Genomic DNA, 144,179 nt, shown 5'->3' with positions numbered 1-144,179 from the left:
CGGTTGTGTCAGATCATATTCATATCATACAGTTTCCTCTGTGCACAATAACATGATTCTTTGCAGGTCTGTTCAGCTGTGAAGCTGTAGCTGTTCACGGCATTAAATTATGTGCAACTTTACCATCAGTATACTATATCACACAGGGCAAGACATTTTGGTGTTCAGGGCATGAGAGCCCTTTGGTTCCCACTCCAAAAGCGCACTGAAAAGTCATCTTTGTGAGATAAAAGGTCTCAGATCCCACTGCCTTCACAATTCAGCGGAAGCTGCAAGCTATGGCCAGCTACCTACATGCTTACCTTTGCTAGTTGTACTTCAGAAATGTCTTTGTACTGGAAGCTGCTCCCTTCAGCCTTCTCATTGTGCAGATGCACTGTGGGTAGTCACCAACATAATGATCACAAAATCAGAGGTTTGCTTAGAATTGAGATCTCTTTGACTTTACAGGCCATTCCAGCATAGAAAAAGGTATTAGCACCTTACATCTAATTGAGAATATAATTGCTTTAAAAGAGTCAATGGGTATATGGAAACATTTGTCAGATACAGCAGAATAGCAAACTATTAAGGAAGAAGAAACATGCAGCAGTTTTGTAGGTACAAGTACTGGTTCTCACCTTTATGGGCTGTCTGTGTGCTGCAGACAAGCATCAAGCAGGATGTGACAGATTCAGACAAGCAGCAGTAAAGCTAGAACAGCTTGGACTGGAGGAGAACCTGTGCTGTTCTCAATAATGGCAGTTATCCAATGACTGCGATATACTCTTTATCTCTTGGCATTTTAAAAGCCAGTTTAGCTATTCTGTGTGTTCATTCAAATGAAAAAGTGAACCCCAAGCACTCCTATAGCTGGTGTGAAATGGGGAGACAGGTTCTTCTCACCATCAAAGCATCCAGGAGCGCACGTACTGTGCCTGGTAATGCGCTGGGTCCATTCATTACTTGTGATCTCACTCAAGTAGAGGCAGCAGGAGCAGGACCCAGCTCAATAAATACCAGTCCTCATGGACTATCACAACAGGTCATGCTACTAAAAACTGGGGTAAAAGAAATCCTTTCTGTGACAGTTTGTGAATTGGCTCAGCTATGAACCAAAGTTACTCTCCTCCCAGTTTGGCATGGGTTATCTAGCTCTGTTGTGTAAGAGAATAGCACTATGACCTACCAAAACCAAAATAAACCTTCAGAGAAACTGTTCTGCACCTAAAGGTATGACATATTACATCTATCTAGAGCTGCACTGGTGCTCTGGGAAGCACAGAACTTGTACACCCAGAGCAGTTCCCAAAGCAGTTTTGCTTTTTTGTTGTTGATACCCAAATGTCACAGTAAAGATTTGGGATATTCTAGAGCTTTTGTTCTCAGCCTGTGGAGTGTTAACAACTAAAAATCAGGCAGCAAGGGTGCTGTGACTTACAGATGGAGCTGTCACAAGAGGAAAGTTTTCATTCACAGGTTTTGTTGGCCTCTTTGTATATCTGTTGTGGCCTGTGGGACTTTTACATCATCAGACCAGGAAGCAATGCAATTACTTTCAGTTAGTTTTGTGTTGCTTATTTGCCTTTAATGCTTCTGTCATTACAGATGTATAACTAGATTACATTAATCAACTGAGATGTTTTAAAATAATGTGTAATGAATATGTTGGTAATGTTGATGCTGCGCTTAGCGAAGTTAATACACAGCCATAAAGTTTCTTGAAATCTCCCATCTATCTCATTGAAGGCCTAAATCCTGAAATGCAGGTAGAAGGCACTTAAAGCACCTCTATGTCTCCACAGATCTGGCCCTTAACTTCTAAGTACATTGCACATTAAAATAAGATTAGCCTCCTTAGGAGTTTCCTTTAGTCTGTTACTCCTCTACAGTTCAGTGCCCCCTAAGAACAGACACAAGAGAGCTGCTCACAGAGTCTCCAAATTCTCAGTGGCCATTGATACATATTAGGTTTTAAATTCAGCATTTTCTTCATCTGATCAGAAAGATTGCTGTCTGCCACTAATAGAAATGCCAGTGGTGTTGTTAGACAAGTTTGTCCTCAAGCTATAAGCATTACCTGCCACAATTATATTTTCAGTTTAAAGATAACAACTGAAGGAAATAAGATTGCAAGGATGAAATAATTCGTCTTCTGTGCTCTTTAACCTAATTAATATATTATTCTGAAGTGCTGAGGAGTCACGTGAATCTCAAAGCTTGAACTTCTGTGTGCTCAATGTTGAATTACTGCTAATCTGGAAAAGATTAATTATTGATGATAGGATAGGTATAGCATGATAAACTAAACTAGCCCTTCAGACCACATAAACTATGCTTTTCTGATCTAGCAACAGCTCTTCAATAAAATAAAAGTACTTCCTGATGACTTAGTCAGTACAATTACTGATATAATTAGAATTCGCAGTAAAGATGTTACAAGATGCTTTAAAGGGAAGCTATAATACATCAGGAACAATATTGTGCTGCAGATTAAAAATCACTTTCAATCTATGCACATGCTGTGCAGGGGAGAGGCTTTATGTGGGAGGAGTATGGAGGAATGGAAAAACAAAATCTCAAAGGGGCACATGTAAAAAAGGACTGTTTCCACTTCTGTATAAGCATGCAACTAATTCACCTCAGAGGCTGAGAGCCTGCAAAACAGACACTAAATCCTCAGCAGAACATCTGGGCTAGAGATGGGCGGACACAGCCACTTGGAATTAGTTCTGCACTTACTAATTTATTGCTACCTGCAACAGGTTTATTGCATATTACTTTTGCCAGAAGGTAAACTGTAAAGGCAAAGCACATAGGACATGGCAACTGTGTGTGAAGAAGTATCAGTATATTTTATTGCATCCCTGGCAAATCTTCTGGTGAATCCAACTTGTGTTTGTTCAGATTGTGTCGTACGTAGGTTTGGATGATGGATAGATTCTCTCAAGGGGTCCTACAGAAAACAAACAAAATATTCCACTAAGTATGGAACTGAATTTTACAGGGATTAAATTAATAAAAGGGCACAAGATGCAATTTCCCATCTCCTGATTTAATACTACAGAATGAACTCATCAAATCTGTATTTTTCTCCAGTGTCTGTCTGGCTTTATCCCATGTACTGTAGATAAGTACTGCAATACAGGACAAATGAAGGTACAAAGAGATATTGGCTATGAGTTTACATTTTTCGTATGCAGTAACATACACTTGAAAAAAAAATTCAAAGTTTGTGATAATAACTGGAAAAAATGAAAAGACTGTAGCCCTTCAAATTGGACTATTAGCTATATTTATAAGTTTATATGTTTATTCCAGCACCTATATTAATAGGCAACACTGTTCCAAAAAATACTGCCCTATCCAACCTCCCTGGTATCCAAAGTAAAAGCACTTCCTGAGGAAGCAGACAGATTTAATGAAATAATATTAATCTCATGTTTTCTTCTGACTGCTTTCTGTCATGCTTTTACCTTTTATATCTGCTTCTATTCTGTAACCATGTGACTCATCAATGAATATACTATTCTGTATTTTAAGAGGAGAATCAGCTATATACCACAGAGGAATTTTCTCATACATAAAGAAGTTTAAAATTAAATACTGAAAAGAGAAAATACCGATTTGATCCAAAAACAATCCTTTAGTCAGCTTTTTCACTCTGAGCTGTATTCAGAAAGGAACTCACAGCTGATAACAAACAACCACCCAAAAATTAAAAATTTTATTTTTGACTTGAAGTAGTATGACTCCAGAAACATTCGGAAGTTTTTCTTACAGTCATCACAGAAAAAAAATTCTGGGGAAGTTCCCATATAGTAAGTAATGTCCAACAAGGAATTTGATGGAAGTCCCTCTGGGCATCAGTTGAAAAAAAAGGATGTTTAGATGACTGTTTTCTCACAGGGATCTATTTTAGGCAGAAGCTTAATTTTCTTGATTGCTTTTTTCTTTACAAGATTCACCTCCTAGACTAATGTTAACATTTCTTGTTTATATATTCTGATTGAAGAAAGTTGCTGATGGAAACAAGGAAAGACTCATTTGTGTGAACCTAAACATAGTTATGCATTGATGTTAAACATATTATTTTATTCTTGTCAAGAGTAGATTATGGATTTATGTTATGGATAAATTTAAACTGGTCATATAGCTACCGAATTCAATGATTGCTTGCAGTTGTGTTTAACAGAAACAGTCAATCTGTGGCTTTTGCCAAAATCTGCTTCTCTTCTCTGTGCTTCGGCAGTGCCCACAATTGAAATTATCTATTGCATATTTTTATATGCAAGTTATTCTTTCTTCACCAAAAGCCTACTGTAAATACAGTTTTAATGAAATTTCACACACAGCAAGAAATTTTAAGAACAATAGCCATTATTTGTGTCTGTCATTAACATTACAGTATTTTTTTAAGAAGTGTGAACCTAAAACATATGACAAAACACAGATTCAGTCTGATTTCAGTGACATGAAACCATTAAATGTAAATGAGGCCTCTTTTATTCAGAAAAATTTCCAATGAACAGAACAGTCTCTTCCCAGGCTAAAGAAGGAGAAAGCACAAAGTACAGCACAAGTGCACAGAGTGCCTGAAAGAGAGGTATCTGGAAACTGCATCAGCTGGTGCTTTGGGAGAAGTAAATATTCCAGACAGTAAGTGTGTGGCATTCTTCTCATTGCTCATAAAATGATGTGTATTATATTATATGATCTTATAACCCCAGTCACACACAGGATTTTTTGCAACCATACTTCATGAAGTATTTTTCTTTATATTTTCATGGAACTTATATTCTTATTTTCACCCTGTAAAATCCCTTTTAAATATGTCTGCCTGTCCCTTTACTGAGGTAAACTTTGTGGTAGTCAGCATGCTTGACCAACTTGCACCAAAGTTAACGTTTCTCTTTGCACATATAAGAAGGTCGTAGGACTAGGGGCTTCAGAAGAGGTTTTTTTCCCCCAGGCATTCACAATACTGTTAACAATTTATAAACCTTCTGGACTTTTGTGGCAATCATATCTTTCTCTGTTTTTAAATACTTTTGCTGGTTTTGTTGCTATGGAAAGAAAAAGTTTAAAAAATATCATAGGAGGCATCTCATTATAAAAAAGGGAAAAGCTGAAACAAAATAAAGACCAAGTACTGTCAAATGAATATCGCAGAGAAAATATTTCTCTGTAATTACTGTGATATAAACTTATGCTTGGGAAAATGAGAGACAAAAGCAAAATATACACAAAAAATATTGGTTTAGTTGGTGTCCCTTGAAGTTACTTTATTACAAATAAATCTTAACCATCTGAACCCTAGGAAGTACCTTAGGATTTTCAGTTTGGACTCAAGCTCTTAGAAATTTCAAAGGTCCATAGAAAAACAGGGACCATCCAAACTCACTTCATAATCCATTTCTTCTTTTGATAAGGCAGGTGATGATGATGATTAATGATAATTATAATGATAATAATAATAATAATAATAATAATATTCTGATCCAAGGTTCTCATTAAAAGTTTAGGGAAACTATTTCAAAGAGCCCAGCTCTCTAGTTCTTGACTTGGGTGGGAATAGAGAGTCTGCTCTTGGAACTTAGGTCACAGCAAATAATGTGTCCACTTACAAAAAAAAGGAATCAGTCCACTTTTGTGAATTGTCATCTACAATGGCTCTTCAAATTAGAACATTAAACCTATGAAGAACTGGAGCATTTAATATCTGATTTGAACAATTTTATAGATATTTTTTTTCTTCTAAAATTGTGTCCCTAATTGAGGCAATTGATATTTTTAAATACATTTTCCAATAATGACTCTTGCCTTTGAGTATCAACTTCCTACAAAAATTATAGTAATCAATGCAAGTTTTTACCTTTTGCTCTTTTGTTAGTATAAGGCAAAGATGCCAAGAACATCAATAGAGAACTTGACAGCAATAGTGAGATCATGTCTTTTTCATGTAGGAATAATTCACACTTGATTTAACAATTTACCAGATGGAAGAATACACAATGAAATTTGAAATAACTTTATAAAGTCACTATTGTTTTCATGATATCACAAAGCTCCCTCAGAAATATCACCTTAGATGCAGGTAAGGGGCAGTGTAGTTCTGTACACCACTGAACAGTGCAGTCTCATTTTCATGGTATGTGTGTCTGCATCTTTTTCCCATGTAACTATGTGTGAGTCCTATAAAAGAGGAACTCTAAAGTGTGTTATGGCATATTAAAATATGAATGATATGAAAAGGAATTCTTAAAATAAGTTGCCTGCTTTCTTAAGACATAAAGTACCCCATATGATTATTGATAATATGTGCAAGCTATGAGTAAAAGCAATGTAAATTCTACTCAGCTAGTACTTTTTTTAAAAAACTGAACACTTTTTTTTCATTAAAGCACACAAGTGTTAATTAAATCACTGTGCATTTTAAAAAGTTTCCAGACTTCATGAACAGGTCAGGCTTTGGTTATGTATCCTGTTAGGAGTTCCCATTCCCCTGAGTTTGGAGATCACAACAGGTCACCACACTCAACAACAACAGTCTCTCCTGCAACAATGAACAATGTTGCCATTTTCAGTGAATTCTCTCACTTCTATGTAAGCTGATTGAAGATGCACTTGGCTTTTAAATGCTTACAATTTAGAGATATGAAGTCATTAAATAGCAGTGCATGTTTTCTGGAAATATCCTCTTTTGATATGTAAGTGCATTACTTTTAGGCAGATAGCCAAAATAATTTTTAAAAGCAAATTCTGTTTTAAAAATAGTCTGAGACACAGAGTATTAGAATGACTTTGCAAACAATCAGTACAGTGACAGTAAAGTTGTATCTGTAATACCATAAAGAGTAAATCTTACCTATTTCTAAAAATAGGCAGGATACTTTTTTACTCATTAATATCAACACCTTTTCATCTGCTTTCAGGCTTCCAGGCAAACAGCCAAATCAGTCAAAAGGCAGCCTTTTATGTATCAGTTATAATTCATGGCTTGTTTTCACACAAAAAGATTCATCTGAAGGTGGAATTTGAAGTCAGTTGTGTTACCTTAAATCCCAATGTGTGAATACTCTCATTCAGAATAAATGATTTTAAACAGAGTAGAAAGGGATTCATGTGGTTTACATATTCATGTTACTTGGATTTTATCTTTCCAAATGTTCCTGTGTAAACATTTAGTCTTGGACTATGCAGGGTCTGAAATAGCTTGGCACAGGCCTCAAAATGACCATATTTGGAGAGATGGGAATGGTTTGAAATTGTACATAGTTGTTGAATAGCCTGCAGGATCCTTGTGATTTCCACTGGTTTTTAGGACAGTTTTCCCTCCCAAATTTAATTTCATCCAGTTGATTGTACACTATCTCCCTGTAATAAATGTGTGACAGGGCCCATGTTTGCTCTGCTTTGAAATGACATGCAAGGAATAACGTGTTTCGTGATGCTAAAGTATACATCTCCCTCATGGCTTTTCAAATTTTAATAGGAATGGGATCTTGACAAAAGTTTAGTGATTAAATACGGGAAAATGCAAACCTCCTATCACAGCCTTTATGTAAATCACCAGGTAAATCAGATTATTTCTTGTGGGGAGATGTCATCTATTTACTTTTAAGGTGTATATGCTTCCCAACGCTGAACTTCAGAGCTGACCTGGGGAGGCGGCTTCCAAGGAGAGGGCAGCTACAGTCAGTTAGTCAGGTGCCAACTGGTAAAATTGTCTTTTAAAAAGTAATTGGCTATGACATTAGACATCAAGTAACATCTTCAAGTTTCTGAATGTCAGGTAGACAAGCAGGGGGGTTATTTTGCAAGACATAATTCAATGTAGTGTTCAGCTACACCTAAATAACTCCACTGAGACAATAAAATCACAGCAAAGATGCATTTTTTTAAGTTGTAAGTTACTCGAGAGTTTAGCTGTGGAAGGGGCTTCCACAGCTCCCACTTGTCCCTAATGAATATGTTATACAAGTTAAGTAGAAGGGAAAAAACAGGTTTTATGCTAAAATGAGGGAAACTCAGCCCCAGCGCATATATCATCCTGTAGCACTGACATTCCCTTCTTGTACTGTGGAGATTAGAAAGCAGTTCCTCAAGACTCACATTTAAACAGCCACATAATGGTTTCTGTTTATTTTTGTGCAGGTTAAAAGGCAAATAAGCATGGTGTTCTGGGAAAAGTCCTCAGGGAGCCCCATCAGTGGAAAAATGTTACCTGGTCATAGCTGGGCAGCTGTGAGTGTAGAGGGAGCAATTCACTTTCCCTCAGTAACAAGAATTAGCTGTTACTTTTCTCCATCTCCAAATCTCCAAATCGTAAATGAGTACCCTTAGAGGGGTGTATGTTTCTGCCTCATGTGTGAGCTTTAGCTGGTTTTCTGGGTTGGAGTACTGTCATGCCAAGCATTGTGCTCTAGTCCTCCAGCCTGAACTGTCTTGACTTGAAACCAATTTGAAATTGCACTAGAACAACAACAATCATGCTCCGGGAGCATACCTTTAAAGACATGCTAAGAGCTGGAAAAGATGCAAATATGCTGGCTCTCTACAGAATATTATTAGCGTGTCTCAAGCACAATTATGTCTGTGCACTCTCAGTTTACTTTTCACAATTAAAGGTCATTAACTGAAATTAGGACAGAGAGCATTTGCAAGCAGAAAAACATTGTACGTATATAAACGCTTCTTAAAATTAGTTTCAAGTGTTTCAAGTACATTGAAATCCTAATTAATGCCTGGTGTAAGTGCACTGGTTTTTTTCTCTCAGCTAAAATGTGGTGCTTCATTGCTGTAACAAATGAAAGTAAATGTCATCAGGAACATGGTTTTAAAAGAAAATGGATGTCCTCTTAGGTTCATTTTGCTCAGTGCTGCTTTTAAGGAACACCCTGCCTTTCTCCAAAAGTTCTGGGCAGGAAAAAACATGTATTTGGGGTGGGACAAACTGGACATTTCCAGAGAAGTGTTTTAGGTGCAGTTTGTCACCTGTGGACTGTACAGCTCCATTGTGTTGGCAGGTGTAGCTGTGCCTTCTGCAGGTGAAGCAGTTTGCCTTCCTTGCAAAGGAGTGCTTCCACAGTCTTCCTAAGCACAAACTTGACTGCTGATAACTTCAATGCCAAAGAAACAGTAAGTAATCTGACACAAATTCCACACTGCTATTCATGATACCATATCCCAGCACCAGAACAGGCACAGTACTGTCTTAAATGGATGGCAAAATCAACTTCCAAAAGTATTCCTGTTTTGAAAGAACTAGTGATGAGCTGTCTTTTTGAAAAATTCCATTCGAATTGGGATACTGAATTTTGAATATTATTTACAGTGACCAACCTCACAGCTTCTGTAGAGATTCCCAAAACTCTTTCTTGATTTCATAATTAAGCTGAGCTAATGTCACTAGGATTGAATCTTTACCACACCTGTGCTGGAAAGTCTCCTTAAAATATTATATCAGTAATTGCATGTCTCAATATAATGACTTTCAAAAAAAGACTTAAATACAAAATCATTTTACGTATTACAGTCCTGTATATTGTGGCATTTTTTTCTCATATAGAGTCACCCACCTGCTCAGGTTCTTCATGAGCAGAATTTGAATGCCCATGATAATCACAATGCTGCAATGAATTTTACTGTTTGCAATAACTGAATTATTTGCATAGAATCAAATTATTGTATATGTATATGTATATGTATATGTATATGTATATGTATATGTATATGTATATGTATGTGTATGTGTATGTGTATGTGTATGTGTATGTGTATATGCATATGCATATGCATATGCATATGCATATGTACACACACATATATATACATACAAATATATATAATATAAATAAATTAAAGAATATTTGCCTTTTGTAAACATATATTATTGGCTGCTGGTAGTTGACACAACAGGTGGCTATAACATTTGATGTCACTCTTCTATATTAATAGCCTAGAAAGTGGTGAAATGCATGTTGGAAAAGTCACAGATTTAAAAACAATTGCTATTTCATTCCTAGAGGAGATTCCATGAGTACCCTATGTTTAGCAGCCAGCTAATAGAAGCAGTGCATCAGTTGATGGCTATAAATAACTGAGAATGTCAGGTCATGAATTAGTGTTGATCTGGATTCTTTCTGTCAAATGAAATGATCTTACTGTAACATGAAACTGCTGACTGCCTAATCAAACCCTTACCTTCAAACCAAGCTATTGATACTGTAAATAAGATTGTTTGTAAAATAAATATTTTAAAAATGCCATGAAGCATCCAAGTTGCTTCATTTCATACAGTTCAGCAGAGACTTTTTAGCTTTCTTTTTCCTCTCTCTTTCATGTGTTTACCAAACTGTTGCAAAACATATGCACTATTTTTGAGGAAGAATAACATGAGCCAAGCAGACGGATCTATTCATGATGAGAATGCAATGGCCTTCATTATATTCCAGTTTGCTTATAAGTGACTGATAGAGAGTTAGCAGATGGTGTTTTCTTTCACCCCTTTGCCTTCTTCTTATTTAATTACTCCAACTTAGTTTATGTGCTGGCTCTATAGTGCCTAATAAGCATGTACATTTGTAAGATCATCACTTCTGTGATCTCCAAATTCATCAATGCTTAATCCATCCTCACTGAACTTGGATCATGCATTTAAGCTATATATCTAGGGCCAGACCAGTCTGACCTTTTACACTTTATGTTGCTCTTGGAGATGTTTCCATCAAATGAACAACCTAGCATCCACCTAGGAAACTGTACCACCTGTGGAAAATCAGGCTGGTAAATAATGTATTGTACTTAAATGTTCTTCCAAGCAGCACCAGCTGTAGTCAGTAGTGGCACTGGGGATCTGCAGGCTGCCTCACCAGGCTGTCAGGGGTCTCCTGGCTCCGCCAAGGCAGTTTTCTCAGGGCTGATACAGGCAGGCAGAAAGCTTGCACATACCATGCTCTGGAGCTCTACAAGAGAGAGCACTGCCTCTGTTTGACATGGTAATTGGAACACATGCTGTTATTTGTAAAAAACAACAATCCCATTGCTATTCAGATAATAATCCGTTTTTCCTCTGTCTCTAATTTTATCCCAACTCCAACCATTACGTATCTGATAAGATTTATGGTGAGCCCTAACTCATCTGATGATGTTTCTTTCCCTCCAAAGTCAGTTCTGTTTCAAACCCAAATATTTCTCACAGCTAGGACCTCATCAACAACCCCTTCTACCAGGAATTTGGTTTTGGTGGATTTACATCAAACTGTGACTTCTGAAAACCCTCCCTAGTCAACAGCCTCATGAGGCACAGCTCAAGGGGCATGCCAGAGTGGAGAGCCACCATTAACAGAAAGCCACAACACAAATCACTCATGGTTGAGAAGATTGAGACAGGGAAGACGTGAAGTGACATGAAGACAAATACACTCTACTTCAATTTTCTTTTTCCTCAGTAAAAACTCAAGAAAGGGAGACTCTGCAGACAGGAACATATGCAAATCCTAGGGCCTGCCTGGGCTAGAGACACAGTCACATCCCACTTCTCCCTGTCTGCTGCCTCCAGTGCAGTATGGCCCATTTGTGTGTGCAGCAATTAAATGAAGAGGTTTTGTCTCCCCAGACTGCTTTAAGTTTACCATTGTGTACATTTAATAGAATTTCCATGGGACCAGAAATTCAGGTAAAATTTATTTTAAAACATTAACAAACATGATACTGACATAACTAGTATTTCCCACTACCAGAGAGAATTCAGAACTAACACATCCACAGCACACAAATTCTGAAGAAATTATATTTGCCAAGTGATCTACTAGAGAACATCAAAGACAGAAACTGTGCCTTTGTTCAGAATCAAAATCAAATGATTATTTTATTTTCATCTTACATGCATTTTAGCACTCATGTATGTAACACAAGTGAATTTAGCAATATAGAAACTGTGGAAAGATTTAATTGGCCAAAGTTAATACAAATGTTTGTCTACATTTGGCATGCATTATTTATATCCACTACAAATGTCCAGAAGATAAATTCTGCTTGTTTCTATTTAAAGTGCAGATTCCTGGAATTAGCCAAGTAACTTCAGTAGCAATATTTTAATATTCAGAATATAAATATTCAGAATAGGTATTCTGAACTTCTGGAATATTTGAAACTTTATTCTTCCAATTTGCAGCTTAGAAGTCTGAGCATGACATCAGCTTTGTTTCCTCTTATGGGTGCGTTAGGCATCTGGATACTACTGGACAGAAAAATCAAGCTTTTTTGTTTTGTTTCGTTGTTTTTTTTTGTTTTGGTTTTGATTTTGTTTTTTTTTTTTCTTTCTGTCTTCATGCTACTTCTGAGCTAAAGAAAAGAATTATAGAGATGGTGGTTTATAAATTGCTAATACAAGACCAAACTCCAATCCCTGTGAGAACCCCAGATGCTCCAGTAAATTGGATTTCTGGAATATTTCCACCTCAACAGGGGTATCATGGCCCTGTATAGAACCCATGATCTGGTTCATCATGGTTAAAGATGGAGTTTTAGGTATTTTGGCTGGTTTATTCACACAGTCACTACAAGCCCTGTGGAAAAGCATTTCACACAGTGGGTGTGAGGTTCAGCTCTAAGGACAGCGTTACACTGCATTAATCCAATGACTTTAATACCTTTACTCCTACTATCTTACAGCGATGTAGCTGAGAGTGAATCAGGCTGAAGATTTCCAATATAGGTGATTCTGCTATTTTTATGAGGCCCTGCAGGCTCTAATTCTTTGCACCATGTGGGAGCCTTCCATGAATACAGAGTGCCATCTGTGCTTGGGTCTCATTCCTTAAAGAAACATTTAGCTTTCTATTCATCCTTTCTGCATTCCTGGGGCTGAGCAGTGTGTGAGTGTGTTACCCCTTCCTCCCTTGTGTCACTGGAGTTTATTGATCAGCCTCAGGACTAAAAACACAACAGAGAGCCCTGCTGTTTCTAGTAGCTGTTGCCTATCTTTTGAAGCAGAGATGAATGTTTGAACCATAATGTATTCTTTCAACACAAGGGTATTAAACTATTGTGAAAAATAAATGCAAGAGATTCTCAAACTGGGAGGCGAAAAGGCATTGGTGCATCAGAAACCTTGCACACCGAGCCTTTTGCTTCAGCTCTTGCAGCCTGAGCCTCTTGTATCTCTGACTAATTCCCTCCCTGCTCACCACAGGAATACTAATTGCCAGATGAAGCTCTTTGTTCAGCTAATGCCCTAATTGTTGCTTAGAAAATGAATTGTCCCTGGCAATAATTTATTACTAAGGAAACTTGAGACTTTATTTCTATGGTTGGTCCAGAGAACTCAGTTAGAAAGTTACTGATATTACAAGGCTAGAGTCACTGGGTCAACAAAACCAACCAAAACAAACAAAAAAACCCACAATCACATTCTTTCTGTAGGGGGTTGTTCAAATCCAGATACACAACATTTAACTTTACATCATAGGTGACAATATTCAGTACTTTGCATCATTCTACTGTGACACGGAAACCACAAGACATCTGGAGTTGCAGTATGAATGAGAATCCATGAAGTTCAGATTCACATCACAGTCAGGTTTCAATCATCAGCACTAAACCATGGGAGCTTAAAAAAACTACCTGAGAAAAAGAAACATTGAAACAGAAAAATACGACCTAAATGTACGTAAACTTTTGAACAGAATAGCTCTTTGAGTTGCCTATGTTTTGATTTATATCCATCTAATCTGTACTTGAATGGGAAAATTTAAGAGCTCTTTGATGGACGTGGCCACATTTTCTGCAGCACACTAAGAACAAGAACATCAAGTTAAATTTCTCCAGGTTTTTTCAATGATTTAATTAGTGATATTCCACATAAACCCAAGGACACATAGCAATATAAACACACACACATAAAGTACACCTAGGCTAATAAATAAATAAATAAATACATATATAATTTTTCTAAGAAGTACTAGTTTGTCATGTCTAAAAGTCACATCATTATGTAAGAGAGAACAGAATAAAAGTAGCAGAGGTATGCACCACTATTGACCTGTTCATGTCAATAAACCCCTGCTGTATTAAATGCAAAAAATAATCCAATCCAAAAGACTTAATCACATAAGTAATAAATTCAGAGACTTCTTTTGTACTTGAAGGCACTTTCTTGGCATCTTTCATACCTTACAGAGGACTCTTTAGTGCTTTCTCTGATGATCATGATCCTATGCATAATAGCTACAATGTGTCACCCATTTATTTAGCCTGAAGCGTTCTCATAAAAAGTAAGATTTCTTAAGATTATTGGTAGCATAAAATTAAACCAGAAAAGTATATATGGATAGACACCCTGCTAATGTATTGAGTAGTGCATCTTAGAGCTGGTTACAGTACATAATAAAAATCCTACAAATTTATTTACAGAAATGTTTCTTCCTCTCTGACCTACCAAACATTTGAGCATTACACTGATTTGACTTCCTTTTTCATGACTTTTCAAAGCTTTGATAATACCTTTAACTTTCTTTAATGTGGTCAAGTTTCTTATGATATCATGTAACTCCTATGGTCTCATCCCAGATTTGCTCAGTGTGTGACTAAGTTTGTGGTTGTATCACCTTTGCTTCTTAATAACCCAGTGTGAATGTTGCAGACACTTATTTCCAAACATAAAGCTGCAAGCACTCACTGTTTCTGTGGGAATGAAGGAGGTGGCTGTGCAAGAAACCCTGTAGGGACAGCAATCATTGCATTTGTAATTGTTTGCTGCCCCTGACCAAGAATGTTAGAGAATTTGTTACTTTTAATAATAATTCTGCTCTTTATGAAGTACGAATTACTGATTAATGACCAATCTGTTCCAGCTACATCCTACACCCCATATGGTGTATAAAAAAATCTTACAAAAAAGTTATAAAAAGAGAGCTACTCAATCATAGTCCAGTGCATGACTAAAGTAGAGGGATTATCATGACTTATTACATTATTCAAAGTAGTTTTAAAAGTGACTAACAAGGATTCAGAAGCTTCTTTGGGAGACTGCCTCCTTCCCCAAAAATTGTATTAGCAAATTTTATCAGATATTTAATGCAATTATTTCTTCCTTTATAGTAGACACTGGTATTGAGTCTAGCAAGAACAATAGATAAGACCTACAAAATATGTTCTACATAAGGTAAAAACTTCCAGTGCTGAGAATATAACAAATAAGGAGAATGGTGTTTTCTAAAGTTGTCAATGGGACCATATTAGATGATAGAACTATAGAGTACTGGAATGGTTTGGGCTGGAAGAGATGACCAAGTCCCAAAGCCTCCTGCCATGGGCAGAGACACCTTCCACTAGACCAGGTTGCTCAAAGCACCATTCAGACAGGCCTTGAAAATGTACTTTCTTTCAGTAATGCATTTATCCCTCTGACAGCTAACAAAACACTTTTTCTTCCCATTTAAAAAAGGGGAGCAGCTACATTATTGGACAGTCTATGGCAAATGATTACAACAGCTGTTAACAAGAGCATTTCTACCTTAGCTAGGCAAAAAGGAAGAAGGGAAACAAAGTAGCAGAGAACTGTTTGAAGACCTAGAGTAAGCTACTAGGCACGTATGCAGTGAGACATAGCTGTCCTGAGCTTGGGGCCATTGGTCCTTGGCTCCTGATTGTCCAGACTGGGGCTGCTGCTTCCTTGTCTTCCGCTTTGCAGATCCCTGGCAAAGAGGTTGCAGCATGATGAGAGGCTGGTTAGGTGTGACAAACATCTCCTTACTTTTGAATGATGGAGTCCCAGTGCAGCACAAACCTGGGTATAGAAACCCAAAGCACTCCTGGCTTTGCCAGTTCGGACATAGCCTTGATGTTATGCTATTGCTATATGCCTGCATGGTTACGCTTGTGTCCTGAAATTTATGGATGTGGGGATTAACACTAACATAAATCTAACATCAGGTATAACAAAAAGCCAGGGATTTATTTAATAATTCAAACCCCACACAATGGTTTCACTTGCTTTCAAAGAATAGGAGCAAATGTGTATATTAGCAGAGACTAAATCAGTTTTGCAAAAGATATGTCTAGAGCAGATTAAACCAGCATGTAAAAGCATACAGAGTATAAATCTTGTATACATTCACTCTTTTTCATGTCAAACTCTAATTCCAAAAACAGAGGAAAGTTAGTGGAAATTCATATCCAAAGATTATTGGATATTATAAGCTGTGTAAAAAGTAGAGTTTTTGGTGTAGTATTCATTTACCTATATACTAGGACCTTAATTGTGGTTTATGGACTAGTTGGTGTTTGGTCTATTTGGTTTTTTCAAAGAATACAGGGTCACTAAACTTAAATGTTTTCCTGCCATCCACGAAGAGCTTTTAAAATCATACATTTTTTTCTCTCTTTTCAGAATTTATTTTATTTTAAAAATTATATATACACATACACATGTTCCATAATTGTTACTTTTTCTATTAGATTTGAAAGACCTTCAGGTGCTATATAGATCATGTATGACTTAGCCTGGACAGGGGACATAAGGTACTTATCAAAATTCATCCCTACTATTGCATCTCCTTTTATTTCTGTCCACTATAGTGAAAAGCTTTGTATGCCCTTCCAGTAAAGGACGCAAGGCTGGCTAGCAGTCAGTGTGACAGAAGGAAAGCAGTGCAGCAGAAAATTGGATAACAGGATAAAAAAAAACAAGGACCACAGGAAGCCCATCAAAACTGCCTCCTCTTGTCAAAAACCAGACAAGTGACAAGTACAAATATAAAGTATTATCCACAATTCAGTATTTCTAATGATATCACAATTACAGTCCTGCTTCCTATAGGCAACCACTTAACTTTTTAGGCTTGACCTTACAATTGCAAACCAAATGTGGTGTGACAAAACAAATCTGTGGAAGAATTATTTGCAGTCAGACATCTGACTATACAGTCCTAAGCTAACTTTTATTTAGCTATGTTTCCTTAGAAAAAAATTGTTTAAAGAGTACTGCTCAGTCACTGATCTAAAAAACATGTTGACTTAAGACCATGTACATATTTAGCGATTCCAGATCGTGCATCAGAGTCAGGCAATTTAAATTGTCTGCCAACAGTTCAGGACTGTGTCTAATTCATTACTCACACATCTCTAGTTGGAGTAGTAATTTAAACTCATGTGTGTCATATTAATTGTAATCTTGTTTCAAAGTGACAAGATAAATTTCTCAAGGTACATAATATATTATGGACATAGGTCGAAACAAATGAGTGTCTAAAAGAGATTAACACTAAATACATGCAATATGTCATGTTTGTAAATTAAGAAAGGATAAATTACATTAACATTTAACAGATTGTTCATTATACTTCATCTACACTTAGGCTTAAAACCAGTAACAAATACTTCTCCTGTATATAAGGTCTCTTTAAACAACTCATACAGAATATATGTGATTGTATACTTGGGTTACAGAAGCATGAGTTCCCAGACCCCATGAAGAACAGGACACAGTGCTACATGATAAACAAAACTGGCATCCTGACTGGACTTTCCCTGATTTATTCTGATTAGTAGCAGGAGCGTTAAGGAAAAATTCAAACATTTTTCCCCATTTTTCCTTCCTTCCTGTTACAAGATCACACATGTTGGAGACAAGGGGTTTAATTTAAAAGCAGTCTTGGAGCTTTTCCTAACAAGGAAAGCTTTAAGCTACTTCATCAGTTCAAGTACCTGAGCAATTCATTGTCGCTGCACTTGCAGAGGTCTGTGTCCTGCTGGACAACAGCAGTGTTGTGTGGGAGCAGCCAGCCCCAGGACATCCCTGCCTCAAGTTGCTTCCACATGCAAACCCTTGGCCAGCTTCAGAAATTCACAGCAAAGGCTTTCAAAGTGCTCCTAGGTAAAACTAATGAAGGGTACAAGGAAATAAATATGCTTGATCCTGTGACTGTAGACTTTGACCTGTCAATGAGTGTTTTTTCATATTTATGTTGTCACAAACATGTTAAAAGGAAAGGATGCATTTCTATATTCACCAATATTCAGAAATGGGATCTTTTGTAAAAAGCTATATGTATAATACATGTCTGACATGCAGATTCATCCTTTTGATGCTTGCATAGGAAATATATAAACAAAGTTCATTCCAAAGAAATTTGGATTAGGAGTCCAACCTCCACAGAATTTATCAGACAAAAAAGAAAGATAAACACTTAATATATAACAGTAAATAAGTATTTAATATAATTGTAACTATGCCTGCACTAAAATGACTAGTTTTGTTACCAGTATTTTTCACCCAAATCTACATTTAGACCAGTTCTACACTTTCTAAAGTATAACCCTATTGATTCAATGGAACTGTCCAGAGACCTAAAAATAAATAAATAGGAAGACTTAATATACCTAATTTTTAAGCAATTTATTGAAAACAATAAGCGATTCAGGTTGAAATCACTGATCATGCTGATTTTATCAGTTAAACTGTGGGGTTTTCCCCCTTGTTATGTAAGGATTCTGTTGATAGACTGAATAATAATAAAAGGATTTACTTAATTCCAGATGACATTTTAATTCATTTAATTTTAGTCACTCTGATGATAATGCTGTAACACTCCCTTCAAATAAAGAAAATCTGCTGAGAATTATATGCTGAATGGAGGCTTTTCCATCACTAACTTATGATCTCATATATCTATTTATTTCTACAGAAAACTGCTGTAGCCTCATACTCTTTAATTACTGCCATTTAAAGGTAATAATTTAAATTTCATTGCTTTTACAGTGTAAATGTCATTCCTTATCTAAATAAGGTCAGCCATTTAGACATATTGGTTTTGATATATATGTCATCTATATTTCATTTCACTGTATTTCATCTCCTCTTAAGGTGTTGTGATGCTTCCCATCCTGCTTTACTCTCCATCCTGACATTTGTCTGTAGGATAGCTGTGCTGTTAACAGAATTCCTATATCAGTCACTGGTCACTGTCATCTGCTATTTCCAACTCCCCTTCTTTGAAAATCTACCAATTTCCATGGAAATGTATAAATGTGAATTATAGCAACAGCTCTGACTGTTGGATAAAGGAATGAAGAAACAGAAATATGTGGGATTAATCAGATTTCATTGTTAACTAATGCAGATGTCAGTACACATGGGTGGACATCTTTTCCTTACTTGCAAACTGACAACACAGAGAGACAGAAACACAAGCTGGAAGGTCACATTTAGAATCAATAATGTGCAAGGCAGAAGAAGGGCTGGCACATATACGAAGGAGACTATGAAATATAGGATGAAATAATTCTAAAACTTTGTAGAAGTCAGTACATAGTTGAACAATCTGAAAAAATGAAAAATTACATCCAAAACTAGAGTAAATTTTTTTTCAGTTCATTCTTTTCCACATCTCTTTTGACTGAACTGAACTGAAAATTGTGGCATTTTCTTTTTTGTCATATCAAAACTTATGTGTACATTCAATCTGACAAAACAGACTAAACTGTGTGTGGAAAAAGAAAATGAATTTATAAATTTAACTCTCAGCAGAAGTGTTCATATGCCAGGCAGACATATATCCAATATGCTCTCAGGTTATGATCACCAAGATAAAATTCTTTTATGAACATATCCTGTGAGTTCATAACTGGGGCAAAACTGTTGAATTACTTTCAATGGTCCATTCCAGCTTGATTTTTTTTTATGAGTTCTGATACCAGATTACTTCTGTGAAGTGTCGTGGATCACTGAATCTGCAAAAGGAGCAAATGTGTGGGTGAAAATGTGATCCAAATCTCACCCTTCAGGAAGTTTTAATAGAAATTACAGGAAAATTAAAAATTTTGACTGTTTTGGGCAGGTTTTTTCATCCTTTTTCCCATGTTCTCTGATTAGATAGTGAGATGGATGGAAACAAAAACTGTGTACATTGTTTTATTACTTAAAAAATCCAACTGTTTCATGTAATAAGTGATACTTCAAGGACATAATTTGATCCCTCATTACAGCTGTAAGGGCTCTGAAGAAAGGACTACAGAAGGTCGGTGCCTTTAACAGCAGGGAAAACTTTTACACTTTTAAAATTTATTTCTGTTTGCAGTCATCAAAGTTTTCAGTGAAGTACTTTCTCAAACCTGCTGATATAAATGGAGATTGTATATTCTATTTAAATGGGCAGAGAGCAGGGGCCAGAGACACTTTTTGCAGCTATAATAATGACATATATAACTTCCCCCCCCCCCAAGAAATTCTTAGATCTTGACATTTTGAAGGCAGTGAAGCCATTTCTCTTGCTTGTTGGTTTTAGGAGAATTTTGAACTACACTGAACAGATGCTAAAACAGATGGACACTGTCTTCTGGAAAAGTGGGAAAAATATGATTATAAAATGTCATGCTATTGTTTTGTTTGAATTTTTCCAGCTGGATAAGCTATGAAAGGACTTTTCTTTATGTCATAATTGAAAGAAAGTATAAATGCTGACACTACCTTAGTAGTATTACAAAAGCAGCTAGGTCCTGGCCCTGCTCCACTACTCCTTTTTTGAAGAGTGATCTCATGTTGGGTAGTCCCAGACTCTTTTCCCCTGGGGAAGAGCATTTCAGGATGAAAATCACAGCGGATTGTAGCTGGAGTCAGAAAAATCTCAAATGGGCAGGAAGCCCTATGGAGACTGCAAGCCCTGCTCTGACAGGGGGTAGTGGCAACAACCTGCCAGGCTGACATCTTTGCTATATTTTGTTCCTTCACCACCTGTATATATGTGTTTGTGGGAACCCACCAGGACTGGGAGAAGGAAAAAAGAAAACATGCTACTCCTCACCTCTTGATGATGTCCTTCCTGACTAGTGCTCACCCAGGGACTGGAGGAGATGTTGCTCTCCATAAAAGCTTCCCAAAAGATCCCACATACCCTTCCTCCTGGCCCTGCATCAAACTGCTTGCCTTTCAAAATTGGTGCATGGGGCACCTTTGTTTCTTGCATACAACTGTTTCATCTGTAAATCCAATCAGCTTGAAAACAAATTTATGCTGGTCACTAGACTAACTTCTATCATAGCCAAGAGTCTCCCAATACTGGAATTGCAGGATAGGGACCTGTACATGGAGGGGTTACACTTTGTGAGTAGAGCACAAGAGGAAAAAATGAGAGATTTTGTCTGATCTTTCTTCCTCTATAAATGACTCATCTCTCTGTGTTTTGTCTATAAATTAGATAATGGGCTCTTTCATAAGCCAGGTTGTTACTTTTAGGCTGTCCAGTAACACTGGCTGGTGTATCAGCTGATGGAGCATTTTCTGGTATGATTCCTTCATCACACCAACCTTCTTTTCCTTTTAATAGCTCTCCTTTCTATCGTATTCTATTTCTCTCTTGTTTGATTTTTACATCTTTCTTCCAAATAACACGAGAAACAATTGAAAACAGTTAGAATCACAGTCCTATGAATAATTGAGTATGTTCTTGATTGTCTGAATTGGAAAAAGATTACTATTAGACAGGCTGGAATTCCTGTAAATTAAATTTTATATATAGAAAATACTTCCCTCATGCCTAAATGGAATACTTTGTTTCATATTGATACATTTCAAAAGACTAACAGGAGGTGTCTATTTATATATAGAAATTAAATTCCTACAATAAAAGCTGTTTTGATTGTAGAAACACTTTAAAATTTTGCAGCAAGTTGTTTCAAGATGGGATGGTTTAAGTGTTCTGCTTTCCTTTATTGAGAGCAATCAAAATGAATACAGAAAATGCTATGTTCAACTCAAATTGGTAAATTGGGGAAAAACATTTCATCTCCTGTTTGAAAAAAGTTTCTTTGTGATGATGATTTAGAATAAAAATGAAAAATTTGCTTTAGGCTGCAGTTTGTCCTTTGGAATGTGGATCCACATGCTAGATGGGTTCTTCTGATGATCTCTTCTGAGGCAACCCTGGAAGATTCTGGAGTGTTCTGTCTGGCAGCCTTTTAGCTTGTGTGATGTGAAGTGTGTGAACTTGTCTAAATGTGAACTTTTAGTCTGGCAGAAATTGCATCTATTGCAATACAGGCTGGATTTTAAACTGCATAAAAACTTGCTGTATGAACTGTTTGACAGCTTAATCAAAAAAAGAAAGGAAGAGTCTTTTTTGGTGAATTTTGCTAAATCCATTTAAAACAATGATGAACTGACAATTAATAGACCACACACACAAAAACACTTTTCCAACCAAGCTATTACCTTGCAACAATATGGTCATATTATGCCTAGAAGTTCTAGGCCCTTTGAAGCAATGAATTTTTATGCCAGCATGCAAAAAGATCAAATAAATTAACTACCATCTCAAGCATATCAAACTATGCAATGGAATAAGAGACTACCTAAGAAGCTAGGCCTTTTCCTTACATTTAATTTTGTACAGGAAATATGAAATAACCATTTATTTTCCACTGTGATGTCTAGCCACATTAATATTTTTCTTCTATGGTAAGTCATATTTTCTATGGTCTTATTCTTACATGAAAATTACATGGAAGAATTTCTGCATACCTTCTGATACATTTTTTATGATGTAATAAGTCTAAATTTTTACACCTCCATTAAGCTGAAAATATTCTTAATATATTTAACCTTCTTCTGCTCATCTTTGCTTAGTATTTTCAGACATATATGCTTCAGCTAAATCCTTAATTTGATTTAAGAATAATACCCATGACCTCATTCCACTCATTTTGTGCTCTATATAAATTAAGAAGTATACTTGTCAAAGAGTTCTGTCTATGAAGTGACAGAAATAGGGGGATCAGTAGCTAATGGATTTCACAACGCTTATCTTTATCACAGTATATCTGTGTCATCCTGAAACAATGTACCTACCTCTCTTCTTTCTTTCCACATGAAGGGTTTCTATCATATGAATTACCAAAAAAATACATAGTCAAGAACTGAGAAGAAACCAGGAATCAATCACTGTGGCTAACAATGCACTGGAGTAGTTCCCCAAAGCATAGGAGGCAGTTCAAAGGGCACCTGAGCCCCCTCAGCACAGCTCCCAGCATCTCCCACCCCCAGCACTCTTCAAACAGCTATGGGTTATTAGTTGGGGTCTTGAACAGAACCCAAGAGCCCTTCTTAGTGTCATTTCCTATCATAGAACTCAATAAAGACCTGATGTTGCTGGACAAATATTTATTGCCCTGCTCCTTACTGGGTGACATAAACTACCAAGAGTTCTGGCTCCTATCTCTGTTCTACTGAAAAGTCACTTTTATATCTCCACCTTCTTGCAATCCCTTGAAACTAACATACATTAATTTTTGCAAGTAGTTTTGGGCTCCATTGGATCTTTTAAGTATAATTAAAGAAGAGAAACCAAAATTTATTCACCTTTTAAAATTTAAGAATATCATGAATAATTAAAAATATTAATATAAATAGTCTCAGGGAAAAAAGCACAGCTCAAATAATTCTGAAATGAGCAGATGTCTAAATTAATTTTTAAAATCCTGATAAACTTCTTTTGCCATAGAACTAAAGTTCTGTTTTCAACAGAATAGCGGGCAAAAACTAAAAAGTTAGTGAATTTTAAAATTTTACACTAAATAAATGTGAATCCTGCAAGTCTGAAAAAGTGAAAATATGGGACTGATTTGATTTCTTGCATTTGTGAACGTTTAGTAGCAAAGCATATTCTCCCTGGTCAGTGCCTTCAGATATATCAAGGAAGTCTTCTGGAATTAGGCACTGGTAAAGACATATGCTCTAAGCAAGGAAGAAAATAAAAGTGGAGTGAAAAGAAAACTGCTTGCCACAGAAAGCCTGCAGTGCCAAGTACTGATAAAAACAAGAATACCTCCCAAACTGATTCCAAACCCTATCATTTTACTCTAGCACTAAGAAGCTGTATAGAAAAAAAAACAATAACAACAACAAAAACAAAGAAACAAATAAAGCATCAACAACAAAATCAGCACATTTCTATAGCTAGTGGTGCTGAGCTATGAGAAATTATATAAATATTTATACATGTTAGTCATTACTAGAAAATAGATACTTTCAGTGAGATATATCCCCACTGGGATATAAACAGCATCAGATATAAATGTTCAAATCATATGTTTTGCATTAAAACTCAATGAAAGAGCAAAAACATCTCAGTTCTATCCCAGAATAAACGGCACAGTTGTTTTTTCAATCCCAGCATTAACTTAACCATGAAAGTATATCTGGATACATACTTGAAATCCTAAAATGCATATGAGTGGTACATAGCAGGATCACATTTTCAATGAAGTTTTAATAGAAAGGAAAATATATAGCTAAAAAATACAAAAACTATTGCTGTGTCTTTATTAAAATATGTAGAAGTCCTCAAGTATTTTAAAAGCTGAGATTCTCTCCCTGAGGAGAGCATGTGCACCCTATAGATGGATCTCATTATTTGCTGTAGAAATAAAATTAAAAAATATCTACAAAAAAAGCAGCTCTGCTGTTTCATCAGGTACCAGGACAGGGTGTATTCACCATTCTTTGCATCATCAGGGGAAGCTTAAGAAGCTTTGAAGTAAAATAGACAGAAACGTACAAGTTCATTAACTGATGTTTACTCATAGAAGCTGGTATTTAAAAGAAAAAACGTTTTACTAGGGGGCGTAGAGGAGTGGGTTGGCACAATCTGCACTCTGCAAAACCTGCATTTAAAATCAGTGAGTTACCATAAAGCCTGGACTGCAGCAAGTGAGTCTCAAACTCTAAAGTATACTGAGAAAATTGAAAGCATAGTAAAATTTGTCATCAGCTAAAATGCACTTTTTTGAACCCTGTAAATACTTCCAGCTATTATCATTAATGTTTTTATTGTTATGTCACTGAAAGTGCTCACAGCTTCACAAGTTGCTTGGCTTCAAGAAATCAGAGCTGTGGGGTTTGAATAGTAGAAAATTATTATTTGTAAAATCCTGTTTTATTACATGGAACCTATTTTGCTGGAACAAACAAAGCATGTCAAATGTCATCAGCAGAAGAAGATTTTAAGCTTTGTCTGAGACAAATTTTGCCGAGTGGGAATAGCTGGCTTTAGCATTTCATTTGTGCCAGTGTAGCTAGTATCTAATCCAATTTGGATGGAAAGTACCTTTTCCAAATGTTTAGCAGATGGAAGGGTGGCGAGTCGTCACAAGTAACAGGTTATTTCTATTACAATAAATTGCTTGAAAAAACAGGTATTCTTGAACTGCCACTGACAGATATCATTATAGCACAGAGTGTCTGTGATCAGGTAAACTACTGTCAACCCAAGAGCAAGATCTCTCACTGCCCAGTTCCGCTTTGTAAAACCAGTTGCTTTCCAAACGAGTGAGCTCATTGCTCGAGGCCATAGTTACATTCTAAGGAGCTTTACTGGCATATCCAGACATCCCTTCAGAGCAGGGTAAAGCTCATGGAGTGGAATGGGAGACCTTGCCACTGTAAGGACTTTATGTTCAGCCCTCTCTCCACTTCCATTTTGAAAATTCCTTGTGCAAAGGAAGTGTTTCATAGTACTTCTGCTGCTTCTACTATTAAACATAAAAGGTATGAATAGGAAAACAACAGAATTAGTATCTCTTTTTTTTCCATACAGCCACTTGTAATTCTCTCTGCATGAGAGCTACCAGACACTTTGACTCATGCAGTCAGAACTAATATACCAGTGTAAAAATAAGAGATAACTGAGACAGCAGGAAGTGTTCCAGAAAAGCAGCCTGATCTTCACACAGCTTCTTTTCTGCTTTCTTCTACTTGGCATGCTGTATTTTGCAGCTCATTAGTTATCATATGTTCACTTTGCTCTCTGACTCTCATGATAAATACTGCTGGTAAAGAAGAGCACAGCTCAGAGAATCTGCCTCCCCATTTTAGGTACATTGAAGAAACTACTTTTAACTCCATCCTTAGTTCCAGATTGAAGCTGAATTTTTGGGATCCTCATCTCATACTCCATTTGCATTACTTAAATAAAAAAAATTGTAGCAATAACACTATCAGTTTAAGCTGATTGGGACCCTACTATTTCTTGGATCTAGGCCATATCCCTTGCATTATTTTATATATGCAGTGACAAATGCCGTAAAGATCATAAGTTTGGAGTACTCACTTAACCCTGATCTGCTTCACTGGCTGTAGAGTGCTCAGTTTCCTGGCTCTTTGGCCAATTGAATATAGAGGAAATTCTCAAAGTCTTTTATAAGTATCAATTTCCTCACAACTGAGAAGGGAGAAGTTTTATAAGTAAAATTTTCATTTTTAGAAGACTTGAATACTTTTTATGTGGTATTTGAGTAGAACTCTATATTAGCTTTATCTTTATTTTGCTAATTATAGCATGGCAATTCATAGCTGTCTGTGATGGCAGGAAGATTTGTGCACTAGTATACATCAGCCATTTAAAGCTTTCTGATACTGAAAGCACAGTTGCCACTGTGGTTCCAACCAAATAAAACCAAGGAGGGAAGTAAGTATAACTTGGAGAGCAGCACTGAAAGTACAGTGTGATCATTACAAAGTATTCTTCCTGCTTCTGTATCCAGAAAATCACTGGGTAACAGAAATGCACTATAGGATTAAACCATAGAAGAACCTATTTGGAAGGGCAAAATGTGCACTCTTGCCATTTCTCTGTCTCTCTCACAGACAGATATCCTCATCTCATTAGTTTTACTTATTTTTCAAGTTTGGGTACACAGCTTCTCAGCATTTATATAAACCTACAGTAGTGTCCAATGTTATACTCCCAGGAATTCCATTTGTGGAGAGCTCTTGCAGGAAGACAAGCTTGAATGCTCCAAGATTTATATTCTGATCTCAAGAAGGCACAGCATTTTTGATCTCCTGTGAGTCATCTTTTTCTAGTATGCATGTTCCTCCTAATATGTAGAAACAAATATATCTGTATTTAAGTCAGTTCTTAAAATGCCATGGGAATTGGATTGAGAGTAGTTCCCACATTTCAACAGAAATGAAAAATTAGGAACTGGGAAGAAATCCAATACATATGAATTATGCTTTTTCACTTCCGCTTGTTTCCATTTACGAAGAGCCAGAGCTGGTAATGCCACTACAAAGATTAAATAGTCTTGCACTCCAGTGGAACTGTCTTCTGTCTCCTTGTAATTATTATTCCTAGTTCTTACAACATGTTACAATAATAATGCATATGAATAATTAAACAACATAATCTTAACTTCAGTATTACAATATCATGTGCTTTAGGAAAATGTACAGGAAAACTTAGAGCCCAAACTTGCAGCTGGCCAAAAAATTTTCTCCATTATAGTTGTTCTGCAGCACAATCCTCTCAAGCATGAGAATTTATGTTCCTGACAAATTTTTGACTATTTTAATTATTTGTTATAATTTTAGATATCCATAGAAATAGCTCAACCCAAAACTTGTCCAACTCCTCATCTTTATGATATCATATATAAACAAGAAACAATGACCAATGCTGTCTTGTGAGAACATTCCTAGAACATTAAATGGTTTGTAGTCTACCAGAGAACTCTCAAAGCTATCTGTCAAAAAAATTGTTGAAACTTATGAAAAGCCTTTTGAAACTTCTTTGATGATAAAATATTAAGTGAATCTTTCAATTATAAATTGAGCAGGAGATGGAGCTATCCGTTCTGAATCTGAAATATATCTGCATAAATGTCAAATGACAACCTCTAGTCTAGTTTCAAAGAACCAAGAGTAGTCAGAAGCCTGGTTTGTCTCATTCTTTATAGAAACATTGTTCTGTCATTGTGATGATGCTTTAAAATGACTAAATAAAAGAAAACACCCATATTGTCTGTCTGAATAAAACATCTAAACCCTAGTTGTATTGCTTGTTTGGTTGTCCTTGTGGTTCTCCTGATGCTAATGTTTAAGATTAAATGTCTACCTGCACTACCTGGGTGTGAAGCTAAATGTGTCAATGGGAATACCACATCTACTACATGATGTGTTACCACTGAATCTGATTCTAGGGAAGTTCCCTATGACATGGCTCATTTTAATCTGAATCCAGAATAAAAATAATCTGCCTTTATTTTCTTAGTAATGTACTTAGTTCTTATACAAATGACAAGTGTTTTAAGTCTCCTCACTTTCATGAGCATTTTTACCTCTTATTCTGAAGCTTTGTTGAGACAAACCAATGAAAAATTAAGGAATCCCTAGTCTCAAATATCTTAATTCAAATATCTTCATGTAATACCATGACTGGTATTACATTTTATGTAACTACAGATCCTATGAAGAATACTCTTTCCAAGATCTGATGGTGAAATAGAATCCAGGGGGCTTGCACTCTAAGGGCAATGAAATAGCAGTGTAGCATTGGAGTTGTAATATCTGAGCATATACTAACATTCCCTTTTCTGAAACTTGCCAGAACTCAGAATTCCACAATGCTCTCCTATTTTAGTTTGTTTACATTAAATAAATTAAAACACATCATTGACAGGATTTGTATGCTTCTCTAATAATAGATAACTATTATAAAGGATAGTCTCAGTTTAGTCATCTTAGTCTGAAAGTCTTTCTAGTTTTATTCTGGTATTTCACTAAAATCCCTCATATCTTCAGAAAAAAATAAAAATCTGAATATTATGTACAGATCTGTATCATTTAGCCAAAATTTAGCTGTCTCTTTGTAAACTCTATTGTGCCAGTATTTTGGAGACAACATAAGTAGGAATATATTAGGTCATTTTTCAACTTTTAACTTACCTGGAAACACAGTGAAATGCTTTACAAATAAGAGAACATAGCCTTAATGTATTTCCTGCATGCATTAGGAGCATGTAAACAGAGCAGTTTATAGAAGACCAAGTTTTAATACTGGGTCTTCTACGGCAAAAGCAGAGTCCATGAATTTACACTCATGCTTACAGAAACCGAGCATAAGTTCCCCAGCTGAGAAGACGACAGGTACCTTCCAGCACAGATCAGATCACTGCCATGAGATGGATTGCAGACAGTAGCCAAAGGTTCAATGGGATCCCGTCTAACAGAGTAGAGATGTTCTGCTGTACTCCCCTGCAGAGCATTTTTGACTGTGTTGAGTTGTTAGCTAGCAGTGGTTCAAAGGCACTACCCAGCAGATTAAGGAATTTCTGGGAAAAAGAGAATAGGTAGAGAAATCATAATTCTCTTCCGCTACTGAAATGATTGGAGCTGGCTAGAAAATTATTTTTTTTTCTCGTCATTTATTCCATGTGACAAAAAGGCCTTTTTCCTTTGGGCTCCTGTTTTTATGAACTTCAGTGAAAAAAAGAAAAAAACAACACCCAAAAACCCGCAAGACTCACCTAACTCCCCTCCCCCAAAAAAGAGAACAAATAAACAGCAAAAAAAGCAGGGGGAGAAGAATGTCCTGTAGGAAGAAAGAGGAGTCTATCTGTGGATCCTGGAAGAAATAAATTTGTTCATAAAAAAGAGAAAACTAGACCAGCAACAGCTACAGGAAATGACTTTACAAAGTGTCTATTAAATCTTTCAAGGTAATTTTTGGAAAGTGTCTGTAACAACAGACTCCAATATGGGCTTTTAAATGTTTTAGACATTTTTAATCACTAGTAATGAGAGTTTCCCAGTATTTAACTTGTTAAATTCTTTATAGTTGTAGAGGAGGATTAATCAGAAATACTCCTGAATTTAACCATTCCACTGGCAGAATAAAAGTTCTCATACTGTGAAAGAAAATCTTCCTGCTCTGGCAAAAAGGTATGATAATTCAAGTTTTAAAGACTGGTAAAATACAGAGTATAAACATGCTTTAGACAAGCCTCTTTTTATAAATTAAAAATTCTGCTCATGTCTCTGCCAATGAATCCTTTTCCAGGAATATGAAACTGAGATCTTCCAAATTTGGCTTTGCATGTTTTTAGCAGCTTTTTGCAACTGGACCTGACATCCAAACTGATACCGTAGCTGTTTTTCTTCACTGGCTTACTGCAGATTGATGACAGATTGCAAAACAGCTTTATATGGAAAGAGTTTCAAAAAGCCTCCCAAACTGTTAGCAATTTATTTATTTTTCTCCTTACTGTGGAAATGTTTTGGCTCTGTATTGTAAGGTGGCATCTTTAACTGGCATCACTCAGCCAGTTTCAGGCCATTTGGTTCTACAGGAAAACAAGCTCCACAAAGGGAACCCTTGAACCTTCACATTCTTATTTCCATGGAGTATCTGTTATTTTCTCAGTAGAATCAAGATTTGGACACTTCAAATCACCTGACAAGAGTCAGCCATTAAAGAAATATATAGAAGGGCAGTATTTATGCAATCTATATCCATACCCTGTCATTGAAAGACAGTCATTGTCCATGTTCTTGGTGAACCAGAGCCCACTCCTGCTCTGCCTGCCTTGTGGCCTTTTCTTCCCCTCTTTTCTATTAGGTTTGTTCCCATGGCCCCTGACAGAGCATTGGTCCTGAGCAGGGCTGAGAGCAGTAGAAGGGAGGAGCAGTTGGGTGGGAGAGTTTCCCATCATGAATTGCTTCACTTAACAACCATGCAGGATGCACATCGTGACAACCATGCACAGCTCCTGCCTTGGAACAGGCTGGGTGAGAAAGAAGAGTTTCTGATTCACTTCTTGTGGCAAAACAAGAGGTGAGCCAAGATTCCTGTGTGCAAGTTGCTCTGCAAAAACACTGCTTTTAACCCAAACAGAAAGTTACCATATATAAAGACAACCCAAGGGGAGCTGGTAGCATTTTCTAGAGCTTTACATGAAAATGTGAGAGGTTTTATCCTCAGTTGCTCAAAAAAGAGATTTTGAAGAAAAAAGATTCAAAGAAATGGTCATATGCACAGGTAATTTTTACCCATGGAGTTAATACTGACCACAGGGAGCAAGGCCTCAGTGATTGAGGTAATCTCAAAATTAACACATAAGGCTGTCACATCTCAGACCTAATCTCTGTAAAGACAGGTGGTTAATGAGGTGGTTCACCTCAGGCTTATGCTGGGCTTTCTGCTTGCAGATGTAAAGACCCTCTTGGTCCTTGTGGTTAACTTCTTTGGTGCAGCTAAGATTTACTTCCAACTTTTCTTTTTTCTTAGCTTTATCTATATATATCTTGCACCTTAGTGGTGCGCTAGTCCAAATAACTTTTTATTTTACCATCAATATGTTTAGCTCATTTGAAGCCAGGTCTTTGAAAGGAATGTTTCTCTAGGGCTTGATTCTTAGATGTTCACCTCTTTCTCTGGGGATCAGCACATAATGCTTCCAAATAAATGAATTAATTTTTAACCTCTTCTCTTTATTTAAATACCCAAATTTTGCATTTTCAAAAAACTGCCCACTTTCAGTACCAGATAGACTAACTCTGGAGTGTCTTCCCAAAGAAGTGGCAGCTCCTGTGCAATGATCACTTTTTACAACACCAGTCCCAGGGAGCTCCTCAGAATCTAATGGCAGGACCTATCATGGAATCACAGAATCATTTAGGTTGGAAAAGACCCTTAAGATCACTGAGTTCAACCATACATATGCATACATGGCAGGGTGGTGGCAGTAAGAAGAACACTGTGTCTGAACTGAGCTTCCTCTGGATGCATGTTGCTGTCTGTCAGGAAGAAATAGCTTAGCCTGGTGTCAGGAAAATCCTCTACAATTTTAAATGTAAATAAAAACATATGTAACTTGTGACGGATAAACATCTTGAAAGATTGTGCTAGAGCTGTGAAGACAGAAGGTGCACAAATGTAACTTTCTGAACCCCTTTAAAAGAGGAAATAATAATAAATAACTGTCTCCACACATTTCTTCCTTCTCTTTGACTTTTTATTTAACCAGAGTCACTCATTGCATGCTCAGCTCAGTCACTGAATAATTGCCTTGCCAGGTTTTATTTATTTGTTTGTCTGATGCATCTCACTTCCCTTGCAAACTCTCACCCTTGCTGCTGGGTGGTCCGCAGCCTCTTTAGATCTGGGATGCATCATTGCATATTGAATTCCCTGGATTTAAGGCCAAAATTTAGCAATTGACATCCACAAGAGCGTCTGTAACCCATGTTCAGAAATTTAGGGAAATTAAAGCTGCTGAAGACAAGGAAATAAATGGTAGGGAAGAAACTTAATCCTGTAGGGCACCAGTGAGGATTATTGTGTACATTTTGACCAGGCAAATGAAATGAATGATGTAAGAACGCAGAGACAAACTTATTCTTACATGATTGCCCCTTTGTAAGTCCCTATGGTTGCATGCTTCTGATTATCAGAGGCAGATGGAAGAATGTACAAACAAGCATTGATCTGCACAAAGGAGATCATCGTTCAACTCAGACTTTCCTAAATGTGCTCATTCACTGCCCACAACTTGAACTCCTTTTAACCTGCAGGCTGGTGAACAGCGGGTGGAGCCGAGATTAACTTCTTAGGGCACAGGGATCTACTTCATCCATGCACCACACAAAGTGCAAATCATCACGTCCCATGGGACATATCACACAAGGAGCTGCTGGCTCAGAGAAGCCAGGCTGAGCCATCAGTCACATTCCAGCCTCAGAAAACACTGATTACACACCAGATCTGCAAGTAAATAAGACCAATGTAACTCTTTCTTCAGATGAACTGCACTTAGGTGTGGACACATATTGAAGTACCCTGCTGAGTCAGATAGACTCCATCATCTCCTTGTTCATAAAAGATATCTTCAACTGTTTCAAGTTTGGAATGATTCCAGAAAAAAAAAAAAAGAAAAAAATAAAAAAATTTACCATCCAACTTACATTTGTAGCTACATTTTCTTCATAATTCCTAAAAAATGATGTGTGGTTTTGAAAGCTTTTTCAATGTACTGCTTCACCTAAAAGGGCTTAAAAACTTTGAGACAAATCTGCTTCTTTTCATCAAGTCTTCAGCTTGTTCTGTTTCATCATTAGTACTGAACACTTACCTTGGAAGGTAGATATGAGAAAGAGGAAAAGTACTTTAATGCTGCAACACTGATTTCATTGATGAAAAAATTGGAAATTAAGCAGAGTGCCAGAAGGTAGTGATAGATTCAAAAGCTAAATGCTTTCCAGTAGTTTCAAACATAAATATCTGTTAGATGAAAGCGCAAGACAGGAAAAAGATGAGACCATATGGTTTCAATGCTGTCAATGTGGAAATAAAGCCACTCTTAAAAATAGTTAACTGATGATCCTTCTGAATTGGATCAGACATCTTCCTGCCATTGAGAGGAAGAAGACATAATGCTGCATGCCACACATCACGCTTTAGAAAAAAGAAATCTTTGGATGAAACATCTTATATATGTAAATAAATTATTCTACTGATTCTAACAGCTATTTTTATAGGCATTCTTGTGTTTTATTGGTTGCTTGAGAAGAGAAAGAAATAAAATTAAAGAACTATAGGAAGAGACAGTGATGTCCCAAAAATGGATTTCCTGCAAGCTGTGTAAACATTTTATACTGAAAACAAATGAATTTTAAAAAGATTTAAATATTAGCTTTTCAACAGAACATTTACAATAAGCTTTTTTTCCCCCTAGTTTTGGCTCTCATATAATAAAGAGCTCACAAATCTTTGCAGCCTGTCTCTGAGACTGACATGTTAAAAAACACTGATGGATCTTGGATTCCTTGCCTACTGCAAATATTGCTGAATGAAAATGTCAACTAAGTTGCAGAAAGAAAAGCACTGGACAAGTGTTTTGGGACAACCTGGCAAGATTGCACTATATCAGGATTTTCAAATTTTAGAAATTGATGGTGTCCACTTTTGGGTCAGCTTTGAGACCCAAAAATGATATCTCTGGGTCAGCTGCAAGAAGGGAAGAAAACCTGTACCTGATTTTGAGCAGCAGGAACCGCTCAGCCCAAAGTGATTGTGGCATTGGCTTGTCTGTGGGTTACTGGAGTCACTTGAAGCCACTACTTAGGGCCTTCCTTCACTCTTCTGCCTTGGGATATCTGGTCTGCTGCTAAATCACTCTGCTTTGTGAGATCCTCTGTGAAACCTGTTCTCTCCACTATCCACATGATGACAACCTCTGATTTTATTAAGCATATTGATTTCTTCCTCCTGAGTTTTTGCACTGTGCCAGGATTGTGACAGAAGTTTGGAGTTTGATCTTCCAGCCACAGCCAATGTACATGTGAACCAGGTGAATGTACATGTGAATCACTTGTAGATTTTTGATTTGTACTTGAGGGCAGTGCAAGGGCTCGGGCATATGAGGCTGCATGACTGGGCAGTGTGGCTGAGCCCCTGCTGCTGCTGGCAGCCTTCACAGCCCATGCAGTCTCCAAAGTCAAAACATTTTTCCTGTAATACTGAAAAGGAAATAAGACTGCATGCACTAAACATAAGCACTGAGGGTTTGCTTTACTTAGGCCTCCACTAAACTTTTTGACTGCATTCATTATAAGGCATATGCAATTCCCACATGTGGTGCTAAAAAGATTCCACCACTCATTTTGGTAGGGAGAGAAAGTAGCAACCAACCCAACAACCAATGAAATTAAAAAACTATCTGAAAGGCCAGAGATATCATCAATGTCTGGGCCTGATTTCCATGTTTAATTTTTCCTTGAGAAACTACATTTACATGTTATCTGTATTCATACTATTTACAGTACCATCTGCTAACACACATTCATGATTATAATGGTGTGTCCAGCTACATGCACTGCTGAGAGATAGATCAAAGAGGTTGAAAACACAAGCCAAATCCCAACTATTTATTACGTTAGGATAACATGGTAAGGCTGACAAGTGGAGAGGAATATAAAAATTGTTCTCTTTATTTCACCATGCAGCTTTCTGTTTATCTTTCACAGATATAATTATTATTATTTTTCATTTCTTATGAATTAGTCAATAATCTCCCAAGGGATGGTAAACTTCAGCAAAATCAACTTAGCTCTACAAACTGAACTCCTAATGAGCTGAACATTTACTTTGGTGTTTCCTTATACAAGTCACTCTTTTGTAACAGGAAGTCTCATGTTAAATAGAGAAAATGTTAACTGGAAAAATACAAGCTGCACTCTGTTTTGAGAAAGGCCTTGAAATTCTTGTAGAGTAGCAAAGGATGTATCTTCAGTTTCTTCCCACATCTGAATGTGGTAACTATAAATAGTGAGTAAACTGAAGCACTTTAAAAAAAAAAAAGGAAGAAAGAAAAGGTATGTAAGAATAGCACATGATCAAAAATCGAAGAGGGACTTTACATCCCAACACACTCAGTCCTATCTAAGAAAGCAACCTTGATCATTAACCAAAGACCGGAGCCAAGATGAATAAAAGAAACAACTAAATTTCTCTTGTGTATATTACCACACATAGTTCTTTTTCTCAGAGTTATTTTTACTTATCCCCTGAATGTAATAAAGTTCAGGGAATAATTAATAGTAAATAATTAAAGTAATAAATTCGTTACTTTAATATTGATCTGTGAAAAACTAATGTAAGTTTTTCATCAAGAATCTGAGGGATTCAGCTCATAGATTGTTTGTCAGTCCCTTATGCTGGACTAAACAGAAAATGTCCTCTGATCAAAACACAGCTACGGCAGGAATGAAACAAGCCCAAATAACTCATGGGAGGTGAAAACACAAACCATATTTTCAGCCTCTATTTCTGTCTTAAAAACAGCAGCTAGGTAAGCTCAATCTGTTCTTGCCATGATGTGAAAACTGAAATGTTGGATACTTTAAAAAAGTGGCCATTAGCTTGGACTCTGAAAAAAAACTTCCTTATCCTCTGTCTATGCAATGTGAAAGCAATAGCTCTTGCATTTCTGGCATTTGTCTGTGTTTTGTTCTGAAATTAACATCTTTTTTTTAACCTCAGTTTGAAATGTTGTCCTTATTAATGGACATTAATAAAGATTCTTACCGTTCCGGTTTTTTCTATTCCTCTCTTATCCCTTTAGACAAAAATCCAAAACTTTATACATCAGACATCTAAACTCAAAGTGTTTAAGTTAAAGAGGATTTAAATTATCCCAAGGCCTTGCTTTTTGTTTTAACTTTTGCTTGTCCTCTAAAGTGTGCCATACTGATCATCTTTGAATTCCTAAAGGGCCGGTGGCAAAGGAAATTCTGAATCAAAGGACAGCAGTCTTCTCCTTTTTATAGGACACTATCTGAATGAAGACAGAAAAGGGATTGATATCCATGGCCTTGTATTAAAAAGCTGGTGCAAATGCTGTCATTAAAAAAGTTAATCCTTCTTAGCAGCTGAAATTATATAGGGAAACAGCCCCTGTGGTAGCAGGATTTCTTACAGAGCTGAATCTTCAGTGAGGAATGCTGACAGAGAATTTCATTCTGCACTTCAGTGACTGCAGTGGAAAACCACAGAGTCTATTCCACTGTATTTCCTCCTCTTTCTTCTGCAGTGTCTGGATTTTGAGGTGAAAAAACCCAGTTTCATTCTGGCTAGCTCTTACTCCAAGAAGTCAGCGTTTCTTGCTGACTTAAGGAGAAGCATGAAAATTCTGGTGAGGAAAAGCTTCACTCATACAGTGCAAAAATCAGTGTGAATTGAGTACATACATTTATCTCACTCCTTTGAAACCCTTGCCTAAAAATCATGGAGTGATTAGCAACGTTAGAATATATAAAAGAAATTAAAGTGGAGAAGTATCCAACAAACAGAAACTGAGCGTAAGAATCAAACTCTCCTTTGGAGAACAGCTGTGCTGCCTAGTAAGTCACAGTCTGTGTGGTTCATTCCTGTTTAACCAGAATTTCTTGATGATATGGTCACTTTTTTCCTTTTATTTTGGTATTTATAGGCAAAACCTAATACACCTGAACAGGGATTGGATTACTGCAAGATGCTGGATAGATGCTATAACATATCAGTCGATTATCAAACTTATTTTCACTCCAATGGAGCAGCAGAAAATCTACACTATTATAATAACAGCTATTTGCTCAGCAGGTTTACTTAATGGAATGATAAGAATTAAGAGAGAAAACCCTGCTGCCTTAGCACAGCAAGAAATAATTCCCATGGCTTGAAAAAGAACTTGAGAGGATAAGACTGCTAAATATGGCAATTTACTCAAGTAAATTTCCTAGAAAATCCATATATTTTCAGCTGAAAGCACTGAAAGCACAATTACTAATTAAGAATAGGTATAGTCAGATGCTCATAAGCTAACTTCCAGGAGAGCACTTGTAGAATAACATAAAATGCCCCTATGATGTTGGTTTTCCTGTTCATACGAAGTTGTCTTTTATTTCTGTGAAGCCAATAGCTAAATATAGTTGCATATATAATAAGTAGTCAGCAGCAGAGCATATATTTACACAAGTATAAACTTATAAATATTGTAGTACTTATTATTAAAGTCATAAGGAATGCAGTGCTATCTGTATTTCTGATTTCTTGTTGAAGCAGATTAGATTTAACATCATCATTTAATTTTGCAATAGGTCAAAAATAGAAGTAACTTAATGAGAGTTTTGCTTAATGAGAGTCCCCTGTTCCCTCAGTAAACCCTGCTCACAATGAAAATGTGATACTTGGTCTGTAGATTTTGAGTAAGGTTTATGTTCCTCCAGTAAAAGAGTTTTGTTATATATAAAACTGTCACTCTATAGGGTAATTTCAGAGTAGATAGTTCACAGCCTTTTTTAACTCCCTGATTAAATAAAGCTTCATTTCAGCAAATAGTATGTCCATGATTTCTGAACATTTTCACTGAAAACTTACCACACTAGATGTAAGGCTGCTTCTGGTTTATGACAGTAAGCACTGTGCCCCAGGGGAAAAAAACAAAACCAAATCAGCAACGCCATAAAAATATTTAAATTGTTTGCATATTGCTCATGCAACTCATGGGGATGCACTGGAGTATCTAGGGTAAATGATATTAATTTTGAAGCCAGTGCATTTCAACTAGAGAGACCTGAAAGTCAAAGATGTCAGCAGGGAGGTCCACAGCTCAAGTATGGACCCACAAGCACAAATAATCATCTGAATCACAAATCAATGCCAGGTGGGAGCTGAGCTGTTGACTTCCCTCCATGCCACAGCAGGAATTATTTGGCCAGAACAGCTTGATGGCTCCTGTTACAGACAGGCATGAAGACCAGAACTGTCATCAATGTAAAGATCACTCCTCAGGAACTGCAGAGGAGCAGAAATTTTACATTGAAAAAGGGATGTCATTCTCCAGCTAGCTATTTGAACTCAAGAATTCATTTCACTGTTTGCCTGCAGAACCTGCATTAAAAAGAAGAATTCTTTCTAATCTTTTTGCTGCAATACTTATACTGAGCACAAATATAACTAAGTGTAGGCAGAAAACACTTTGCAGTGTATCAGGAGAGTATCTCATTGAAACAGATTAAGAGCTGTTGTAGAAAACCAAACAGGCCTTTAAATTAAATGCAGCTTCACTTTGAAGCTAGTGTACAAAGCTTTTTTGGTGCCCTTAAGATGCCTTTTTCTAAACAGAGGTTCTGATTGTGGCATTCCTCTGCAGAGCAGTAAAAACATGCATTTACTCTCTCTTTGATAAAGTTGCATGCTTTAAGTCTGACAACATTCCCCATACTGTGCTCCCTATCAGTACTTTGAACAAAGCTCTATTTTTTCACTTGAAAACAGTGCAGATGCATTATTAATCCAGGAATAATATTGTAGGTTATCAAATGGTATTTTAGAAATTGTTCCCAAAACATTGAGTTTCACAACCCAAATTTGAAATTTCTTAAGTTTCTAGTTAAATATTAAACATCATTTGCACAGAGACACTATTGTACAGTCAGTCACAATGCAATCTAAACAATATCTAAATAAAAATTCTATTATTTCTCCTAGGTGTAACCAATTATTATTCTCACTACTCCCCTCCAATCTGAGGACCAAGAATTCAGCAAGCTTCAAGGAAGCTTTACAAAATGAACATTAGCTAACAACATAAGATCCAAGAATTCAGCAAGCTTCAAGGAAGCTTTACAAAATGAACATTAGCTAACAACATAAGATCCTCTGTTCAGGAGAGTGAAAGAAGGACTGTTAATGAATACAGCAATGTAATAATCATCTGTTGAACTGTCCATTCAAAATATTTCTCAAATTATTAATAGACCTTAACTGAGTCTTCTCAGCTAAATTTGCCAGTTAAATTCTGGCAAATTTTTAGTGGTATTAAAGATGTTACCCTTAGCTGATGAAAGACATCACATATAAACACTTACTTACATGAGAATTTGTAAAAAAATAAGGAAAAATGTCAAAAAGATACTTAAGGACTTTATTTTACATATCTCCTGATTTCTTCATGACCTACTTGAATGCAATTTGGCTGAACATTAGAGTTGCTTGGATCTGGATTAACTAATTTACTGAAATAGCTAAATCACATTCTGGACATGTCTCTCTTAGTTGTACAGAAGTGTTAAAGAAATGCAAATCTTAATTCAAGCACTTCCTCTAAAATACAGATGCCGAGTGTGATTGATCTGTGCCACCTTTTATGGTGGGGTGGTCCTTCCAGGCAAAGGCCAGCCAGATAATCACTTTTATCTAACTGTGCTGTTGATTCTTGAGAACAGGCAGCCTCTGTCTCCCGTCTCAGTTTCAGAGAGATTATCTCTATAGCAAAGGAAAAGAATCTATGGCAAGGTCCTCTCTGACCCAGTGGGACCAGCAGCCAGGTTAAGGGCAGCATCCAACAAAGATCCAGTTTTCCTTTTAGCAGCAAATACAACTTTGTAATATCTCAAAGACTACAACATAGAAAAATAAATGCAGTTCCATGTTGGCTTCTCCATTTCATGCACCTCTACAGCCCAGTTTTCCTGCTAGTTGAGGTATCTCTGTACCCTGATGAATTGCTTGGTGTGCATTCAATGCCTTGCTTCAGACCAGTGCCTTGAGGCAGCCCCAACACGTACCTAGCTGCTGCTCTGGCTCCAGGAAACAGCAGGGAGCTGGGGCTCTCATGCACAACAGCTGTGGCAAGAACACACATTCTTTCCCTGAGTTTGGGTTTTTAATGTCCCACTGAAGCACACTTCCAGATTAACATATTTCAGTATGTCTGTGTCCCTGAACAAAAGCTGCAGTGGCTAGTTAACCTTGTGGGAAGTCAGCATTGTCTTCTGACTTGGTGTCACCAGTAAAAGTCTCTCAGGACTGCGTAATAGCTGTTCAACTCTCTGCAGACGTAGTCATTAAATGCTATCTTATACAGCAGGTTTTGTTATGTACTTTTGTAATAGAAAATGCCAAAAATGTTGAAATCAGGTCACTTGGAATATCTGTTATTATTAATATTCCAGAATATCTGCCCTTCTCTGAAAGCACTTACCTTGCTAAATTAATGGTCTACTGCTGGTGGTTAAAAGAGTTCTATACGTTACCTATTGCCTCTACAGACTGCTTCAAGTAAACACAAGACCCTACCCTTCTCCTGAAATTTGCTGTCTATATTTTTATTCTTGGCAAATTTGGACACTTCCATCATCTTTTAAGCAAAGTTCCAGATGTGTTTGCTGACACTTAAAAACTTGTGAGTAGAAAATGTTGCGCTCATAATAATATTTACGTGATTAGGTACATTTTTAATTAAAAGTAGCAGAAGACATTAGATCATAGAAATTAAATAACCGCCTCATTGACTGATTTATTGGAAACATTTAACAAGAATATTTTACTCCAATAATGGTGATAGCACCAGGTTCCTATTTAATGTATGTTTTCAGAGATATTTAGCCCACAAATATTTCAGAATTATCTCACACATAATATCAAGTTGTATGGAGAAACTGTACAGCAATAATCAGAAACACGAGATCTGAATTACTAATACATCTTTTTCCCTTTTCAATTCAGGTTGGGAAAGTTTTAAAAAAAGGGTTCATCTTATTAAATGTTAAACATAAATTGTAAAATGCAAAGATAGATCAAATTAAATAATTTTGAAGTAATGGTGCTACAAACAAACATAATAAAGTGAATCACAGTTTTAAGAGATTATATATGATTTAAAGTTAACTGCAGCCCCCATGCCATGATCATTTTTAAGGTAAAGATATATAATAAGATATATAAGATAATAAGAAATATAATTTTAAGGTAAAGACATATTTGAAGCAACCGAATTCCAAGAAGAAAACTTTTCAGTAAATATTGAGACTAAACCACTACTTCACCTTTTTTTTCATATCAGTTGTCTGCATGCATTTTAATCAGGAATATTATTTCAGGAGCAAAATATGGTAAGCAAAATCAAGTTTCTGTTGTGATCAAAAGATCACCCATACATTACTTGAATCTATGAGTTTTGTTAGTAAAGTCTTTGTCTTTTTGAAGCAGTTCTTGCTAAATAAAGGAAATTCTACCTTAAGCTCCTGAAGGGTGAATCCTTCAGCAGTTACCAGAGGATTGCCCCCATGTATCCATCAGGTTTACCTCTGTTTGCTTTGTTTAACCTGCCCCACACATCATCTGATCGTTGGTATATTTAAAAAAGAAGTGGAAAATGGGGAAATCCTTTTCACTGATTTTGAATCACAAATGCCTGAAACTGGCATAAAATGTAAGGTGTTTTATTGCATTTCTCAGCAGTCCCTAAAAGCAATGACGGTGCTAATTCCAAATGGTTCTGTAAGCAGCAGGAACATTGTAAAATCAGTGAATTAAATCACTTGGGCATTACTTATGCCTGTATTACCAGAGCCTTTATCTCTTTGCAAGCATTCATTACCACAGTAATTCAAAAACAAAACCAACTTCGCAGCCTTCTTTTTAATTTAGAGGAGATTAAATAACTATCTGTTTGAGGAACATGCCCTAGCTCCATAGCTATTTGTGCGTACAAAACCAATTTAAAAGCAATAGAGCAAGCTGGCAGTAGTACAATGTAATAGCTCCTCATTTTGTAATACTACCCAGTTTTGCTCAAGCAAGCTAAACATTCTTCAGTGATTTTCAGGTATCTGTGTTTACCTGAATTATGGGAAATTTTGATTCAATATCTGTAGCAGAGACTACAGACAAGATGGAATAGTTTGACATGGCATGGCAACTCTATCCTGAGCCAATTTTTTTGACATTTCTAGAGTTCCAGTGTGGACCTAACAAATTAATACCTGAGGCAGGCTGTAACTTTGAAGTTAAATGTGCAATTCTTCCAATTGAATGTAAAATGCTTTCATGACATGAAGTGCCTGTGAGGCAGCAATTCATTTACGAGACTACAAATTAGAAGGTTTAACATTAGTCATGTAAATAGCATTTTGATCTTTTGCCATCCTGAACAGAAATACTTGTAAGGTCTCCTGGAAATCAACAATATGACCATCTTCAAATGCTTTCCTTTTTTATAATTTGTATCTGAAATCTGAATCTGATTCTGCTACATGATTAGGAATTCCCTAGTGACAATTTTCCCAGAGTTCATGAAGAGAACAAATCTTTTAGAGCATAGGTAGGATGAATAAAATGCATGTCAGTTGCAGGACGAGGACTGCGTGTGAATGCGATGTGAAAGCAATAGAGCTCAGCTCCTGAGCTCAGAACCCTGACTGTTCTATCCTGCATGCAATAAGTTTGCACAGTTACAGAAAACAACAGAAAAGCCCAACAAACACAGACATCTCTCAACAATTTCTCCAGAACAGAGCAGGTCCCAGAAAAAAAGCCAATGATTGAGACTGAGATTTTGCAGCAAGAATTTTTGGTACACTTGTGAGGCTGACCACCCGTTATTTTTATAACAGTAACTGTAGACTTGTATACACACTGCATATCGTTATATATACACATGCATGTTCATGCATACATATATATATATATACATACATATATATATGTATATATCAATTTATGAAACTGTGAGCTGAGAGATAACCCATCCATCCATTAGAGTTGCACAGACAGTATCCTAACACAAGAAATCTGTCATTCTTTCTGGTGTAGAACAGCCCCAAACCTTTTCTTCAAAGGAAAGGGCTGGAGACAGATTCTGCTAATTTAGCTTTTTTGCTTCATTGGGAGCCATAACTATCTTATTCTCCATTTTATTTTTCATGTCAGCATGTCTAAATGGATGTTTCTGATGGTTTTGCATTTCGCAAAATCTAGGAATTCAGTAAAAGTGAATTGTTATGCTTTTCTGCATATTGATGCTCTCTTCTAAAATAATCCATTACACCAGTATTTCTTTTCACAGTAGAATTATGAATCACTGAAATGAAAGGAAAATTCTCAATAAACACAGAATTTCACTAATTGTGCTAAAAACAATGAGCAAGATATCTCAGTGAAGAACAGAATCAGATGTATGTAATAACTTAAAATGAAGCAAAATTAAGCAAAAGCTCTTCTAACAACAGTTTAGTTTTGCAAATAAGTTTGGGAGTAATAGAATTGAATTCAAGTTACCTGAGAATTGTCCAGGCAAATCCTGCCATACATATATATGTGGCTTGTGAATGACACTATGACCTATATTATTTATTAACTAGCTGTTTTATTTATTATCTTGCTGTTCTAATTTTGAAGTGACAAGGAAAAGCAACCCACTAAATTCAATTTTTGGTTCACAAATTGCACATGCATCACAATTCCATATCCAGATTTGTTCTTCTCTCAAGCAGTGTTTAGTACTGAGAACTTCCTGTGAAAATCCTGGCTGCTGGCATCTTAGCCTGCCCTAGTCTGTCAAGAAATGAGAGGACAAGGAAACCTGCACATCAGCAACCATGTTCAACAGTAATTCCAGATGTGAAGCTCTTGTTAACACTGAGTGAGATCCTGGCCCTGAGGAAATCGATGACCCCAGACAGGCCCAGCCCCCAGAGACTTGCCTGTAACACAAGGATGCTGCTGAACATGTTAGCACTGATGTGCAGCTGAGGAACAGAAAGCCTCAGAACAGACAAAGCCCCAGGATGGACAAAGCAGAGACAGGCTAGTATAGAAAGGCAGTAAGCTGCATTTTAAAATATATTTGAATCAATTGCTATCAAATAACATGTCAGTAATCAATATGTCAATAATCAATTACCAGTTATGTTAAGGCATTGTCCTGAAAATGGTCGATTGGATATAATAAACCATAGTGGCCCTACATATCTACTTTATTATGTCATGATGAGTCTTATAGAATAGTCTTAGTGCAATCTCTCCTTTTGCATTTAGCATTATTTTTGGAGTTATTTAGTCTCTTTCATATTTATGAAGCAGAAGAAAGTAATGGAGCAGATGGTCATGGCAGAACACTGATTTCAAACAGGAAAGATATGAGTCAACCTGTATTGAAATGCAGACAGAATAGATTAGCAAAGAACACTGACCCTCTGATCAGGAATTCAAAACTCATGTAAAAGGGAAGCCTGTGAATCCTCGTGGGTATTTCAGACAAAGTGAGAACAGGTGAAGTTGCCACCAGGAGTCCAGTAGCAGCACTACCCAGAGGGAAGTCAGCAAATATTCTTCTGGTGCTGGGGAGAGGCTGCAGCACCTCCTTTGTCCCATTTCTGTCACCCAGAAGGAAGCGCACACATAAGCCATGCCATTTTGTAAGAACATGTATTGCAGCATCTGAAAGGTTGGATGCAGTAAATATTTTAGTCAAATTCACAAATCCATGTTTTTTTCCTTTGAAAAGTAATGTATAAATGCAGATTAGGGCTGTGACATGAGGAAGAGTCTAGAGTGGATCCATTAGAGTTCTTTACCTTCCAGAGGTGTTTCTCTATGTGTGACAAGCCAGAGAAATCCAGAATTAATGATTACAAATCACATTTCTGGTATCATTCCTTCTCTAAAGATTTTAGTGATGTCTGGATCTTTGAACATGCAAGAATTTTTTTGGTACCTACAGGTTAATTATATATTCAGATATCTGAATACTCCTCTATCACTTTCAAAGATATTTGGTCACGCCAGACACTCTGTGGAAAATACAATTATATAAAGCAGCTGAAAATTACAGGAAAGTAGACTTAAAAAAGCAAGCCACTGTGTTGAACTTTGTGCACATATTTATGGAATTTAAAGCACAAAGGACCATCAGATACTGCTGTGTCATTACCTGCTAAACACCTGTTAACCCAGTGTTCTGACAATTACTAATGTCTGACTTGAATTTAATTAAAGCCTATCCTCCTGAAGATCATCAATTTATTTGAATGAAAAATGTGAGTATAAGAACATGACCTTCAAAAGCAACTCATTCTAGTTGTTCATTTAATAACATCTAATGTTCATCTAAGGTTGCTATAGCATGCCTTATTTAAATTTCCCCGGCTTCAGCTTCCAGGCACTTTTTCTTACGGATTTTCCCCAAGGTTAAAGAATCTGCAATATGCATTTCTTCCTTTTGTGTGGCAGATACTTGTGCATGGTATTCAGGTTACCTCTTTTCAGTGAACAGACTGAATTCATTGCCTCTTTAATTCAAAAACTTTTAAAAAATATACGTTATTCTTGAGGGTCACTGTTTTCCAAGATAGTCTGTTATTCTGGGCTGGGGTTTGCATTCATAGTCCCTAGACATATTTTGCATTTAAGTCTTTCTGAATACATTTTGCAAGAATGAAACTTGCAAAAATACAAACCAGACAGTTTTCTGCTGTGCTGTTGGAAGTGGATTGTAGAAGGATGTTGAGAGTGTCGGGGGCTGTGCAGAACTCAGAGACAGGAGCAGAGGCAGAGAAGGGGAGGCAAAGCAGGACCTCCCTCAATGGCCACTGGGTCTCAGAGGTACCCCAAACTTTCAGGCTGCATTTCTGAGTCCTCCTGATCCAGGGGCTCCTGCCCTGCAGCCACCTCACAGATGTGGGTATGTGGGTAGTTAAGCACCTGCTTGGAAAAACACCTTTCCCAGAGGTTATTTAGACTAGTTTGACATTTCAAACTGTTTGTGTCTAAGATTGCCCTTAGCTGGAGAAGGGCTGTGTCTGCCTGTTTCCTGATACAGAACAGAATGATTTGTCAAGCTCTAGCTTTCCTGAATAACATTTACTAAATTTTCCTGCCTACTTTGAGTAATCTGGCAAGTGAGATTATTCTTGTTTCTTCCCCTTTTGACATTTTCCAGCTTGCTACCTTTTTTGCTTCTTCTATTATGTTTTCATAATCCATAAATATTATTTTTAAATAGATATTTTTCATTTTTAAGTCACACAGTACTACAAATGCTCTATTTTCATTTTCTTTGAATGGATATTTCTCCTTTTTTTGTTTTTCTCAGATGTGAAATAGTAAATACTCATGTGCATGTAGAAGAGTGTACCTCAACTCACAATATGATCCTTTACTTATGTATTCTTCTGAAAATTTTGGTACCAGCCACAAATAGTAAAAGACAGTTGTTAAAAAAATCCTTTAAAATAAACAGCCAAACCTCATAAACATTAAAATTTGAATGACAATATAATAAATTCCTAAGCTATTTAAATAAGAAAACCTTTTATAGAGAATATTTGTTTAACAGAAATCAAGCAGTATCACCTGCTTTATAATGCATAAAAATGAAATCAGTCAGTATAAGGGTTTTACTCTGTGTGCAATGTACAAATAAAAAACCAAATAGCTGTAAATCCAAATAGCTGTTTACAAAGTCAAGTCAAATATTATGCTCTCTAACTAGAAATTTCTGCATAAAAGTTTCAACTTTTGAAGTTCAGTTTAAGAAGGAGATGAAGGGGTGTTCATTTTGAGATTAGACAGGGAATAATTTTATAAGTGAACACAAGCCCATGCCTCCTAACTTGGAAGGTTTCATTATGTGTTTCACTAGGCTTTTGTTGGAGTTTTGGCTTTGTTTAGGCATTTGTTTCTTTATTTTGCAAAATTTCTTATTCTGAAAATTACTAACATAATGTGGGTGGAGAACAAGACCTGTTTCTCCAGTTCCCACAGAAAAAATGCAGGGGTTAAGGGACATCTGTGTAGGGAAATCAATGTCCTGTCTCCTGGGGTTCTTTTAAACTGACACCCACTTAAATTTTCTTTAGGCGGCCAGAGAACAAATAAATATTAAAACTTCTGTGTATTTTTCTCTGTAAATAAAGGAACTTCCATAGATACTTTGGCTGAAACACTGCCTACTTCCATTCACTGTGGATGATAGTGATGTAATTACGGTCCTTTTAAGGCTACATTTTCTGCATGATAAACTAGCAATTACCTGATTAGAAAAAATTTGGAGACAGGGATTAAGTATACAATAGGCAAGTCAGGTCAGATAGGCAATAATGGACCAGAACTTCTGTGGTTCCAAACCAAAACATACTTAAAGACAGTGCGTTGTGCATGCAAAAAATGTGTTTAAAACCTGTCTTTCTCATTTTCCTTTAATAAGATAAAACCAGAGCAGATGTTAGGTTGGACTGAAAATTGCTTTCTTGTTTTGTGCTTTTATTTTTAAGTTTATTCTAGTTTTCTACTAATGTAAATCTGTCATACTAGGTATCCCATTGTGAAGTCCATTTTTAACTCAACTCATTTGGAGGGCTGGAAATGTATCCAGTCTATAGAAATATAGATGACTTATTGCAGTGTGAGAACTTTCCCAAAATGCTAAACTCACAGAAGTATGCAAAGAACCTAAATCACCTTACAGCTCCAGTGGGAGCTTAGCTGTCTCTACATTCTCTGGTCTTCAGTCAAGGATTTGTTGGACATGCAACCGTTACTATCATGTGATTGTAGCCCGCAATAAAGTCTTCAGGGCAGGAAAGTTAGAAACTTGGAAGGTGGAAATAAAATCAGAGCCTCATAGTGTGGGGAAACAAATAAAGCATTATAAGTTTCATATTTGGGAAAAATGTTCAGTTGGTCTGTAATAACAGGGGAACCAGGGGAACAGAAGAAGGAAGTGACCCAGAATTGGAAGTGAGGTAAACGTGTTAAAGCAGACAGAAAAGCAGGCTCATATCCACCTAAAGTGGAAAGAAGCAACTCAAGTGTGGGATATTTTATTTAGGGTCCAGTATCTGTGGCATGAAAAACCTAGCACAGTCTTGTCTGGAGAGTCTGGCGGGGGAACAGAGATTAGCCTGCAGTAAAGAGGGTGCAGGGTCCTGGGGAACATCTCCACCCCATCAGAAGTGATGGCATCCCCACTATGACAGAGCCTTATTTTGATGGTGCTGGAACAAACAGAGAATAAAGTGTCTGGCCAAGGGCAGCTGGGGCAGGAGAGCCACAGCTCCTGCCCAGGAAATCCCTGATATCACTGTGGTGGAATCAGCAAAACGTTATTGTTGGAAAAGTTTCTGTGCAAGTACATGAGAACAGAGATAATCTCTGTATTTTGGGGTTGTTTTACTTTCAAATTAGAAGAGTAAGCAAGATGTGTAGGAAGAGTAATCATCTAAGCTAATTTTATTTAGGTATTGTTAGCAGCCCACGTTCATGAATTCTCAGGTCACTATTACACACAAGTATAATCCAAAAGGCAGTGTATGTATACATTTGGAAGGGAAATTATTTTAATTCCAATTCCCTTTTTTGCTCCTGAACCATAATAATAAGGATGATAATTGTATAATCCAACCATTTTTAACAACCCTTTCACAGACATTTCAATGATGTGTTTATGAGAAACTGGCATTCACACATACATTTTTGTAAATGAAAATCGTACCAACTTCAGTGTCAATGAAAATACACTATCCTCTATCTTGGGATTTGCCTGTGACCTGGGAAGTGACCCTAGATCATTTCTGCTGTAAAAAAAATCTGGCCTGGATCTCAAGCTGTATTTGATGGTTATGTTTCCCATCTGTGATAGAAACAGACTACTTTCCTACCATCCACATTTGTGAGCTCATGAACTATGAGAGGAAGTTTTCATATTGTGAACATCTGGGTTTTTTTCCCATTCAGCTGCACAACTACTGGTAAAGACATGAACTGAGCTGTTAGTCATTTCTGAAATAAAAATAGATACAGTCTGTGACTTTAGATTTTGGCTATGAGCCTTTAAGGCATTTTATTCCACTACATTTTATCACATTAACTTACCTGATTACAGCATTCCTATTTAAGAAAATATTTTAAAAGAATACAAGAAAAAGAACAATCTATTTTTTAAATTAACTAAAATGCCTTTTTAATGGACTATCTTCCAAAGACAGCTAATTTTTTTACTCCGGTCATTGACAGGCCATCACACCACAGACAAAATGTTTGGATCCAAAAAGTTGAAAAGCTGACTACTTCACAGTTAAGAGTTTTCCAAGGCCTATATTTAATGCTTTATTTAACTTTCAATAGTCCTTTAGTCCATCTAGTGAATAAGCAAACCAATTCTATGTGATTGCAGGTGACCTAGGTGTTTCATTTATTCAGTAAACTTCTCACTACAAGGAAATCTAGTGGCATGAGTATTTTTACAAAGTTTTACAATGATCAGTGAGCTCTCCAGTCCACATCAGCAGCAGCCCCTAAGACCTCCAATGAGGTGCCATGACAGTAAGCGCTGGCAATATTCCTAAATAAATACAAATTGAAAAGAAGATATCATATACCAGTAATTACAGTCAGTCTCAGTCTTTGGACAGGATCAGATAATGAGGAAAGTAATGGCTTCTTGAAAATGAGCCCCACAAAGAGAGGTGATGCTGAACTGTGAAGGAAAGTAGTCAAAGATTTTTTTTGCAGACATGGTGCAGTCCGTTTAATGGTACACTTGTATGACTAAGTAGTTATACAAGTCATACACTAAGTCATCCAAGGTGTTCTGCTGTATCAGACTGGTAGTGGAATGTGTCCCTCCCTGGCAGATGGTGGTTTCATCCTGCATATGTGTCTTTTCTCGCTCCATGGAAGACAGCAACACATCTGGCCATAAAGCTGAGTCTTTCTAAAGTACTGATAGAGAGCAGAGGGGTATGGTCCCCTAACCACTTGTCTTCCAGCAAGCCCTTCCCTGTATCTTCTTCTCTTCTGTCTGTAAAACTTAGGAAGAGGTTTAAGGCTGGCAGAAGAAGTCCTTACCATAGGGCAAAAGTGTTTCTATGCAGAAGACAGAGCTTTGCTGGAATAATCTCAGACTAAAGAACAAATCTGCACAAAACAAAACACCCACTACAGACATTCCTGCTTTGTGACCTAACTTTTCTCATACAGGTGTAGTAGGACAGAACTGTGTTATTTAAAAGGAAAAAAAAATAAAGAAACTAAAAACTGACAAGTATTTTTTTCCATTAGAGACAGAATGAAAAAAAAAAATCACCAGCATGTGATAAATATTATGTGACTTTGTACACTACTTACTCTGACTTTTCTGTTTAATGTGGTGGCAAGCATTTGTGTAAAAGCTTTTGTCATCTGTTTTGCAAATTCACCTCATAAGAAAAAATGGACATAGACATGTTTTCCTGTAACATTTTCCCATAAGGATGTTAAATGCTGTTTCTATTCACAAAATGTGTGAGTGAGAGATAGTGTGTGAGAGAGTGCAATGGGAACTTGGACCAAGTTCCCAAGTGTATGGCAAATGTTGGCCAAGTGAATGGCAATCATTTCTATCCAGCAAGGATCAGCTGTCCTCCCTCCTCCTGATCTTTCTCATCCTGCTCTTCCCACCCCACTTCCTACTGTTCTCTTGTTTTGAATTCCAATATGCACATCTTGTTTAGCAATTCCTCCCTCTCCTGGAGATTGGAGTTAACTTAGATCACCATCCTCAAATATCTTCTCTTGAAATACACTTTTTTGGTGAGATGCTTTCAAATGGGAAATAATGAGAAGCTGTATCAGCATAAGAGAGCAGAATGTATTTGACAACAGGTAATTTTCATGAGTTATCACTTACTGTAGATAAGAAAAGAAGAATTGATTGAGTTTTCTCCACTAGGGAATGATATTTTGCTGATTATTTAGTTGCCCCCTGTCTGTTTACAGGAAGATGATGATACACCTATTAACTTCCTATGTTGAAGAAATTAATAGTCATTCATATGCACATTTCCAAACCAGCACACATCACCATTTGGAGGCTCTTGATATTGACACCTCTGCCCAAACCTATGTTACAAATGCCACCTATGCATTTTTGAGATTTTTTTTAATTTCTCTTTCAGCAAGAGGAAGCTGCTTCTGTCCTCCTTGCTCTGGTAAACAACAAGTACATTCAGCCTATTTCTTTAGCTGAGATATGAACCTAGTACAGAAGATAGGGAAACTGCTGGTGTCCTATTTATGGGAATAAAGATTCATTAGAAAAATTCACTTTCTGGAAAGATGTGGCTGTATTTAAAGGCTGCTATTTTTCTGTACAGTATTGTCAGCTAATGGAAGGGAGAAACTGGGTGGTGGTGATGCACTACAGGAAACGGTGGGGAAGAAAAGGGTGACGGACAGAAAACTGATGTTACTGTAGCTATGATTAAGTGAGAAGAAAATATGCAAAAGCATGTGTTGGTATTTCCTCTGATACATCTGCCTCTATGGCTCCTAAGACTGGAGCATCTGCACAAACTCCTGATTTTACTATGAAGATTGCAACAGCTGCTGTGAGAATTACTTTGTTTTCCTGCAGTGCAAATTATTATTCATCCCACTATTTCTACCAAGTATTACAGAAGATTTGAATGCCCACACAGATTAAACAGACAGCATTTTTCTGCATATTTATCAGCACAGTGTACAATGGTATAATGAATGTGTTGAGCTTCTTTTTGAACAGCATCTCTGGTGTTGCAACTCAAAGCCTAATAAAGAAAACTCAAGCAAACATTTCCCAAGGTTTTGAAAAAGTCCAGCTGTCTTTTCTAAAGTTGAACTGCTCCTCCCATTTAGCCTTTACCACACTCTTGATGAAGACTGAGACCCTGGAGTTGCAGAGGTACCACTAGATACAGTGGGTGAGCCCCAAGCACCTTAACTACTGCACAGCACAGTTTGGACAGCGTATATCACACATCTGACCCAAAGGGAATCACACAGAATTTGAACATGAACCTGGTTTACCCCTTTTGATGTGATCCCTTTTGGGTACAAATTACGTCTGTACCACCTGTAGCTTCAGTGGTCTGGTTCCTGAAATCCTGCTAATAATACAACTAGAAACTTTGGCTTACAAATTTCTTTGAACAAGATAGATTCCTTGAAGGCAAATCAAACCATATCTTCTTTTCCAAAGTGTTTAAGTTTTAGTGAATCTGGGATATGCTAACAGCAATTTAAGCTAAATTTAAGCTAAAGGAGCCCCAACAACCATCTCTAGCTCAATCAGAGAGGAGGCACAATGGCAGCTTCAGGGCCACCAACAGAACTGCCTCAGAAACTATGGAGAAACCAGATGTGCCTATATACAGGAGAAATATTTGCCAATTTTTCCCCTGAGACTTTTCTGTGCTTGGAGAGGAATCTGCACTGGTGCCAGTACACTTGCAGCATCCCTCTTTCAAAAAACTTACATTTTAAAAGGTATCTCGAGTTCAGGAGCAGAAAATAAATGAGTAAATGGATCAGTGACTGAAAAATGAAATTGGTTTTGGAGTAGCTGCTCTCATTTTCTCAATGACTAGCTAAATAAAGAGGCACTGGACATGACAGACTCTTCTCAAACTACAAAATAGTGTATAGAGCATGCAAAGGTTCCAGAAAATATTTGGTCATTCTCTGATTCCTTCTAAAAGAGCACAAGCTGGTGAGAAGGTCACTCCTTGATTAGTGGAGGATTTTATCATGGTTTGGTTTTAATTTTCATTTCATTATTAGGTTTTGTGGGGATTTCTTTATGGCTGTGAATGTTTTAGAACATGAGGATGATTCTTAGATTCTTGGGAAAAGCTTTGGTGAAAGTAAGAGTTTGCTCCAGATTTCAGAATGGGAAATCACCTGTACTTTGAATGTGTATAATGTTAATTCTTGTCTTGGAGTTTGCTTTAATTTTGGATGTTAAAAATTCAAATTAATCTTTTTCCATCATATGCTGGCCAATAGATTTCTACAGCTGCCTAGTGGGAAACTGAGATCAAAATAATAATTCATCTCCATTTGTTCAAATGTCACTTTCCCCCATTCTCCCCTGATAACTCATGCTCTCATATGTCTATAAAGGGGTCTCAGATTACGAGGAAGGCCCATATCCTAAGAATGTTTCACCTCCATCCCATCTTCGAAGTTTCTATTGGACAAATTTCTAGAGCTGGATGTGTAAGACTTTTTTTTTTTTTTATTTTTATTTTTATTTTTATTTTTATTTTTATTTTTATTTTTATTTTTATTTTTATTTTTATTTTTATTTTTATTTTTATTTTTATTTTTATTTTTATTTTTTATCTCAACAGATGTGACATAGTTCATCAAAATATAAACCTCTTTTCCTGAAACAGACTCTCAGGAATAGCTGAAGTCTGTTACCAGATAAAAATTCTGATATCCACCCAGCACCTCTTTTAGAAAAAAAAAATAATGTATTTTTAATTTCATTAACTGGACCTGCACATCTTTTCAAGTTTATGTTTCTTTCATTAGCATTTTTTCAGGTTTGTTCAAAATAATTTGTTAATTTATTTTAGCTCTTTAATTGGGTGCTTAATTTAAAATTTGACAGGCATTGGTTTCTTTTAAAATCTTATGAAGGTTATCTTCCATATGACCAAAATTTGTAGCATTTGTGTTCATTTTTCATCACTCAAAACATATTTATCTAGAAGAATGTTCTGAGATTATTTAAGATACTTTATTTCCCACCAAAATTCTAGATGTTCATACACTTTTGAGAGTACATATTTAAAAAATTTTCATTTGTGAGGCTTGAAATGTTTCTTTGAGTAACAGAAAAAAATTTAATCCAGAAGGAAGTTGGTACACTAAATTAATGGAATTGCTTTGGGAGCAAAGGAATACATTTTAATGTTTAGATAAAAGTTCCCTTGAATTTCACAAGACAGAAATATACAAACATCCCATCTAACATTTGGCTGTATTGTATCTGATATCCTGGATTACTACAGGATGAGAGGCTGAGAAATTATCTTAGGACATATGGAAATTAAAATGTCTTCAAATCCATATGGAAAACATCTCTGAGAACAAAGAAGTGATTTGAAGGCTGGTGTTACTTCCTGTGGGAAAAGAAAATGCTTTCTACAGGAATTGATCTTATCCTGTGTATTTCCAAAATTTGTTTCCAGAGTTTTGTATATGTAAGTTTTTCAGTGTCTACTGATTCTACATTTGGCTTTCATACTGATTATAGCATTTCTGTTAGATAATTCTCTTTCTTCAGTGAAATTGTTTGGGCTGGTTTGCATTTATTATGAAAGTTATCTTCAAAATGTATAATAAAATGGCCTGGTCTTTTCCAACCCTAATGATTCTATGAATGTTTTCTTCCTTCACATGCAATCTCTTTGAAATGTTTAATCATGTAGAGTAAAACTGTTTATCTAGCTCAAATCAACAGCAAACTAGAGACAAGTCTATGCTAATCATGTTAGGGCTTATTTCACAAGTACATGCAAACATGTATGAAAACCTGCCAGCACTGAGAAATTCAGAAGTGGCTGTTTAATAGTCTCATTGAGCCCAGACAGATGAGTTTACTTGTCTGGATAAGCTGGGCACCACCAGCCAGCAGGAGAGGTGAGCCAGAGGCTTGGTTATCTGAGCTCTCAAGAGAGGAGCATCACGTCTCTTCCCTGCAACTCAAACACCTGTGGTGGAGCTGATAAAATCTGAGGGAAGGACTGAGACTCCATTAACTTCAGGACAATGTCCTTTGTTCAGGATCAGCAAACACACAGGCACAGTGTTTGCTTACACTAACACATGTATATATGTGAACTTTTTTGCCAAACGCACAAAGGGCAGCAAGATCAAGTGATTAATATTTTTGATAAAAATATCAAAACCTATTTGAGAGAAGTAGTTAGAAAAAGTGGCTGTCTAGTTATGTAGGGACTGCTGAGATTCCCGGAGAGGATGAGAGGAGGATTGTGGCAGGGACTGCTTCCCCACTGCAGCTATCTGAATAAAACCAAAAATTGTCAGCCTCACCTGGTGATGAATTCAACTTTCAGTACCCAAATAGAAAAGACATTAAGCCATTTAGCTACTGGTCATGCCGTTAGTTGCAATATCCACCTGCAAAGATAAAGAAAAGCTTCCTTCTTCCCCTCCAAATATTAGTGCATTCAATAAGAAACAAATACAGAAAATTCACCCTTTACAGGACAATTTATTTTACATTGCCAGCACCTGTGAAGTCAGTTAACAGTTCCAAATGCTGACAAAGGTATTTTTTTGCCTCATGTTTTGTACTGAAGAGGAGAATACTACAGTGTATCTGTCTGGCAGCTCTCACCTCTGGCTCTCAGCTTTAATTAATACTTGGTACCTGAAGGAAGGAAAGTGCTTAGAGGTCTTTTCACCTGTACACACTCCTACTGCTTTTGCCACATGTCAGGAAGCGACACACAGTGCTGAGACTACATCTTTATTGCTTCAGGCGACACAGACCGGAGAACAGCTGAATTGTGGCAGCCCCATGGCTCCCCCCTGCATCCCAGCACCCCGCAGGACACCTCCAGCAGAGCCACAGGCGCACCCAAAGGTTTGCTGCATCCAGCAGGGCCAGCAGCACCTTGTCTGCCAGCTGCTGGCCCGCTTGGCCTTACTGCAGCCACGGCTGTCTACAGAGGGGAGGGAAAATCACTGTATGAGACATGGCCTGCCTGACCTCTCTGCCAAGCACAAAGAAAATTCACCTATGGAACCTGAGTCTAGTACAATGCAAACAGCTGGGTGGCACACAGTTTACATGTGGGACAGTGTGAAAACACAGCTCTCATCCAGGATGTCCCCACTTCTGCAATTGCTCAGGGCTGCCCTCAGCTACTCTCGTCCTTTAGCGAGAATCAGGGCATAGATGAGGAAAAATTCAACCACCTGTGGATATTACAAGTCCACTGAGGAGGAGAAAAATTATATGCCTCTGCTTTGTTTTATTTCTTGTGACATGTGCATCATGTTACATCTGCATGTGTCAAAATGGATCATGTCACGTGGTGCTCTGTAGCCTGATGGCACTGAAAGTGTGTGTCAGGCTGCAGAAGTAGCTTATTCAAGACAGACTTAAAATGAACAAGAGAGAAAAACTCAGTAACAGTTTCCAAGGCAGGGGACCCAGCAAAATTTGCACTTTTGTCTATGAAATTGTGCCAGCTGGGACTTCTCTGCTCACAGAAATGCATCCTGAGCAAAACCACCAACTATTTTGCCTCGTATCTAATCTCTATGAAGTGATGAGCTGAATTTTACTAAGCAAGGGAAAAGAAAAACAATCAGCCAGAATTAATACTTTGTTCATTCAAAACATTTGTCATATTTGAGACTTTCAACTGAAAGTTGTTCATTTGGCTGCCTCATGTGTATAAATGCATGTTTCTGAGGAGGGACTTATTTTTCATACTTCACTTCTGCTGAAATGTTAAATTGATACCATTGAATAGATAGTGTTAAAATGCTAACTTTTAATTTAATTTAATTTTTATTGTTTGGATTTTAAAACTTGAATTCAAACAATAATAATATTTGTTTTTCCATTCAGGATTTTGTAAAAGAAAAAGGATCTTAGAAATATCTAAAAGATCCAGTTAACCACAAAAGCTCATATCTCACTGAAATAAGTGGATACAGGGATATGCAGAACTGTTGCAAATGGCTGAGTGAAATGACGGAAGAGCAATATATTATGGCTGAGTTATATTTGTGAATTTAAGTGGTAAAAACATATCCTTCTTTTGAAAAAAAAGCCCAACATATCTTCTATATCATGCATACACTAGAAATGGGAAGGAACTCTTAAAATACACCATGGATTTTTCTTCCTTCACTCACATCTTTATTTTGCAGCAGTTTTTGCTTGCAATGACTGCAGAGTGGTTACACTGGAAGCTTAGTGATCTCCTGCATACAATTATCTCAGCCAAAGCCCTGTGGGCTTCCCACTTGGTGTAAGAATAAAAGACACCCTGGTGCCACAGAAGGAACTTTATAGCTCTGTAATAAAACTTCTGAAGTGGTAATGGGAGCAGCCAGGACAGTTACTAATTTAGGAGAAGCAGGGATTGTTTGCAGGCAGAGCTGGTATCTTTTGTTAGACCAACCAAAAAAAGAAAGTGAGTATGCATCTGTGTTCAAGCATACAAACATGAGGTTAAACTGAACCCAAAAAAGGGTACACATCCTGAAATGTTGCCTATTTTCATACAGTTTTAGCATTTCTTTCAGGTATTCTAATAAGACGATAAACTTAAAAAAAAAAATCAAGTTACATATTGCAATGATCTGAAAAACATTTAAAAATTGGCTGATTAGATTTCCTTCTCAATCAGGCTCTCTTCAGCTCTGTCAGCAGGCACATTAGGAAAAGGCTCTACTTTTCCAAGTTGTGGATGAAATAGGCCTTTTTAATTCTGTAGCAGAAGAGACTTTTGCTGTTCTTGGTGTGGAAATGAAAGAGGTGTTCCTTTCAGTCCAAAACAAATTCCCTCTCTCACTTGCAGTTAAACATCAACAATTTTACCCTGAAGGGTGATTTTTTTCTGTCTTCATGAAAGTGAAAAGAGGACATATAGCACAGAAACCTGTGTTCTTGTTGAATTCTAACCATTATTGATTTAGTTTTGATAATGTGAAGATATGGAAACAAAACCATACAAACTCATAAATTTCTTTTAGTTTATTTCCATGAATAGAAAGAAAATACAGAAGCAAATGTGATTCTGGTTCTCTTTTTCTATGCTTAGCACCAAGAGGTTGCAATGCAATAATGAGAGCTTCATGTGTGCTTGTGACAAACATCTAGTGATAAGTTGTGGTTGAGGAAGTGGTTTCTGTTCTGTACAACAGCAGGTACAAGTGGTACTTGAGGGGCTGCTTGAGTCAGGCACAGAATTTCTGTTATACTAAGAATGAGAAGTCAAAATGAGTTCAGAAGCAAGTAATGAGAGTTACAACTTTTACTCTGCAAGGCATTTGCTTGGCCCTAGCTGAGTGAAGAGAGGACACAAATACAACTTTCTTGTAGCAATTGCCACCAAAAGTTGCTTTGTTCCCAGAATGTATCCATCCTTACCTTGCTTGTGTCTCCCTCCTCATGTCATTGGTTTTACCAATATCCCAAGCTGCGCAAATGCAGAACTTTACACTACTTGAAGAAGTTCACACATTCATTTCCCACCATTTAGCCCCAGCATATCAATATATACATATTAGCTTTCACCAGGATTCAGCCCTGATATTTTACTACTTCAGGATTGTCCCAGTTTGGCAGTATTGTGCTTATTTGCACCTCTAGCAGGCCACAGTAAAACCATAATTTGCACCTTTTGAGGGAGAGAATTCAGAGGCAAAAAAGAGAAAGGTGTTACTGTTCAAAAGCTGTCACAACAGAAACTTAATCAGGGAAATACATATAAAAGGGGATGTGGGACAGTATGTGATGACATCGCCTCTTGTTGCAATGTCTGTGCACAGCGTGAGGCTTCTGCATCACACTACTTCTGAGCAGCTGAGACACACACTCTACTTTCCAGGTGTCTGAGCTCGGTAAAGCAATCTCTTCATCATCTCACTTCCTCTGTAATGTGATTGAATCCGTCACTCCTTTTGTTATCTCCTTTTGTGTTTGCTTTGCCTCATGGTAATTTGCTAACTGCAAAGCAGGCAAGTGCTTTAAAAACATGCAAGGCTACTGCAAGTTAAGTCATACTTATCAGATGTGCTGGTAATGAATCATGCTGACAGATTGGCTCTGTTTACCTTAAACAAACTGTCAGAAATTTTCTGTGCACGAACCAAAGCATGGGAAAGGCTTTCAAACACACATGCATCATCAGATCATAACCCAGTAGATCATATTTGCATATTTCATAAAGGTATCACATGTACATTTGCATGTAACAATCTGAACCTGCTGCTTACAAAGATATTTGGTATCCCTACAAGAGAAAGCAATAAAGATTCATGTAGCTGATGGGGCAGGAGTGCATTTTCTCTCACTCCTTCTGCCCAGTGAGGCTGTCTGGCTGCTGTAGGAGCTGCTGAACTGCAAACACTGCTGTGGTTCTTTCAGAGCTCTGTCTCTCTGCTTTGGAGCAGGCTCCAATGGTTTTGTGCCACCCTGTGCTGCACTGGTACTCCAGATGGACTGTGGGACCATGTGGTAATGACGAGTACAGGAGTACAGCACAGTCTGCTGGAGCAGCCAGAACACTCATGTGCCACAAAGTAATGAGCAGCATTAAAATGTGTTTGTTTTACATTACCTGGGAATAGGCCCCTCCATAGGGGCTGTATAATACAATCTTGCTTTCCTTTCTCTGCTTCAGCCTCATAATTTTGGTTCAAAGATCCATTTTCTTAGTAATTTTAGAGACATTTTTAAACTTCTCTTGAAGTGTTCTCTTGACACGATCATATTTCCACGTACTCACATGCGCACGGCCATGTTCATGCACAGTTTGTTTTCTGTGTTTACCTACTTGCCATAGACACCCCTCAGCACATAGCTGTAGATTGTGAAACCAATGTGACGCTCTCAAAAATGCCCTTACACTCCTGTGATTCTATTTCCAGTGCTCTTAAAATAAACCCTTTCTTTGTCATAAAGACCTTTTAAAATAATCTATTTCCTCTCGCTGGACTCAGAATTAAGAATAAAATTATACAAACCCCAGCTGAAATTTATGATTGCAAGTTCAATACTGTAAAGTCTGGGGAACTAAATAGCTCATAGTAAAAAAAAAAAATCCACAGCCTTGTCCAATATTTAAATGGATGTCAAGTGGCACAATCTGAGGCTAGAGTAGAGGAAGCAGCAGAGGATTGTTTTGTTTTTCACTTCTTCTTGGTTTATTTTGTGTGTTTTCTACCTGTGAAAGTAGTCAGAAAGCCTCCCTTGAGGCTGTGAGACATCACAACTGACTTTCCTGAGCAGGCACCATGCCCCAGATGCTCCAGATCTGCTCTTACCCAAAGGGGCTGGAAAGAATTTAAAGTGTGAGAGAGGTTTCTCACTGGAAATGACTATAACTGTAGTTCAGGATGGGGAATGTCCTGATTAGAAAGGGAACACTAGTTTCAGCTTATTTATGTGTAAAGAAAATCATTTATGATCAACTTGGGAACCCAGCAACATCCTTGGGATAGGGTGACTCACATGAAAAAGGCTTTCGAGGGTTGCGTTCTGCTCTAAAAAAACAGCTTAGAGCTGCAGTGCCTGTCCTGTCACTAAGCCTGCCTGTTCCCCAGAAAACCACAGCTTGTTTGCATCCAGTACCACTGAACATGGCAAATAAGGCACTTTGACGGGTTCTGTGGTTAGAATCACAGCAAGTGGATGTGATACTAATGCCTATTTTGTGCTTAGGATACAGGACATATTTGCAAATTGGCATCTCTCCACACTAGAAAATAATTAAGTAAAAATTAGTTCCCTCAAGCTATTTTGCTGCTGGTGAAAAATTTATTTGTTTATATAGGGAAAATAAGAAGGGACAGTAAATTCTTGACTTTGTAGGGAACCAGGTAACAGTTCCTTCCTGCTACATGAACAGAGCTCCTGACTTCTTACCCAATGTGTAGTGCTACAACCATCAGCACGTTTATGAAAGCGACTGAGAAGACTGTGTTATGAGTTTTGTGCTTGACTTCCATTGTATTAGTTTTGTATTGATCTTGGTTTTGTGATTTTCAGCCATCACCACCATAAGCTGCTCGCTGCAGAGCAAGGGAGGAAATGGGGAGTTGTTCTAGCCAAAATATCTGCAGTACTGTGGCTGCTAGCAACTTCCTCTCCCTACATTTATGGGTATCTGTTACTTAGGGGGAGACAAGCCATTGTAGAGGACAAGAAGAGGAAGGTCTAGAGAGATTCAGATTTGCAGAAATCCACCAGAAAGACAGAAATACAGGCAGATGCAAAAGCTGCCTGAAAGATTTTTTTACATAGATACTTCTTTCAATTTGTTTTTAAGGTGATTAGCAATAACATTTTAGTTTTGTAAATATGGCAGCCAGAATTTTTTCTATTTCTATATAGCTTTTCACATTCATAAATCTGGAAATAATGTGCCACTTGCCAGCTCCAAATGAAAATGCAACCTTCTGTTCCCTCTTGAATGGTACTATTTGTATCTATAGTACAGGTTAGAGGAATGGAAAAAAAACAAGCTAAGACATTCTCCTTGCTCTATGATACTAAACTGCAAACTGCAAATACATTAAAAACATCCCCTCACAGTACTTTACATATTATATAAAGTCCTGGAAATGCATTGTCCTCAAATTGCCTATATTTTTAAACAAGAAGCTAAAACAAAGTTTCCGATGGCATTCAATAGTTCTGTGAAACAAACTCTTCAGCTTTGGGCTCAGCATTTCAATGACTGAATCTGCCAAACACCGAAGGGCCCAGGGCTCCTTCTTGTCTCCTTGGGTTTGTTGACAGCAGTTTCTCAAGTCTGCAGCACCCAGATTCACCACCTACACAAATAGATATACACAGAGCATTAAAGTAAAATACCTTCAACTGTGGTTTAGAAATAAACACAGCTTTTTCTTATGGGATGAGAACAAAATAGTTGTGGAGTATTTTTAACAGAGTTACAAGGATGTTTCTTTAATGGCTCCTCACTTTTCCTTTTTCTTACTGAAACCATTTTTATTCAGTTCACTGATAAAACTGCTGAAAACCTATCCCTGGGAAACCATAATGGGACATCTTTCATCTTCACCAGAGAAAACAGAAGAAAAAGCTTCTCAACCAAATTTATCTAGATATTAGATGAACTAACATCTGCTCTCCTGTATTTATTTATAATATTTATTGTCTAGCAGTTTCAGTGGAACCTTTCAAATCTTGACAGTGCTGTGGGATGTCCCAAGCTGTTTACAGAAATGAAAGATCCTGTTAGGTAGCAGTTTCTTTTTCCAGTAATAAACCTCGGTAAGCCCAAGGTCTGTCTGACCTGCGATTAATCAGATTTTCTGTCATATAAGGCACAGGAGATGAAAAGATTTGGACTTTCTTTTGGATATGTTACCTAGTTCACTGCAGTTGCGTGTTTTGGGCAAATTTTCCTGCAAGTAGCTTCAGGTGTCACATGGCGAATTTCTGTTCATTTAGTCATCCTAGAACTGTCCCTTTTCGTGTGTTCTGTAAACCCCTAATTCTCCCTCTGTTTATCTCTTCCTCATTTCCCCACTACCACTTTTAAAAAGTAGCATTCTGCTTTTCTGTGTTGCTATGACAACATTTGCACTTGCCTTTTGAAGGCAAAATATGTGGCTTTCTATCATATTTTTGTCAGCTCTCGTGTTAGAGAGACACACAGGGGAATGAAGGCAACTGCAGATAAAGCTTTAAGCAGCAGACTGCAACTTTATTTATTAACATAAAGGACATTTAAGTGGGTCTAGCATGGATTTACCTTTGTGTTCCCCTAAGACAGATTTATTTGTTTAGTCTTCTGAATCTTCTTTAGTGCAACAAAAAATTAAAGGAGAAAACATGATTACTTCAGATCTGCCTCTCTCTCCTGCCTCCTCTCACACAGGCAGAAAGAGCATTCACAATGGCCTTTATTTCTTGACCTTGTCAACTATTTACAGGGACGGAGAGCAGCTAAAACAACCAGAGGTTCAAAACGGGTGCAAACTACTTTTTAATTCAGAAGGCAGAGACAAAAAGAAGAAGCCCTTTCGTTTACCATCCAGTTTCTCAGAAGAAGGCCTTTGAAAATGTGCATTGCACTGCAAAATATAGGAACTAATGCTTGCCCCTGATAAGAGTGACAGTTGATTCTATGGGCAGAGAGGGTGCTGTGCTCTCTGAACAGAATCCTTGCTGCCTTGCCAATGACTTTCCATATTGTGAACAGACTGACTGAACTCTGCCTCTTCACAGGCCTGGGAGCTTGCTGGCAGCTGATCTACAGAAGTAGAGAAAGTCTCCTCCAAAGATGGAGGTTTTAAAGTAGCTGGGTCTTTATTGGAAATGCCAGGAGCTAAATAAAACCTCCCTTCATAAAATGACTGTGTCTCCTATTGCAGCCACAGGATCTTACTTAGGCAAATAAGTCTTAAGGGCTTCAGCACTCTGTGTTTAGAACATAAAAACAGATGGAGACATCACATTCCCTCCAAGCAATAGAGTTGGGCTGGCTTAGCTGATGCTTATTTCAGTTCTCTTTAGAAGATATGCAGCAGATATATCTCTACATTTCTGGCACTGTTAGCAACCTGAACTGCCTCTCTTTACCAGGGTGTGGGAGCACAGTCCTTTGTTTTAATAGAACATATCTCTGAAACATTCTAGCTGGAAAAAACCTTGTTCTTGCTGAGCATGGGAAAATACCAAACTCTGAACACAGCCTACAAGATGTTAAACCAGGTTAACAGACTACAGAAGTCTGCAAACACATTTGCAAACAAAATTAATTTCATTTAAAGAGATTATTATAAAGTTAATTAGGTTATAATGTTCTTCAGTTTATAATGGTGCCAGCTGAGTGGGTTTAGAAAACTCGCTGCAGTCAGAACTAAGTTCTGTAAGAAGCATGAAACTCCAATATTAATCTAGACTGTCTGATCATGTAATGAATTCTGGGGGAACCACAAGGGCCTCTCTTTCTCCAGCACTGAACCCTGAATTGTTGACTGATTTCCTGTCACGCTCACACACAGAGATATCCCTCAACAAAATGCAATCTACACAGACTTTTGAAGGCAGTTAAATAAACTGAATGTTATCAATGTAGAACAAACATGATTTAACATGCTCAGAGGCCAAATCAAGTTTGCACAATGCTGGTGACAGTTCTACTTTTGACAGAAAGGCTAGATATTGGCAATGTCTCTTCAGCACCCATCTCCAACTGTGGAAAAGCAACTTAGCAAAATAAGAAACAGAAGGTGACTGCAGCTGTCATAAAGAAAACCTGATAATCTCCACACCCAAAGGCTGATCATATAAGTTCCATTTTTATCAACCTGTGCCATTCTGTCACTGACAGCAACTACTCTCTGGATTTAATTAGTGGTGTCCAAGTTGTAACCACTGTCAGCTTCTTAATGTTTGGGGGTTTTTAACTTGGAGATGTACGTTAGAGCTGAATCTTGCCATCATGAAGGACAATGATCTGAAGAACTCAGCTTCTCTAGAAATTTGCAGGACCTGAGATATACAAAGCCACTATTGAAAGAGGCAAGTTTTGGCACACATCATTAGCATTAATGATGGGAAGAGTCATTCCTGTGTAACATGAGAACTCAAGGGAAAAGACAGTAGGAGTAGGAGCCTCTCCATTTCCAGTCCTTTAGTCTTTCAGAGGGCCATTCTCTCACACAGTCATTTCTGTCCCCACTGGAGAGCAGAGGGCAGCTCTGGGTGGGATGTGCTACGCTGGTCCCAGGCACGCAGGCAGAGGGAAAACCCTGGTGCCCACACAGCAATGGAGACAAGGCACAGCACGATCTCACTGCGCCTCAGCCCTGCTCTCTCTTTTCCAACATGTTTTTATGCCTGTGCACAGATTGACTATGGCACATTTATATCCAGCAGTGCTCCTCTACAGCAGGGAATTCATGTTGTGAATTTATGACTGGATTATGTCCCTCTTTTAGTTACCTCATAGGACAAAGCAGCTGTAACACATGGTCCTCACAGCACTTCTGCACTGGGAGCAGGCTTGAGTAATGGACAGTAGTCTCACCCAGCCTGTGTTATGTGTTGTCACAACAAACCCCTCTAACGTGGTTAGAAAATTTAGACAATACCCTTTTCCCCAAGGTAAGCAGTTTTAAAGCTTGTATTTCAGCTGAGTCATTTAAGAAAAATAGGAAATGAAGTACACCTTTCTTCTGAAGGCATATTTTTGAAATCTAAGTTATATATATTTTGGTTCATGTCATATAGTTCTGGTTGAAAATTCCATTTTAAAAAATCCACAAAATAAATATAAAACAACCACTTGGGTTTTTTCCTCCCCCAAGTCCTCAGTGATATTACTGCATGTATGCAAATAAGGCCATATTTTTTAGTGCACGGTGCAGTCTCTCAGCTCATTTTTTCTGTCCCAAGAGGGCAGTCTTGGAATTTTAAGTTTCCTAAATCAGATAATAGTAAATAAAACACTTCACACTAGAGACAGTGAGGATTACCAATTCACGCCAAGTTTCCAAATCAGAAGTGCTAGCTGCTGTACTGCCCTGTGGCCACATAACACTTTGTATATTCCCAAAGGACTAAATGATCTGTACCTGTAGATCCTACCAAGCACATATAATAAGGTATTGTTTTTGTTCTGATTGTGCAAAATATCAGTTTGGAGACACACACATGGATGTAGAGTTTACAGTCAGTGAATGCCTGACTCATTTGGGGTGTGTTGGTTGCTGGTTTTTTGTTTTTTTTTAATCAAGAATTTGGTTGCTTAGTTTTGGTTTTAAAACCCAAACAATGGAACTTTGCTCATAAACGGTGAAAAACAGTCCACAACCTGACATTTCCATGACAAGACATGTCTCAATTTTCAGTCTTAATTTCCATTAATTTAATTTTTACTTCTTAATTTGAGTTGTGTAAGTCATGCTAACTACTTTCTCTCCATTATGCAGCTGTAGTCCTGCACATATTTATGCATATAACTCACTTTGCTGTCACAAGGCATATGAGATAAAGGTGGTAAAGCAATGAGTATGTTTATGTGTATAGGGTGTTGGGGGTCTAAATGTCCTCAGATATCTCTTCACTCAGATGGTTACAATCTCCTTAAAAGCTTCATTGTCACATGTTTTGCTAAGGTTAGTCTCCTTTCTGAAAGCAATCCATCCACATCATTAAACATGTACTGATTTTTCCCTGTTAAATATCCAGTCTCTTCAGTTAATCAGGTATCCTAATATGTATACAGTATTCCAGGTGTGATTTCTTCACATCTGTTCATTATCCTGTAACACTCATTCACACAGTTGGTCACAACCATTGATGTACATCCACGTTCAGAAAGACATAGCTCCCAACTGGAAATGCTCCTGGGGGCAAACAGCATATGCTCCCTTTTATGACACTGGAATGTGTGTGGCTCAAAAATTTTCCATATTTTTTTTTATAATGTATGAAATACATTAAGTAGGACAGAAAGAGTATGAAGATTTCATATACCCAGAGCATTCTCTACTAAGATGAATCAGACAGGTCTTAAGGTACAGTACTATTTAATATGCTCTAAACTGAAATTATTAATTTAAAGTAATTCAGACCTTTTTTCACAATTAACAGGAAATTTAGAGTACTAGAAGTTCAAGAGTTTTGTTCTGTTCCCATATGAAAAAAAAAAGGCATAATGAATAAGTGAATAAGTAAATAAATAGGAAGTTCAAGAATATTAAGTAACAGAATGGTAATCACTTTAAACATAGAAATATAGAAATAAATCCTTATTTAACCCTCATTCTTACACACTTCTAAGGTCTTTCTCATGTACAGTGGATCTGGCATTAATGTCCAGCAAAATCCAGGCCGTGCAAAATTGTCAGCTCTTGTATTCAGCTGATATTTTCATCAGACAAGTGAAAAAGAGTTGCATGGGCTCTTCCCACTACCATAGCTCCTGCAAGCAGCAGCAGGTGTAAAGTCTCAGAGCAAATACATAGTGCTGTCTTTTTTTATAATGATTCTTCCACACATTATAATACATTTAAGTGCTGTGCTTGCTCTCTAAGACGGCCTCATCTTGATAATCAATGTAGCCAGTCTAGTGAAGTGCCACTTTCCTGCTGTGAGAAAGCACAATTCTTCTTACTGCCATAGCCCCCTGCTGACATGTTTTACAACATTTAAGAAGGAAACTGTTAAACCTTACTTTTCTCTTTTCCCTCAGTGCAGACAGAAATCTTCTTTCCTGCTGGTTTCTCTCCTGAATTAAGAGCCGTTAAGATGTGCCCTGACTTTTACCCTGAACATTGCCCTAATTTTAACCTTGTACAACGGTTATCTTAATTTTACTCAGATTTTTGGAACTGACTCATTCAATAAGACAAACTGAAAGTGTCTGGTAAAAGAATAGATTTCCTATAAGCTCGGTAAAAAGGTCATCTTACCAGGCTTTCTTCAGAGGAAGCAGCAGTCAGTCTCAGTGCATACAGACCCCATCTAGTCACACTGGGGCATTCTTGCTGCTGTAAAAAATGCAAAAAGCAACGAGGCTGTGCTTGGAATTTTGCATCTACAACGTCAGGCACGTGCCTTCATGCCATGAGCCCCACTTCTCAGCAGCAGCATTTTTTAAGAGGGGAGGGAAAAGTGAAATATAGAAGTCGATAACTCTGTCAAGCTGAATAAGCACTGTTAATGGATGTTAAAATTATGACGGAGAAGATGACACAGGTGCAAGTTTTATGAGTGTGAAACTTTACCTTGACATAATGAATAAAGTTAAAGCCCGAGGCTTTTATACCATTATGAGAGGCTCTGTCAGTGAGCACTGTAACCTAATTAGTTTTGATGCAGCAAATCAGCAAAGCCACCATTGGTTATGACCTCTGCCAAGAGCATGAGAGAGCCAGACAAATGAAGCTTAAGATGTTATTAGTTGTTTTGTTCCAAAGTTCCAGATAAAATATGACAGGATGTTGTTGCTTGACTCCGGCATCAGTTCTCCAGATGGCACTCAGCACTGGCTTGTAGCGAGGCTCGCAGGGAGGCTGCCACATTGTCTCTGTCAAAACGAAAGTTTTCCAATTACAAAGAGATAATTCGAAGAGATGCAAACTTAATCTCCTGAACGAAAGGTTGCAAGCTGTGTAATAGCAGTTGAGGGGAGAGATTTCGCATAGCTCACTGGCTGTAAACACTGCTGTTCAGGAAAGCTTTATTATCCTGCCTACTGAAAGAAAGTAATCAGATGCTCTTGACTCTGTACGTTAGGACAGCTGTGGCTGGACACAGCCGTGGCACAACCTCTCTGGTGGAATTAGTGGGTCTGATCCATCTTCAGGGTTGTTGGTGAAGATCAGGAAAGAGATAAAATGGTAAAAGGATAAAATAAAAGGAAAATTAAGGACCTTTGAACTAGCTGAGACCTGTACTTTAATTTTATGGTAGACCAGGCAACTTCTGCCAGTTTGGTTGAGGGAAATAATGTGGGTTTTTTTCTCAAATTATTATAAAATCTTTAGTGGAATAAAGAGATAGAATGTCATGCAAGTGGTGAGCCTGTGGAATGTTTTACAATATCTTCATATTTATAGCACTGTGCCAGGCATGTTGAAGTTATTCAGCTGCCACTGTGACAGAATGACAAGGTAATGGCCAGATCACAAGCAAGAACAGTATCTAACCTAAAGATCATTTTTAGCTTCTGGGAGCATCAGGAATTGTATAAAGGATAGGAGACAGAGTAAATAAAATATCCTCCACTTGACCTATGTCTGCAGAGAACTGTTGAATGAATGTACCACATTCAATTTAAAAAGCTCTCAGTTGTAAAGCTTTTATATTTCACTCAGTATCACTGTGTGAATCACAGCTGTGCTTTTCAGGGTGTATGTCCCTTTCCAGCTGACACTCTGCTGATGACTGAAAGCAACATATTTCAGGAACACTATTTAAAATACTTGAACACATGAAATTCCGTTTAAGCACAAGAGAAAATCTTCATCTTGTGAGGATGGTCAAACACAGGAACAGGTTACCCAGAGAAGTTGAGGCATCCCCATCCCTGGAAATACTCAAAACCCAGCTGGGTGAGCAGTCAAGTGGCTCTGGCTAACCCAGATCGAGCCAGTGGTGGGACTGGACCAGCTCTGGAGACCCCTTCCAGCCCCAACAGTTCTGAGTATCTGTGAGTCTATTCTAATCATCATCTACTAAAAATTATTATCTACAACAAACCAATTTTAAAAGAAAGTCACACTCTGTCTGCTTATAGGGAGGTAGACAAAGGAAAATATGCAAATGCAGGCAAGTAATATGAAACCATGAGGCAGCAGGATTAATTTTGATTCCCTGGTTTCTAAGATGAAACTGCTCAAGCAGCCCCACCAGCACACTAAGCAGGGGGTTTTCTGCCAGGACAAAGGCAGCACAAGAGCAGCCCTGCACGACTTTGGGCACTGGCAGCCCCCAGAGGGCCGAGCACTTTGTGCCTATCCAGAGCCTAACCCAGGCTGGCTTTGGCACTTCTGGCCTGCCCTGGGTGCTTTGTGTGCTGCCCAGTGCCGGAGGTGTGAGGGCAGCCCTGAACACCAGGGTGCTGCAGCCACAGAGGGGTCTGGGACTGCTGCCTGTGTCTCACTGGGGAACTGCCAGGGAAGGGCAGGGGTCAGCTGAGAGCAAGCTTTTTCCTCTTTCTGTCTTTTAAAAGGCTGAGGGACAGTGAAGCTGTGTGAGGCAGGGGTGGGGAGTAGGACAGATCTACAAAATTAGCATTTCTGTGCTTATTTTTCAATTTAGTCCAAATAGCCAATTCAAAGACAGCAACTTCTGGTTTTAAAATACTCTTTTTTTTCCCAGAGTCTGTATTTGCATACTAGCTATGTTGGTACATGGATTCTCTTCACAGTACACTTATGTCTGTCATAATTGCCACTGTGACCCAGCCCCAGATATTTAGTAGGTAAGAAATATCTCTGCTTATTGAAAAGAAAAGGAATAGTGACATATATGCGTATGCAGTGTCAAAAAGGGCCTCATTTTCACAGATGTTGCTGTCAAGAGTTTCTCTTTGTATGCTTCATCCTTTTTCCTCTAAGTTAGGACAGGACTAGAAACACAGGTAAACACAGGTAAAAACAGCCATGGGAGCCACAGGGCTGCCATCATGGAATGAGAGATGTCAGGGAAGTAGGTCACTGAATGGCACAAGGCCTTATCTGCAAAGGGTTCTTCTGGTGAGAACAGAATACTCTGAAATTTGTCATCAATGGCATAGCTGGAGATACTAAAATCCTGAAAGGAGATGTGAGAGCATTTTCACTCCTTTGGAGTAACATTTGTTCAGACAGCCAAACAGCAAAAATGAGCTGGAAAATTTTCTTATAATTAGAGGATTTGTCTTCTCCAGCGCCCAGAATGCAACTGTCCCAGATTTTATCCATACACATGCTTAAAAAAACCAGCTGTACCCAAAAGCTGAAATAGCTTATATTGAAAATGGGAGCTGCACCGTGAAAAGGGGATCCTACAAAAGAGCACCAAGTGGGTAAGAGACTGCTATTAACTGACTTGTATGCAGCAGCAAGTTGGTAAATGCTCAGTGGAAGTATGAGGTGTGCTGGTGGATTTCCCAAGGAAAATCATGCACAGAGAGAGCTCAGATGTCCTGAAGCTGTTTGCTGGGTCTCTGCTCTACCAAGCAGGGAACGGATAAGAGACTGTGACTGCAGCACAAGCCATCATCTGATGAGTGAAGATGTGGGATGGGCATGAAAACCTATAAGGGAAGAAAACTTGTGCATGTTTGATCAGGTAGAGATAAGGAGGGTCTTTTTTCCTCAGCAAAGTTTAATGTTCCCTCGAATGCACAACAGATTCAGGGGGCCTGGCACTTCTTCCTTGTTTAAATTATATTTTCCCTTTTGGGTAAAAAGAACCATGAAAAGCATCCTACTCCAAAGTGTAACTGTAAATTCAACATTAATAGTGCAATAGAATAAGAGAACAACTTTTCTTTTCCCTGCTGAAATAGCAGGGTGTATAAATCTTCAGTGCAATTGAAGGAGGACTGAAAGAAGGACTCTATAAATGGGATTAAAGAGATAGATAAATCCAAAATGTAAAGAGAGGAAATTAGAAATTCATGCACAGAAAAATGAAAATGCCTAAAGCAGAATAGCTTGGGGGAAGTGATTCTACTTTCATATAGATGTGGATGAAAACAAAACCGTGGTGAAGGGAAACGCCCTACAAAGCATACATATGTATTTACTGAAAAATTTCATAGAGCTATTTGGTTTATGGGTCTAATTTTGCATTGTCCATAAAATTTGCAAAACCTTTTGTCTCTAACCATGCACTATGAATTGTTCCCTGCTTTATCTTTCTGAAGAAAAGTTCTTTTTTTCCTCATTGAAGAAATATAGGTTTGAGGTAACCAAACTGTTGCAAGAACACATGATGTTCATCAGTATTATTTTTCATGGAAATTATTGAAAATCCCCTCTATGCTTTTTATCAGGTGAAGCCAATTTGTTCTGGCTGCTTGGATGCTGATGGTGGTGCTCTGGAAGGCACACATGCAAATGGCAACACCAAAATGAAAAATCCTGATCTTCTCTCAGCCCACTGCCCAATAAAATTCCCTTTGGTATTCACAAAGTTTGCGGTGTTTTTCTATTCCATGGTTTTTGAAATGTCAACTCCTGTTTCGGGATGAAAGGAAATTCTGAAATGTTAAGCCTGGTATTTGTTCTTGTGCATGCAGCAGAAGCAAGAGAGTTCAAGGCTTAAAATTTTCTTCTGTTGGACATTATTTATGGACAGTAATTTAATAATAAGATCCCATAGCATGGTTGGAAACATTCTTTCACAGCTGTTGATGTGTTAATCCAACATGGGAAAGAGAAACCAGAAAAAAACATTTCAGCCATAGAGTTTATATTTTTATAAAATTAGAATACCATTAAAGCTGACAGCATGTTTACATCTGGATCCTGTGTGATAGCAATTGATACATTTAATCTGGCATGTGGCATAAAACAGGATTAGATAAGGTTTTCTTCTTAGCCATGCTTCTCTTGTGCAAAATAATATTTATAACAGTGTTCTCAACAAAACACATCTCAGTGCTGGATACTATGTTGAAATGCATTGTGCATCAGCAGTATTTTCCCAAGGTTATGGCCCTGTGATTTGTGCTAATTAGCAATGAATTGACTCTGGGATAGACGACATGCTCAGGAGCATGGAGGTTTGAGTCCAAAAGACCAAACTGAACAGATCATTCCCCACATTAGCTGATGTGAATGCATCTCAAAATATAGGGTGGAGCAGGACCTCACATAAAATTTGATCATTTGGAGATAAATTATTCAGAACCGAGTAAAAATACATATTAATGTGAACATTGGGAAAGACTGTATTGAAAATTCTAGGCAAGGGCCCAGGTGCTACTTTATTATTTGATGTTTCTTACCCAAATGACTTAATCTTCAAGTCCTCCCAGAATCTGAAACTGCACTGACTTCTACTTGCAGTCCTTAATGGCTGCTAATTTCTGGATGCTTCCCTTCTCACCCCCTCAGCTCTACAGCACCATCCTTCCCAAACTGAACACACAGGTCCTGAGCATGAATTTTTTTGTGAGAAGCCTAACTAATCTGTAATTATGCATTCAGAGGAAATCTTCTCCCTCGTATCCTGGTGCTGAGCATCTCTGTGAATGTCACTACAGTAGCTGGCACTGAGTACCGGGGGTTGGAGTGCCTGGCACTGTGGTCCCCTGACAAATAGGAAATAAATAGAGTCAAATGTGAACCAATGGTAGGTGCAGTGTGTTTTACTGCTCGCTGTCCACTGGAACTCACTACCCAATACCTAGAAGTGATGAGGGGAATGTTCACTGAATATACTTTCCAACCCCCAGTGAATAAGAGTGAAAAATCATGCCTTTACATGTGCTGCAAGTACACACTCATATCCACATTTAAGTAATAGAGACATAAATGGAGTTAAATAGGTAGAGAGACCATGCTGCTAGTTATTTTCTAGGCTACAGATATAAAAAAAGGCAATATTTGATGCTGTGAAAAAATATGCAACTCACAGCCTAAAGAAAAAAAAAAATGCATCTGTGTTTTTATATAATTTTACTAAAGACTGGAAAGAAAAATGCACATTTCTGTAGCCAGCAGTAAGCACTGCTGACATCACTCTGTCTGAGTAAGAGCAAATAAACATTATATATGTAGAAATAATGAAATAAAACAGGATGTCTTTGTAGAGAAAGACACCTTATTTCACTGTTTCACTATGTATCACTATGTATCTTGAGTCCATTTATAAGTCATGCAGTCTAAATGAGAGAGGTAAAGCGCCACAGACAAGCAATAAATAAGGCCTTAGAAATGCCTGCTCTAGCATGTGCTTCTCCATCATGAAACAGAAGCATTCTGTAGAGAGGAAAATTGACCAGACACTGACAGGAAATAATGGACTTATCTGTTAAAGGAGTGGAGATAATGTAATATTTAATATGACATTCCTGATAACTAATCAGGAAGATCTGCAAGGTTATTTGTAGTTGAATGAAGCTGGAAATCACTAGAAAGCAATGTAAAAGGAAAGGAAGAACTGCAGCAGTCTGACAGGAGCAGAGCACCTTCAAGTCTGAAGATAGGGTTCCCATCCTGAAGAGCTTACAGGCCCCAGTTTAGGACCGAATTATATTGAAGCAAGCAGCCAAGCACTCTGCAGGAAGAGGGCAGCTCTTTTTGCTGAGAAGGGCAGGCATCTTCCCATCCTCCTTGTCTCTGCACCTCTGGCCCTGCTCACAGCTATGCAGTCTCACCCATGCCTGTGCATGAGCTCTAGCACATATCTGACCCCACACAGAGCTGGTGTAATGTAAGGCAGCTGCACAAAACTACATCTTTTCTTCCCTATGTTCCTTGTTTGCTGGTTTAATGAGTTGAGTTGGGCTGTCATTCATTTGTCAGTTGCTAGAGGGCTGGAAATTACAGCTCTCAGTGGGTACAGTCCTCAGTGCATGGTAGTAGCCACTGAATGTGTGGGGCAGAGTGGGGCTGGCAGGGCTTCTTATCAACAATGTAATGCCTGACATCTGTTGAACTGCTTTTTCATTTAGTGTAGGCTCAAATTCCCCACATCTGTATACATGCAGTATCTGTTTGGTGCAGCTGATGTAGGGCCAAGAGAAAAATTTAGATGGTGATGTTCGAATCTTTCATGGAAGACGTCTGGGCTATTCACTGAACACACATGTAAAATAAAATACTTATTTTTTCTGTTCTTACTACTTTATTTTTCTCCATATTTTCAGCAAAGGTGGAGTTCCTCTAGGAAAAGAGCATTCATTTCTTAATGCTGAAGGCATTTAAAAAGATATATAGGGCAAGAAAAGTGCCAGTAAGTGGTGTGTAAACATTTAGGGATGGTGACTAAACTGTGATATTGATTTTTATTTATTTTATTTTTCTAACCACATCTTGGTTTCTGGAGAAAAATTAAAGCATATTTTGGGCACTGTTACAGGGTAGCTCTACAAAAATAGCATTTTGTCTGCAGCAAGTAGACCTGTGGTGCTTCTCTTTTTAATTTACAGGTACTTTCTGGGGCCACTCAATCTTAGACTTCCAGTCTTCCCATAATTTCTTAATTTATTAAATAAAAAGTGCAATAACCCAACAGTTCCAGAATAAGCTTTTTCCCTAACCCTTGTCCTTGTCTGGGGCTCAGGCTGAGCCTCATACACCTGGCCAGGGACCAGAGGATAAGCTCATGCAGAGACCAGTCTTTGGGCAGTATGGCCTCTTCCTACAGCTCTCCAACCCAGGGCCAGGCTTTGTCTGCCTCCCAATCTCATCCCTGACCCTAATGGGATGAGAGCAATAAAAGCCCAGTGGGATCACAGCTATCTCAGAAGGTAGCAGGATGGAAGCCAGGATGGGGAAATCTACACCTTCCTGTCCATGTCTTTTGTCTCACAGTTGAATGGCCACCCCTTTCCCTAGGAGGAGGATGAGTAGAGCTGTCCATCTGTTCATTTGCTACCAGTCAGGTCTAGCTTCAGAATGTGTTTTGTTTTCTTTAATCCCACTGTCTTTCTCTTATTTACCAGAAAAGTTCTTTAGACTAGTCCAAGCTTTTGGCTTTTATTCATTGGGGCTTTATTTCTGCCCTTTGAATTGTGTTGGATTTTTGTAGCCACAGTGGAGGCTGGGCTGGCCCTCAGTTACCGGCTCTCTGAGGAGCAGAGACCCCCATGCTGAGCTTAGCTGGCTCCTTGCCACCTGCTCCTGTGATAGAAGATGGGTGTCAGAACAAAGCTGGCGGCATGAATTGGCATGATGAGGTGAGAAAGTAGGGTGCATGGCGCTCCAGCTGATGCTTGCCAATGCAATTGCCCTTCAGGCAATAATTCTTACCAGTGTGATGGCCTCCAGGGACCTTCTGCATGCCAGCGTCAGGCAGAGCCACTTCTGCTTCCCCATCACTCAGCCGCCGTGAGTGTTAACCTTACATTAATTCAAGACTGAACCCCTACCTTCATATTAGTATTTCATAATAACAAATTGAAGGAAATTAACTCTTCTTTCAAAATGCTTAAAGTGGGTGGTAATGAAAACATTAGTGAGGCTTGGAAGGATGGTCTTGAGAGAAAAATCTTTTGTACTGGTGCACAGTACTAGTGCCACTAGGAAGGTGTGCTCATCTGGTGCTTGCAGCCTGCTTGGCACTTGCTACAGTAAATTTGTTGGTCTTAAACCAGCAGAAGCAGTTCCCAAAGCCACTTTCCCAATACATCACTGAAAAAGGCTGGGAATGTCGGAGTCAATTGCATGGTAACAAAAACAAGAAAGCAAGAACTCCTGTAAACTTAAGGGTGAAAATAACATGGGGACAAGACCTGAAAACAACTAATTCAGCTTCCTCAGTTGTCAGCAATGAAAATAATCTTTAGTCTTAGATTCCAAGAGACAGTCAGATCCTCACAGTAAAAGTCAGTTCTGGCAGGTCAGGGCTTCATGTTCCACAAATATTTGAGCCCCAGAACACTGCAAGGACCCCATCTAGTCCCTCTGAAGAGCTAGGTCTTGAATACCAGGGAACAGCTTGTCATTACTTTCAAATTGCTCTCAGATAACCTTCTCCTTTGATTCTTGTTTAGTGAGCGTTTTTATATTACTGCATGGTAAATGTTTCTTAGCTCTGAATGACTGCCATTATACAAAAGAATTGAGCTGGGTTGTGAAATGTTCATCCTCTCTTTATAGTTCCCCCTCTGACTGGAAATTTGAAGGTTCCCAAAGTCCAGACAGACTTTACAGCAGGTAGAAGGTTCAACACCCCAAGGGAGCGAGTAAGAAGGTCCCTCATGTAGTAGCAACAGTGTCTAGGGAGCATCACTGTGTCGGATGGGGCAGATAGGTCATGCAGTGCCTAGGGTGGAGGCATAGTGCCATGACACCGCCCACAGCATTGCCCTGTGCCCAACTTCCAACCCGAATCCTGGCCTGATTGCAAAAAATCTGGTCATTTTTAACCAGATTTCCAAGCACTGCTGCTGACTGTCAAAATTGTTAAATGTTTAAAAAGCCCAAAGTCAGGCAGTACTGGTTACTCCCAATGCAGTCTGTGGATGTAGCAATACTTTTGTAGGATTTCTAGCGCACTTGCAGACACTACAACACATTCAAATATAAGTCTCATCAATTTGCATCAAACATCCTCCTTTGCAGTTTATGGCTATGTAAATCTCTTTAATAAAATCCTTACCACAGGAAATGTCTTAAGACAACTGCTATTTCACAGCTTCACTACAGGTTCCTAATGTAAGTTAACAGGGCAAACACAATACCTGACGCTTGCAATGGTAATTGCACAGGCCTCACTGTGAATGATGGATAAATACAATTGTGCATGACTTCCTTTGCGGAGCGTCTGAATTATAGCATAGGCTGAAGTCTGAAAAATCAATGGCTGCTATAATCACTCAAAGCCTTTGAAAATCATTAGCAATTTGGTAAATTTAAAATACTTAACCATACGTCATTTTTAAACAGAGAGTGCCAGACCAGCACAATTCCATTTGTTACACCGGGGAACTGCTGCCGGAGGGGTAAACAGGAACAGCATTAGAGCACCATGGCTGAGTAGGCAAGTGTATCACCGGAGCTGAAAGGCTGAGAGATAAAAAGTCACCTCTGTGAGCTTCACCTGATTTACAATATTTAGCTGAAGTTACCCTTCGAGTGGCCAAACACATGTCAAAATCTTGGAAAAGCCTTGCTGGCCTACAGAGCAGTAGTGCCCTACAAATGGCACGTGTTTGGATGAACTCCGAGCCCAAGCAGCAGAACGGACTGTGCCAAGAAGGAAAGGAAGCAGCACCGTCAGAGTCCTTTGTTACTGAGAGAAAACCAATGGACAGCGAGGCCTGCTTTTAGAGTGGGACATATGAATGAATGTGGTCTATAAAAAGAGGGAAAATAACTTACTGATGCCAGGAGTCTAATATTTAATTTCCTAAACAAAATAGAAACTGAACATGATATTTTACTCCATCTGGACTAAATCTGTCCATCTGCAAAGATTTAACTTTGAAAGATAGTTGAAAAGATCTCTTCTTAACTTGTGTGTTTATTTCCTTTAACAGCCTGTTCTCTGGAAGCAGTGGCATCTTAGTGCAGCAGCACCACTATTCTAAATATATGGTCCGTCTGTCTGAGAGGAAAGAGACACTCCGAGAGAATGAGCAAGCTGACAGGCACCGGCCAGCGCACCAAGGCCTCGTGTTCCCCTAGGGCTGATGGACTTACGTAAGTGCTATTCAACTTTGTGGAGCTTAGGCAGATTAATGAATTTGAGAGTGATGGAGTGTGGGGCTAGGAGCAGCTACTTCTCTTAATCTGTTGCATCTTCTAATTTTTAATAATTTTGGGGTAAAACTACGCTTTAAAGCGAATTGTCTGTCCTTAGAGTGCAAAGCGGTGGCTGTTGAGCAGCAATGGCTCTCCTGCAGGGATCCATCCCCACGGGCAGGGGAAGCCCCGGGCCGCGGGGTCTCGCCCTCCCGTACCCCGGGTGCCGGTGTAGGCTCGCTGCTTCCCCCGCTGCTCTGCGGGGCGAGGGCAGCCCGGGGCGCAGCTCCTGCACACGCCGGGACTGCGGGGCTTGGGGCTGAGTCCCGGGAGCACACCCGCGGGCTCTGCCACCCCGCGGCTGAGGGCTGCTGGCCCCGGCGCGGCCCCGGCGCGGCCCCGGCGCGGCCCCGGCGCGGCCGTAGCCGGTGCGGCAGCGCCACCTCGCGGCGCCGGGCCCTCCCCTACAGCCGCGTCCGGGAAAGGCGACTGGAGGGAAAACTAATCCTTCTCACGGGGCTTATTTGACTATGTCGCTGGCTCGGTATTTCCTATTTTTTTTCCACATGGAAAGGTAGGAAATTAGCTGGACTAAACCAGGCCAGAATTTGGCTTGTTTTGTCCTAAATTTAGTTTCTCTTTGTGGCTGGGTCCAGACACTAATGTTTGTCATTTAAGAAATGTAATTCAGGTCATTTTATAGTAAATTATCCACTGAATCAATGAATGAAGCTTAACTGATACCTTAACGTTTTCACTTCTTCATTAAATCCATACTAATGAAAAAAAATACATTTGAAAAGAGCAACATATAACAGTGAATAGAATGAAAATGTCACTTTTCTGTGATAACTGATCATTCCAGTGAAACGGCAGCACATTCACTTCTCAGTTGAAGGAAACCCAGGCAAGGGCAGAATAACATAGGGTGTATTAATATTTCTCCTCAGAAACTGACTACAATTTTAAGATTGTCACTTTAAGTCCACTGCCTGTAAATTAGGAACTGTAGGTACTGGTAACCTTTACTAAGGATGTAGTCAAGAGTCTCAGCTTGGTACAAATTTTCACAGAAGTACACACATTTAAAATGCTGGAATACATGAGCACAACACTAGACTTCTGCACTTGCACGGAGCTGCCTTCCTGAGTGTAAGAAATGCCATCGCACTCCACTGTACTTCAACAGCAGCTTCATTCCCCTCCCATTTATCACTCCTATGTTTGCAGCCCCACTTCTGCTGCCCGGTGCTGTGAATGCATGCTAGGCAGCAGCCTTCCAACTCAACTCTATACTCCAGACATACATCCAAAGGCTGTGTTCGGAGGAATGTTCTCCCACAAGATTTGTGATTCACCCTGTCTACCTATATGATATCCCAGAAAACTAATCTCCAGGATGACAGCTCATTCAGCACTCCGGAAATTTGCCCATGCTGAGCTCCTCTTTAAATAATGACCTGACATTTGTTCTGTAGAGGGAGACAAAGCCCAGACTGATGAAAACGGTTGGCAGCTGCTTTCATTTGTGCCATTCAGAAGCCAGATGATAATATGTCCTCAGGGACCCATCACTTCTTGGCAGTCAGACCTGTCCACTGCACTTTGCTATTACTTTGGCTGTTGCCTCCCACCCCTGGTGCATGCAGCACACACACAGAGTCAATATTCAAGGCAGACTAAACTAAAATTTACTGCAAAGAGTCATGAAGGATTTAATGTTTCTGAGAAGCGGGAGATAAAATCACATATTAATTTGGTGCTGATAAATACAAAGCAGTAGATATTGGGAAAGACATTGATAGACCTACATAAAAGGTTAAATTTTCTGAGCTATTGCTCAGAAAAGAGATCCCAGCCTCTCTGAACTGTTTAATGAAGACATTAGCTAAGCAATAAAGGCCAAAGAGGCAAAGCATTCTGAACTAGTGGGCAAACAGATCAGGCCAGAAAACATTGTTCCAGATGAACTTTGAGTTCACATTTTGCATACAGTGTGGAGCTCTCATTCCTTTAAATTAGCTAGAGCAGAAATACAAAATATACAGACAAGGATGACCATGATAATCAGAGCATCTTCCATATGAGCAGATGTTAAATAAATGAGGACTTCCCAGCCTGGAAAAAAATAGGTTACTAGGAGGTGATAATAATGATGACACATTAAATCATCAATGGAATCCAGGAGAACAGATGCAATTATTCATTATTTTTCACATGATACAACTGGAAGAGATAAAATGAAGTGCTCACATACCAGCTTGCATGAAATAATTACCCAACAAAGTGCTTTTTTTCCACAGCCAATACACACCTGTAGCATTAACTGTCAAAGGATGTTATGGTAGCAATTTAGGATGGAATGCGGAATTTACCTTGGACCACAAATTTACAAAATCCTTCCCAGTACTTGGAAACACTATATAAATAGATAGGGCCAGCCACACTTTATCTATGGAAGAGCAATAGCAACAGCAATGAGACAAGTCTATGCATGTGGTCCCACCACATCTTAGATCCCTTTAGATGCAGAGTCTGTGGTCCCCATGAAGGGAGAGGATATATATATATATATTTCATACTGTGCCTCTTCTATCTATTCCTGGCAGTTTTTATTTTTAAGGATCCCCAAATTGTTGCTACTGTGTTGGATGTCATCTATTCTACCCAGCAACAGAGGAAGTCATAGCTGCCCTCCAGAGACATGCATGCAGAGAGATGGGGAGAGACAAGCTGAAGCAGGCTTCCCTTTTTAAGGATTGAAAAAGAAAAAGCCCCAGTGTGCTGCAAATGTTCCAGCCACTATTTTCCAAGTACATGATCTGCTCTCTCATCTAAGCTGAACACACTCAACACTTGAATGTGTCCAACTCTCACTGACATCAGCAAGGTCAGGCAGCAATACAGGCAGCTGTGCTGCTGTTCTGCTTCTCCCTTTGGAACCAGTGCTCTGTTACATAATCCCTCCTGTTGTCCTGGAACCTCTGCAGCCACTCTCAGTCAGCAGTGGTTAGTGAGGGAAAGGGAGCAGGGGTTCAGCCTTGAAGTTACTGTGCAACACAGTTGCAAGTGGTGCCACCAAGGAGAAGTCGAAGGGACGCTGTACATAAAGCAGTGCCAAGTACTCAAATGCATCTGTTTCCATGGCTATAGCACAGCCTGCCAAAATACAGCGCTGGTTTATATCTGAGTCAAATTGCACTTTAGTCACACTACTGTCACTGTCCTTTGCAACTGCTTTAGTCCAGGATTCCTGCACAAGCCTTCCTTCTTTCACACAAATATCCATTGATGAATTTTGCTGAAGAAAATGCAGTCAAGGTGGAATTCACTCTTCAGCCGGGAGTCAGGAGCTCTTCCTTTGCTGCTTCTGCCCACAAGACAAAACCCCAGGGGCAGAAGGCCACGAGCTCTATATAGAACATGCTGTGGTCTGCAGCTTTTTTCCCTCCAGCACAGTGGGGACCTAGGCAGGGTCCAGAGGTCCAGCCAGGGCTGCCTCGTGGCTTAGAGCTGCACCCAGCCATTGCAAAGCCCCTCAGTTCTGCAGCTCTCCTGTCATGGTGCAGGCAGGTGAGAACACCTCTAAGAGGCCACAAATCTGCTTCTCACACACAAAGGCGAAGAAACAAATAAACTTGGTCTCACTTTCTGCAATACCCATGGCCAAAAATAATCCAGTACAGAGCAGGAACCGGTGTACCACAAATCCTGGAAGGGTTTCATTTTCCCCCAAGAGGCAGGGAGGGAGCAGAGCATGAACCAGACCTGGTTCAGTTACTTTTCTTATGAGGCTGTGCAAGCCTGGCCCATGGCTTGGGCTGCCCTGCAGTCTTGCTTTCTATGACTCCCTGCCCTTCCTGACTATAGACTTGGAATGATCACTGCTCAACATAGGTGTCAGCCAGACTGTCTCTACATAAGGCTCACCACACATCACTGAGACACCAAGAACTTGTTAGTATAGAAACAACAAGGCTGATATTTATTAGCCTCTCAGTTTTATGCAGTAGCTTTATTTTTAAAACACATTTACCCATCCCTTCTCATTTGCTCTGAATGTAGCCACCAGCTCAGCTGAAGAGGTGTTTACCCCTCTCTGCTCCTCAGCAGCGTCACAGGCTGGGACTGCTGGTTTCCACACCAGAGCTCTTTATGCCAGATCATCATGGAGCCCAGTTTGGGCAGCTTCCCAGCCAGCTGCATGCATTCCCCTTTCAAATCCCAAAGACAACAGAAAAGCCCATGCAAAATGGAGGACATGTGCAGTATCTTCAGCTTTACACAAAAGTGTCATTTCAGTTCACTTTTCCCCAAATACAGAGCCCAATGATTGGTGATAATTTTCTGTTCTATCTTCTTAAAACTGCTTAAGAGAATCAGTGCCATTCTTTGGTAGCATGCAGTATTCATCCCAACACTGCCAGGAAGAAAACAGTTTGAAACACCAGATGCTCTTTGCAACCAGTGCTTTGGATATATTTCCAGCAAGGGTTTTTCTTCCCTCCCCATGAAAACAGACACACATTCTCATTTAACAACTAATTGATTTATTTAACAATACAAATTTCTTTCTACTGCATGGTTTAGCAGAGAGAACTTGAGAAACAAAATTAGCTTCTTTTCTTTTTCTTTTAAAGTTTAAATGTTTACACAAAAACAACCTTTACTTCAGTAAATATAAAATTTACACACAAAAAAAATCTACATTAAAAAATAACAGAATCATGACAAACCAACAAAAAAAAAAAAAAAAGGGATGGGAATTCAGTGTAAAGGATCCAATTGCAAGGAAGGCAAGATGGGGCAACACTAACAAGGCATCCCATTTGTACACCTAGGTACCTGAAGTTGTAGGTACAATACAAACCCAAAATACATTAAAATTAGAATTAAAACCTGTATTTTTATACCATAATATTTTATGATATAAATATCTGTAAATTCTGTAGGCGACACAGTTAATGTGTGAGCTCCACAGTTTGCTCTCCACTGGAAGGTCACTGGAGTGGTGTACGAGCACCGTATGGCCCACGAGTGCACTAATGGTCAGCAGGGAGCAGACTTCAGACGTGCAGCCTGGACGTGATAGCCCCTTGTTCCTTTGCCAATCTGTGCTATTTCTCACACATCCAATGACATGACGAGAAATTCCGGTCACCTTCAGCAGTGATTTCCAGCACTTCATCTCCTGGCATTAGTCTGTTACCTGACTTAGGCATATTCACCTGCCAGATCCTGTTTCTCATTCCCTTTTGCACTTTTTAACCTGAACTCTAAAGCTATCTTGTAGCTACCAAGAGAGACTGGCTTCTAGGTTGAGATATTTGGGATATACAGTTCTTCAAGCCACCTTCAGGCATCTGTAGAAATATTTAAAGTAAGGTGGACAATTCATGGTCAAAGGTTGTGTGATACAAAAACCAGGGACCTGTATAGTAATGGTTTACTTTAGATCTAAATCTTTAGCATTTTTTGTATTGCTTTAATATTTAAACTTAACATTCAGTTTTCATACATTAAGTGAGCAGAGCATCTTATTGATGGAAGTGCTATGTTATCTCCGAAAATACCAGGTAGTAAGTGAGAATGTAAAATTTAAAATTAAGTGTAATTTTAAAAATCATTTAAAGAAATCAAGTGTCTTTTTTTTTTATATATAATCAATATTGTGACTGGCAAACTATAAAAGCTTAAATTATAAAACTATTAGTGACTCTACCTTTTAAACTGTATGTACTATAAAGCTGTATTTTTGTACTTACAGATGTTACAAAATTTCCAAGGCAGAAAATGAAGGGGGGAAAAGGTAGTCTAAAATAATTTACAGATTTCATTTTTACTAAGAAAGGTTATTTTCCCCACTACTGTTTTTATGTCATATAAATCTGATTAAGTTTATTGTACTCCTCTCTTTTCTGGGTAGATGATACAGTGTTCAATCATGCTTTGGAAGACCTTTTTCAATGGATAACTCAGTTCTCTAGGTCAGCAAGTCCAACTTGCTTTACTCAGAAACAAAAGCACCAGACTATCTCTAACTTCGTCTTCCTCCTGAAAAAAACCTTTGTGGCAAGACTGAGGCAGCCTGTTCTGAGAGCAGGACTGGCCCTGGAGCAACCAGCTACGTTAACTTCTGGAGTAAGCATATGAAATGCGATCATTTCAACTTGAGAAAGAGCTGAAAAGTATTAAATTTCAGAAAAGTTTAGAAATTTCACTTGTTCTGTTAAAAACAAAACAGGGAAAACTTAAACAATCCACAGGTGTGCATTAAACATTTAATAGCAAGCCTTTGCTTATGTATATTAATTTAAAAATTATCCACAGGGATCTGTGATACATTGGCCTTGCCTTGTTACTATAATTAAATTTATTGAAATATTAATTTAAAATAGGAAAACAAAGAAACTACTCCGTGGGGAACATGTTTATTGTGTTTGAGATGATACACTGGGTGCTCTCTGAGCTACAAAGGGAAAAAGGAAATCCTTTCATTACAAACTGACAAAGGTAAAAGTTAGAACAGTTTTCACAACAGCATGTACCACATATTGGAAATAGATCTGGGTTTAATACAAATGACATAATTCCTAGTAATCTACAGCTACCTTTAATAACTTCATACAGATAATGAATTAGGCTAAAATGCACTATAATATTTGGTTGACTTCAGGAACAGTATCCTTAGTACATCACAAAATACATTTTGATATCCCAAAGAAGCAAGACTTGCAAGTAGGCATTTTAAACATAACTAATCTACAGCTACAAACTTCTACTCTTGATAGCATTTACCTTTTTGGGGGCAGTATCCCAGTCTTCAAAAGGATAAAAGCAGAGTAGAATCAGTATAACATATACACAGAAGTCCGTATTGTAAAGGCTATAAAGATTTGTTGCACACTGCAAAGTTGCCTTCTGCACCTTCACACTGCACAAGTAGTTTGTCATTTATGTTGCATATCTCTTGGTCCACTGTCTGGCTATCCTGTCATGTTCTGCTCTGTTGGTCAGGTATTGAGTGGCTATGCTTCCAACGAGAGGGTCAGCTGCAAAAGGCAGGAGAAAATGCATCAGAATTCATCCCATAGGTAACAAAAATCCCCAAGAAAAAACACATTTTAAAATGCAGCATTCATTCCAAAATACTGTTTAGATCAGAAATACAGTGGAGCTCTTATCATAATAAGACATTTCTGGGAAAGCACACATGGACAAAGCACAACAAGCAGAAAAAGAAAACAGGAAAATCTACTGTGGTTATCTGCATATGAATGACTCTTGCCTCAGGCAGGTGCTCTGCTTTCACCCTTTGGGGTGCAGGAGACATTCAGCAACTGCTGCGTGGCACCCCCTGTCAGGGAGGTGCACAGGACTAGTGTGACTTCGAACATTAGGGCTGCAGAACACACCCAGGGGAGCTGCTTTAGGAGTCATCGAGCCTTTGTAGCTAAGAGACCGATCCACTTCTCCCTGTGACCACTTTCTGTACATGGATGGGACGGTCCCTTAGCACTATTGCTCAGTTCCTGCCCTGACCGCAGGCAATTAGCATCCATTGCCTAATGACACTGCTCACACAGTTGTTGCTGAGAATCTGCACTGCTTCCAGTGGAGTTCCTCCCCTCCCCACAGGATCAAGGTAGTTTCTTTAGAAAAGGGGCGTTCTTTCTGAAATCACCTCCTTCACATTTGCAAGGCTAAACCTTTCAACTGCTGTAGTAAGAGACTTCCTGCCCCTTCCAACATGCAGGATTTGTAACTCAGGAAAATATTTCTCCCTTCCTGGACTGAACGCTCATTTGCTGGAGCTTCTTCAATACAGACCTTCGATGACATCAGTTTATTTTCCCCATCATACCGTGGAAAAAAAAGGACTTAGTGCTATTTCCTTTCTACTGTGTCACAGGAGTGAAAAACACTATTAAAAGTGGGACCACATCCAACCTGGAGTGCTCCATCGCAAATTTAAAAAGTATTAAATGTTATTTGACCTGCATGCAATCAAATATGCAAATTACATTCTGTGGCAACTAAGTCAAACAACTGAGAGTCTCTCAGTGAACTATCAGCTCCTCACCTGGGTTGCAGTCTGTCAGAAGAGAACAAATAGACAGCAGAACCTTTGAAATAGTCAAAGCAGGGCTCCAGTTGTCTTTCAGGATATCCAGACAGATGACTCCCTGACTGTTGATGTTGCAGTGATAAATTCTGGTGCGGAAAGTAACCTGGAATGACAGTGTAAGAGACAGAGTCATTCAGTGCTGCCCAGGGATGGTGCCCCTTGGCTCTGAGCAGCCTGTGGGACTCCCAGTTCTGCAGAGCTTCTGCAGAGGCAGCTCCTCTCTGCTTGGCTTCCAAACCACAATTGTTTAACAGAAGAGTGACTATTTTCTGTAGCTAGGGTTGCCTTTAAAACTTACCACTGTGAGATTAGGGGCATGAATTGCTTTCACACAGGCTCTCTGTATGGTAACCACAAAAATTAGGACCTACTTTATAGTATGGTAGCTATTTAATGAACATACCACGTGCCAAGGAACATTCTAATCACAAATGTAACTTTACTGTGGTTTCTGAAGGTGAAGCACTACACAGAATTTGTCTGCATGTGCAGTATTAGTTGATCTTTTTCTTTCTTTCAACAGCCTAAATACAGACGATGAAAATTAGTCTTGTTAAATGAACAATGAAATCTTTTTCCTTACCCTTCATTAGGCAGAATATAATATGCAGCTAAAACAATGCTATTACACTAACTAAATCCATCCTTGTTTTCAAATTATTTCAGACTAATATTGATAGAACGTGTGAACATTCTGCACAAATAAGAAATGAGAAATATGTAACTTTAATTACACAAAACACAAGAAAATATGGAAACTTTTCTTTTTCATACTGATGTGGGGGAGTAGAATCCACAATGTATCCTGAAAATTCAAAAACTATTATGGTCTAAAAAAATCTACAATATTTGAATGAGGAATTTGTCTAAAGCTGTGCATCACTTCAGTATAACATTCTTAACTCAGAACATATTAAATGAAGGTATTAGATTTATAGTTAACAAAGTTATAGCCCCCAAAGCTGTAAGTCAGAGAATGTTGTGTGGTAGAATGTATTCAGTTGCAGTATTCACAGTACTCAGTGAGAGTTTTGCAGTGTCTTTTCTGGTGAAGAAAAGACTTGGTCAAGAGCTGTAATTTGGCAGTAAGACAGGGGAAAAGGGAATGACCTTTAAATTCTTTCATATTCATTAATACATTACAATTTAGTAGGTGTCCATACTATTTCTGAGCCAGAAATTGATATTTTAATTTAAGCTAAGATTAGTTTAATTTAATAAAAAGAGCTTTTTCTCAAAAAGATTATCAAACAAGATCACTGATTTTAGCAGTAGTAAATAGACATTTTAAAATAATGGAAATTCATCACACTAATTTTTCCAATTTTAATATACACAGTATCAGAATATAACAGTCCAATTTTCTATGTGAACTTATTTTAGCTTTTTCTTATTTTGCTAAAAAATACATGATAATATTTAATATAGAATCTGGCTTGTAAAAGAAAATACTATTATACATACATTTTAGTAGCTACAACGAGAAGAAGGAAACATAACAAAGCCTTGTGCTGTCTTCTACTAGTACTAAAATTACTTGAATCTTACCTCTTGATCAGAATTATGATCTCATTTATCACTTGGTGAAGTTTGGAAATCAGTACTGACTGTGGTATTCAAGAAGTAAATTAGAGAGGATTTTTCTGACACTGCAAGCCACGATTTTGGACCTTGTAGTTTTCAAGAGACCATAAACAACTTTGATATTCAGAAAGTGAGGAGCACTCACTACAAGCTGCGTTGTTCTCATGTGAAAAAATGGTAAGCACAATAAAAACCTTACCCTTACCTTTGGTGGCTTGAATGGATAGTCAGATGAAAATGTGATATCCAAGAAGAAAACACCTCCTTCATATACAGAACCTGGAGGTCCAAGTATAGTGGATCTCCATTCATAAATGTTATCTCCTTTAGGACCGGCACTGTGTAAAGAAAAAAGAGGAGAGGGGAAGAAAGAGTCAGATATACCTCTGAGAGGGGCATTTTATGTATTTCCTTCAGCATTCATTTTATTTAATAAAAACTATTTGACTATTTTTAACATCTGCCCAATTTCCAGCTGATTTCAATGGACTCAGTGTTTTAAACTGGCACAAAAGCTGGGTACTCTGCTGTTCCTTTGGAGAAACTGCAATGAAACAGAATGATGACGAACTACTGTTTTTTCACTGTCCAAAACGTATCCCCAGATCTATTTTCTTGAGTATGTCATTGCTCTGAGGTTCTATATCACACTTTCATCACCCTTTCTACATCACCCTTTCAATGCCATCATATTCATACACAAAAGGAGTTTTACATCTTGACCACATTAATCTTCTCCAAGCATTTAACAGATCACACCTCCATAAGAAATGTGGCTTTCTAGGATATTGATACACATTTATTGCTACTTGTTTCATAGGTAAGAGTGAAATGTTACACCCTTAAGCAGCAAAACTATGGAAGGGAGAGAGAATCAAGTAACACAGAATTGAGCTTCTTGCAGCACTGTCATTCCAAATAACTGTTTTCTTCAGGATATATTTGTGTTACGCCTCTGGGCAACTGGCAATGAGACAATGAGCCAAAAAGACTTTATTTTAAGAAGTACAATACTGAATGCATTTCTCACTAGGGGAAGGGTTACTGCATTATTAATTATTAAAGGTTTGAAAAAATGGATAATGAACCAGCATTTTCTCAACTACTGAGCTATCATTAATGCTATTACCACACAGTAACCATCTAACCTCCTCAGAAACAACCCTAACCAAACAATAAACCCTTACCCACCCCTCCCCCCCCAAAAAAATCCAAAAAACACCAGCAAAAAAAATCAAATCTTTAGCAAGTCTGGAAAAAAATTAGCCTAACCTTCCACAAAGGCTCCTGAATTTGCCCTGCTGAGAGCAAAACTTACTGAACTGACTGCTATGGAGAGCAACAGCACAGAGCTCACGCAGACACAGTGGACTGATCACATCTACGCAGGTAAGTCAGTAGCACAGCACTGTGAAAGATCCTTTCAATTCTTCCCACCTGGGCACTTTCCCAGGCACCCCCTCCATTTCCCAGGCATGCTGAAGCAGCCCCACCTTTTTCCCTCTGTGGTGCCCAGGAACAGGCCCCAAGGACTGTCACATGTGATTGCACACGCAGCAAGGGACAGGGCATGGCACCACACCACACTGCTCCCTGGGAATTTGTGGTTTCTGGAACTGCTCAACACACAGAGGAGGCTCCCTACAAATGTAAAGGCTCTTCCTATGTCATGTCACCCCACACAGCTGTCATACATGTTTGCAGTCTGTAACACAGCATGTTGGACATTCATCCTTACTGTGTAGTCAAACGTGGAGATGCTCATCAGACACAAGGAATATGAGCAGTCTGCACTATGGATTTGCAATCCCCACATGAAAAATTTCACTATTTTTACATTAAGATCATATTGATAAATTCCATGATTGATCATGAGTTATGTTTATTTCAATTCATAATTTTCCAAGATGTTTTTTATTTCGTAGACATTTCATGTACCAAATGTTGCAGTTCTTTCATAAACAGGACAAAATAATCATGGAGTTTGGATGACATCCTATTTAATTAAAAACAAAAAAAAATATCTTTATGAAGCTGTAGCTATTTTCCTGTTGCCAAAATGAAAGTAGGCAACAAGAGAATGCTGGCCTCCAGAGCACAGATAGGTAAAAAAACCCCTACAAGTGCTGTCAAAAATCAAGTTTGGGTCTAAAATCTTACTTTATACTTGCAATGCATGCACAAAAGTGGAAGGAAAATACTAGATACATTTTAAAGAAAAAAAAAAGGGAAATCTAGAAGCAAACAGGTCCATTTTTGGTAATGCAATGAACCATTTGTACCTTCAGTCACTCCAGAAGATAGTTTTATTCATGGTCCCTAAAAAGCAATTAGTGTAAGAAATGAAAATATTGGGGCAATAATGACAATATTTAAAACCCACACAGGCCACTGAAATGTTTCAATTAATTCTTGATATTCATCAAGCTTACAGCTAATTAGTATTGTGCTTGAAAACCAGATTTCTGTAGAGCAAATCAATTTCAGCATGTCCTAATGACTGTTTTATTGTTTAATGCAGAGGTTAGTGCTCTTGCCCTGCAAGTCAGGTACCTTTCTTTCATATACCTCCAACAGCTGGATGCAATTCAATCAAATTAATGAAATGAATGTATCAAATCAGTGACATGTTTCAGCCAATGAATCAGGCACAATTAAGTGCAGCACCAGTCCAGGGTCAAACTCTCTGGTAATCCCTTACCGAGTCAGAGCTCGGGTATCCAGTTCAGGGTATCCATGAGCTGGTAGCCACAAGCCCAGTGCCATGGCCCTCTGCCTGTTACCATCTGCTCTTCTCCTCCATGCTGCCACCAGCAATGCAGAAAAAGATTGGGATATAACACAAGAAGTGCTGCGAGACCCTAACCTTGTAACAGAAGAAAATGCTATACTTGAAATCCATCCTAACTGCTGAGGAAAGATCACTGCAGTGTCAACAGAAACACAGAGCTGCAACAGTAACTGCGCTTAGGAGAAAATTTTAAAATGTTAAATCATTATATCTGATTGAGATGTGTTAATTTATTACTTAACAGCTGAAGCTGTGTATTACTTCCAGTGGTGGCAAAAATACCCCTGCTTTACTAGCAGCCTAAAAATCCCTGCAATTGCTACATTATTGGGTTGAGAAGACACAAGACTACAGACCAGAGTCAGAACATCTCACTTGGCTTTGGCAACCTGTGTATTTCCACTAGGAATCATCCTCAGCCAGCCATACTCCACTTCTGTCTTCTGTATACATGCCAAAGTAATCTTTTCGGGAAGCAAACAAGCCCACTTTCTCTACGACTCAGCAGAGGACAGCAGACCCATTCCTGGCAGTGGCAGCCCCTGCAGTGATTTCCAGGACAGGACAGTGGGGCTCCACTCACTTGGCTGTCTGCAGCCAAGGGCACAGGTCCTCAGGCCACAAATGCCTCAGGCCACACCTCGCTCTGTCCCAGCTGCCAGCGGTGCTGGAGCCTGCTGGAGGCACTGCCTTCAGCGGCCCTCAGTGCAGAGCATCACTCAGGGCTGCAGAAAGACACGGGGAAGGAACTGCTTCTCCATTCCCAGAGAACAGCAAAAAACCCAGGCTGAAAGCTGGGAGTAAGGAAGCTTTACTCTGTCCATAATTTTCTATTGAAAATATTTTCTATTGACACATCATATTGATACAACCAGATAGAAATGCTGTCCTCCTCCTGGGCACTAAGGAGGCTGGCACAGGAGGCCTTCCAGCTGTCCCTGAGCTCTTCATTCCCAGAAGCTCTCCAGGTGTTGAAGACACTTTCCTACTGCAAGCACAGGCTGCAAGCATCTCATCTAAAACCCTGAGAACTGCAGTGAGTGACAGCCTAAGGCTCTTTCTTGCTGTCTGCCACACTGGACAGAACACCCTGGGCACAGCTCTACAATGGGAAACTTCCATGGTTTTCTTCTCCTTCTCTATTCACCACTGACAGACCCAGCTCCTTACAACTTCCCACATGGATTCCATACAGACAAAAATTCCTCCTCTATCCAGTCTCTTAAAACACAAAATCTTGATGGAGCAACAGTTCTGATGACAACTTCTGTGTTTTGGCTACAGAGCATATGAGTGCAGTCCATTGCTAAGAGCCTGCTGTCCTCCTGAATTATCAGAACATCACAAATTCACTGAAGGCACCAATACTTCATTCTCAATAAAAAAATCTACTTGATTAGTATTTTACAATATGGGCTAAAAAAAATTCAGATAAAATAACAAAGCAGTTGAATTGAAATGACAAAATATTTGCAAAATTAGTGGGTTTACTTCATACATTAAAGATGGATTGTTTTTTTAAAAAAATTAGAGTTAACTGGCTGCATCTGCTTCCTAAGAAAATATTCATTCTGCCACTTCACTGAGGGATATATACCTGATTCAGACAAGACAAAGGATTTATAACCAAAGCCAAGCTAGTCCACTGAGCAGATTAATTTACAAGTGTGACTTCAGGTGGTGAATTTGAAAAGACCTGAGGTTAAACTTGAGGGGTCCATGGGTTCACACCAGGTCTTTTAAACCTAACTCTGCTGAACCCCGGCTCTCAAGTTTCCCAAAGATGAAGAACAGCTTTTCCAGCACAATGTTAAGAGCATTCATGCAAATGCAGCAGCATTCACACCAGCAAGAAGCCTGTTAGACTCCTGATGCAGTGGCTACAGAAATCCAAGTTCAGCTTTTGTTACAATTCATTAAATCAAAATGCATTGAAGCTGCCCTTTTGGAACTAAATGCAGGATAAGAAACTAGGACAAGAAATTTCTAATCTACATGATGCCGGTAGCATTTTGCTTTCTGTACTTGCTAAATGCACTGCTGTCAACAGCACTCCTCTAAAACACAGGGCTCCAAATTTGGCGACAGAAGCAACTTCATAGTACTGTGACTGTGCTGACTGAGAAGAAAAAGGATGAAGGAAAACGTAATTTGGCTAGATTTGATGTTACCTCTGTGTTATGCTTTATTGTGATATAGAATATGGGTCTGCAATAGCATACAACTGGGGTGTGTGTGTGCTTGTTTTTAGGAAGCTTCCAACAGTGAAGTCTGTCAGACTCTAAAAGTCTTATAAGAAATGTCATTGATATCATAAAACTAAAGTTACTGGTCTACACCTCAACAAAACCACCGGAGTGCCTATATGGCACAGTTTTAGGTGCTGGAATATTTTCTCACGTTCTCCTCTCAAAGGCTCCACCCTCAGGTGTGATATCCAAGCAGGCAGAATCAGAGCTGTAAGGCTAGGAAAGATCTCTACTGATCATAACAAAGGCAGCAGCTAGCAAACCAAATGGGGCACCTAGGGTGAGAATAACATAAGGAAAGACCTCTCTCCATCTTTCCCAAACTTTTGTTTCAAAATGAGATTCAGCAAAAGTAAAACTCTTGGAAGTTCTTCACAGAATGCTCAGCCACAACCCTTTTATTATGTAATTTTTACAGCTGTGTAAGTGAAGACAGTGCTTTAAGAGAGGAATAAGGCATCTCTTTTGATTTTTCTTATTTCAACTGAAGATGCTAAGTAAAGAAAAAAAAATGCCCTCAAGCATGTTCTACAGTTTTGTGCTTGAATAATCCACTTCATAATTCTACAGTATAGTGAAGTTCTGCAAAATCCTCAACACAGCTTTGGAAATTAACTTTTACAAATCTTGCAGGAAGAAAGGTACTCAGGATGTTACCAGCACAAAAGGCTGTGGTTTGGACACCACTGTCTCAGCTAAAGCTGTTGGATGATCTAGTTCAGTGTGACACAACGAGATCTAAAGGGGCTGTGACAGATCCCATCAGCATATACAATTTAGGCAAATACATAAACACCATCTGTAGGGAGTCTGTCTGCTTCACCATCTCAGCTTCTGAACTTGTTGAACTCATTTCCAGCAGAAGAAAAATGCCTCAGGCTCAGATAACTTCAACTTATTACAGAGGTGGAGATTCATATTTACCATGCAGGATACGGTGTGGACGCTGATGTTTGCCCCTCAGACTACCCAGACAATCAGGGTAGAGTGGAGAATGACCGCAGCACACGGAACATCTAAATACTCCCTAACACCAACATTTTCCATCTCCCTCTGGTGACATCTACTTTTCACCAACAGCACGGGGAGCTTGGCTCCTAACTCAAGCCACTAAGCTCAGCGCTTGAGAAAATCCTCCTCACCCCTCCATGCAGTGAGAAAGTGAGTGAAAAAAGAGCTAGACAAGCATATCTTGTAGCACACTACCTTTTGATCTAGCTACAGATACACACTGTCATGCTGCTGGTAATTAAAGAACAAAAAATAATCTCACAAGCAATCAAAGGATCTCTATCTGGTCCAAGCTGTCTGAGTTTCTGAGTTGCTCAGTGAGGCCTGGAGAGAGCACAAATAACTTACCAGTAGTTATGTTTTAATGTTAAGCATGGGAATAGAAAATGCTCAAAATATTTTATTGCTTTGATATTCACAACATTTTTAAGAAAATTTGTCCATTATCTTTTTTTTTAAGTTCTCTTTTCCAAGTGTGGAGGCACTCTTGTGGTTTTGGTTATAGAGTGCAAGAATGGAAATGAACATTAATTAAAAGGCATATGTTTGTGGGGGGCTTTCAGTTCTGTGACCTGTGACAAGCACAGATAACAATTTCCATTTTCTTCATTTTTCAATGCTTTGTTTACAAGGCTCTCTGCAGTGCTTATTCTCAGCATTGATATAATCAGTGCCAGTGCCTAAGCACCTCTACTTACAGAATCTGGGTACTACATCCCATAGACACTGAAAGCATTCTGATTTCACCGGCAAGAGCTACAAGTATAGCCTTAATTTTAGGATTACAACATTTTTCTAAGGTTGGACACATGAGGGCTGTCTATAGCAATGTATCAAAACCATGCAGAAAACATGTTTTGATAAGGTCCTCACCATTATAAAGGTTTATACGTTATGTGCAATTTTTCACAAAGAAAAAGTTTCAATCTATTGTGTTCTTTATGTAGCTACAATTGTTTTTATTTTACCTGTCACTGAACTACCTGCTATATTTGTTTCCTGGAAAAGGTTATTTACTGCTTCTAGCAGATCCACAGAAACTCTGTGGAACTGAGGATACAAGGATCTAGTTTCATGTAGAAATCTTTCCTTCTGTTACTTCCCTAAAGTCTACCATGTCTGTGGGATTGAAAACTAGAAGTTAGAATTAAAAAAGAAAAACAACAGACCTATTTTTACCTCATTGATCCCCTGATAATTCAGCTGGTTGTAAAGCAGTGCAGGACTTGTGCCCAAGGACATGGTTCAATGCAAAGCAAGCGCAACTTGAGAGCTCCTCAAAATCAGTATGGCTACTCCAGGCAAAGCGCTGATCCAGCCTGAACTAACTTGGCCAAACCATACACTTTCAAAAACCACCAATGTATTATTAGCTTTATTTATGCTTAATCGGGTGTCATTTGCCCTCCTGCAGCCAGAGTAGGGCAGTCACTTGCTCTGGCTTAGAAATGTAACCATGTGGCTGTGTTTGGTTCAGGTTACAGTGTACCATCAGGGGATCTCTACATCACTGCACATTTGCTTTAATCACCCTGAAGGAAGAGATGTGTTTTAGGCCAGCAGAAACTCCAGTGCTAAACTTGCCATTAGTAGAAGAATATACACTGTTGTTACGAAAGGAAGCTAAGTAACAAATCACTTGCTAATTCCATCAAAGCTGTAATATGTAGAAAACCCAAGCAATGTATTTTGGAAAGCTGACAGTTTTTCCACTGCCTAAAGCCCCATTAAATTGGTTCGTTGCTACAATAGCTGTAGATTACTTTCCTCCTTGTGTTCCTGCTAGTTCCTAGGGCCTTTCTCGCTGCTGTTAGAAGTCTGAGCAGCTCCTTTCCATCTTCCAGAACAACCCTAGCCAATTATGGAGGCAGAATTCCTGTAATTTTTCTTTTGAAAAAATAACTAAATACCAGAACAGTTTGCTAAATTACAACAAATATTAAGAAATACTTAATTTAAACCACGTAACAAAACACATCAGATTGTCTATGTCTGTGCTCCTGACAGAGGAGTTGTACCCAGGCAATACACAAAAATTTTACCAAAAAAAAAATGCTTGGGGTCACCATGTGGACTAGCTGAACTGAAAGTAGTTACATGTTTTAAAGGGGCATGAATCTGATTAGGAAATCTGAACACAGAAATCTCGGGACTCACAGGCATGGAGAAGTTTTAGATCAATCAAATGTTCAGCAGGAACTAACTTGAAATATGCATTGAAGTCCCTCTCCTATGCCTACACTGGAGAAATTATCCATACTATCTAATAAAATAGAGAATAGGACAGTTAGTAAAGGGAAACATTTCCGATACTCTGCCATGTGTTCATAACAACAAAGTTTTAATTTAGCATAAAGTAAAAGACCAGCTCCCTTTCACCAGTGTTGAAATACCAGTAGCACTAGTGTCAAAACACTATTTTCCAGCTGTTGATATAAAGCTCAATTTGTACTAGGGCCAAACCACTGTTGAAGAAATTTATCTAACAGGTACACAGTTCCTATTTTCCTTCCACTCAAAATTACCGATGAACCTGGGTTTAGCCAACATGGAAAATTTTGCCTTTCTTCTGTGAGAGAGGTTCCTTCTCAACTCCCTAACACAAACAAAACTCATTTGGGATACATGCATATTTGCTCTTCAGTATGTTTAGCCTCCATACTGACTTGAGCAATTCACACTGAAAGAATCACTTGGTACCTGAGAAATTGTGGAGCCTTAGTTTAAGGTGTCCACCCACAAATACATCCAGAAAATGTATCTTGTGGAGTCTGGCTACAATACAAATCTCCCAAATCCCAGAGCATCACCTTACCCACTAGATGGAGATGACATTATCAGTAAATCATTCAGTTTTTCTGGGGCATTCACATGTTTCAGGTATCAGCCACTTCCACCCTCCACTGCAAAATCTTCATGTCACAAAGATAAACAACACTGAGAAATCCAGTTTAGGATTTTCTACCAACATTTTCAATGACACTTTTAATGTCAACAGAGAGAAAAACCTATTATTCCAAAAATCCCTTATGCGCACCCTTCAGATGGACGAAGAAAGAACAGTTGAAACAATTTCAGTAGAAGACCTAATTAAACTAAAAATACAACTGGCTTTAAGAATGTGGTAAACTTATAAATACTCATTCCTAAGAACAATAGATGGACAATTTTCGACAGACTAAGCCTGCAAGTTAACTAAGCTGTTCAAATGAAATCCCCAGCTGTGAACCTACACTAAATACTTAAACATCAGGCAATTCCAAATGTATTAAATATGTGACCAATGTATTAAAAAAAACCTTTTACCGCTCTGCAGATCATTTTTTGTTTTCTAAGGAATGTTCCTTCATCCAAAAATTGAAAGGAACACTTATGAACAGTGTTTTTCAAGACAGAAAGTACATTGGTGAATTAAAGAATCAGCACCATCTGACAATTGAAGCCTCAAGGCAGACTCTGTGATTAAACTTGTGAACAGCGTTAATGTTGTGGAAAAATTTGATTCTAATATCATAAAAGGATAAAGTGCAATTTATAGAACACGATTTATTCAGGTACTTCATGAAGGACTAAGAAAGAGAAAATTGCTGAGAAGTCACCTTCACTGAAATGAGTGAGTACCCACTTCTCAGCAAGACGAACACCCAACATGCCTGGTGCTCCCAATGGAACCTTCCCTGCCTCCAGGATGTCCAGGACTGGGCTTCTCTAACACTTCACAACAACAGAGCTAGAAGTTGCCTTTTCCCTCTCCTCTAAAAAAATCAGCTTTCAACTTCAGCAAAGTTCCAGCTTGCCCACACAGAAGTAAAGACAAAACCAGTCAGATAACCTTGCCTCCATTACCACACATTAACATTCTGAATAACAGGCACCTACTTGGGGAGTTAATGACCTCTAATACATGCATATCAGCTCTGTACTTAGGGTTGTGTCATACTAACTTCCTGAATTGTTAACCTATAGCAAGCACTGAATATTTTCATTCAAAAGAAGTCTGTATTTTCAGCACCTAAGTTAGTTCTTGGTCCAGTCTTCCTAACCTTCTAGCACAGGTTTTCTCCCAAATATAATTCTATTATTACTTTTAAATACTTTCTTCCTCTTGCCTCTGTCCATTTCGACATCAGACTGTACAACCTAACAGACCAGAAAATGCTGTGCCATAGCTCCATGTGTCAGATGCCTATCTTGAAGCCATGGAAGACTGATGCAAACCTCTGTACCTAGAAAAAGGCCATATTTCTCAAAAAAAAAAAAAAGGCTCTTTCCAGTTCATACACCAAGACCTCCTCCGCCTTGCATGCAATATGGACACCTTCTCAAGTCCAGCTCCTCTCCAAGCATGCTTGGGGTCACCATGTGGACCAGCTGAACTGAAAGTAGTTACCTGTTTTAAAGGGGCATGAATCTGATTAGGAAAACTCAGGAACCTTGTTCAGCATGACAGTTCAATGTTCAGAAGGTTTGTCTTCAGTTATGCCTCCACACTGGCTAACAAAATTTCCTACATCAAGGGTTGACTAAATGAGGTTCTCAATTCTTTTTCTTTTTCCACTGAAGTGAATATTGGAACTCTGGCTATGAGCTTTAAACTCTGCTTAGAGCAAAATGATGACAAGCTTCACATTCTGTGCAGGGGATAAGTTTATCATTGTTGACAATTTTATATATCTGATTTATTGTTTGATATTAATTGCTCTGTGGTGCTGAGCAGGTTGAGAAGTAATCAGTGATTGCTGCCAAGACTCCTGGACGCAGCAGCTGGCCACAGACTGGCTCGGATGCCAGCACCAGCACAAGAACTGCTGCCATGGGGAGGAGGGCAAAAGTGAGGGCTGCAGCAGCTCAGCCTGAACTGGCTTAACACGTGCTGGAATTATACTCTGTGTGTGCAAGTCCAGAGCTACAGCAGGGATAAAGTCATGGCTCAGGATCCTCTCTCTGACACCACTCCACAATGTTCATTTAGTATGTGAGTTGTAGAGTGACCCAACATTATATGAGCATTAACCACCCCGTACCAGGACAGGGCAGGCTCCATTTGGGTTCTGAAATTTTAGCCCAACAACGTCCACTCTTCTAGTTAAATGAGTGCTTGGAGAGTTTCAAGACAAAAGCAGTTGAGGATAGGAATCTGCTTTGTGTAATGCAGAACTGGAGACAGCTGAAGTAACACTTGGTACAGAGAATATATAAATGTAATTTGTGGATAAAAAGCTTTAAAACACTCTGGGAATACTAACTTTAGTTCCAAAAGCAAAGCAATTCAAAGGAATAGAGAAAGCATCATGCATACAAATACACAGAAATCAATGTCTGATATGAGTTCATTTTACTTCATAAAGGTGTACTACACTAAAGAAAAATGTGAAAATAATAATAATTTCAGGAGAAAGAAAGGTCAATAAACATCTGAGTAAAACAAGTCTCACCTAGTAAAAGATGTTTATTGAAAAGCCAGATCCAGCCCAACTATTGCTTTCTCTACCAATAATATTTTCATATTCAAAGCAAGTGTTCTCTGCATATGGATATAACTGCAGTGTAAGGAGCAGAGAATGTTTGGGTTAGCGCTGGGAATGGGGCTTTGTACCCTTCCTCTAAGGGAGCTGCCACTGCTCAGGACAAGCTAGAGAATTTGCAGCCTCCATGGAATTCTGCTGTTGAGCTTGGACCACTTGTACCACTAGACTAAGATATGCTGGAACTCCATTGTAAGGAAAGTGATTTTCTCCCACAGCCCAGATTCGAGGCAGCTGTTGGAAAGTGGCAGTTTACTGCCTGCAGCCAGATACAGCAGCTCAGAGCTTGGGCAAATCAAACGCACATGGACAGCTCAATCCTTCTCTCCAGTAGCTCAGGTAGCTGAACCAGTTGCACCACATTCAGGAATTAGATACTGCTACAACAGACATGGAATGGCTGTGATCTTAAGAAAAAAAGGCTTGCACTGTGTATGGTTTTTATTTGAAGCTATAAGCATGATTTATCAGTGGAGAGAATAAGCTTAATGTCTACTGCAGCAAAATTCATCAGGTTATATATAAATTAAGTATAATCTCTTCCAACATGTCCTAATATTATATATTCACACATAATTCTACTTCCTTCATATTTTGAGTCAGTATAATTTAGTGAACACCATTAACTACACATTGGCTTACATTTGCAATCTAGGAAAAAAAAATTCTTTCTGATAACAAATCTCAACAATGCTTTTTCTCTGCTGCAAATGCCTAATTTTTAAGTAGTGCATTACTATAAAAATTAACTTAAGACAGGCTGTCTGCTCATTGCACTTAATAGACTCAGAGCTGAAAAGATAAACATTTTTACTAGTAGTGAGTGTGCTGGGACTAACTGATGATGTTTAGACAGTAAAATATTTGTATAAAAAAAGAACTAGTAAATATATAATTTTTCTCTTAACCATTTTTACTGCAGATATCCAAGGCAAAATCAACTCTGTTTTACACAAAGAATAATGAACATGACAGGACAATGACTTGATAAAAGTGACTGCGCAGGTAAGGGGAAGAACAGGGTACAGAAGAAAGTCTCCCAAGTCTCTGACAAGTAACCAAATCACCAGGTCTCAGCAACTCCCATTCAGTGCTTGAAGGTTTATACAACTTCAGAAACCCCACAAACACTTCTTATCCTATAACCAGGTGGAGATAAGTGCTCCCAAGAGACAACTTACAAAACTAACTCAAATGGCAAGTTGTCTTTCTTCCTTAAATCTACCTTAATGAAACAAAACAAAACAAAAAAAAACAAAAAACAACTGTGCCAGAAAATAACAATAGTAGTAGTAGTAATAATAATAACAACAATAATGATAATAATAACAGAAGGATTAAGATCTGGCCTGGCTCTGGGTCCCTTGCACCTGAGCACGCTACCTTACTTCCCTGGAGCAGGTTGCCAGGTGCACAGCTCTGACAGCAGTGCCAAGCCTCTCTGGCATTGTGGGCTGGGCAGGGGAGGTAACCAGCCAGTCATGCTCCAGCAACTCCCAGTTGTGGTGCAGCCCCTGGGGAGCACAGCAAGCTGGTGTGGGGCTTACTGGCACACTGGCTCAGGCAGGGAAAGCCATAAAGAGCTCTTTGATAGCTTGTTCCCTCTCCCCATCGCACCAAGCAAATGCCAGGACAGAAGACAATCCTGCAATGGGAGAAATACTGGACATTTTTTTTGGTAGGAGTTAGTTTTCCAAAGGGTTACTCATAGGGTTTTCAATAGCCCACTGATAATTTGTGAACACAAATATCCAGCTTTTCGGAGTTATGCTTCATCTCACTCCTGTTCTCCCTTCACCACAAGCAGCAGTAGCTTTCACAGGGCAGGACTCCATAAGAAGTGGAAGCTAATTACCAGATGTCTTGGAAACCTTTCCAATCTGCACAACTTTATCCAGTTTCCAACGCTTAGCATTAGCTCTCTTGGAAGCTCTTCATCTTTATTTTTTGTAACAAATTTTCAACAAAGCAGGAGTTCTTTGTTCTCTCCTAATAAAACAACCTAAAATGTTAATGCTTCAGTGTGAAACTAATGAACTAAATGCACTTTTCTGGAGATCTGGGCAGACATACAGGCATTTTCAGATTTATGTGAAAACATATTAATTCTGGAAGAAGTCCTTTAGGCTGTGCTTTTAAAATAACTTCAGAACTACAAAAATTAATACAAACAACAGTTGTAAATTATCTACGTGTTTTGCCAAGCATATGGCCACTCAAGTGCTGCACTTATTGAGCATAATCTAAAATAAAATCTTATAGGGGGATGAAAAGAGCAGTGAACCAAGTCAGGCATTTACTTAGATGCAACAGCTTTGTCCACAACATTTTACTCCAAATAAATGCCAGATACACTCTGCATTGAGCGTTCAAGTCTACAAGATGAAAGGATGGAAATTATTTTAAAATGTCTCCTCTTAGGGGATACAGTGAAAAAGATTAAGAGTTGGTTGACTATTTCTGTTCCTGCAGTACTGCTGACACAGGAGACCATCAGTTTGATGGTCTATTTCACAGGGATACTTACCAAGTAACTGGATGGATTTAGTACAAAGTGGGAATATAGACCCCAATATAGACCCCATTTACATGAATCATCCAGCTGGCAGAGTTGGGAGGGGTTTGAAACCACAGAAAGCTGCTGGTAGCATCTCTGTATGTGCAGCTGTTTGCAAAGCAAATGTCTGACCATGCTCTGACTGTGCTAGGAAAGAGGACCCTCAACTACCTAGGGAATGTATCCTGTGCCCAGAGCCAAGAGGAATTGGTGACATACAGTTTTTTGGTAGCTGTACAGTGGGAATGTCCTGTTTAACATCAGCTTTGCTTGATTTAAACCTCTTTGGACAGAAGAGTTTTCACCTTGGGCAAAACACCAAGACTGCTGAATGCCACCTGCTCTGGAAAGACTGTCATGACTAAAACTGGAAGCAATACCTTCACTTTTTATTTTGTACAAATTCTACCCTGTGGATGCTGTCAATTACATGCTATAAAAATTACTAACCTTTATCATGTATTTAGACGCATGCCTTTTAGATAACAAGCCTACAGTACTCTGTACTCCTTGAGGGTTGAAGGTCATCTGTTACAAACATCATCTTACCTCCTTCTCCAAAATACTAACTTGAGTACCTAAAATACAGTTCTCAGTAGATGATATTCAAAAGCATTCAGAAACATCAAGTTTATAAGAACCGATGCTACAGAAGGAATGTCTCAAACTAAGTGACACCTAAAATCACAACCTTAAGCTGCTTTTTCAAGTAAACACCAGTATTCACTATAAAACCTCCGTGGCTAAAAGGAAGTGACAAACATAGAATTAGTAGCTGTGTTCACATGTGGATGACTATTCAGGAAGACTGGGGTGACATGAAGCTGCCCTTTTAGCAGGCACAGAATGACATGATCCCTCTGTTGCTGGTATGGCCACACTCCCAAGAAGCAAAACATGGAAATGACTGGCCCCACCTACTACATGTTACATCCTCTGTGCTTTTGGGAGAAAGGAAGCAAGAAGCCTCATTATTCATTCAAGGCAGTGCTGCTCCTGAACTGCATGGCTGTGACGAACTCAAGGCTTGTGTGGGCTTCCACATGGGAGTCAAAAGTCTAACACTAAGGCAGCAACACTTTTTTTCCAATCAGACTAAAAGTAAAAAACTGTTTAGAATATATTCTATGAAGAGAAGTACTGCAAAATGCAGTACTATTCTCCTGCTGACAGTCAATGCTGAACTGATCTATCAGTCATTTCTAACTTTTTCTGTAAGCTTTCCTTGTCAATCTTGGCAGCTCTCAGGAACCCATCCTAAGTTTTTGTATATTTAAAGACAAAGAAAAGATTTACACCATTTTCCTCCTGGGCATTTGGCTCCCCATGCTATCCTGAATGCCTTAAACATTTTTATGAGTCTTCTTTTTTTAAATGTTAACAAATTTCAGTCGTTATAACAGCAGTTTTATGAGTGTGGCTTTTTAAAAGATAGATCACCTCAATGCTCTGAAGTAGTCAGTCTCTAGAGGCACTTTCACATGTCTCTCAAACACTTCAGAACTTGCACCTCCCTTTCAAGATCTGCCCTGGAGAGACCTCCAGCACTTGGCATGACCTCATTAACCACTGACTCATCTGAGCCATGGAAGATGCAGCAATCCATGTCTCATACAAGGCACTAAACCACTCAAGGTATAAAGCCAGTGATTAGCAATATGAAGTGGAACATATCATGGTGAATATTTTTTGATGATGCTTCTTTGTGTTCTTTCTGTTTTGAAAGCTTTATATATACTCTGCAGATTGGCATTTCTGTGCTTCTTGGATCAACTAAGTGGTTATGCCAAGCCTTCCTACGAACAAGAATTACATTAGTCACTTAAAAATCAACTGCCTACACAGTCATAAACAAACCCTCTCGGCTTAATTATATTGGAGCTACAAATCCTGACCAGACCTGCAGAGTGATGAGGGGAGAGCTTTGTGGAACTCTGAAAAGGGTGAATCTGACAGGCTTTGGTGAGACAGCATCATTGGGATGCCCCTTGGAGACCCTCCCCAGGCAGCAGGAATGGATCAGCATGGACCCACCTTGCAAATATCCCAGCCCTGAAAATCTCTAATGGTCCAAAGGTCAGGCTCTGCCCTCAAACCCAAATAAAAAGCCAGGAGGCAATTTTGCTGGCACTTCCAATAAAGTGCTGCCTAACAAACAGGCACAGGCTGGATTTTAGCTTCTGAATGATCTCTGGGCACAGCTCCAAGCAGCAGATCATAGAGTCAAGGAACAAGGTGAAGCAGGAATGGCTAAGGGTTGTATCTGAACAACATGGTACTTTTGATATGCCAAGCACAAATAATCTAAACATAGCTGTCTATCTGGCACCAGAAAGCAGCCAACAGAAAAATAAATCCCAGCTTTCAAGCACTGACTTCCCTCCAGCTTTATCTACTTGTTGTTTGACTAATTTTGACAAGTTGGTCCACAAAACTAATGTACCACTTCTGCAGACTGTATGTTTCCAACCTCCTTATAGTTCAAATTTTCAAGCTCTTTACACCTTCCCACTCCACTCACAGCCTCCTCAACCTCCCTTCAGGAGTGCAGAAAAGAAGTATGTCTTCACTAAAAACTCAGCCAGCAGAGACAGACTGGGGTTCACCCAGAATGTGCATACGTTTGCTCTACCTCTCTTCCTCCATCTGGCTCAGCTGAATGCCTCCCATCTCTTCCTAAAGAGATCTTCTGCCCCTTCTTTGAACATGCCCCTAGTAATCCTTTTGTTACTCTTCTTACAGTGAAGGCAATCTTCATCCCATTAAGCCAAAATTCCTTTTTCTAGACAATCCCTCAGATTCAAGGAGGAAACATCAATTATAAATGACATAGTTATGTGCTTCCTATCTGTTGAAAATACATATCAGACACAAAGTAATACCAAAGTATCATTCACCATCACTGGTTCCAACTTGCTTGAATTCCTCACCTTAGACTTGTACTCAAACTGGAGGAGTTTAATTTACAAAACTTTACTTCTGAGCATGCCGTACAACTAACAGCAACTAGAAACTAAAGGGTTTCTTTCTTCCTGAATTTCTAGTCAAATGACCCTCTTTTTTTGTGGTTGTGTGAGTCAACACACACAGCTGATTGAGGACAGCCGAAAAAAAACACAGTTGAAATGCAAAGAGTAAATTTATTTTGTTACCTCGCTGGCTAGAGGATCCCAAAACCACATCGGGCTGCAGGCACCCAAAATGAGGGCACAGGCACCGTCAGGCTCAGCCCAGTTCCAGGCAGGGCATCAGGGCTGCTGTTTGCACCCATTTATCAAAGGGCCACGCACCCATGGATTAACACCACGCTGTGGTTTTCCTCTCTGCTTTTTATGATCTCTGTTTTGATCTCTCTCCCAAGGCAGGGAACTCAAGCATGTCTGGCAGAGGGCCTCCAAGTTTCTGTAAACACTTGTGTTATCTCTACTTCTCAAACAGACAAAGGATAAACAGCAGTAGGCATAATATATGGTTTCCCACACTGTTATTATTCAGGCCTTGGCATTCCCAGCTGCAAGGTCACTTGATGGAATCTACCATCCTCCTTGCCATTCTTCCGCTTTCAACCCTTCCCTCCCCCCACTGGCAAAATACTTCTTAACTGGTTTACCTCTGTTGCATAATATGAAAATAGTCATGTTTTTACTATAAATTAAGTCTCAAGAGGATGATACACTGCCTCTAGCTGTTTGCATCTTAATCTCAAAACTGTATCAATGCAAATCTGCTGCAGTTACCTGAAATACTTTGATCTGTTAACAGTGTTTATATTCCTCCTGTCAACATTTATTTTTCCTTTAAAATCTTTCTTTTTAATCTAGAAATATTTCAATAGTAAGGAATAAAAAAGGAAAAGGAAAATTACAACAAAATATTAGAGGAGATGATTAAATATTCATGAACTAGGTAATGCGAAATTCAAAGCTGCACGACAACTTTAATTCTAAACTCTCCTATAAGTTCCTGACATTCCCTTTAACTATCTGACTGTACATACTGTCTTAAATTATTTTCACAACTTCAGAGACACCACCTATTAGTAAGACAAGTATTTTGTACCTGTAACCTATACAGCAAACTGTCTATACCCAGCTTCCTGCCAGTCAAAATACCAAAATACCAGAAAACATCTATGGCTCATACACCAAGTTGAGTTCACCACAAACATCCCTTGAGAGAATTATGAGGATAACAGTTCCACTGCTAAAAGGAATTACATGTTATACAACCATTAACTTTGATAAGGAAGAAAAAGTTTTGGAGAATAGCCGGGCCCTTTTGCTAGGAAAGACATCAAACTAATGCCAGTGCCAAAACAGATGAATGAGGCAAATATACAAGAAATAAAATATTACAGGATGTATTAAGGGTACATGAAAATAGGCAAAACCAGCATCCTCAATCTGAAAAACAAACCATACAGTACAGGACAGTTGCATGTACTGTTTTAGAGATACTACAATTATTCTGTTTACCACAAAAATACAGATGCACATTCAGATTTACAGTGGTTTTACACTTGGGAATTTTTAAAATTATCCAAGCAGTAGCAGCAGCTGCATGCCTTCTGAGCTTAGTACTCCAAACCCTCATTTTTCATAAGAAAGCCTAAAAATGGTAAGAAAAACAATTATCTCATTTCTTCCCAGTCAGTTCTCAGCCAAATATGCTGAGAGTTTCCCTGCTTGCTCTCAGTCCCCTGACCGTGACATCTTGTACACTCACCATGCACAAGGCTGCTTCCCTGCCTCCTGCTTTCTTTCAGCTACATGACACTGATGCTAATTTTCTGAAACTTGTATTTAAATTAGAGCTTGAGATGATACATGGTAATACTCAAATATTCACAAAAAAAGACAAAGGATTGAATAATTTATTCTGCAGACCCCCCCCATCTGTAAGAATGGTTTTCATCTGTAAAGACATTATCTCATCCACCCTCTATCTCAATAATAAAACTGCAGTCTTTTTTTTTTATCACATAACAGAAACATTTTATTTCTTTTGACTTACTTTTCTCAAATACTTTATTTTTACTTTAGCTGAGGACTTAGATTCAAAGCATAGCTGCATTACTGAAGAAGACAAAAAAATTATTCCAGCACCAGCACATCTGAACTAAACCAGCTCTCCCTGAAGGACAAGAAATATCTTCACCTGCCTGAGGCTGGATATCCCAGTCTTGCAGCACAGACACCCACAGGAGACAAAGCACACACAACACACAAAACCTACAGAAACATTCTCAGGAATTTCTGCACAGCGACTGAATTATGACTGGATCCTTCAAGAACAATCAGGCTTCAGCAGCAGAAACACACTACCAGAGTAAGGAGGAAAGAGCAGCAGGAAAACTCCACCAGTGTGTGGTGCACACAAATAATATGGAAAAAAATATTTAAGTTGCTTTTCCCAAAATTCACCTCAGTGCCACACTCAGCTCTGGGAATGAACATATGATACACCAGTGCTGGAGGGAGGCAGGAACAGGCCTTGTTCATGATGACTCCATGAATGAAGTCTGGAAACAAGCCAGCTGAGTGTTGCATCAATCCATTTCCCTGCCTGGCATAAGACAGGTAATGCTGAGAAGTTAAATCTATCTGTACGGTGTTTATTGGTCTCTGGGCTGTGCCCCACTCTGTAACTGAGAAGCATTTTCCAGGTCAAATGCCACCTGCAGACTTCAACAGGTCCCACGGGTGTTTTAACAGTAAACCAGAAAAACTAAACCCTCAAACTCTATGTGGTTTAATCACAGAAATGCCAAAAACAAACTCTGCTGAAGTAGAGACTAATTTGATAGTTGATGAAATAAACTGGATGCTGTTGACTCAGTGTATTCCAAGAATCCTGTTCATCAAATGAAGCTACTCACATGAGATTTTAAAGAAAGAAAAGCCTGGCTGCAAAGGGGTCAGTACAGTTCCCTCAGCACCTGAGGGCCTGCCTCTGTATGTCCAGCACCAAAAGGATGGACAAGATGCCCTATACTAGAGCTGTTACTGGTCTTAGATGGGAGCACCTGCTGAAGAAGAGGTTACAGATGTCATTGCCCTGGCAGATGTCCCACGCACACAGGAACTAGTGACATCATATTAACTTTTGAAGCCTAATTATGATCATTGAGATTTCAATAAACTTATACCACTGTTGAACAACAAACAAAAACATATTATCAGGCAGAATTTGTTCAGAGCTGCCAAGGAGACACTTGGCATGTCCCACTCCTCTGTTCCTTTCAGCAGGGCTGTTCCAGGACAAACATGCTTTCAGAAAAATTTAAATAGTCTGGAGCAGCTGGATGCAATCTTGATTCTTACTCAGAAGAGCAGCATTACAAAGGCATGTCCAAAAATGAAACAAAAGCTGTGTGCTCAGGTCCAGACTTGTGGGGAGAATTGACATGAGTGCTGAGGAGCTGTCAGCAGACAGTCCATGGGAACTTGTGGGGAGGAGTGGAGTGGAGAGGAAAGAACCCTTTTCCCAGTGCTTACAGAAAGTAAGACAGGCTCAGCTTTATTATCTGGGAAATGTAACATGCCAGCAGCAAGAGGTCAACTAAATAGAGCCTTAAAATGATAAATGAGATCAGCATAATACACAGTATTACCTTTTGTTCCTAAAGAGGTAAGAGTTTATGTTGGCTGGAACAATTTTAGAAGCATTCCATGCAGAACACACTACATACAGGAGGAGATCCTATTGTCCCTTTTCCTGAAGATTTACCAGAGACCTTGACTAGCCTCAGGGAACTGGGGGGGGATCTAGGTAGAGGAGCTGATTTCTCAGCCTGAAGCTGGACTATTCACTGCCTGTGTCAATGTGATGAGCAGGTTTAGCTCTTGAGCTGTTAATGGCTTTTAGTGGCAAATCCAAGAAACATGCAACAGGGCAAAAGAGAGGGAGGCAAAAAAGGTCAACGAAGATCCAGAACTGAAAACATTTTCCTAGTTAAAGGATTTCTGGGTAGATGCTCCTCCCAAGTTTAATGAAGGAGGTTGAAAAGATTTCAGCAGAGCTCTTTTAAACTGTAGCATTCCACAGCGTGCAGGCTCCTGTGGAATATGGTTGGTATACTTAGCAGGTATGGAAATATTTTGCTGGCATAGGCTATGCAGAGCATTATTAAAATGAACACATGTATTCAGTCTCTTTGACCAAATTCTCTTCTCAGTCTTGTCTGAGGCTTAACTAATGTCACTGATGTCTTAACTAATGTCACCAATACACTGTATTACACATTAGACACTAGGAAATGCTAGTAAGAATTAATTTACTTAATTCAAAATTCATTAAAAGATGGCAATTTGTGCTTTTATCTAAGGCATAAAGTATACTTTAATGCAGAGCTAATGAATTAACAAAAATTGACATTTAACAACTAACAATTAAATTACTAATATTAAAAAGTATAACTAATGAATTAGTTTAGTCAATGAATTAATACACCATGTAAAAAGAGGCAATAAAACTGAAAATGAATCAGACCTCCAGTGCTTTAGATAAAAATCTATTTGTAATTTCTTCAGATTTAATATTTGTTTTACAGAAAAATCTGTCAAAACCTCTACAATCTCTCCAAATAAGATACAAAGTCTCTTAATACAAGATACAATCTCTTGGCATAAGAAACAAAATCTCTTCAGGTTAATTCACTGCTGTTCTGAGCAAGGGCAAACCTCACATCTTATTATTTGCTTTCTTGGTAAACAGATTAGATCCATATTCAGCTACGGTGTTACATATGCATGTGACAACTGCTGGCATATTGCTCTGCCAGTGCTTAAGAACATTTCTTTAGCAGTTAAACAATCTTTCCTGAAATAAACACCTCTTTTCTGCTATCACAAGCTATAAAGCAGTTCAAGAGCCCTGAAATGATCTTTTCATTAGTTTGAGATGCTTAAGGATCTCAGTACTGAAACATCCCCAATAAGCCTTATGAGACAGGAAGTGAATAAATCCCGCTCTCCCATTCCCTTAATGAGAATGCCTAATAAAAATGTAAACTAATTCTCTTGACTGCCACTATCCTGTCTACTGAATGAAATCTTCCTTTTCCTTACCATATATCGCTATAACTTTAAAGCTACAATGTATTTATGGCTGTTTGAGATTACTCAGCCAATGCCACAAACTGGCACTAGTTTCTTAACTCCCCTCATTTTTTTTCCTTGTCTGAGGCCAGACAAGAACACCCACCCTGTTAGCAAATCCATCCTCTTCAAGTTGATACTGTAATAACCTCACCAAAGCCCTTCCTCCATCAACAAAGCACTCACAAAGCCCTTAATTTGCAATACTTCCTTGTTGAAGGTACACTTCAGTAAATTTGAATTATCTATTTGATTATAAACATTTATGGGTTTTTAAGCTCAAATGAATATTAAATATACTTAAACTGTGCTTTCCTTCCTCTCTCTGTAAATGTCTCCTTGTCCTCCTAATGCAAACAAATACAGACAGCGCTTCTCACCACAACATTTGTCACTGTTAGCAGCTGGGTGGACACTTCTGTCCCCTGTTCTACCTACACAGAGGTCCTTGCTCAGCCCTTTTCTTGCATCTCCAGGATCTCTGCAGGGAAGTAAGAGCTTGGACAAGCAACAATTTGCCTGTCCAGCCACAAAAAGAAGACAGTGGAGAATATGGATATTTCACCTCATTTTTTCAGCTCATTTTTAAGCCAGACCTGGAAACTAATCAAGGATTCCAGCAGGACCTCTGGACAATTTGAAAAGCTGTAAAAACCAAAATAATCCTGAAGCCTCCAACTAAAAGCCAGGGGTTACAAGAGAGATTCCAGAAAGTCTGAGATGATGTAGAAAAGCAAGTTGTCTGGAAAATGGGTCAGGTAAGAGCTGAAACATGGGCTATTCTCACATGTGGCCAGTAGCTACAGCTAACTGCAGAGCAGAGCCATGCCACCCACACCATCCTTTTACCATTCTCTGGTCTAAAAGCAGGATCACAAGATGTGTTTCAAGGCAGAGGCACCACAGTGAAAGCTGCCAGAAAGAACATGAAGAGAATGAGACTGCTGGAGAGGTGGGCTGCCTTTCACCACACAGTGCTGGAAGCAAAAGCAGGTTTCTTTGGTCCTGATCAGCCATGTAAATTGCTGTTAGGCCTTCTGCTAGGGAAGCATTTCTCCAAGCTCGCTCCTCAGGGCACACATCTTGCCAAGGGCCAGGCAGGGAGAAGGCTGCCAATGTGCTCTTCCCCTCTGCAGCAGACTGCTGCTCCTTGCAGCATGGTCACCACGTGAAAAGAAGTGCTTAGGCCTCAGCTAACAGAGGACACAGAGGACACAGCCGGACAAACTGATCTTTTAGGTGTTCTCCACACTTTTGTTGGGTGCTCTTCCTCCTACTGCCTCATATTTGCCAAATGTCAGGTTCTGAATGGACTGGCAGGCACCCAAGCTTGTTCCTGGCACTTACAGGTAAACACGCAGGGCCAAAAGTACTTTCTCTGGAAACAGTGATCCTCCCCCTCCTTGTCCTACATCTAACAGGGTGAGTGTCTCCCTGGTCACAGAGCAGCCTTCAGGCAGAGAAGGTGCTTGGGAGTGAGCCCGTGAACATCAAGGGAAAGCAGGAACTGAACACCACTACTCCTTTGTGTGTTTGTACAACAGGAATTAGACCACTTAGCAGACTGCCTCAGACTTATTTGTTTACTGTAAGGGGCCTAGTGCCTAATTAGTCAGAGGGCCCTGCCCTTCAAATCCCTCTTCTTTCAGCCTGTGCTCTAACCTTTAGTTGAAAAAGACACAGAAAAAGGGAACTGAGCATTGTTTTGCCCATGTAATATAAGCAGGTCTGGTGGCATGCTGATACTTCCCTGTCTCAAAGGAGAGGATAGCAGCTGTCTTGCTGCTTCTATCTCCTGTTCCTGAGTTGATTCACAGTGTCTGAAAAAAATAAAACTACAACACAGTGGGTCCGAGCTGGGAGAGAGGCAGAGCATCTCATGCAAGTGTCATTATTCCATTCTTCCAATTACACCATTCTACACACAAAATGTCCTGCACCAACCTCTCTGTACCTGCATGACTTGAGTGTTTCCTCCTGACAAGCTACAGTTGAACCCTCTAAGTAATGCTTGCTTTCCTTTTTTATTATTATTTTAAAAAAAGAAAAAAAAATACTCAAGTATTGTTTTCCTGGAGCATAGGAAGATACAAGGCAAGGGAAGAGCTCCTTCTGAGAAACACTGCCAGTCTTCCTGCTCCAGGATGCTCCTGTTGTCTTCTCCACACAAGTGAAGGGTGTGGAGGGGGTCCCTCTCGGGGACCATCTTGCCTTTGCTGTGTTAGACTCTGCTGTATTCACACAGCTCCTCACAGGATCCAGCGACAGTTCTGTACTGAAGGGCAGCCTTCAAGGTGAAGTTAGGCCAGTAAGGTGTTCCCTTACAGTATTCATACCTCTGTGGAGAGTTGCCTTTTGGCACTCTCTGTCAGGCCTGGCAGCTCACCTGTGCCTTCCACTCCTCGCCTTCCTCCCAGCAGCACAGAAAGGGGAGCTCACAGCAGCACCGCCTCAGCCCTGCTCCTGCTGCTGGCAGCTACACCCCCCAGTTCATAGGGAGAGCAGCTCCCAGAGAAGGCAGGAAAACAAGACAGACCCCCTGGTGGATGCCCACTTCCTGCAAGCCTGGTCTATACTTTTCAAAGATGCACATGACTCCACGTAAGAGCCTGCTGACACCACAGTGACCCTCAACACAGCCCTGCCTGCACAAGGGCTGAGGCCTTTCTCAGCCCCCAGCTTCTGGCACTAAACATGACTTTCTTCCTTATTCACAGAACAGACCCAACAAAAGTCATCCAAACTGTTTGGATCTGAAAAAACAACTGGGATGAAATCACTGATAAAGGTGTGTTTCAGGTGCTGAGGACAGGCCAAAGTGTTTTTTTTATTATTGCAACTGATTCAAAGCAAACAGAAATTCCCATGTCTGGCACAGAGGTAAAACATCAGACCTGCTTTATATGATTTCCTGCAACACTGACTTTACACGGGGAAGCTCAGCCCTGTGCAGAGGAAGACAACTTCTGCAGTGATGGCAGCAACACAGAATACAGATCCTCAAGTCTGCTTCTCATAACCAGTAAAAACTACTTTTCTTCCATTTGGCATTTTTCCCACCTTCCTGAAAATGCCATGGTTAAACAGCTAGGTTTTCTTCCAAAAAGTTGTGATTTAAAATAAACACACAGTTTCTTTAAGAAATGAGAACTTAATCCTGATTTCAGCAATCACATGACTGCTGGAGGAACAGCACTCAGCACCCATGCCCAGCAGACAGACACACAGAACAGTGGCAGCTGGGCAGCCACCTCCAGACACTGCCCATTCCTGCCTGGTGCTTGAAAGGGACTGATGATCTTCAGGGGTGAGACATCCTAATTCTCACCTCCTCCCATCACCACAGACATGCAGACACTGCCTATTCAAACACAGAAGCTGCCAAGGAAGGGAGTGAATGAGGAGGATCTGCAGCAGCAGGGTTATAACCTGCTCCTGTGACAGAGAGAGGGCAGCTCAGAAAGACACTGACTCCTGATCTGACTTTTTATTCACACCCATCCAGATTACAGCTCAAAGCATTCACAGTGTACTGTGAATTTGAACCTACTTTGGGTCATTTCCCATTTATGTGCACTTCTAATGAATTCAACAGCTGGAAATCAGGGAGGGGAAAAGGGCATTTGAGATCTATGACTGCTTCATCTGGCCTACACCTGCATTTCTGGCATATGTTCAGTGCATTCAGATCATACTCTCTTCACTGTAGACAGGGACCACAGCAATTGCCTGCATTGTGTGGAAAATTACTCAATTGACTTCTACCAAGGACAAAGTTCCTCTGTAAGACACTCTGAAAGGGGTATGTGCTACCTCCCTGTACAGACCAGCAGCCTGAGCTGTTTCCTGATTATGTCTGACCTGGAGGACATCAAGACAAGCTATCCAGATCTCTTTTTCAACCAAGCAGGAGAACCATTAGCTATTGCAGATAAACTCTTCAGTGCAAAAGCTGTCCTTCTGGACATGCCTTTGTTAGGATTAGCACAACAGGGCCTCTGAGAAGTATCCCAAGTAAGAAACCAAAAGGAAGTATTTGTAGTGTTGAGGAGGCCTGTACAAACAGACAGTGCAAATGAACAAGAGCCCATGATGCCTTTCAACCCTCTTACTTACTGGATAGTGCTAGGGTTTGCCCATCCTTCTCCCACATGTGAGCCCAGAGCCACTCCTGCCCTGAGCATTACACCCTTCAGCACTTACTGATGACAAAAGAAGGTGCAGTTTACACTTACTTTTACAGCTCCATTAAAAGGTGACCTGCAAATAAAAAAAAAATCAAGCACATTTAGTATTATGTGCTGAATGCCCCCAAAGAAGCAGGATTAAATGAGCATTCAGCCCTCATGTAAAATTTAGGTGAAAAGACTGGCACTGAATGTGTATTTTGATTTTATGCTCATTAAACAGTCCTTCCAAATAGCAATGTTCTGAGCAGTTCCTCAGAACTACTGATTCCACATTTCTGCCTCTCCCTGCTTGCAGACAGCACACTGGGATGGAGGTGTGGCAGAAATATTATCCCTCTGAATGGTGTATTTCTGAAACTGCAACAAGAAAGCTGGCAAAGAGAGGGGACAGCAGGCAGATCCCAGTTCCCTGCTCAGGCACCAAAGCCTATGCTTTCCAAATGCACTGACTGCAACCTGTCAGGAGGCACTGGGGGATCAGACATGTTTGAAGGTGAGATTTTGAGGTCTGGTACAAATTTTAGCAGTGCATTGCACAGCTACAGGTAGAGGTTTTCCCTGTAAAATAATGGACACGATAGCTATTTCCCACTTGCAGTCACCATGCTGGTCTCCCCTCCTCTTTCTGTGTTTGGCCCTGCTTAACAGATTCCTCTCCCACAGACCCAGCTCAGGAAAGTGTTTCTGCATGTGCTTAAAACCCAGTGACTTCAATGGGACATAAGCACATGCTTCAGTACTTTACTGGCTGGAGTGCTCAGATGAATGTGTTTTCTTGTACCAAATTTTGTACCTTTACCATCAATTACCTGGTATAAAGTGATGAAAACTTAGTCCATAAGTGACTTGATCACTTTATAGCTACTCACATTATTCTGATTTAAAAACATATGGATATGTAAGGGAAGATTAAGGGTTTTCCTATCCTGGTATTCTTACATTGCTTCCCCAGCACACGTGAGGCTCCGTAAAACATTCTGTTGCAGTTCTCAAACAACCTTGTCCTCTCCCCAGATCTTATTTTCCATTTCTCTGAAGTGAGTCTTTGCAAAGAGCTACCTCAACCTACAGAAATATACTGCACAGGTTTCCAGAAAGTTGTTCAAATAAGGTCTAGAACCTCATTTTTTATCTCTTTTATAAACAGAAGCTTTGGTCACCAACTTTCATCAAATTACAGTCTGGTACATGCTTACTGTTTGTTGGTTTCTTTACCTTGGTGTTTTTATTCCTCATTCTTTTGTGAAATATAATACTGCATTATAGGGGTCCAAATTGTTAATGTAAACCCTCAACATTATCCTACAACAAAGATTCTACCATAAACTCTTTAAAAATACTGTTTTGTAAATACAAGTGTTAAAACAACCAGAGGTGTGCGCACTCTACATCTAAATGTATAATTACAGGCAAACTGATTGACATCATCTAGAAATATTACTTAAACTAAGAAATGAAACAACTGAGTTATACCAATTCCTGTCAACAATAATTCTTTGACTTTTAGTAGACTGATAAAGACATCTGCAATGGGTTAAGAAAGAATTTAAAAATAACTATAATGTCAAGCAGGAGATCTTTTGCATTGAAAGTGCTAGTGAACTAAGAAAAGGGAGTAGGTTATGCCAAATTCTCAGTTACAGTTTAAAAGAGGCAGATGATGGAGCTGAACTGAAAGCACTGAACAAAAGCTGCTTGGTTCATCATGTCTCCTTACCATCGTCCCTGAATAAACCCACCTACCTGATGACTTTTTGCTCTCAGCTAAATACACTACTCATATGAAAGGCAGGTTTCCCCCAGCCTTGCCTGGGAACAAGTGAATTCCAGAGAACAGTGTGTAGGCATGGCCATGCCCCACATCCAGGCACAGCAGTGTCATGTTAGTGCTGCTGCCAGAGCATGACTGACCACTGACAAAATAGAGGAAACCAGCCAGGAAGAAAAAAATGTGGCATGTCTAAACCACAAAATAAACAACAGAATAAAAGCCCCAAACACTTTTGTTTAATTTCATGTTGTCTGTAATAACAGTGGATATCATACTTTAGAAAAAACAGGCCATACCAGAGCTTTCTATAAAGTAATACTGGCAGAGTTTTTGTTGCCTGTCTGCTCTGGCATCATTCAAGCAGTCCTGCTAATATTTCAGCATACCATTAAAAGAGGGTAATTGTATACAGAGAGAACTGTGCATGAAACAGCAGCACAAGCTCTGGCTGAGCCTTGGTCCCTTGGCACACGACTTCAAGCAGTGTTTAAGCAAGCCAAGGAAGAGCAGAACCACAGCAGAAACTACAGCACACTCACTAGTTGCTTAAGAGCTGCAACAGGCAGAAGTAACACTTCAGCACAACACCCTCTCTTAAACAATTAGAAGCATGATTGAAAAGAAAAAAAAAACAAACCTAAGACATACACACTGAAAGATTTAAATATTTTAATTACTCTACAGATTTACATTAATTTAATCTATTTTCAGACTCTCAGCTGTTAGACTACTAGGCAACGCCACCTAGTGGTGCTAGCTGAAAAAAGTCATGCTCCGTTCTTTGTTGAAAAGAATCACTCTTGAAAAGGTTCACTCTTGCAAAATTCATTTTTGTGGAACCACAGTATCAAAAGGTGAAAATATTTCAGTACCCATGAGCATTTTCAAACCTGCTGCATTAATGTAGCAAAAAGGTCTGAGCTATTTTAGTTACCCTGAAGTAATTTACAGAACTGACAATACAAAAAGTGAGCTGAGTTCATCACATCACAATTTAAAAATGCACACACCATGTAGTGTTCATATGACATTGTGATACAGTGCAAAGGCTAATAAATGACCTCCAGATTTGGAAAGACCTAGAGATACTATTTTTATGATAAAATAATTTACCTAATGTTTGAAGATTTCTGTTTGTGTGTGTAAGATAACCCGCTTGACAAATGTAACAACAGTCTTACAATTTAAAGGAAAAAGAAATCCCTGTGCAGATTTAAACTTTCTTTTTTTGTGAGGTGGAACCAGTCAGTCATCTGCTGGTGATAGCTGTGAGCTGTAATTAGCTTCTGGTGGAAATTGCCAGCAGATGCAACTAAAAGTTTAAGTCAATTGGCTCTGCTTCCTCCTAACAAGAAAATTGGCGTTTCAGGGCTGCATTCCAGCGTGATGGATCTTAGAAACCAAAGCTAATTTGACAAGAAAGGGAAGTGTCCCTTTTCCTGGTCTGCTTTAACCCTGAACATGCTGCATGTTCCTGCCAAGGATGTATCATTTTTTCTTCTCTTTTGTTGTTCTTTTTGGGAATTTTTTTCAATCCCCAAAGTAAGTAGCTATGATTATACAAGAAATATTCCACTGAACAAAGGACCATGTTTAGTCCAAATTATTGAAATCACAGCTGTGGAGATGGGAGAGGGAGAAGATACAAAAAGTCAGAAATGGTGAACGAAAGTAGCATGTGAAACAGGACTTGGAATAGGAAGCACAGCAAGCTTAGGGACATGAAAAGCCAAGCAAAACCCTGAAGCACCAGTACTACAGCTGGTCCACACTCAGTGTGAACCATCAGCCTGTGACAGTTCCACACTCTGCCTGCACCCCACTGCACCTTTTAATAGCTCCACAGCAAATGCAGCATGGGTATTTGTTCTCACCCTTCTTCCCACCAGTTTCCTATATTTGATTAGTATTTCAGTATTTCAACATTCAGGCTTGATCAGCCTGTAGTGGCGTATGTGCTGTGCATTCTTGTGACCTGTCCTGATCATGTCCTCCTTTCTATCTGCTGCTGAGTAGATAGTGAATGTTCAGCCATGATGAGTAATTGGCATCACTGCTTTGCCAACCGGGCTTTGTACAAGCCTTGCTGGGATTTAACTTCCTTGTATCTAACTCCCAGGGATATCTGAAGACCTCAAATAATAAAGAAACTTCACTTCCCCAAAGCCACCATTAGTCTGCAATGACCACATCTAACATATAAGTGTTTTTCCATCAGAGGGTATCTATTTCCTGAATGTTGTAACTACTCTTCAGAAAAAACATCTTCTTAACAAATCAATAAAAATCTACACCTCCGTGTCAATGGCACGCATGCACACCTGCCTTATCGAACCAGGCAGCATGAAGAGAGGAAGGGTTTCTGCAGGCTGCCTTTCAGCACCCACTTTATCTGTGTACTACAAAACTCAGCTGATGATGTCTTCAGACTAACCAGAAAGTAAAGTGATTTGGGATACATAAGAAACTTCACATGCAAAACACACTAAATGCAGCACTTACACAAAAGCATAATGGAACAATGAAGAGTTTTGTCAAGCAGAAACACAAGCAAAGTGGCCTTTTTTTGACACTGGATAGACTGGTCACATTGTAAACTACTGGAATTATGCAGATCTTGCTACAAAAAAAATGACAGTAGTGACTGTTTCAATGCATTTCCTGAAGAGACATGCAGTGACAGCGCAGCAGAACTGCCACAACCACTCTCACTCCAGCTGCCCCATATATGTACAACTGTCTCCTAACTATCTTTGAATACTCACTTTGTAACAGGTCAGCTTCTCAAAAATATATGGTAAAAGGTTGTTACTAACCACAATTTTTCTAGCAGATTAACCAGAAAAAACCATAAATGTACATGCTTAAGTACATTATCCTCACACAGTATTGGATTTTTCACAAGGTTTAAGAGCACTCTTAAAAATTTTATTTCCTTTAAAAAAAGCCCATTTTAATATTAAACCTCTTCCAGTATGCTAGATGGCTTTAGCTAGATGGGATCTTTTCCCCTCCAATTAAGAAGAAAAAAATCCTGTAGATCTAATCCTGCCTACAGGATAACTGGATCTTTCTCCTTCTTTTAAAGTTAATCCTTATTACTTAATTATAAATTTTATGTTTTGCACAAAAATGGGATCTTAAGCGCTCTTCTGTCTTCCTCTGAACTGCAAAACTGTTTACCAAGCAAACTGTTTATGAAGACATTTATCACGTCTTTCTTGTTAAGCAGTTATTCTTCCTATTAAACATGCAATAGAACAAATCCTGATTTCCCCTTAAAGCAGTGGAAAAGCAAAGTTTCTGCCAAAAAATCTACATAGCCAAGATTGTTAGCTGATGTACCTGCATTGCTCTAAAGCAGTTTGCACCACATAGGAATCCATCCAAGAGCTGAAACTCTCAAGATAAAAGCTCTTCAGAGAAAAAATGAGCAAGATATTAATATCTGTACAAAGAGAGGTGGGCAAAACTGGACTCAGCCCAAGGATTCCCTGCACAGTGAAGTGCTGTGGAGTGCTTAGTCCTCCAATACACTGGTTTCACACTGAGTGGCTCCAGGTGGGCAAGACACAGAGCCAGCCCTGCCTTAGGTCCTTCCTGATCGAAAGCAGGCGGCTGCCAAACCAAACGTGCTGTGTACATCACCTGTACCATTCTCTGCCTCTCTGAGACACCATTCATGCAAACCCCAATATCATCTTCACCCAAAGTATCTATTTGTCAGAAATACAGCTCATAGGTTTTACTATTCCTTTTGAGATCTCAGCTCAGTTTCTGTATGCTTGTTCTTTTCTAAAAGCAGAACAAAGAATATTTGGCTTTAAAAACATCTTGGATGTTTTTAAAGTTTTTAAATGAAAAACTACAAATGAAAAATTGTGTGACAAGTATACAGCATTAATTACATCTCTCAAGAGGACAAGATAGCATTTCTGCATCCCCACCCTGTCTTCCCTCTGTCCTGGAAATTCATAAGATGATTGGAGGTACAGTGTTCATATTTGTAGGGGGAAAATGACCTACATTACATTCCTAGGAGATCATGTAAATAACAGGATGTAAAGTCTCACAGAATTAGTTTACATTTGAAACATTTTCAAAATATTGTTTTAGCTGGGTATAATAGACCACCATAAGATGTGACACACAGCAAACACAGGGCTGCAATTAAACAGCTGGCAAACAGCCAGAAAGAGATAAAGGCCCAGGCTGTCACTCGCTAGACAATATATATGGCTATTTTGGCAGCCAAAATGAATGTGATAATTGAGCCATGACACATTAAAAAGGCACACAGTTTCCAAGGAAAGAGTTCCTGAGCACTAAACAGGGAGCATCTATAGTGTGCTTACAGCGAACCACAGTTTATGAGTAATAACAAGACTGGACTGATGACAATCCAACGGTGCCAAGCCAACCTTGTCTCATGCACTGCACCCCTGTATGCACTTATTTACCACTGACACAGAAATACAGCTGTCAAGCCCACAGTGGCCTTCAGAAGCTAAAGGAATCTGAAGAGTGTGGGTACTGACTTGAAACGTTTCCCTGGATGTCTTTTATACTTATAAGGATTTTATACAGTAGCATTTCTATCTTCAGAAGTCAGAATGACTTGATTTGACTTCCAACATCCAGAAAAGGCACAATCAATATAATTCAGTTTTAAAATAAAAATACACAGTAACACATGAAGGGTAAATAACTCTTCAAAATCATACTTTTGCTTTAAGGAAAAAGGACTGTTTTGTTCAAGACATGAAGAACCTTAACATTGACAACATTAGCTGTTTGGAAGACAAAGTCCAGGAGCTTTTCTAGTGTTTCACTGCATGTTTTATTAAATAACCTAAGGACACAAAAAACAAACAAATGTGCAAATGAAAGGTTTTAAGTTAACACCCAACAGCTATATAAAGCCTCCTATAAATGTACTCCATCAAATTAACATCCTAACATCAATTGCATTTCCTTCTTGAGTAAAGGACTTGAAAGCCTATACACTGTCAGCCCCCAGCCTATTCATTCACTAACATCCCACAAATTGTGGGTACTTCATGATCTAAAAATTATGTTCATATAAAAGAAGGCTAAATTTAGGCTCTGTTATAGGAAAATCCCTACGAAGAGTTTACTTCCAGATCTTAGTCTAAACTTAACCACATTAGAGGTAGAGGTGTATTCAAACAAAGAAATTGCACGTTTAGCTTCCCCAGTCAAAAGGTGCAGTGCATGAAGAGAGCTTACAAAAAGTGTAAGAAGCCACTTGTAGGTCCATTCACACCAGTTATATCTAGAACACAACTGCACAGCTCTCCATAGCATCCATACCAGTGAACCACAACTGACATGAGGGATACTGGAAAAACTTTTGTAAATGATTCCCTGGACTAAGCATCAAAGAAACAGGAAAAACTTTTGAGACATTAAAACAGAGTCTCTTCAATGTAAATTAATTTCTTTTCTCAAACTAAAGTATCAAAGTGCTCTAAACCATTTCCTTAGAGCTCCCTAGCTACCTCAATCAACCAACACAGACTTCCAAATCCAACAATCAGAGCGAACTGGCATTGCCATACTGGGCCAAAATAAAGAATCAGAATCAATACTTGACTTTATACTAAAACCAGTACAACTACAATAATTACATAATCTACTTTTACAAAATTATCTTTAATGGTTGTGATAGTAACTTCATTAAGCATGAGTAAAGGAAATGAAAAGGCTTAAAGATGAGGTCAGAACATGCACTTTTGGCTGCTTCCTCAGGAAATGCATCAAATACGTTATTCATGTCTCAGGAGGAAGAGACTCTTGAGGGTAGCTGCAGCGCCCAAAAGAAAAATGAAATCATGACACGCATTTTTCTGACTCACAAATTACAAGAAGCACAAGGGGACAACTGCAAGAATAAATTAGCTGACCCTCATCTGAAAATTTCATACTATTGCATGCATAAATGGCACACTCTAATAGTGAAATATATTAAAGAAGTATAGTCTTAATTTTTTTTCCTCTCCAATACTGCAGCAGACACAAAGGCATATTATCCCACAGGCTCTGTCAAGTGATGTTTAGTGGCAGCTGAAACAAGGCAAATTCACACTACCTTTGGAAAAGCACTTAAACACACACAAGGTTTCCTGAAAAAGGTGAGAAAGGTGGGCTTTCTCTGACTCAGCGCCACAAATCAGAAAGGCAGTAATCAAAAATGTGTTTGTTTTCCAAACAAAAGTGGAATGAAGAGAAGTCCCAGTTATTTAACATACCTCATATAATTGCCCCGTGCCCAAATATCCCATGAAATCTCAGTAAAAAATGGGTTTATTCATGCATCATGTATCCAGCCTGGTTGTGAACAGACAATTATGGAAAGGGTTTAATGGAATTAAACTGCAATTAAGAATTAAATTTTCTTATAGGTTAGGAGAAAGTAGGATGGAAAACTGGGTTAGGACAAGAAACAAACAAGTGGCTTTGCAGTGTGAGAATCTTCAAGGACTGTGAATAAAACTGTGTTTCAGGCAGAAAAGAAAAGACTGAGTAACTCAGAAGAGGAGGAATACTACAAGTAGGTAGTTTACACCCACCAGTGAATCAGAGAGTGTTTCTTGTTCTGGCTATGTTAACTCAAATCAACCTTTGCCCCCTACTAATGAATTGCAATTGCAAAAGAAAATTTGGAAATACAAGGAATTATAGGCAAACTTTTTAATCTTCTGCTGCATAGAGTAGTAGCTGTAAAAAGGTGTCCCAGTATAATGCAAAGCACTAATCCTACCCACAAAGCAGAATACTCTGGAGTACACAATAACATTCTCTGCAAAATAAATCCTCTATTTATTTGTACTCTGGCACAGTTTCCAAGTGTTTACATTTATTCAGTAATCCAGAACACTATTCAGACTTATTTTTTCTTTATATTTAACACATAGAATGGCAAAGCTCTGAGCACCTGGACCATAATTCAATCTATAATTCATACAGCAGCATGAAGACTAATACATAAATTAACTCTACCTACCAGAAGAATTAATAATATCAGGAACTTATTGCAGATTCCAAAAATGAAAAAAGAAAGGTTTTACAGTAAAGCTTCTATCTTTCAAACTTCCCTCAGGAAAATCTTTTTCCCCAAATTTCTATTCCAGTGGTGATCCAGTCTCCACCATTAAAACTCTACAGGCTAGAAAAAACCTCACAGAAACTACTGACAGATAGAGAGGCGCGGTGCCCATTTAGCACCACGCTACAAGCAGAGCATGGCTGCACCACCAGCACACTGGGCCCAGCACTGCTTCTCAGCAGGAGAAAGAGGTGCCCTGGTGTAGTGCACTGCTGGCTCTGGAGCAGAACTGGGGTGCCCCAGCAACATGATCACTCCTAACAGAGGTTTCACCCTCTAAGGAACACATGCAGCTGGTGCAATTTCACACTGCAGTTTATCCACCCACCTAAGATAGAGCAGCACAGTGGGGTGTTCCTGTGTCCTGCTCTGCGTCCAAACTGGATAAAAGCCAGGCTCTGGCTTGCACCTAGCTAAGAGACTGTAGTTACACACTCCAGCAGTGCCAGGATGACTCACGGTGCTTTGCACTCTGCCAGATGACTTTGAAGGGAACGGAGAGCTGCATATGGAAAGCACAAGCAGATGTGGCACAGCATCTCTCAGACACTCGTCAAGCATTCATTGCTTATGGCTTCTACTGCAAAGCTAACCAGGACTGACCCCTCTGTCTGGGATCAGCAAGCAGCTTCAGAAAAAGATCAACAGAATTACTTTCAGAAATAACATTCAGCGCAATACATGAACTGCTCACTGCACAACTTAGTGTTGCTTTTTTTTTTTTTTTCCAGGCTTCAAAAGCCAATGGCTCTTTCAAAGTTAACAAACACGGAACTCTTCTGGGCATAAATGGATTTGGACTAAGATCTTGGGCAATACAGTCTCTCATAATTACCTGTTCTTCACACACTTTCAAGAAGCAGAAAACCAAAGTGATATTTCTATTGGTGCATTTTTTTTTAAACAGCACTCTTATCTTCCCACCTCCTGAAACCAGCTGCTATCACACTGGTGGGCACGTGTCATCTTTACTGGAAAGCTGCCCAGCCTGGATGGGTGATTTTAGCAGGGAGGTATCCAGCTTATCTCAGGTGCGGGGAGAGGTGTGTTCACTGTCATTCCTGTCTCCTTACTCGCAAGTTTGAAAACAAAAAGAGAGTGCAAGCACAGCTGAGTCTGACAGTCCAGAGTAGAGATTTTATTTATATTTCTTTTTCCAAGGTCAGAATCTGGGAGTAAAGAAAAATTAAGTACATCAACTTGCATTTGTCAGAAAAAAAAGCAGAGTTATCAAAATCTCTCTTACAGTCCTGCCTGAACGAAAAGTAGGCAGTAGCCATCTACAAAAAAAATATCAAGCATGGCCTGCAGAGAAATTCAGAGGCAATGCAAACAGCATAAACAACATCCAGAAGGATGAAAAGTCATTTATCAGAGTAGTACAGTTCACACTGCTCTCCATTTTCTCCATCCCTGACCTCACCTGCTCTAATTTCTAGTAAGTCACGTACAGGCATTGTACAGGAATTTTGCCAGAATGCCCTTTATATCTAGGAGAACCACATGGTTTTCAGCCTACAGCAGCTGTTTTAGCATCAACAGCCGCTACTGTTAGCTTGCCTTCTAACTGATAAGAAATTACTTTGCTTCTTCTGTTCCTAAAACAAAAGAACCCAAGCAGGTTTAACAGAAAACAAAGACCTTAAATAATGCTAGTTTGCAGTATTACCATGAAAAATAAACCAAACAAAACACTTGAAAATAAAATGCCTTCACTGCATTTGTTTTCAGAGAACCTTGAAAGTAACCAATTTCACTACATATGGATCTATTTAAGGTTTGTTACTCTGTTTTATCAAACAAATCACTACTTTGCTTTGATTTTGTCCCTTTCACTTCAGAAACTTGTTTCATTTAATAAAAAAACAAGTTGTGGTGTATTTGCTCTGGTATAACTAAGTACACCACCTAGAATTCTGCCTTATTAAAAAAAGGAAGAAGCAAACCAAACTCAGAATAGCAGCCAGGTTGCTACTGCAACTCTTCACACTATCCCAGCAATCCAAGACTGTGGAAGAAGGGAAACATGGAGTTATACCTGGCTGTATAAAGCTTGTATAAGTATCATACAAAATCTCTACTCCAGACAAGAAACCCTTTTTCAGCCACTGACTGTGCTTTAAATAGTTTATCATGTGAAGACCACCCTCTCAGAGTAATGTTTAGTCATGCTTGTAGAGTTTTAGGTTCTACAATATTTCTACCTTTTGCATAAGAACATGTATCACTTGAGCAATGCTTAAAGTGCAGGAGGCTGTGCTGTGTAACTTAGATCACTTAGATTTGCTTCCATGTGAATATAGATTTAGAGTGTTCAATGCAAGTTGATTTCAGTCTCTTAAGACCTCTCTTTGCATTAGCTTTATAGAAATCAAACCAAAACTCATTATTTTCCTTCTAAGTCCAAAGCTCTGAACAGAAATCCAGGTATTTGCATAAGGGTGTTGGTTCTCTGGGCCCTCAGGGTGTCTGTAGAGGGAGATGTTGCTATTTCTGTAATGTCCAACTACAGCCTTTGCCATTGATATTAAGGAAGTAGATACTGATATGCCCTAGGTATCTATGGACAAGTTAGGACAGGCACTGATGCAGAATGACAACACAGAGCTCTGTGTTAACTAACCATCCCTGTGCCACTTCACTTGTCCCATGGATCCTCCAGCCTGGATGAAGTCTTTGCTGTTGGGGGAAGAACAAACACCAGCTAAAGCCTTACCAAACCCCAGACAGTGGGGACACAGTAGACAGGTCCTTTGTCAGGAAAGGTGTATTTGGGGAGGAATCTGCCCATTGCCTGCTGCAATAGCAGCCCTCACAGCAAGAACCACCATCACCTGAACATATCTCCTATAGCATAGCTATCTATTGAAACACTTTCCCAACTCCCCAAATCCCACTGTTCAAAGCATTTATAACATAAACACTCTACTGAAATTGCATTCAAAAGTAGCTTTCTGCTGCTAACCTGCCCTTAGAGAAAGGAGAGCACCCATGTTTCCATTTGTCCAATGAAATCTGACCAGCTGACACTCTACAGATTCACTCTGCCACATTTTGGTGACTTCCATGTCTATGCTTCAGAGTGAAGTGATAACCTGACTTCAAATCTAAACCCCCTCATTGCAGCTTCAATTTCAGTGAACTGAGCCAGCACTGACTGAGAGCCCTTGGCTTTCTGCAGCACCTGTACTGATAATCCAGGCACAGAGTGGCCTGAGTGCTGGGCACAGCTACCTTTGCTCGAGCTATGTTAAACAAGCTCCCAAAAGGCAGGCAGGCTTTGCACTGAATGAGAACCTTCATTTGCTGACTGATGTCCAGCCCTGCCACTGAAGCTACATGAAGGGTTTCTGGCAAGGGAGGAACTCACCTCCAAGACAATTCATTGTGAATCCCTGAGGCTGGCCTTTAGCTTTGCCGTCTGTTCTTTGACTTTGCTGGCTGCCTTCCCAGTGTCTGCACCCTTCTGCATGCCTCAGAGAGGAACTACTCAAGTTTATAGCAGCATTAACTCATCAGCTGGAAACCTGCCAGGCTGCTTACATTTTCACTACAATCGTCTTAGCTCTGATTCCAGAGGGTGCCTTGAGACAGGATCCATGGTCACAGACAGCACTACACAAGCGCTTTCTGATGTGCTTGGATCCAATTTGGGGCGCTGGGCACGATGCATTAGTGCTTGCATAGCTACTGCAAACTGCCTCTGTGTAAGGACAAAAATGTCCCTTGCTTTTGTTTAGCTCTGTGTTAGAGATACCTATGTGCCTGTGGAAGAAAGACAGAGAACCCAAGCACAGAGCGTATGAAGTATCAAAAATTAAGATCTACTGCAGATCTACTGCGCTATTTGTTTCTCACAAAGGTGAAACACTTCTGGAGAACTGAGGACATGTGCCTAGTTTATTTCTAGTTGGCAGAAAATGACAACTTTTGAAATGGCAATTAAAGTAGGATTAGGTAAAAAATTAAAACAAAGCCAAAATCAGGGAGGCAGGGGGACAAAGTGGAATAATAAATCAGCAGAAAAAATCACAAGACATTTGCTTTTTTTGATTGACAACATAAAATCTGTGCACTTCCAGTGACTCTTAATAATCGTTGCTGCTGCTTGGAATCACAGCACCTGTATATCTTCCAGGGTGATTATACTACAAAATCCTGACTAAAATAGTTTTTAAATGAAGCAAAAATCACTTCCCCACAAGCTCTCCTTTAGCATTAGAATTTAAATCCAGTATAAGTGCTAGTCTGGTCAAACTGATCTGTAAGAGGTCACTCAGTCAATTTCCTCCTTGAAGTAGAATCAACTCTATCTAAACTGCTCCCCACAGTGTTTCTTAAAAACCTCTGGCAATGCAGACCCATCACCTTTTGCATGCTGTCTTTACGTCCAGGTACTCCTACATTAATATTAGGTCTTCATTAAGGCAACTGAAGTTGCTTTTCATAACACCAACTCTGGACTAGCAACAATTGCCTTATTTCCTGTGCAGCAACTTTCTTCTGTATCTGAAGATCTATTCCTTTCTTTCCTTCTTCCTTCAAAGCACATGATCCCCAAAGTAGCTATACCTATTGTGAAGAACTGCTCCTCATCCAGACTTTTCCCCCCCCACAGATCTGTGCAGCTGATTATGCCTGCTAAAGCGCTGCACCTTGCAGTTCTCATTATTAAGTTACACAATATTTTTAAGGTCACTTAGGATTCTAGTCCTGTCCTCCAGTGTGCCTACAAGCCTACCATCCCCAGTGTTAACTCCAAATGCAGTATTTATATGCTCTAGGCCAGTATCTTCGTCAATAAGGAAAACATCAATTACTAGGGACTGTCAGATGGTCCTCCACAGATTCTTCCAACCTGAAAGTGACTCACTGCTAACTACAAGTCACTTTGGTGTTTCATGAAAAAAAAAAATCTTAACCCTCCTTTGTTTCTGAAAGCGATGCTTACAATAGTAGTTTAATCATTGCCAACTAAACTTGTATCTGAGTTCCTAAAAGGTCTGGCCAGTCTGTTTTACTGTAAGTGCTATAAAATTAACAACTGCTTCAACCACAGTTCTGAACTAGGTAACAGTATAGTGCACTCTCTGCAGAGGGAAAATTAATCCAAATTAATGCAAGCAGGCTAGGACTCATTTATCACCAGCACTTACTGGCTCAAAGTAAGGCATCAATGTAAAGGAACAGCACAGTTCCTGGATAGCTTAATGGTACATGTGCCCCTGTCCGAGATGGCAGCTGGATATCCCTGCTCCTGCCTACCCAGCCCTGAACGCAGAAAATATGCTCAAGGTGTTTTTCATAATCTGTGTATTACCTGTCTCAAAATGTTCCACATCTATGCAAACCCAAGTTACATCAGCTCCAGAAAACCTCCACACACCAGTTTTTTAGGAATGAGGTTATTTTACATAAAGGGTTTGATGCAGTTTAGCTGATTCTCTTGTACTTGCACTTTGTTAAATTGAATTTGAAGTAGGTGTACCAAGTAACAGTAAACAAACTGATACACAGAGACAAGTCAGTCTGAGGGGGAAGTATTCAGTGCTAGGACCTTGCCACAAAATACTATTGATCACAAACTAAGTATGACAGGCTGGCAGTGGTGAGCAATGCACAGTTTGAGTGTAAAAAGAAAAAAAAATACATATTCGTGGCACATTTTAGTCAATTTTATCAGAGAAGGCCCTGAAGGGCCTTCGTACAGTTACACAAATCCAAAAAGCAGATTTGTCCTTAGAGTTCTAAGACCCATTACTTGTCATTTTTCACAATTTTTTGCACAATACCTAAAAAATAGTTTAAAAAACTGGTCAGGCTTTTCTATTGTTTCAGATAAAACTTAAGACATAATGAGCATCAGTTCTTTAACACCACTAGCTGAATGAGAAGTGTTTGAACTATTTCTGCAACTTTAAAGTAGGTAGACAATCATTAATTTTATTTTTCTTTTCGTTTTGACAGTAGTGCCATTGTAAACTAGTGAAATATCTATATAATCTTTGGACTAACACAGATTTTAGAGCAGGCAGGACAGTACTGTGGACACTGCTCACACAAGTTCCAAACCTGCAAATCTGCAGACATGAAAACTTACTCCCATGAGTAGTTATGTTGATTTGTGTTGCATAACCCTCTCTAAATTATGCCACTGAGAATACTTGCATGAGAAATTCACTGTGTGGGGGCTGAAAAAAACTTTGGTTTATAGCTTGCAGGAGGTCAATACTAGCAGAGGGGAAAAAACCCACAAAACTTGAGGCATTTTAAGTTAGTGGATCTGTCATCTAGTCTCAACTGAAAAGAAAGTAATTTAAATATTCTCACAATTCAAAACGTTCAGGAGTTACACAATCTTTCACTACTGCATTTCTTAAACGAACATATATTAAATAACAGTGCACTCTGGTTCTACTTAACACTTAAATGTTTTACTGAAATGCCTTTATAAATTTGCATCACTCCTCTTCCTTGAGGAGTTTCACTCACTAGCAGCAAATAAGGTAAAAGCCACTCTGTAACATAAAGGCTGTTACTACAACTGGATACCTTCACAATCAGACTTCTGATTACTGTGCTAAATTACACCACTCTTTCCTTCTCTGACCTGGATTATTGCCTTCTGGTTAGAAAAAAGGAAGGAAGAAGTAGAAGGGAAGAAAATGCTTAGAAGAAATAATTCCAGAAAAATCAGCAATGGGCAATACTAAGTAAAATTTCAATTTTGTAGTAGCTCATTTGCGAGCTACTTCAAATATGTTTTTAGAGGAGCCATGAACCCTCTCCATTGTATTTTTTTAACTGTAAACTTCTGTATAGGGAAGGAAGTGTTAGAAATAATCATGTGGATTGTATTCTTGAAACCATTCTGCAAACTTCAGCTTTCTTTTCAAGTAGAATGCATTTATTGCACTCAGTGATGACAAAATGCTGGGCAGGGAGAGACAATAAAAAGCATAATGTGCCACAAGATACATTATCAAGTAGAGTTTGGGTGATTTTTTAAATTTTTGCTCATTCAGCTTCATCACAAGCATTTTGTGGACATACTCTTAATATTTGTGGACATACTCTTAACTCTAGCTCTTACACACCTTAATCAACTGCTCTTCCATAGGGACCATTTAGTGTTCACAACTGGGTTTTCACTGCAGAGGTGGAAACCAGAAAAACAACAATTTATTTTTTGTCACTGGGATTCAGTATTTAGTACTATGAAGATGTTTTCCCAACAAGAAATTAACAGCATAAACACAAAACTGGGGGACTTACACAGATCTGAAAAGTCAACAGCTTGAGTAGAAGAAAAAAACATACATGTGAAGACAGGCACACACTTATGTATAAAGGCCTGCTATTTGACTGCATGCAATATATTCTTTCTCCTCCTGATTTCATAAAAGTAACTAAATGCCTGGTTTTGACAAAGAGGAGATGGAAACTTACTACATTTGAGAGACAAAGGAATGGATTGGCTTATTCCTATCCTGGTGTGTGTGGCAAAAAGCTTTGTGTGAACAATGCCTGCTATGAGAGGAGAGAGGAAAAACCCAGCAGAGTTCATTTGAATCACCTTTCTAAACCATTTAAGCAAACTTGGATGATTTTTTTTTCCCTTCCCCCCCCCCCCCCGGGGAGCATTACAGAGTAATCACATGAATCTGCTTCACTTTCTGACTGGAGTAGTCACCTCCGTGGCAGAACTGGAGCAAACCACAGCTGTGCAGTAACATCTTCAACAGGCACAACTGTTTGCAGAGTAAACATTTGCCTATAACCTTACTGCAGACAGAGTATGTTAACAAAAGGAATGCTTTTACAAGCTTAGCTGCAGCACCTTCCTCACAAACACAAGGCTGCATTAGCTCAAATCCAGCGCTACCTCTGCACGTGGATGAGCCTGCACCACCAGCACAATTGTTCATTGCTCCTCATTGTTTCAGACAGCTCAACTGAAAGAGCTTAAATTGCTGGTCTGAGGAATACCTTCACAATATTGCTTTAAACACATACTGCAGTGCTCTCACACTGATGGAATAACAAGCACAGTCCAACAGTTACAAACATCTGGATTCAAGGGTCCATAACTGAAGCAGTAATAGTGTTCGCCTGCCAGGGTTTTGCAGGCATTCTTCTTTGTGTCAAACTCCAGACCCTGGTGTTGGCAACACTCTGCAGGGTGGAATTAGCCCAAGATGTGGCAGTAATGAAAGGGACAAATGTAGTCCTTAGCAAGCAGAAGAATCCTGTATTAACACAAACCCCTTACATGTCTTGCTTCCATTTGTTCTTAGTCCACATACTTTGGAGTGTTATTTTAAAATACATAATTTCAAAATAAATTACTCATAAACCATCAACCTATTTGCAGTTGTAGCCTAGGAGAGGCTACAAACAGCAAAATCATCAACTGCCACCTTTTGTAGTACTACTCAAGAAATCACATTAGTATGTATTAGTATACAAGGCTTGAAAATAAATAGGAATCAATATCGTAATCCCTATTAAGGAAAATCTTTCCAACAGACCTATAAGGTCAGGCACTCACTGACTACAGGATGAGACAGAGCAGGCAGCCTTTGGGGTGATCCAAGCAGCTTTCCCTTAGCCATAAGTCCCATTTCCCAGCAGCTACAAAGAAAGCAAGTTGTTTCTCTGACCAGTGCTCAAAGGCATGTGTTTTGCCTGGCCTTTCCATTTTATTTTTTCTTTTTAACTGCTTGCTTTCAAATATCTGATTTTCAATTTAACAAAAAGAAGATATTAAAGCAAATTTACAGTACAGGATATAAAAGACTTCTATTCTCCTGCTTGCCTGGGAAAGATGCACTATTTTAACTCACCGCTTTTTAAACCACATGAATTAAGCTCTGAGTGGATATACTGAATTTGGTGTTTGCATTCATTTGCTGCAAAGTTTACACTAAAGTGGATTTGTTGTAAATTGGGCTGTAAAATATAAACTAAGCTGACATGAGTGTTATTAAATTGAACTTCAAAAACTTTTCCACAAAGAACAATATTTAATTTAGGAATGGAAATGAGGAAGACTGAGCAAAGAAAACTAGGAGTACACATTTTTGTTACTGTAGATCAGCAGGGCAGCCAGGAGCAGCTAAAGGAAGCTGCTATAAATCACAGCACCCCTGGGAGCAGCCCCACTTGTGCCAGTCCTAAAATCCAGGAAGTACAATGAGCATTGGAGACAGCAGTGCCCTGCTCCACCTGAGCCACAGCCTCCAAGTTGGGCAGATCACAACAGCAGCCTCGGACATAACCTTACCTACAGAGTAGTGACCTCTGAGCTAAACAGTTTTATGCTATGTGCTGAAAACAGTTATTCCAGATATGTCAAACCTATTTAAGAGCATCTCTGCAGTGCACATTTATCACGTACTACGTGCAAAATCTTTGCAGCATTTACCTGAGAGTCTGTAACAGTGGGGTTTGGCACACTTCCACACCTTGAAGTATGTGTAAGTGCATGGCCATGGTTTGAAACTGAGCTGCCTAGGAGCAATAGGGCCAAGATCTTTTTAGCTTTGCTTTATGCTATTAAAAGCACAAAAGAAATTAAATACAGCACACTGCATCAAGTACCACAGCTTTGAGTTAAGCCAGCAAAAGCAAGAAAAAATTGAATCAGATACCTGTCCTCAGTTTACCTATGTGTCCTAGTGCTACGGTGTATGTTGGACAGTAATTGACTTGTTTTAGGCTTTTCTGTTGAACAGGAGAAAACATGAGTGGAAAGCAGCACTTAATTTTTCTCCAACATCTTTAGTGGCCTAAGACTGAATATAATTTTATTGCTTTTGATGTTTTCTTTATTGAAAATCACACCAAAATCACAGGAAATTTAGTACTACTGTGTGTTACGGAGTAAAGCTATCAGCATGAAGATATTAAGTTTTATACTTGGTATCTCCGAGAAGCAGCTTGTATTCACTACTCACAAACATGACAGCATGATACATGACAACATGATTTTTTCAACAGTTCATTGTCCAATTAACAGAATCAGAAATCAATCTTTACTGTTGAGACAGGCAAGCAAAAAACTACTGTTTAGTCAGTTTTACTGTGCCTGTCATTCTGCTACCCCAGAGCCTAAAAGAAAAGTTAATGTGCAGCCCAGGCCTGCTCAGCATACCCAGGAACGGGGCTTTCTTGGGGCTCTGGCATTTTTATAAAGCAGATGTTATAGCAATAGATGTGACTGCAGGAAAAACAACTGCTGGGGAAATCTACACCTCTTTTGCATGAGAATCACAGTGTAGCCAGTTGGTGTCATTTTAAAGTAGCTAAATCAGCCTCAGGTCGCTCCCATGGGGTGCTTCTGGGCAGTTGCACGGGCAGGCGAGAAGTGGCAGCAGATATCAGTGTTTAGCATGATATCAGAGAGCTCAACATAATCTTCAGTCTGTATCCCGTTAAAGCAACATTTAACGTTTTATATGTGTCATAAATGGATTTTTAAAATTGCAAATTTTTCATTACTTATGTAACAAAATAACCAGAAGGACTATCAGCATCCAAGACCATTAGTTGCCAGTTGTATTCTTGTAAAGCTTGCAACATGTGGATTGCAAATGATAAGGGTGTGCTCTAGAACTGAAGAGAAACAACTGTGCATGCAAAACTGTTTTTGGGAGAACTTAGACACAAGGTTTTTGTTTTTAAACACGTGAGAATATGCCCAAATTATACAGGCTTTTAAACGTTTTAGGGTTTTTTTACAAATTCTTTTACTGTCACACGAAATGCAGTAAATAGCACTCTGCTGCTTGTTGCATGATGAGCAATACAGAGGTGTCATCAGCCTGCTGTGTTTGTCTGTAGCCTAATCTGTGCTACTACACCCTATAAGAAAGTAAAAGTGCCAACTGTTTCTGCACGTAAAAAACAGCTGCATTTACCTCCTTAGTACCAGAAAGGCTCCTTCTAACAAGTCAGTTTCAATGGAACAGTAAATACATTGGGCACTGAAACTCTGTTCAAACTGTTTATCATTGAAACCCTGATCTCCTGTTACAGAAGCTTGTTTCTCCTGTAGATTTTTTTTTATTTTGCAAAAGGTAAAAATGCACTCATCATAAAGTTGTTACTGAGTAAATCCACTAAATTCCTCTTAAAAATACCTATGGGAACAGAAACATTGACTTCCTCGCTGGTAAAAAATAACATGTTTTCCTACTCTCTGTAGGAAAGAAACTTGAATAATTTTAGACACATTGGGGGGTTTTCATCATTCTCAACAGCATTCCTGGGCATGTGGCTGTACCAACTCACAAGCAAAATGCTCTGCAATACTCTTGTTCTAATATGAGAGGAACACGCTTTCCCAGGGAGCCAAGTATCAGATAGTGCTGCAGAGTGTGAGAGGGGGAAGCTTCTCTTTCTAAAAGCTGTAACTTGCTGTACCCGAAACTGTTACAATTATCTTTTTGGCAACTGTAAGCAAAGAGTCTGAGTTCTATTTCATTTAAATACTTTCTCTTCTACCATGCCCCTTTGATGGTTCAAATATAAAGTGCAGAACCAACACAGAACTAGATCCCAGTAATTTATTTAAAGTTATCTAAAGCAGTTATTTAAAACCAAACCCATCTCCCCACAAACAACAACAACAAACCTCAAGAAAACAAACAAACAAAAAGAACCCAAAAAACGCCAAACAAACAAAATAAAACAAACCCTAAACAAACAGAGCCACTGACCCTGCATGCAAATACATCAGACTGCCACAGGCAATCTACAGCAGAGTCCTTAGGACAAGACACCTCCATCACAAATTCAATAAAACACTGCTCTGATTTAGCCCCTGTGCTCATGGATTAGTGAGACAGAAGAACAGCTAATATTTTATCAAATTCACAAAACACCCACCAAACTTTTCTAATTATTCAAAAGTCAAACAATTCCAACACAGAATCAGAAAGCATTTCCATCCTTTTGTTTGAAACATGTACATGGTTATACAAGTTATTAAGATACCTTCCATTCAGAAATCTTACTGAGATGACTCAAATGAAAGCAGCATTTAAAGCTAGCTTTACTGCAAATCTGAACACTGGCTGCTCACAGCTAATGAGAATGTTTATGTATCCTTTAAACAAAAGTAAAACATGCAAAAGATTTAAAGAAATCAGCTAACTGTGCTACTGTCTAACTTTCCTACAGATCAAGTGCTTCAGTTCCAAAACATCACTTTAAAACTAAATCACTCAGTCTTCCATGATTAAAATTTCATTTTCTGAAACCTAATAGAAGTGCCTCCCAAGTTGTGGACTTCCTTAAAAATATTCTTTATCAAGTGACTTCAACTTTGACCAACAGAAACATAAATTCAGAGGCAATACATCAGTTAATCTGTTAAACAACATACTAAGAGAAAACCTATAAAAATCACATACAGTTCTTTACTTCCGAATGAAAAGATCACTCCAGAAACTCAGCACTCAAAAACCCAGTTCAAACTACATGCAGACATTAAGTTGAAAGCTTCAGCATTATTTTGACATTCATATAATTAATGTTTCACGAAGGTAGTGACCAGCTGTGAACAACAAACTGAATAGATTTTACTGTGTACATCAATCACTAATGACTACACCTCCAACATGCAGACAAAATATCAAACTTAAGTTTCAAACGTTTTGTATGCTTGTATGCAATTTCTGTCTAACAGTCACCCGTCATAAACACTAAGTTTGCCTTTTGTTAAGCTAAGCACATTAATTTCCTACCACCGACCACAATTTAAGAAGCCATTACATACCTGCAGTTAGGAGGAGGATCAAGGGTTATTTCAGCTAGCTCCTTCTGGATTCTGTTGGTGAAATGAGAACAGACACAAAGCATTTGAGATAGTCTATAGAATAAATCAGGGAATTACACTGCCCTCTACCACCATGCAGTTAAATGCAAGATTGGCTTTGCCTTCAGTAATGCTAACATGGCTGCTTCCTCTTTGTTCTCAGAGGCATAACCCAAATCCCACAGCTGAGAAACTTTGCAGCTTTTTTCCTGCTCCATGCTGTACGTAAACAGAACACTTACGGCTTAGTTGGGTAGAAATTTCCCACAACTATTCAGGAAAGTAACTCTTTTTCACATCCAAGCACTTTTTACCAGGGAGATTTTCTTTTCAAGCTAATATGCAAATGAGGCGGGGGGGGGGGGGGGGGATCCTGCCCAGGCAGATTTGACAATGACTTTAAACCAGAGCTACAGGATCTGTGACTGAGGCTCAAGTGAACCGTGCTGGCAGCAGACACACTCTTTTCACAAATATTTTACCTACTACTTTGCAGTGTGTTTAAAAAGTGGATTTGCAGATCTGTCAGGCTGTCTCTGTTACTGGAATAATCTCTCTGCATCAACTTTGCTTCTCTCCATACCTTCTGCTGCCTTCCCTCCTGCAACCTTATGCAGTAGCTGTATTTATGTGATAAAAAGTGATACAATAACTTGAAATAACTTGTGCATAAATTTACTACAAACATTCACAAGGAGTTAAGATCTGAAAAATGAGTACTGAAAACTTACTGTCAATTTCAGTTTGATCGGGTACATAAGAGGTGCAATTTCAAAATACATGTTAAACTCTTAAAAATATCAAGTAAGACTTCTCTTCACAGACACATATGAGCAATACTTTGAATTTCATGCAAATAGCAGGTGTTAGAAAATGAGCTAACAGAAACTGCTTTGGATGTCCTTGCATTAATAAATGCAATTATTTTCGTAATTCAGCCTACTGAACTATCTGAGATGCATAGAATTAGACTTGCAACAATTAAGTGAAATAAAGATGGGGAAACTCAGTGTCAAAAACCTGTATCTCAGACTTGTCAAATAAAGATAACCAACAACAAATTACAAGTGCTAAACTTTTGTTGCTAAACTTTTTTCTCTTTAGCCAGTCCTACTTCAAAGGGTTTCTTTAACAAGCCTAAAAGTCATCAAACCCACACAGCCATTCTCTGCAACAATTTTAACATATTTCAAAAATAATTTACTAAGTTTAAGTCAAATACAAAATTACTAAAGTGTTCGTAAAAGTCAAAACTCTCATAACACGCTGAATAAGCAAAATTTGAAGCTACTACAGCTATCTTACAACTTTTCTTGCTACAGGATACTTGTAAATGTTTGCAAAGGAAAGCAGCTCCAGGGAAGGACTGGAAAATTATGTTTCTTCTCCAAATACAGCTGAGATTAAAGAATTTAAAGTTTGAGTGTTGCACACAACTGATCTTGGAGAAAATTACCAGAGTATACATCCTGAGACCCAGACTGCCAAGAAACTACTATGCAAATGCAAGTGCAACCAATGTAACTAAACAAGGTTAAAGGTAGAGGCTACCTGTAGAACATCACGGTTTAAATCCACAGATCCTAAGGGAGAAAACTCACCTAGGTTTCTCCCAAGAGAACCCATTCCTTCAAGGTGCGTAAGGCTCTCCTGTGCATCATCATGAAAATCTCTCATAAGGCCCAGAGAAGCCACTGGGGTTTTATGACTTCTTTAATTAGACAGCATTGCCTGTCATCAGTCTACAGATCATAATAAAATACTCCAGGAGGACTCCACCCTATACCAATCAGGCATGGAAACCTTACTCAGAAAAAAAGTGCCAAAGCTTTCTCACACATTTTTGCAAATACAAAATATACCTAGATATATATAGATATATAGCTCCCTCCCAGTCAGCCTGTAAGTTACCAAGTTCTGTACCAACTCCTCACAAGGCATAGGAAAAGTTTGTGTAGCTGTTACCCCAACAAGACTTGGATTAATTAAAACTCTGCTTAGCAGGCTTGTGTACTACCAAAGCTGATAGTTCACTCCCTTCCAAACAGCTTTACAAGAACAATCCCTCTGCCCTGACAAGTGCAGTGTAAGTACTGTGACTCCAAATACTGTGCAAAAATACTGCAGGATGTTTCACTCTCCCCTTTACCTTTTTGCACTAGTAGATAGCTTAGCAGTAGTTTTGCTGGATAGTTTGGTGTTCTTCTTCTGCTGGGTGGCAGAGGGTTTTCGTTCTTCTTGCTCTTCAGGTTCAGGTGCAGGCGGATCCCTCTGATCAGCATCTGAACTACCACTGCTGGTACTTGGACTTTCATCGTCTGACCTCTGCCTATCACTGGACATCGTGGGGAACTTTTTGGGGAAGGAAAAGAGGCAGTAAATACACAAGGAAGGACTCTCTCTTGTCATTCCCCAAGTTCCACTGACCTCTGCCTATCACTGGACATCCCACAGAACTTTTTTGGGGAAGAAAAGAGGCAGAGTTCATACAACAGGCAGGACTCTCTCTTGACCTTCCCCAAGCTCCAGAAAACTTTGAATAGGTGACAGGTCGGTTTCAGTGAGAAATTGATCAAAATATACTTTTTTTATCTCATACCCAAGGGCTGGAGTTTGACAGCTACAAAGCAATATTTACACTTCTGAAAATACAGATATTTCCAACTTTTAAACCCACTCGCATTTTTTTCATACTTTAAACAATATGCCAATTGTCGACTTTGTTCTAAGGCATGAGACAGATTTAGCAGGGTACTTAGGCAATGAACATTAATAACTTATGACACACTGTAAATAACAGACCTCACTGAAAATGTTTTTTAAAAAGTCACTAATAACCTGTAAATATTTACATTGGAGCAGACCATTTTATTGGGTCCAAACGCCAGATCCCCCCTCTTCCCCTCTCTCCGACAAAATACACTGCCAGTAACACTTGGGTTGATTTCAGATGGAAATGTACACTTGCTCCGAGCATTTAAAGGGCTGGCACGGGGAGGAACGAGGTTTGGATTTTTGTTGGTCGTAGGGCTTTTTTTAGGAAGGGGAAAAGCCCCGCGATGCATTTAAAGCCACTGGGGTAGCAGCAGCCCCGGTTATTTACATGGCCAGCAGCGAGAACTGCATTTGGCCACCACAGAGCTGCCGGAGGGGGAAGAAGCATAATTCAAACTGCACCTTCTGCACAGCTCTCCCCGCCGCCGCTCCCCGCGCAGCTCCGCCAGGCAGACCGACATTTTTCCGCCGATCGGGAAAGGCGGGGAGCGGGGGGGGGGGGGGGGGGGGAAGAAGGAGGGGGCTGCCCCGGCGGCCGGGGGGGCCCGAGGAGGAGCGGCGGGAGCTGCGGCAGGGCTGGATCCAGGCGGCCGCCCGGCCGCGCTTTGTGGGGAGCGCCAGCCCGCCGCGGCTCGGCTCGGCTCGGCTCGGCGGGCGGCGGCTCGCCCGGCCCCGCTCCGCACCGTGCGTGTGCACCAAGTGAGGCGTGAACTCGGGCCGGCCCCGCGCCCCCGGCCGCCGCCAGGCAGCGAGCGCCGAAAACAAGAACAAAGCTCCTCTACCAGCCCCCCCGCCTCCTCCCCGCCTCCCCCCACCGCGCTCGCCCAGCCGCCGCGGCGGCCGCCTCGCCCGCCGCTCCCTTACCTTCGCCGGCGTCCTGTCCCGCTGCTGGGTCGGAGGGGCGGGATGGCGGGGGGCCGGGCCGGGCCCGCGGCGCCCGAGGAGGGGACGGAGGCGGCCGGGGGGCTCTACGGCGGCGGCGGCGGCTCTGTGGCCGGGCAGTGTGGAACATTGAGAGCCGGAGCAGGGGGGGACGGGGGGAGGCGCGGTGCGGCCCCGCGGCCGGCGGGTGGCGCTGGCGGGCCCCGCTCTGCGGCGCGGGCTCCCGCGGCGGGCCGGGGGGCCGGGGCGGGGGGCGGCGGGCGCGCGCCGCGGAGCGGAGGCGGGGAGGGGACCCGGCCGCCCCCGGCCTCCCCCAGCCCCGCCCGGGCTCTCCCGCCCGCCCGCGGCCGCCGGATCCCCGGCGGAGCTCCCGGCCAGCGGGGGAGGGGAGAGGGGGCGCTCGCTCCCGCCTGCCGGCAGCGGGGTGCGCGCGGGCGCCCTCCCCCCGCGGCCGGGGGCGCGCGTGCTCCGGGCCGGGCAAGGACAAAGCGGCGGCCCGGGGATGGCGGGGATCGCCCCTCGACGGCCGCTGCACTCGGCCGGGCTTCACCCGCAGCCCTCAGCTGAGCCCAGCCCCGAGGGGCTCCGGCCTCCAGCCCGCCGCGGGACTCGCCGGGCCGCTGCCCAGCAATGGCCATGCCCGTGGGTCGTGGGGTCTCGACAGCCCGCGGCCTCGCCAGCCTCACACCTCACACGCCTCGGCTCCTGCCTTGCGGCCCGCGTCAGGGCAGGGACACGCAGGAATGAGACCCTCGGTGGTTCCTTCCCCCGCCAGATGTGCCCTTGGCACTTTGTCACACGTGGGAGCTGGCGAAGCACCGGTGCAGCCTCGCCACTCTGAACAGGAGTATTCGGCATGAAAAGCAGAGTTAGTTGTTCCTTGAGCAGCCAGCACACCAAATCACAAATGTTTTAAAGAGGAACGGGGGTAATTGATAGCAGTTGTGGTGTCACAGAAAGGTGGGTGGCAGCTTCTGCAGAGAAGAAATTAACAGTTGCTATAAATGTTTGTGAAATTTACATGAAATCTCAAGACTGATAGCTGCTGTCCAGCACGAGGGCTTTTGCCTAGATACCTTTCGTTATCAACAGCCTACTGACTAAAAACTACTGTGTTTTCTTAGCTTGTGCAAGATTGAGGGGTCAGAGAGCATATACCGTACTCTAGAGGGAATAAACAATCAGTGTGTCAAGGAATACTCCTCTCTGGAGTTAGTTGAAGTTAGCTCAGTTGAAAAGTGTGCTGAAGATTTGGCAGGAAAGTTGAATGATATGATGTGAAGGAATACTGGAAGTTTGTTTGTTAAAGTAGGCTATAGAGAATTCCCAACTCACCACTACAGGCAATTTGCCCCTGAGGTATGCTGTAGAAAATTCCTAGCATAAACAGTATCTGGCATGATGAGCAATCTGGGCATAATTAGTAAAAGGGAAGCACAGCAATATCAAAAATCTATCAGTCAGCACTGAGAGCTTTTCCCCCTCCCCTCCTCCCATTCTGTTGATTATGCTCAAGGTGAATCTTGCTGGAACTTTGAAAGTCAGGATTAAGTCTTTAAAATTACTTTGGGTAAAAAAATTGGAGTCATCCCAAAAAAAGTAGTAGAAGAATGTGCATCTACAGAATGAAAGTAAGTAGATTGGCCAAGAGTTGCACACCACATCAGCTACTACATGTGTGGCTTTTGTGGCTTTCAGGATACAAATTGAAAATTAAGAAAGCCCATTTAATGGAGACTAATATAAAAACTATTCTATATTTTATTTTTTTCCCAGCGTTCTTTACTATATTAAAATGAATTTACTACAGCAATGTGTGAATATAACAGATATTTATTTGATTGAATATTCATTCATTTGACATCTAGTTTCAAAGGATGACACTTTGCTCTTAAGAGGTTGTATGTTCCTTGGCTATGTTTGCTATGCTGTCATCCACAGAAGGAAGGCTGCACTGAAAGGTACAGTTTGAAGGAGAGGGAGAAATGATAATTTTAATAGCCATTGTTACAAATCTACATATAATCATCTCTGTGACTTTTCATATCCCTCACAATCTGGCTTCAGTTTAATTTTAACTGATGTGCCATCATCAATGTGTTTTCTCTGTCAGTTTGTTGTGTGTTTGAATTGTGGAAGTACAGCTGGCATTGCAGAGCCTTCCTAAATCCTGGGCACTCAGGGTGAGGCCTACATTTTTTTACCAGTCAGTCACCTTTGTTTGTGTTTTGCTGCTTTTGTGTTCTTTGGGGGGTTTTTTTAAAGCCCTGTTTGCAAAGGCGGTAGATTGGTAGATGTTTTTTTCAGAAGCCCAGTGTCTTTTTGGGTCTGTCTCCCTCCTTGTTCTGCCAGAGCACAGGTATGAAGTTTCTGTTAGCACACAGAGGTTGAACAGCTGCCTTGAGCTGTACAGACCTCTGGAAATATTTTTCTAGGTTTAGGAATTCACAGTTGAGTGTCCTCCATCTGACATGAAGTTCTTTGACAGCAAACAATGGCACCAAAACTAGGTGAAAAGCATTTTGATCTCCTGGCCCAAATCATTTTAAGGGTGTACAGATGGTAAAATCAAAGCCAGCATAAGTTTTTCATGATTAAGAGCAGCTCAGCTGAAAATTCTACTTAATGTTACAGTTGTATACTTCATCTTTTTTATTGCAAAGCCATTGTTTCCTGACAATAAATTCATCACCTGGCAATGCATCTCTCTGTCCTATGTGTATTCCCATTTCAGGTTGTGTTAAAGCCCCTGTTGGAGCCCTACTACAGCACCCTACTACTGCAGAATGAGGAAATGAACCTTTTTTGTTTTTTCTTTTTTTTTTAAAGTGGATAGGGTAAAATTTAGATTGTGTTTTTCTTTGTAGGTAATGTCAAAGTACCAACTAGTGCTCCTTGTAAGCTCTTTTTCAAATATTCAGTTTGTCGTGTCCCAAGATAATTAACAGTTTTAACGGAGAGTTCTAGGAAAGCAGATTAGGGAAAAATCTTGGGCCAAGGAGGGAAGTAGTGACTTACAGAAGGGAGTACGAGAGGCCTGCAGTAGCTTCAGCTCATCCTGTTGTGCCGTCACCATAAATGGTATTTTTCTTACATTGTGATGCTGTGGATTCTTTGGGGTTTATGAAGGAGAAAATAAGCCCCTAAAGAACAATGTCCCTACTATGTTTCATTTGTGTTCTCAAGAATTTACAAGAACAGAGGAGGAAAGTTTTTTGAGAAATAAAGTCAATGTGGCAGAGGACAGGAACCACCAGCAGTTAGAAAAGCACCTCCTGGTCCCTTTGTCAGCTGGTGTTTAGCCCACGTTTTGTGTTGCCACTCTGTAAAGTTTGGCGTGGGAATATGGTGGAGGAAGGATGGGAAGGGGGCTGGGCAGAAGAGATGAAGGCAAGATCCAGAACACTGCTGTGCTTCAATTGTTTTTGTTTGAAGAATGGCTTTTTGGAGGTTGCTGTGGCTCAGCAATAATCTTGAGACTGCTGTAATGCAGCCTGTCATGAGGCCTGGAACTTGGGATTCTTACAGGACTTTCCAGGATATCTTTCCTTCTCTGAATCCTTGCATGCTTGAATAGAGTCAGAAGGAGAATTGTGCCAAATTGTTTTTTGTTTTTTTTTTAACACAGGAGTTAGCTGTTTATCTAGGATTCTTTATAACATTGAATACTGCTGTATCTAAATCCATAAAAAAAATACTTAACATGCACTAAAGCATTACAGATATTTATAAATCGTCATCATAACACTAAGAAGTAGACAGCAAGTCCTCCAGTACATTGTATTTGACAGTTGTATTTTACACACTGGAAGACTAAATGGTCAGTTGGCTACTGGTTTTTAATAGGCAGATTAGCATTAAGTGCTTAAAAGCATAAAAGATAAATGCATATTTTCAAAGCACAAAGTCATGTGGAAATGTTTGCATTACAGTGTTCCCATGTAGTTCTTGTGTTCTGTTGTGTAAATTCTTGTGTGTGGATTATTGATGCAAGGAAAAAAACACAGTGGCCCCTTTGGAGTTCCTGTAGTAATTCATAAAATTCAGCGCTGTGCATGTCAAATGAGTATCACTGCTTTAAAAAAATCAACACTTTATTTTTTTGTTGAAAGCCACTTGTATTCACCAGCTTTTAATTGCTATAGTTTTCATTTTACTTGGAAAGTTTTAGGAAAACCAAGAAAAATTAGAGAAAATTCAAGTGGAATTGTTCTTTGCTAGTGGACAAAAGTAATTTGACTTTCATAAGGGTATTTCCCTTAATAAATAAGCATTATTTCATCTGTAAACAAGAGGATTTTTTCCCTTGAAATTTTAATTGTATATTGTTATATACATTGTTGTATAGATATGTGTAGTTACAGTTGCTATAATGCATTTAATTTTTAGTGCAATGTCTTGAATATTTAACTACAGTAGTGTAAAATGTAAATACTGGCAGATTTTACCTGTACCAAAGTGCAAGAACAATAGGTCTAAAAACAACTTAATGAATTCCATAAAATAATTTTGTAGTGTATATTCAGCATTATAGTGTGTAAATTATAAGTTAGGGAGAGTATGGCTCTACATATACAATCCTGGCAGACCAGCACTTCTGGAAAACTTTCAGTATGAAATCTGCCCCTGTTCTGCTCATGCGGTGTACTAAAATAGTGTTGTCATTCTTGGTGTGTGTGATAATCTGCCATGAAAGCTGTAATAGTGAATAATGTTGAAGGCCTAGTAAAAATTAGATTTCCTTGTTACAAATAGAGGCATTCCACCCCTAAACTATCTCAAATTGAATTATGTGTAAGTCTGCACACAAGCATATGTCTCAGTGCTATCTACAGACTGCTTAGATTCAAAACCTTTGGCTCCATAAAAGCTCTGTCTCCAAAAAACCAAAGTTTGAGTGAAAGCAGAAAGTGAATAGGCTGGTAGTAATCGAGCTGATATCCTCATTCATACCAGCCAAGGGATGGCAAGATAATTGCAAAGTCAAATTCACCTGACCAAGTTGAGGTCAGAAAGAAACGTACACATGAGGCAGACATTATTCATAAGCTGATGGATGTTTTTATGGAAAAGTAATAATTAAAAAGTACATGACTAAATTGGCCCATCCTGAGTGTGTTATTAAGAAAAAGGATCCTGGATGGCTCCTTACTGCCTCAGTCTGACTAAC

The 144,179-nt window shown here is 39.3% G+C and overlaps 1 protein-coding gene across 2 annotated transcripts; it reads right to left on the bottom strand.

Annotated features, from left to right (window-relative positions):
* Positions 1-82,085: 82,085 nt before the first annotated feature.
* UBE2E3 (ubiquitin conjugating enzyme E2 E3) lies at positions 82,086-139,147 on the bottom strand. 2 transcript variants are annotated; one of them, XM_014249606.2, is made up of 6 exons: positions 138,992-139,147; positions 137,502-137,704; positions 135,314-135,364; positions 87,413-87,545; positions 85,579-85,726; positions 82,086-84,547 (listed from the first exon to the last, which is right to left on the bottom strand). In XM_014249606.2, exons 2-6 carry the CDS (start codon positions 137,693-137,695, stop codon positions 84,450-84,452), a joined length of 624 nt encoding a protein of 207 aa, XP_014105081.1. In that variant the 5' UTR covers positions 137,696-137,704; positions 138,992-139,147; the 3' UTR covers positions 82,086-84,449. The 2 variants fall into 2 exon arrangements, with proteins under 2 accessions (XP_014105081.1, XP_005519912.1); XM_005519855.2 differs by lacking the exon at positions 138,992-139,147 and adding an exon at positions 138,530-138,594.
* Between the last annotated feature and the right edge of the window lie 5,032 nt (positions 139,148-144,179).

This window comes from Pseudopodoces humilis, chromosome 8 (assembly GCF_049639895.1).
Source record: "Pseudopodoces humilis isolate 2021_Gansu_Grassland_sample_001 chromosome 8, ASM4963989v1, whole genome shotgun sequence".
Taxonomy (NCBI): domain Eukaryota; kingdom Metazoa; phylum Chordata; class Aves; order Passeriformes; family Paridae; genus Pseudopodoces; species Pseudopodoces humilis.
This window is presented reverse-complemented; position numbering and strand designations above follow the sequence as displayed.

What these genes read in the sequence shown, in the direction of transcription:
- UBE2E3 (XM_014249606.2), bottom strand. Translation starts at nt 137,695, where the DNA reads ATGTCCAGTGATAGGCAGAGGTCAGACGATGAAAGTCCAAGTACCAGC. An exon ending in CTATCTACTAGTGCAAAAAG is followed by an intron (nt 135,365 to 137,501) that starts GTAAAGGGGAGA and finishes TTTCACCAACAG; the next exon opens with AATCCAGAAGGAGCTAGCTG. An exon ending in ATCCATTCAAGCCACCAAAG is followed by an intron (nt 85,727 to 87,412) that starts GTAAGGGTAAGG and finishes CTGTCATTCCAG; the next exon opens with GTTACTTTCCGCACCAGAAT.